Below are 144,179 nucleotides of genomic sequence, written 5' to 3' on the forward strand. Positions count from 1 at the left end.
AGAGTCATTGATCGGCTGCAGCCTGCAACCCGGGCACGTGCCCTGACTGGGAATCGAACCCCGATCGCCTGGATCCTAGGTCGATGCTCAACCGCTGAGCCACGCCCGGCTGGGCATCCACCTCTTCTAAATACAATCACACTGAGAGGTAGGATTTTGACATATGACTGTTGGGGAGACACAAAATATTCTCTCTACAGCATATAGTAAAGGAATGGATTGTAAGATCCTTGAGAGCAAGCACACACCAAGTTCCTGTTTTTCTGACTCATTTAGCTTAGCTTGGTGCCTTTACCTAAAGGAGCCTCAATTGTAGAGTAAAACCTGTGCTTTAAGGGGAAGCTATGCACTGCTCAGAGCACACGTTTCCAAGCTATCTGAGCCTGATTTGATGGGGGCTCTGTATCTTTCTTTGCCTTTGAGCGACTTTATAACTGTGAGTTGTAGATACAGTGTGAACTAGTTCTTGCTGTAGTCATGAAACTAAGTTCAGTCTATTGGAGGCTCCATGACTTCTCTCACCCTTTGTGAAAGAAACCAGTTTTGTATCCCTTTGCAGATTCAGTCTGCCGTTCCTGATTTTAAAATGTCTCTGCTTTTTTACCTTTGCCTTGAACCAGTTGTAACATCTGCCTGGGTTCCTTATTAATAGTAAGTTAAAGAAAATCTTTGACATGCGTTCATTTCACACCTGCATGAGAGTCAAGATTTTGCTTCTGTGGAAAATTCTCTTTCAACACGCTATTTAACTGTGAAATTGAATTCAGGAGTGTTTTCCTAGGAAACATTTGAACAGCATCCAAGGGGATGACTTAAAATGTTTGTCTTGCCCTTTCAAGTCACCTTTCCTCACCACTCACGTTCTACCCATGACTCTGTCACTAAATAGCTGTAAGATTTGGAATGATACATTTTCTCATCTGCAAAATATGGGGTTGAACTAAAAAACTGTCTATAAGGCAGCAGTTCTCAAACTTTATGGTCTAAGGACCTTTTTCCACTCTTAAAATGATTGAAAATCACCTCAGGTTATTAAGATTTGGGGACCTATATATTGCTATCTACCATATTAGAAATTAAAACTAAGATTTTAAAAAATATGCATTTTTAAATTCACTGAAAATAACTACAACAAACCCATTACATGTTAACATAACTAACATATACTTACGAAATATAACTATATTTTCCCAAACATAAAAATGCAGTGAGAAGAGTGGCACTGTTTTAGACTTTTGCAAATCTTTTTAATGACTGGCTTACTAGAAGATTGCTGGGTTCTCACGTATGCATTTGCATTCAGTCTGTTCTGACATCAATATCATTTAGCCTCTAAAAGCTCCACTGTATACGCCTAAGAGAGTAAGAGTAGAAAAGGCAAATATCATAGTATATCATAAACATAGTGACCTAGCAGACCCTCCCCCCACACACACACATCCACACAAAGGTTCTCAGGGACACCCAAGAGTTTGTGAAACACTCTGGGACCTGCTAAGTACACCCAGATAACCTGCAGGTGGGAGGAGTGGTTTCTGATGCGGGGACGGGCCAGCACCTTGCACTGTCCCTTTTTTCCCAGTGCCCAAGTGCCCGTCTGCCTTCTCGAGCACTCTGGGACAGTAAGCGTGTCCCCCTGCCCGTGGTGTGCGATTGCAGGGGTATCTGGATCTGAGCTGGGACTCTGTGACTGGCCGCCTGGGATGCTGCACAGCCCTGGAGCTGGGCAGGAAACGGGGTGGGGGTGGGGGAAGGAAACGAGCACCAATCTTAGCTGTTCCCAGAGAAGCTCTGGGTGAGACCTTGAAGCTGCACTGGCAGGGGCCTTTGTCCCGAGAGTCTTCCCACCCTTCTCTCAGATGAAGCCCCTGGAACCCCCCATTGCCACTCAGACCGCGCTTCTGGCCCTTGGAAGGGCCCTGGGTTCTGAGATTACAGGGAAGCAGTTGTTAGCACAGTAGTTGGAAAGGGAAGAAACTTTCCCCTCCTGAAGTCCTGAAGGAAAAGAAACACTCTAGCCCACCGTTAAAATCACCCTTCTTGGTTTCCTGGCCCCGGCTCCCCGATTCCAGGCTCTGTGCTCCGCGCAAGGCGAGCGCTTCCCAGGCACCAGGCGGGCACAGTGAACAAAAGGTGACGCTCGGCTCTGTTCAGGCAGAGGAGCCATTCAGAGGTTCGAGGCTTTTACAAACAATCTGCTTATTCTGTAAATAAGTACAGCTTCGGAGCTTTTCTTATACCTCCCTCTTCCATACTTGCATCCCCGTTTCCTATAAGATAGTAGTTAAGAGTTAAATCTTTGAAATCGAGACACAGCCAGGTACATATCCTTGATCTCCCACTTAGTAGCAATGGAAGCTTGGAGAAAGGCCTATTTAAATCTCAGAGTCTTCGGTGTAAAATGGGGTTGAATTCGCTTGAGTGTCCCCAGTGCAGAGCCTAAGTCAAGGACCTGGGGCTGGTGGTGAGGGTGATCCCAGAGAGTGGACATGTAGGAATAAAAATAATGAGACAAGTGAAGAGGAAAGGCCACTGTGGCGAGTTACTAGGCTGGTTACTGTTCTGGATAATTGAGGCTCATCCTGCCAGAGACCCTCTGAAACGCCATATAAAATAGACTACAGAATTATCCTCTGAAGGGTAGGTGCCTGAGACATTTGTCCCTCCTTGGCTGAGGATTGCCCCAGGGGCACTCATCCCCGGGTGGGGTGGGGAGTGAGCGAGCACAGAAATCTCCACCGCAGCTGTGGCTGAGATCAGAAGTGGGTCACCGGATGTGACACGAGGCGTAGAAAGTACCTGCTACACGAGATAAGCAACACCCATATGCTAGAGTTATTGTGAGCATTCACTGAAATATCTGTAAGAGGTTTAGCACTGTGCCTGGCACATAAATACTTAATAAGTGTTCACTTTACTGTTGTTGCTGCTGCTGTTATTATTGTCTCATGATTGTTATCATTGCACTTTCTTGAATGGGAGACAGGGGTAAAATTTTGGAATGATACCTAACCCACAGCCTGTCTCTTCTGTATCACAGCCTGTATGATTGACCATGACCTCTGGCCATTTGTTGTGATTATTATAGATTATTACAATACTTTTAATTTTTCCATGTATGTGTGTGCGTGCGTGTGTGTGTGTATTGAAATTTGGTCGCAAGGATAAGTCATGTCCGGTCAGTTGTATGGGGTGGAAAAAAGGTTGCTAACAATTGCTCTAGAACAGCACTGCCCAACAGAACTCCCTGCAGTGATGAAAGCAGTCTCTGTCATTGTCCAATGCAGTAGTCACTAGCTGTATGTCGCAATTGGGTACTTGAAATATGACTAGTGTGGCTGAGGAACTCAGTTTTTAATTTTATTCAACTAGTTAATTTGTGTCTAATTTAAATAGCCACCTGCAGACCCAGTGGAAGATCAGCAGAGATCGTGTTCTTAGTGAATAGCCAGTGGGAAGGACCCTTTCCCTGGGGCTAAGATTAACGCAATGTGGCTAGTGGTGTATTTCATCTAGACCTAAGCCCACCAAATCTGACTTCTGGGTCGGAGAGTTGTGGTATCACCGAGACCAAGGGCTGCTGGCTGAAAAGCATAAAGTTGTGGAGACACAAAGCTGGTACTGGCTGGGAGAGGAGAGGCCGCAAGCTCCCTGAGGCTTGGCCCATTGTTCTGTGCCTGGAGTGACTGCTGACTGTTGTGCAGGGGAGGGCTTTATTCTTAGCTGCCTTTGCAAGCTCGCAAGGCCAGCTTTACTAGATATGCCTCTGTCTTGTCCCATTTCTCTGCAGGCATTTGTCCTGTGCTCACGATCCATGAATAATCATTGCTGGGTACTTACTATGATCCTAAGTGCTGTGCTAGGCACTGAGGAAGATAAAAGAGTGGCCTGTTCTCTACTCCTGAGAAGATTACGGTGAGAGACAAGATTCTCATATAATGGGCCACTGCCTTCAATAGCACCTTCTCTGGTTGGCAATACCCCTCTGCCTTCCTCCCCTCAGCTTTCTGTCCTGGAGCTTCTCACTCTGAACAGTCATTGACAATTTACTTGTCTACTTCCTCCACTAGAGCACAAGCTCCTCAAAGTTGGAGGCCTCAAACACTAAATACTAAATACTAAACTGTTTGAAGCTGATAACCAGGGCAACAGGAGTTAAGAAAGGAAAGAGATAGTATTCCCTAAAGTCATTCATAGATAACATGAAATTCAGGCTGGGCCTTGAGAAATGATTTATTTACTCGAGGAATTGAGTAATGGCATTCCGGAGAGAGAACGTCATAAGCAAAGGTGTGGAGGTAGGAGGCAAGATGAACCAGAAGAGAGTTTAGAAAACGAGGTAGGTTTAGCAGGGTGGGCCTTGACAGCCAGGCGGTCCAGTGGGGATCTATCGTATGGGTTGATAAGAGCACCGTGAGCCAGAGCACTCTGTGCCTGAGTGTGGGGAAACCTGAGGTTACAGGAGTGAGTCTTGCAAGACGTGGTTGACACCACTTTTTTTTTTTTTGCCTTTAACCTTCGATCTCTCCTCCTTTAGTAGGAGCATTTCAAATTCCCAAGAACCATATTTCTGCCCTGTGGCACAGTGACCTTACTCCCATGCCAAGGTTCAGGAATCGGTGGACACGTGAACCAGATCCAGCCTCTGAGAGTCTTAGGAAGAGTTTCACAGACACAGCCAGGGACTTTTGCTGGAGCTATTATCTTTCTTCTCCGAATGCTAAATTAGTGAGACGTAAGCCTGGAGCTGCTGACTCTATCCTGATGCTGCAGGGAAAGAGTCTGTCTGAGAGTTAAACAGGCACAGAGGAAAGCAGAGGCAAGGAATGAGAGAGACACCTGAGGACATCATCTGAACACTTGGATCCAGCTGACCCTGAAGTAGCACCCATTTCTGAGCTCATCAGTTATTAGCCGGTTTCGATTATTTCCTGCCACTTGCAACTAAAGGAGTCCTGATTAGTGAAGACTCAGTGGTAAGTGGGATGGCTTAGAACAGAGGAGATGAGAATCAGAGTGGTCACACCAGCAGGTCGTGGCTGGAACTCAGGCATGAGGCATTGAGGGTCTCAGCCAAGGGCTATGGAGGTGTAAAAAATTAAAAAAAGTAGGCGAGTCAAGAGGAGAGAAGGAACTATCTAGTCTTTTCCTCTTTGGAAGTTATACAAGCAGTGTCTAATGATTATTCATCATATCTTCCTTCATGATACCCTTTACCTGCTCTCTTTCATTTGGTTTTGACAACTTAGTGATGCAAGTGAATCGGGTATTCCTGTCCCCATTTTATAGCATGAAGAGGTTAAAGGACTTGCCTAAGGTCACACAGGAACTCTGGGGTGTAATCCTGATTCTCTAGCTCATGCTAGATGGGCTCCTATTGCTTGAGTACAGTAGGGATTGAAGTCACCAGACACGGCATGATCTTTCTGTCACCTCAGAGTGGAGATGCACAGCCTCCCCCAGGCTTCTCTTATTATGGACATGGAGAAACAGTAGGAGTTCTCACTGAGGAAAGGCCTGGGAGCCCATGACCCCCTTCATTAAAAATAAACTGCCTGAGTCTCCTGGTTCTAAATAGAAGAAATGTAGATTTGGGGCAGAACCGAAGGGAAAGGGATTTCCCTTGGCAAATTATTTGCAATTTGTGGATTGGAGCTGACCCAGCTCTAATTCCCACGTCATTGTGAGCGCTAAAATGTGACCAGCTTATTAAAGAACCAGAGCTGGAGGCAATCCTCCCACGGGGCTCCACTGAACAGGAGCAGAGTTAAAACCCAGCAGCTTCCTCCTCAGCGTCTCATGTCCAGGAGCTGCCTAGATTCTCACCCACGGTTACATGTTCACTCCCAGACACCACTTTGTGCGCTGTAGGAACTGGAGCAAGAGCAAGCATATTTATAATTGGTTTGTGTCTTTCCTTAGGCATTATGAAAAGCTACCTGTTGTATAGTTGGCACTTGAACAACACGGGTTTGAACTGTGCAGGTCTACTTGTAAGTGGGTACTTTTCCCAATAAATATATACAGTAATGTAAATGTATTTTCTCTCCCTTATTCTTTTCTTTTAAAAAAAAATATATATATCTTTATCGATTTCAGAGAGAGGAAGGGAGAGGGAGAGAGAGAGATAGAAACATCAATGATGAGAGAGTCATTGATCGGCTGCCTCCTGCATGCCCCTGACTGGGGATCGAGCCTGCAACCCGGGCATGTGCCCTGACCAGGAATCGAACCCGGATCACCTGGATCCTAGGTCGACGCTCAACCGCTGAGCCATGGCCGGCCGGGCATCCCTTATTATTTTCTTAATAACATGTTTTCTCCAGCTTTCTTTATTGTGAGAATACAGTATATAATGCATATAACATACAAAATGTTAATTGACTGTTTCTGTTATTGGTAAGACTTCTGGTCAACAGTAGGCTAAAAATAGTTAAGTTTTGGGGAAATGTAAAGTTATATGCAGATTTTTGTCTGCACGGGGGAGGGGATGGTGGTGGTCAGCACCTTTAAACCCTGCACTGTTCAAGGGCCAATTGTACTTAAATTTTTATTCCCCAGACTATAGCATGCAGCGGGTACATGTTCTTAAGTGCTACTGCCAGAAATTCTGAGTTAATGTGGGGCCTGGTGTCTGCTTTTTTTATAGACACCCCAGGTGATTCTGAAGTAGGTGGTCCAGGGAACATAGTCTAAGAAACAATGATGTAAATGGACAAATGCATCAACTCCAGTGGCCTCTTAATCAGAGGTTTACAGGTGCTGCTGTGATCTGCCCAAGTCCCAGGAGATCCAACATTTTCTTCTTTACTAACAGGATATCTTACTGGCATAATTTGAAGGACATATAGAAAGCTTTCTTGACTAAGATTACTCTGAGGAACTGCTGACTCTAGATTTCTAAGCATTTCTCTTCTCCAGTATGCTTTTAAAATCATGACCAGCTAATGGAGAAGACCACTTTCTGTGTTCTTCTTTTTTATATGTTTTTACTGACTTTAGAGAGAGGGAGGTGGAGGGAAAGAGAGAGAGCAAAACATTGATTGATGGGCTGCTTCCTGCACACCCCTACTGGGGCCTGCAACCCGGGCATGTGCTCTGACTGGGAATCGAACTGGAGACCTCTTGGTTCCTGAGATGACTCTCAACCAACTGAGCCATGCTCGCCAGGGTTTTAGGGTTTTTTTGGAAAACAAAAATCCCCGTGTGGCATACCTACAGCATGTTAGAGTATGAATGCAGCTCATCTGTCTTCATGATCCAGCCTACTGGGGCCCTGGATGTGTCCCCACCATCTTCCTCTGTGCCCAAGCCCTTTACCTGAGATGTAAACACCAGGGAGAAAGGCTTGTAAAGAGCTCATGTGAGTTTTTCCTTCCTAGGGCATCTCTATTAACAAAACCCTAAAGAAAAATCAATGAATTCCTATTTCTACATTCACCTTACGTGTCGTCATCCTTCTCGAATTAACCAATGGGCGAGGTGGTCCACAGGCCTTCCCAATAAAAATGACTGCATATGAAATGAATCTGAAAATTCCATTTATTAAAACAAATAAATGGTCCATGTGGGATGAAAATGTACACATCACATTCAGGTTTTCCTGCTTTAACATTTCTGTATTTCCCTCTCTTTGAAAGACACACTCCATGGATCTTATATAGGAAAAATGTGAACAATTTTTAAGCTGGGAAAACATTAACGTATATGTAACAATTCACTGTTGCCAGGAGCAGCTAGAAGCAAATATGTTAAAAAAAAAAAAAAAAAAGAGAGAGTACAAAAATTCCTTAAGCTAGCATGCTTGGTTTCTCAAAATTCCACTTGTGAATGAATGTATGAAGAAATGGTTTCTAATTTTCCTTGGTAAGCAGCCTCTTTCAAATATTATTAGCAAATCAGCCTCAGATCAAAGTACTTATTTACAACCTCTGATTTAAATAAAATAGTATTTGGTTTAAAAAAAATGAAACTGGAGTTAATATTGAGAATGATGCAAGATTTTTTTTTTCTACATATGAGGGCTATTGTTACTGTTTAACTAATTCTATGGCAGATTTCATTACTATCCAATACATTATACACAGAAATTGTGGCCTTTAATAATTTAATTAAATTGCCCCTTGAGATAAAATTATGCTGGTGAAAATGATTGCTGAATTTCTAAAAGAATTAAAACTCTTTAGAGGCATAAGTAATCAAAAAAGCTTTTTGCTTCCCCCGCTTAATAAGTAAAAATATTAATAAGCCAAAACTCATATAAAGACTCTGGTATTATAATAATTCCATACTGTAGGACATAAAATTATGAAAAAGCCAAAACATGTTACTCAAAATTAATTTCAGATGGGCTGTATATTTACTAACTTCCCTCTCCTTTTACAAACAAGACCACATGAAATTTGGAACTTTCTTAATTTTTAATTACCAGAGCTGTATTATGCTGCTTCCTAAAGTTTGAATTCCGTTTTCATTGCTCCAAAGATCTAGATTTACATGAAAATATAGAGTCCTTCTGAGGAAAATAAATGGCGTGGATTATGAAATTCATCAGGGTCTTATAATGACGCCTTAATCACCAACAAAGAATGCTTATTCACACTTGTTTTTATGTGACCACATATTCAGTTCATATTGGCTTATTTTACGAATGGGTATGGTTTTCGCTGATTCCACAGTATTACTAAGCTAATGGCACAACACTGTAGTTTAATACATACTCCGCCAGGGATTTTCCCCTCTAAATCTCCATCTGTGTCCTACTGACTAGAACAAAATCCCACAGTTTGAACAGGAGGAAGTTCTAGAAGTGCATTCATTTCTGTCACAACTATTTCAGTACTCCCTTCACTCCAGGTGTGAGCTTTAATTGGATGCGTTTATCCTTGTAACAGCATGCCCATAAAAAGGAACAAAGGAAAATATTTACCAAGTCTGTTTCAAAATCCATCCTTGGCATATTGTCTTCTTTATCTTCGCTTTTCCTCCCTTTCCATCCATTTTTTTTTTTTTTTTTTTTTTTTATAGGAGTAAGGAAAGAGAGGAGAATACAATTACTTTGGAAATGGTCTTTTGGGATTTTGAGGCGAACAAGAGCATGCAAGAGAGGCTGTCTTTTGCCTGGGAATGGCACAGGAAAAAGGTGCTACAGGCTTCCAGGGCCTCCTGCCACCGCCGGGGCCGGAGCTGCCATGGAAAGTCACGTTCAACGTCACCTCTTGCCAAGAGGCTCTAGCTGCAAGGAAGCTGTAAATAAAGACTGAGAGACTCTCAGGAACAAGATGGGGAGCAAAAACAAAGGGAAGATTCTAGTGGAAAAAATAGGTGAGTGACACACAAAGACCGTCTCAGTGGAAAGAGGCGCCAGGCCCCCTCTGGCGGAGGCTGTGGCGGCCACACCTGCCCCCTCCTCCCTGGCGGGCCAACAGCCGGGATTCTGAAAATGGGTTTTCTCTGGTGTCATGGGTCCGTTTCTCCTGATACTGGGGGGTGGGGGGGGGTGGGGGGGTGGCACAAAAAAAGGGCCACATTTTTCTTAAGAGCACACAGAGTTCTTTCAATCTAGAATTTCTGTGATTCAGGGAAAGAAGCAATTTCTGCTCTTGCTCTGATAAAAGCGCCTCCAACCACGGTGGACCCCTGCCTCTCCTGCTTGGCCGTACCTGCGATGGCCTGGATCCCACATAAAACCCAAATGCTTTGGATTCTGGAAATCCTGCTGGGGAGGCGGTTACACCAGCGAAACAGGAGGTATTTCAGGCGTGGCTAAGGCCCTAAAGTAATTCCAGTTTTCAAGCTACTGAGTGTTCTCCTTCCCAGCTTCTTTTCTCACTTACTCTTTTTCCAAACGTTAGAGTCAAACAACAAAACTTCTGAATGGATGTAACACGGGGACATTTTCATGCAATATTACTCAAAAATTGTCACAGATATATGAAAGCACCAGTCACAACACATGATTTACTTTTACTTGCAGAATCAAAGCGATCATGTACAAATGTTAGGAACAGTGATAGGAGAACACAGACAACCGGCACGGTTTTTGTTATCACCATGAGGATAAACCACGGGGAACAGCTCCCTAGACACTGTGGGTGCCCATCCTTGGAGTTCAGTCTCACAGACAAGTCCAGCCTCATCTCTGTTCTACTCTACTGGGGAGCGGAGAGAGGGAGGGCCAGGGAGAAAGATTAAAGGAAACAAAGGCACAAAGACTAGACATCAACGCCATTAAACCAAACCGCAGTTACACTGGACAACTCAGCTGCTCAAAGGGTATTCTAAAGGCAATACTCATTCCAAGAAGGTCATATGTCTCTCAGCTCAGTACAGCTGTCTGTTTGAATTTTTATTTTTTAAATATGAAGCAGAAACATAAGGTTCGGGGAGGGATAGCAGAAAAGAAATGACACGGATTTATCTTTACACAGTCCCTTCCTCCAGGCAATTCTGCAGATATCAAAGCTCTTAACTGGGGGTGTGGATTGGCTTTCATTGTCATAAAGGGGACCAGTTCTTTAAACATGCATAGCCTGGAGTTTCCAGGATGGTTCTCCTCCCTCTATTTAAATGCTGTGGACTAGAAAGGTGCCCACTTTGCTAAAAACTCTACATCAGTGTCCCAGGAGCCCCGAGGCTCTTCAGGCTCCTCGTGAAGACTTAAAGGATGGCACAGAAGAACTTCTTCTCCCTAAATGGGTTCTCTGAAGCCGGAACGGGGGTCAGGAGCGGGTCTTCCTTGGCATGAGCTTCACAGTAGGCCATCAAGTCCGCAGCTGCCTTGGATACCTGGAAAGGAAGACAACAACCGAAACTTTAGAGGAGGCATCGATGCGGGGGCAGTCAGTCAAGGCCCGGGCTTTGGTGTCCAACTCCCCTCAAGAATTCAGGTTCAGATCCTAACCCCACCACTTACTGGCTCACGTGAAAGCGAAGCAAGCTACTCAACCTCCATAACCTCTGTTTACTCATCTGCAAAGAAGGGAGCTGATGATCTTGACCTCAGGACTGTCGCAAGCAGGTCCAGGGCAAAGGCGAGGGGAATAAGGCACTCAGGGTACAGAACTGAAGGAGACGCTCATGGTCAGGGTCGCGCAAGTCTCAGCTCTGCATCTGCACAGCGCTGAGAGTGGCATTTAATTTTCATAGTATTTATGGGCATTTAATTGTTCATAGTATTCTTTTATGGTCCTTTTTATGTGGTATCAGTTGTCTCTTCTTTCCTCTTTTTTATTAGTCTAGCTAAAGGTTTGTCAATTTTGTTTATCTTTTTAAAAAACCAGCTCTTAGTTTCACTGACTTTTTTTTCTATTGTTTTTCTGGGTTTTATTTATTTTTGTCCTGATCCTTGTTGTTTCCTTCCTTTTGCTAATTTTGTGCTTAATCTGCTTTTTTAATACTCACACGAAGGAGGATATATTTTTATTGATTTTGGGGGGGAGAGAGGGATAGTGAGAGAGAGATCGGTTGCCTCCAGTATACACCCCAACTGGGGATCGCACCCACAACCTAGGCACCCGGGAATCACACTTGCAACCTTTTGGTGCACGGGACGAAGCTCCAACCAACTGAGCCACCTGGCCAGCGCTTTGCTTAATCTGTTTTTTAAAAGCTTTTTGAGGTATAAAGTTAGGTTTAGATCTTTTTTTCCACTTAATGTAGGCATTTATCACTGTAAACCTTCCTCTTAGAACTACTTTTGTTGCATCCCACTAGTTTTGACATGTTGTGTTTCCATTTTTTTTGGATGCTTCAAGATATTTTTGATTTCCCTTTTTATTTCTTCTTGATCCATTGGTTGTTCGGGAGCGTGTTGTTGAATTTCCACATGCTTGTGAATTTTCCACTTTTCCTCCTGTTACTGATTTCTAGTTTCATACCACTGTGGTTGGAAAAGATTCTTGGTATGATTTCATTCTTCTTACATTTGCTAAGACTTGTTTTGTGACCTGTTCTTTAACCTATCCTGGAGAATGTTCCGTGTGCACCTGAGAAGAATGTATATCTGCTGCTGTTGGATTAAATGCTTTGTATGTGTTTGTTAGGTTCATTTGGTCTAATGTGTAGTTAAGGTCAAGTCCAACATTTCCTCGAATTTCTGTCTGGATGATCTAGCCATAGTTAAAAGTAGGGTATTGAAGTTCCACACTGTTATTGTATTGTTGTCTATTTCTCCCTTCTGGTCTGTTAATATCTGCTTAATATATTTAGTGCTCCAGTTTGGGGTACATATATATTTATGATTATTATATCCTCTTGATAAATTGACCCTTTTATCATTTTATAATGACCTTCTTTGTCTCTGGTTTTAGTTTTGGCTTAAAGTCTCACTCTTTAATAGGCATTACATTGCTTATAAAAATATTTTTATTGTGTTCCTATTTTGTTCCAGACATCGACTTAAGTTTTCTCTTTTGATCTACACAATAATCCTGAGGCAGAAACTCCTATCCCCCTTTTAAAAATGAAAAATTCAGCTCAGCACACTGCATGAGTTGTTCAATGTCATATAGCAAAGTACACAGCAGAAAGAGAACTTGAGCTGTTACGTTTTGCCATTAAGCCACAGTCATCCACATACAAACCACTCAAATGCAGGGCTAGCTCTAAGGTTGATTAAAATTCTTTGTGCATCTTCATGAAATGCTACTATGACAGAATGAAAGGAAACATCCTGTTCTTGTCTTAGCTCCTCTAAATGAAAGCAAAGAACAGACTTTCAGAATCTTGATTACTTTTTTTGTCTGTGTGCCTTTTACTGTCTGAGCCACAGTCATTATTACACCAGACAGGAGCTTAGCTGTTAGCAGCAAAGACTGGACAACAGGAATATCTAAAACTCACTTGTTAAAAAGAGACCAGCACCATCATTACTCGTTTGCAATGCTCACCCACAAATACGTGGAAGAAATTCTCAAAATCTTGTTATGAAACAGAAAGTGCTATCCTGAGCAAAATTAATAGCTTAGGATTGTTCATCTCTTCTATTTGAACACTTGATTCCGAATGGTTTCCTCCTCAAAATATATGACGTGCTTTACCTTGTTTCCTCAGCTAGATTGCAATCTCCTGGGGTGATATCTCAAAACAATGTCAGATCCTAGCAGTCATTAAAATAACTACTAATATTTATCTGCCCTTGCTATGCGTCGGAACTGTGCTAACCACTTTATATATGGTGTCTCATTTAATCCCTACAACAACATTACGGGTTACAAGCTATTACTATCTTCATCTTTTGAGAAGTCAAGGCTTCATTAGGTGTTTGTCCTACGTCTCACACTCATGCGTGGCCGAGCCAAGGGTCTCGAGGTCCCCGACTTAAACCTTCATGCCCGTCCTGCCCAGCCCACAGCTGCCAGCCTGGTTCCTCACCTTCCAGTGGTTCACAGCAGGAGTCTGCTAGCAAATCTTGCTTTCCAACTATTCCTTTTAACATTCTGTACACTGCTTATTTTTACATGTTGCATCCCTCGGCCTGGTTTTTCCATGAAGACTTCCCCCATAACTCTAGGTAATTTCCCCCTTTTCTGTCCTATTGATTCTTCTTCCAAAAATATCTCAGATCTGTCCCCTACTGTGATCTCTACCACTATCACCCTAGTTCAAGCCTCCATTCTTTTTTCTCCACAATTACTGAAATAACCTCTTAAGATAAAAGTCCCAAGGGATCTGCTATAGACTGAATGTGTCTCCCCAAAATCATATGTCAAAATTCTAATCACTAAAGTGATGATATTTGGAGGTGGGGTCTTTGGGAGGTGATTAGGCCATGAAGGCAGAGCTCCCGTAAATAGGATCAGTGCCTTTATAAAAGAGACCCCAAAGAGCTTCATTGCCTTTCCACCATGTAAGGTTAGAGTGAGAACATAGCCTCCTATAGGCAGGGAGCAGGTCTTCATCAGACACCAAATCTACCAACACCTTGGTCTAGGACGTTTTGCTTCCAGAACTGTAAGAAATAAATTTCTACCGTTTGTAAGCCACATAGTCTATGGTATTCTGTATAGCAGCTCAAACAGACTAACACAGGGTCCATGGGCAGAATACGGGGGGTACTCTATGGACTTCACTGATTTAAAAAAATTACATCTTTATTTTCACTAACCTCAATGGAAACTTAGCATTTCTTTCCACTATAGATATAGCATTTCCACTATAGCATTTCTTTCCACTATAGTGGACAACACACTACAGCAGCATTAGCAGCTTCTGTGACTTAGTTGCCAATAGAAATCAGATCTTTTCCCTCATATTACAATTTTTGCAAACATCTCAACATTTCATTTGTGCTCACCCACTTTATCATTATAGACCCACTAAAGGAGTATGCATATAACTACATCACAAATATTTTTCTAAAAAATATTCTGGCCCGGCCGGGTGTGGCTCAGTTGTTGAGCATCGACCTAGGATCCAGGCGATCAGGGTTCGATTCCCGGTCAGGGAACATGCCCGGATTGCGGGTTGCAGCTGATTAATGACTCTATCATCATTGGTGTTTCTATCTCTCTCCCTCTCCCTTCCTTTCTCTGAAATCAATAAAGATGTATTTAAAAATAAAAAAATAAAAAATAAAAATAAAGAATATTCTGGTAAACTATATTTCAATATAATTAGTTTCCTTTGTAATTTAAAAACAATCTGAGAAGGGGACCATATTCTTCAACAGGCAGCCAAACAGGTTTAGGGCACAAAAATTGTTTAAGAATTTCCTACTTTTATAACTGTGCCAGGAGTAGTATTCTCCATATATAGCTAGAAAGACATTTTTAAAATATAAATTGGCTCATATTACGCCCTATTTAAAACTTTCAATAGCATCCCATTGTACTTTGTAGAAAACTAAAACATCATAAAACAACCTGTGGATCCTGCCTGCTTTGGGCCTGCCCATTGTTACCATTTCATGCCGTGGCATTCTTTCCTCCCCCAACAGGTCTCCTCTACCTTTGCAAAAGCTCTAAATTCTTTTCTGCCTCATAGCTTCAAAGATACATTTCCCTGAAACCATTGAATAAAAGGAGAAACCATGGGTCCATATCAATATAATGAAATACAACTTTAAAAAATAGAATGTTTGATGAGGAGAGGGATAGTGATAGTCTCAATTTCCCTCCCCCAAGCTCCAAATATTTATTAACTATAAAGGGGAAAAGAATAACTTTACATGAAGAACCTGGAAGACACCATCTTAATCAAGTAATGAAAGTTAACATTACTAGTAAGTGCCAATTTGAAATTATGTACCACTGATAGAATGCAATGAGACAAATGCCCCATCAGTTCTTGTATATTAATGCCACGGTTCTGTTACCTAAATTTAATTGTAAAGAAACATCAGACAAACTCAAACTGAGTTACTATCTACAAAATAAATGGCTTATAGTCTTCAAAAAGGTCAAGGCCATGAAAGTCAAGAACGTCTAAGAACTAGATGCAACACATGATTCTGAGCTGGGTACTTTTGGTAAGAGGGACATTACTGGGGTGATTTGCAATAGTTAAATGGGGTGTGAGGTTTAGAAAGTAGTATAGTAATGTATCAATGTTAATTTCCTAATTCTGATGATTGTATTATGATTATAGAAGAATGTTTTTAGCCTGGCCTGCGTGGCTCAGTGGCTGAGAATCGACCTATGAACAAGGTCATGGTTCCATTCCTGGTAAGGGCATGTGCCCGGGTTTCGGGCTTGATGCCCAGCAGGGGGCGTGCAGGAGGCAGCCAATCAATGACTCTCATCATTGATGTTTCTCTCTCTCCTTCTCCTTTCCTCTCTCTGAAATCAATAAAAACATATTTTTTAAAAAAGAATGTTTTTATTTGTATAAAATACACACTAAAGTATTCAGAGGTGATAGGGCATCTGTTGACAACTTATTCTCAAATGGTTCCGGGGAAAACAAAACTCTTTCCACTGTATTTGCAACTCTTCTGTAACTTTGAGATTATTTCCAGAGTAAAAATAATTTTTCAAAAGAAAGGGAAAGGAGAAATTAAAGACAGTGAATATAAACAACTTTTTCAATAAGTTATGCTACACTGCAGAGCAAACAAATGAGGCAGTTGTTGGGAGAGAAAGTGGGAGATTCAAGAGGAAAAAATGTAAATTTTATTTAGGATGGAGGAAGAACATCACGTTTGTATGCTGATGGGAAGATGAAATAGCCTAAATGATTCAGGACAGGCAGGTGGTGGGGGGTGAACTGCTGGAGATGTCTTTGATTAGGGAGATGAAACTTATGGGCAAGTGAAGGAATTTACTTCTGTTAACAGCAAGGATCTCCCTAGATTGACAGTTGCTAAAACCCTGTTATCCAGCAGCCTCACCAAACCAGACTAAGAAGCAGGGAGTAAGGGGAGGAGGACCTTAGATAGTCCCAATAAAGGCCACCAGGCTGTGATGTTAGACTCTAAAAGAAGAAAAGGAACCTACTCTAGGCAGACACCCTGACAGCTCTGAGAAGCAGTTTTCTGTACGGATAAAACCAGACCCAAGAATTTAACCAGTATGCTAGGATATAGCTCTGTCTTCATTACATCCTGAAGTTGAGACGCGTCTTTTGTTTTAAAAAGATATCTCAAATTACGTAATTCCACCTCAGTCTATCTTTTGAGACACACCTTAAAACTGATGTTGCCAAATGCTTGCAAGCCATCAGGCCGAGAGTCAGCACTGAGAGGCTGTCTCTGCCTGTTCATGCGGGAAGTTGTGCATTAAGGTATCGTCATTCAAGTGCTTCTTCCATTGAGGTGCTGGCATTAATGGAGCCATCCAGGTTGACAACTTTAATCTGTTGCTTAAAAGAACCTCAAAAATTACACTGAGATGGAGGCTTGAAAATGGGACGTAATACTGAACACTGACCGTTGCCTGTCACAGGCCTGGCAATACAGCTGAAGGCAAAAGGAACCTCTGAACCTCTGGGAAGAGATCATAGAATTTTCAAACTAGGAGAGATCAGTCTGACATTTGTTTAGAAAGATCTTTTACTCAGGTCAAAAGCTGCCGGCTACTGTCAAGCTTTCGTTTTCTTTGAATCATTAACAAATAATTCAAGGAAGGGAAAATTTACGCATCTAGCTTACGCACTAGCCAATGCAGAAGCAACCTCAGTATCCTTTGGTATGCTCTGGGATCATACTGAGAACGGCGGTGCCTTGGAGAGCAAGCTCCCTAATGCTGGGAAAGGAGAGCAGCAAGTCGTGCGACGCGGCATCGCCAGGTACCCCCTCACTGCCCGTGGCAGCGGCCAGGCTAACGGGCCTTCCCGGCGCCGTGGGTGAGGCGCGCTCAGGATCCAAGTTTGACTGTGGTTCTAGAGAAATTAGAATCGTATAGATAAATATCTACTATTTTTTGTTTATAAAATAATGTGAATATTCTAAGTGAGCTTTCCCTTCCCACTCCTCCAAGGTGATAATTGATGGTACATATCCATAGAATATTTTTAAAAAGGAAATAGAATAATTTTTAAAACAACAGTCATCAAGAAAAAGTGCCTTATATTTAATTTACTCTACTTAATAAAAGAAAAAAAGACATTCAAAATTTTCATCCAAAATAGTTTTATTTTTTAAAGAAGGGAGACATCATCTGGCCTGGAAACTAAGCTACTCGGAAAAATCCAGTTCCCAGAGATTTCAGATGATCAGAGCTTTATAGTTCTACTTCTCTAGCTCCAGACACAACGTATAAGGCTAAGCACATACATGGTGCTTAGCAAATATCTATTAATTTTTTTTGTAATTTTGTTTTAATGTATCTTTATTGATTTCAGAGAGAGGGAGAGAGAGAGAGAGAGAGAGAGAGAAACATCAATGATGAGGGAGTCTTCATCGATCGGCTGCCTCCTGCACATCCCCTACTGGGGATCGAGCTGGCAGCCCGGTGAATGTGCCCTGACCAGGAATCGAACCAGGATCTCCTGGATCCTAGGTCGATGCTCAACTGCTGAGCCACACCCAGCCAGGCTCTATTAAATTTTTAAAATTTATATCAACTCTTATAAAAATGAAGTTTTGTGTTCAATTATTAATGTATATTTGAAGTAAAGTTATAAATTTTTGCTTCATTTTCAGCAAATCAAATGAATTAGAACTGGCCACCTCTGAACACAGCCCTTTCCTCCATTAAATCTCGGATATACGATGCCAATTTCATGATCCCAAAAATACCCTCAATTGGCCTAGGAGCTAGGAGGCTTACATCTCATTCTGTCTAATAAATTGAATGCAAGCATGTTTAGGGAAGAAATGTTAAAACTTTCAATTCAGTGCTGGAAAAATACTTGAAAAGCCCCCAAACCTAGGATGTATGTCCCCTCTCTAGTACAAGTATGACGACTAACTGGTCCATTTCTCAGTACAGCTTTCTGTGAAGTTCAGTTCCAATTACCATGAGCCAGTCACTAGAAAGATGATTCAATCATTAGACATGTTCATATTTGGAAAGTAAGTTACACATATTTGCCAGTTATGAAAATCAGTCTGTTCTTTTTATGTTGAACTATTTTAAAAAGAAGGTATACTATAAATACTGGCTACTTATAATCATACATATGACATGATATACTTTATCCATAAAGTGATCAATTCTGCCCTTCTTTTTTATATTCCATTAAATGTTCTCCCATTACCACAGTTTTATTTGGCTGATTACCTTACTTCTTGGAATTTCCTAAACCATAAATATAATTGGAAATGTGATGTAGAATAGTTCCTAGTGTCTTGTCATATGACACTCTTAGTACATGAACTTAAAGCTATCCACTAAATAAGTGTTACCTTATGGCCTGGATATCTCAAGACCATTAAGGATGCAAAGAAGTAGATAACACGGTCATTGGCTTGGAGGATTTTATGGTTTAGTTGGAAAAATGTATCTGATGAGGGTAAAATTAATTAGTAAATTGATTAGTACATATGGTCAGAATGTAAATAAAGATTCATGGACAAGTGAGGATTTGAGCTGACCCCTAATAGAGGAGTAAGATTTGGATAGTGTCTTAGTCTATTGAGGCTGCTATAACAAAATACCATAGATGGGTGACTTATAAACAACAAAACTTATTTCTCACAGTTCTGGAGGTGGGGAAGCCCAAGACCAAGGTGCTGGAAGATTTGGTGTCTGGTGAGCGTCTGCTTCGTGGCTCATAGATGATTGTCTTATTACTGTGTCCTCACATGGTGGAAGGGGTAAGGCATCTCCCTGAGGTGGCTTCTGTAATTGCCTTCATGACCTAATAACCTCCCAAAGGCCCCACCTCCAAATACCATCATGCTGGAGGTTAGCATTTCAACATACACGTTTTTGAGAGGGACACAAACCAAATAATCTATAATAGAGAAAGAATAAAAGGAAGGGTGTTCTTAGTGAGGGACTTGGAATTTCCAGAGAGGTGGAAATTTGCACAGCATATTCTTGCGATGAGAAACAGTCTATTGGGATCCTTCGGGAGAAATGAGAAATAAGTTTGACAATTTTATATGGGGTCAATTTATGGAGCATCCAGTTAATAAAGAAGCAATCATTTCACCCACTCTCCCAGCCTCGGCTTTCTTTTGCTCTTACATTATCTTTCACGATATAACAATGGCTTCTGTCACAGAACATTTTCTCAGCTTACAGTGATTCTCTCCCCTCCTTAAATATCTATCCCCTTCCCATCCATAGGAATGGGTTCATTCCTAGGAGCCATGTCTATTCAATGTGGTTCAATTCTAATGTCAGTTGATTGTAGCGGCAGATGGCTCATTCTTGCTAGAACAGAGATGCCACTCCAGGAATACGGAATTGAGACTAAAAGGGATTGAATCAATCTATTTCTTTATTCATGGAGCTGGAACTGTGACATGTGATCCTGGGAGCCATGGGAAGTCATCCTGTGTCTGCCACATGGAACAGGTAGCTGAGTAATCTGTTCTTCCCGGGAAAAGAAAGAGGCAGACACACAGAGAGAAGCAGAGAGCGCACAGTTCCTGATGGCCTTCCAGTTCTCACGTCCACTGCTAACCCAGCGACATTTCTGCTCTTGGGTTCTGAGACACTCTCTATCTTTTACAATCAACCCCCTCTTTTTGCTTAAGCTGGCTTGGGTTAGGTTCCTATTATTAGAAACCCAAAGACTCCCAACATAGTGATGAATAAATAGCTTTACTGAAGTCCTGCTGTCCTTTACTTTTATGCATGCTCTCTCAGCACAGGGTTTCTTTCATTCGCCTCAGTGTGAGTGTACTGCTGCTTCACATATCTGTGTGTCACGTCTCCACAACACCCTCCCTGCCCCTGCCCCCAGACCCCTGCTCAGCTCCCTTTGATTTTACCTTCTGTCCCTGAATGAAATACTAACAAAAAAACACAGAAAGGCTGAGAGTATAATATATATGCCTGAGGCTTATGAATAGATAATGGGTTCCTTAGCCCAAATCTCCCAGGATCTGTGATGCAAAGGGATAGGAAACAAGAAATTTTAAAAATGAATACACTATTCAGATCCTTTTACAGTAGGGCTACTCTATGCAGCCTGAGTTATTCTGGAGGCCACATGAGATATAGGCCACCTCCTGCTTAAGGGACCCTCGGCAGCTCCAGGGCCAGCTGTGCCCCTTTACCCCCGTTCCTTGTGGCCTCAGCCACGGTAGGCTCTGCTGGATGTGCGCGAAGCCATTGCAGCCAGAAATGATGACTCGAGCAGGTCACTACTCCGACTAGAAAATCACAACCTGGGCTCTTCAGAGAGAAGCCCCTTCCTGCTGACAGTATCATGCATGGAAAGCAGGTACAGAAGCCTGAATGCTCAGAAGCCCTGAAGGGACCCCAAAGGCAGATAACCAAACCCTAAACCAGTTAGCTGACAACTGTGTCAACACAGCCGCAATTTTATCCAACAGCTAAACTAAAAATAATCTGACACTTCACAGCATGCCAGCCTGGCTCAGATGTGCAGAGCAAATGCTGAAATACAGGCTGCTGCTGTGCTTCCAACAATTTAAGATCTAATGACATCAAGAGGGATTTGGAGGTTTGAATGAGAAGATCACCTAGGAAGACAACTCCTTGGAGCTCAGTTGATTAGGCTGATGTTTTGTCTCTCTTTTAATAGTGATTTGTTTGGTTTCTTTAGAAGTAGTATACAAAGATAATCAGGGTGTTCTGTTGGCTTCTTTCTTACAATATTTGGTAATTATGCTCCTTGGATATCTTACTGGCATCATTGATAGGTCTTGTTCATAGTTTGTGTAACCCTTCACTAGACAAAAAGATCCTTGAGGACAAGAATCATGTCTTCATCTTTACCCATCTCTATATCACTAGTACCTAATGAAGCCTGGAAATTTAGAAAGCTCTCAGTAAAATATTTATCAGAAAAATGAATAAATGAACAACTGAAGAAATAGCAAAAATTCAACTTTAGGAGGAGGGTTTGGGGGAGCTTTTTAAAGGATATAATGATTGACTTGAGTCTTCAAGGATATGTAAATTCATTGATGTTAATAAAACAGAAAGGTAGAGAGGAGGAGACTGAACGTTCTAGGCATTTGAAATTCCCATCAAGGGAATTAAGTGGTTCAGTATAACAAGTGGACAAAAGGAAGGGAATGAAGCTGAAAGATGGGCAGGGTCTAGAAGGACCTTGCATACTCTTCTAAAGAATTTGAATTTTATAATGTGATACATCACATAAACAAAATGAAGGATAAGAATGATATGATCATACCAATAGATGCATAAAAAACATTTGACGTAACCCAACATCTATTTATGATAAAACTCTCAGCAAAGTGGGGATGGCAGAACATACCTCAACATAACAAAGGCCATATATGACAAACCCACAACTAACATCAGACTCAACAGTGAAAAACTGAAAGCTTTTTCTTTAAGATTAGGAATAAGACAAGGATGCTTACTTTCACCACTTTTATTAAACATAAGAATAGAAGTCCTGGCCACAGCAATCAGACAAGAAAAAGAAATAAAAAGCATCCAAATTGGAAAGGAAGAAGTAAAACTGTCATTATTTACAGATGACATGATACTATATAGAGAGAATCCTATATATTCCACCCCAAAACTATTAGAACTAATAAATAAATTCAGTAAAGCAGCAAGATATAAAATTAATATTCAGAAATAGATTGTATTTTACACACTAATAACAAATAATCAGAAAGAAAAATTGAGAAAACAATCCCATTTACAATTGTATTAAAAAGAATAAAATACCTGTGAATAAACTTAACCAAGAAGGTAAAAGACTTGTACTTGGAAAACTATAAGATATTGAAAAAGGTGAAAGGGATTAAGAAGCACAAATTGAAAGTTACATCCCAAAAATAGTTATTGGGATGTAAAGTGCAGCATAGGGAATATAGTTAATAATATTGTAATAGTTATGCATGGTGCCAGATGGGTACTAGAATTACAGGGGTGATCACTTTGTAAGGTATGTCAATGTTTAATCACTATGTTGAACACCTGAAACTAATATAATATTGTATGGCAAGTGTAATGAAAAAATAATTTTTAAATAGAGAGTTTGAATTTTATTTTACAGGTGATGGCAATCACAAAAAGATTTTCAATAGGAGAGGAATATAATGAAATTTTTTAAGGAAATTTTTCTTTGGCAGCGACAGGGAGGGTAATTGAGATGGGCTTTCAGGGATCAGCTAAAAGCCCCTTGCAGTTAATAGTCAGGCGAGGAATGATAAAGGTCTGAGCTATGGCTGAGAAGGCCTCTATCTTTCTTCTTCCTCTCACTGTCAGCTTTTCATCCCCATCAATACTATCACAACCTCCCTCGGAAGGCAGGCCCAGGGATGCTGAATAATAACAGGAAATGCCAACCACAATAGTTCTTCACAAACACTTTTCTCTTAGTTGGGCCACCCCAAAAGGGAAAGTGGACTTTTCCAGAAGGTTTATGAGCAGAAACTGCCCCCCATCCCCACAAAAGGAAGAACTGCAGAAAACTCTTGGATGCCGCCATCCTCAGACCACCTCACTTCTCTCAGCAATTATTGTGCCCACCTGACACACTGTACTTTTTCAGCAAGGGCGTATACAAGGAGAGGCGAAGGGAAAAGAGGTGACGAGGAAGGTGGCACAGGAGCAAGGCAGACGGTGAAGGACCTTTATTTACCTCATTTGTGAATAAAGAAGAGCGAAGCTGTTGCAAGAAGAGTAGAAGCTGTTTACCATCCTGTGGCCCATTAGCAGGACTCAGATTTTACAAAGGAGATTTAGGATAGATGGAAAAGCTTACTTATGAGGGAACACCAGCTCTCCCTCCACTCTCTGGCACATATCTGATGGGAGTTAAAAGGAACTAACCCCTTCCCCTAGGACCAAGGTCCTCAACCTCAGCTATACATTGACATTAACCAATAACTAAAAAAATATACTCATGCCTGAATCATACCCCAAGAGATTCTAATTTAATTGGTCTAGGATATGGTCTTAGAATTGGTCCATTGACAGAATTCCCTGGGTGACCTGAATGTACAGATGGGCCAAGAACCATTGCTCTAGACCAGGGGGCAGCAAAGTTTTCTGTAAAAGGTAAGAGAGTAAATATATTATGCTTTGTGGGCCCCATAGTCTCTGCTGCAACTACTCTACTCTGCTGTTGGAGTGTGAAAGTAGCCATAGACAATATGTAAATGAATGGGTGCAGCTGTGTTCCTATAAAACTTTATTTATAAAAACAGGCAGTAGGCTGACTCTGGCTCATGAGCCATAATTTATTGATCTCCACTCTAGAAGCACACTCCAAAGGAGGCTGGATTGTCCAGGTTGCCAAGTCAGGTATAGAGAAAATGGGGAAAATATTCTAGTTTATAAAAAAAGCATTTGGAAAATGTTCTAGTTTTATTTTAGCAAAATAAGATATGTTTCTGAGTCCCATTTCATAAAATGTTTGGTTCTTCTGGGAAAGTTTTGGTGGTTGACAAAAATTCACTTTCCCAACCCTGCAGGAGCTATCCGTTAATAAGGACACTGTGTAGATAAACTGTACATTTGAAATCTGACAACAAGGAGTTTGGATTTAAAGTCTTGGTTCCAAATTAGTTAGGCCCAGCGTAAGGCAAAGCAGTCAGGTTAGATCTGGGGAGTGAGCGAAAGAAGGTAAAAAGTAGGCTAAGTTCCATTCAATCTCTATGCTGTTTGACTTCTCAGGGAGACCATGCGTGATTTTTGTTTTGGATTAAAAAATACAATAAGGTATAAAGAAAAAAACAACAACCTACAATGGTGAATTAGAATGATTAGACATGAAAAACGGGCAACTTAAACTTAGAACTTAAATCAGGACAGAAAAAAATTAAAACCCAAATAAGAAGCTCATAGAAGGTAAGGGAGGTTGACTGGCTGACTGCTATGTTTTATGTGTTCTCCGATTTCCTTCGCTAGAATTCAGTCAGGAGCCCATGTTTTCTTTTTGTTTCTTTGTTTTTAATATATCTTTATTGATTTCAGAGAGAGGAAGGGAGAGGGAGAGAGAGAGTTGAAACATCAATGATGAGAGAGTCATTGATCAGCTGCCTCCTGCACGCCCCTGACTGGGGATCGAGCCCGCAACCCGGGCCTGTGCCCTGACTGGGAATCGAACTGTGATCTCCTGGGTCATAGGTCGACACTCAACCACTGAGCCACACCTGGCCAGGCAGGAGCCTATGTTTTATTTCTGTTTTATTTCGTTGTTGTTTTGTTTTTAATCCTAGATGGATAATCAATTTTAATTTACACTATTATATTATGCTGGAGAAATCTAGAGAAAGCCAAGACATTAGAAAAATGAACTTCTGCCTGATGATTAAGTTTCTCTTCCATCCTCACTCACTCTGGAAGTAGTAAATGATAGGTTGCGGCCAGGCATGCCCCTTGTGTGGGTTATTCTGTCCTTACCTTTATCCTGTCAATGTTGGCTTCCATCTTCAGCTGTTCCACCAGCTTCCTGGCTTGTGCTATGCTGGCAGTGTTGTTGCTGGCCATTGGAGTGCCGGGGGGGGGTTTCAGACACCCTGAGAAAGAAAACGAGGAAGAATGCATGAGAGAATTCAGGAGCTGTCAGATGTGCAGGTTCATCGTAATTGAGGATCTCGAAAGAGTGGCTGCAGTCGAGCCTGGCTAGTCCAGCCTCTACCTCTTCAGTCCAGCACTGCCTTGGGCTGCCAGGCAGACCAGAATATGGGGTTTGCTTTTCCAACTCCCCGCACCTTCTCGCCTTCCATCCTTAGGGGGGGAAATGAAGAATGTTACCGAGTCAGTTATAGTAAGATGTGCTGCCACATTAATAAAGCAAGTTATTAAAATTATCATAGTTTATGAAATAAATTCAAAAATAATAAGGGTGACCATATACTTACTACTGTTGTTATTTATTGGGTACTACTATTGTCAGATACTGTGCTAAGTGCCCTAGGCAGATGAGTGAAAGGCAAGCAGGGAGAAGAATGGTAAATTATATAACCCTTCAGGACTAAAGACCCCGAGTTTACCAAGTGTTCTTGGTGGGCTCATACACCAGCTTTCTGGTTAACTCTAATCACCAAGGCCTATTAAACTGCAGAGACACTGCAGTAGGAGGTGTGGCTTTGCAGTGTTACTGATCCAGCAAGAGAAATAATCATTTCATTTACTCTGCCTGAAACACGGCTTTATTTACAACTACTCACTTTACGCACAATTCTTCAGGATCATATCTATAAAGTCCAGGGGGAGGGACTGCCATGTCTAAGTTGTTAATTATATCAATGAGTTCACGAGTGGCATCCTAAATTAAGTACCACAGACTTGCTACTTTTTAAAATGTGAAGATGGAAGATAAATGTTTGGAGAGTGGAGCTCTGTACCTATGTAGATGGTGAGATGGCTTCCTAGCCACTGGCTCTGCCTGACCTCTTCCCACCCTCACTCCCACCCCCTTCCACTTCCAATCCCAATTTCAGTCCTTTCCTAATTCTTTCCTGACCTTCCATCGCACTTCATTCTTGTTGTTCATCTCGGAGTGCATCCTATTTTATTTTCAGTGCCCATTTCCCCCACCCTCTGATCAGGTCTTGTTTCATGCCAAGGTGCCATGTACTCTTTCAGGACCGTCTGTGTAGATGAGCCCCTTGAGGTCACTGACCCCCAAGAATGAAGCAGTGTCTGAGAGCTGCAGTTTAACTAGAGTGCATGACTCAAGAAAAGCAGAGCATTACAACACTGCTGCAGTCAACGCTGGTTGAAGCTTGTTCTGAAGACATTATATTAAAAACCTTGACTTCTGCTAGCTTTGGGGAATATTTTTATCTATGGATAAAGTAGGATCAGGTTACCATCTAAAAAAGGAAAGAGGGCAAAGAGAAAACCTGGGGAAGGAAGACTAACCCATAATAAGTTCAATACAGAGATTTTTTTTTTTACTAAAATCAAGAAACAATTTTAAATTACCAAAAACCCCCACAAAATACTATAAATTATCTCCTTTGGTTCTTATTTCTGATATCTAGCTCTTCAAGACCAAAAAAAAAAAAAAAAGTATAACTCTCTATAAAGAAGTCCCTTTATAGAGACTGCTGTTTTATAAAGAATACTGCAAAATAAACCACCGTGACAATATTTGCAGTATAAACTGGTAGATAAATCAATTATTGCCTCAACTTATTTTCAAAGGGTTTGGAGACAATAAAGTGGGGTGAAAGATGCAAGGGCTTTTAAAGCCACAAAGATCTCTGACTCTGCTTTCATATGCTTGAAGATAAGGAACATGTAAAAACAAACAAATATAAATAAATAAAATTAGGCTTTAACAGCTATGCTTTCATCAGCATGGTTAGCGACCCAATCATCTCAGTCCTACAAGAAAATTATAGGCCCCCAAATCAAACAAACATCTAACCACTTTGCAAAGCCTCACAGGGCCAAGATGGAATACTGACTTATCCATTAGAGTAGCCTAACTCTTCCATCCATCCAGAGCTGGATGCAGCCACGATCTACAAGCCCCTGGACACGGTTCTGTGAAGTTAATGTTTCTTACAAACTAAAATTTATCACACTAGAATACAGACTATCACAGAATTACCAAATCCTCATTGGGCCTGAGGGAGCTTTGGGATTCTGGCCAGCTGTTCTCCTGCCCTTGAGTATAAATCAGATCACAGAGACCACAGTTTGCCTCCAAATACCCCTTCTTCTCTTCTTCACTAGTAATAACAATTTTTGTTTTTGTTTTTAACAGAGACCCAGAGAATGTTCAATTTTAGCTGGGCATAGTTAGCTGAAAGATACATTCCTCAGCCTCCCTTGCAGCTCAGTCCAAAGTTTTGGCCAATGAAATATAAGCAGAAGTATCCTTGAAGGAAGGGGTTGTGCCCTTTGTCTCCCCTTCTTCCTGCTACTGGCCTGGAGGGTAGTCATATTGACCACAGAGCTCCATCTTGAACCCCTAGGCTACACTCCAGGGTGAGCAGGAAGGATCTGGGTCCTTATTGACAAGGTAGAGCCACTAGGCCAGCTGTGAACTGGTTACGATCTATGTAAAGAGAAATAAGGCTTATCTTGTGTCCACTATCATTACTAAGGGTTTCTCTGCTATTGGCTGACAGATTTGCCATTAACTGGGTAAACCACCCATTCTTTTCATTTGAGTATCTAAGAAAGTCTATGTCCTAATGCCTGTTCATTTTCTAGGGAAAGCTGTGGATGTCTTGAGGAGACTAAGCTAGAAAGTATATGAACTGGCTATTGCCACTGTGATACATTACGATAAATTTAGTAGCTTAAACAATAGAAATTTATTATCCTACAATTTTGGAGGTCAGGAGTCTGAAATAAGTCTCACTGAGCTAAATTCTAGGTGTTGGCAGGGCTGCATTTCTTCTGGAGGCTGTAAGGAAAAATCTGTTTCCTTTTCTAGCTTCAAGGGGCTGCCAGCATTTCTTGGCTCTTGGCCTTTTCCCTCATCTTCAAAACTAGCAAACGTGAGTTGAGTCCTTCTCATGTCATATCACTCTAACCTCTTCTCTAGTCACATTTCCCTATGACTTTCCTCTGCCCCCTTTGTTCACTCATAAGGACCTTTGTAACTACATTGGGCCCACCCAGATGATCCAGGATAATCTCCCCACCTTTAGGTCAGCTGATTAGCAAACTTAATTCCACTTTTCCATGAAACAACACATTCACAGGTTCTAGGAATGGGGACATGGACATCTTTGGGGGCCTTTATCCCTCTTACCATAGAAGGAGACCTCTGTGCAGGCAGAGGAGGGAAGTGGGGAGGTGGGGGTTGAGATAGGGGAAGAAGAGGAATGGGGCAGGATGCCAGTCTAGAAATGCTGGGAGAGAACACGTTTGAAACCGAAGTAGACTTAAGAGAAAAAGGAAACATAGGCTTTGGCTATGTTCCTAGTTTTAGGAGGATAACATCCTGAATGTTCTTGCTTTACCATATCATCCACCAGAGCCTAGTGCCACTTTGAAAATCACTATGTGCATTTTCCTCTTTTTTATATCCAGCTGCTTTTCCATAAAAGCACTGACAAAATCCCCCTCTTGAAGACTGACAACTGTGGAATTCTCAGCCAGTGTTCCAAGGAAGTATGTGTTTTCCTGAAAAGTGGCTGTGGTAAAAAAGAAAAGACCTATTTCCTAAGCTTGAGGAATTTGAACAAAGCATTTTACACACACACACACACACACACACACACTCTCTCTCTCTCTCTCTCTCTCTCTCTCTCTCTCTCCTCATACATAAAACTGAAACTCTGTATCTAATAAACAATAACTTCCATTCTTTTCTCCCCCCAGCCCTGAAGACAACCATTCTACTTTCTGTTTCTGTGATTTTGGCTATTCTAGGTTGCTCATAGAGGTAAAATCTTACAGTCTTTGTCTTTCCATGACTGGCTTATTTCCATTACTGGCTTATTTCATGTCCTCAAGGTTCATTCATGTTGTAGCATGTGCCAGCATTTCCTTCTGTTTTAAGGCTGAATAATCTTTCATTGTATGTATATACCACATTTTGCATATCTGTTCATCTGTTAATGGACACTTGGGTTACTTGCATGTTTTAGCTACTGTGAATAACTCCTCTGTGAACATGGATAAGTAAATATCTCGTCAAGACCCTACTTTCAGTCCTTTTGGGTATATTCCTGGACTTGGAATTGTTGGATCATATGTAAATCTAGTTTTAATTTTTTTGAGGAACAGTCTACTGTTTTCCACAGTGGCTGTATCATTTTACACGGTCATCAAAAGTGCACAAGGGTTCCTATATTTCTTTATTCTCACCAACACTTGTTATTTTCTGGGCTTTTTGTTTTTTAATGTGTATGTGTGTGTGTGTTTGATAGTAGTCATCCTGATAAATGAGAGGTGGTTTTTCATTGTGGTTTTGATTTTCATTTGCTAATGATTAGTGAAATTGAACATCTTTTCCTGTACGTAGCGACCATTTGTATATTTTCTTTGGAGAAATGTCTATTCAAATCCTTTGCCCATTTTTTGAATCAGTGTTTTTGTTGTTGGGTTTGAGGAGTTCTCTATATATTCTGGATATTAATCTCTTACCAGATATATGGTTTGTAAATATTTTCTTCCATCCCATGAATTGCTCTTTCACTTTGTTAATAGTGTGCTTTGATGCACACAAGTTTTTAATTTTCATGAAGTCCGATTTATCTATTTTTTCTTTTGTTGCTTGTGCTTTTGTTGTCATACCCAAGAAATCATGGCCAAATCCAGGGCTGTGAAGTTTTTGCCCTATGTTTTTCTTCAGAGTGTTTTATAGTTTTAGCTCTTACATTTAGGTCTTTGATACATTGTTAATTTTTTAATATGGCATTAGATAAGGGTCCAACGCCATTCTTATGCATGTGGATATCTAGTTTTTCCAGCACCATTTGTTGAAAAGACTCTTTTTTCCCTATTAAATGGTCTTACTACCCTTGTTAAAAATCATTTGACCGTATATGTGAGGGTTTATTCCTGGGCTCTCTGTCTTATTCTTAAATTAATTCTATTCTAAGTTAATTGCTACGTATTTTATGCTTTGGCACAATTGGAAATGGAATGTCTAAATTAATATCCTTTTCAGATTGTTCACTGTTAGTGTAAAGAAATGCTACGTTACTGCTTTTTAATGGGGAAGAGGAAGCCTTTTGTCTTCCAACCCGATCTGAGTTGAGAGGAATTGTGTGCTGTGAGAAGTGTGGTTGAGGAAAGGGTCTTGCACCTTGTGAACATAATGAGGCCAAGAAAAAGTGGTGACAAAGTCCTTTTAGATGCTTTGGCAGTTGCAAAAGGGAAGCACAGGCACACATCAGATATTCTTGGCTAATGTTCCTGTTTCATTTTACATGTAACCCAAATTGGGCAGAAATAATTTTTTGTAAGAGGGAAGGAAATTGTTTGAATATACTAACTAAAATAGATAAAGGAAAAAGTAAAATTCCAATGAAAAGATCACACAAATAAAGCTTTAAAACTCATATACCTCTTAAAACAACTAAAAACTTTTAGTTAAAAATAGAGGGTGATTCATCTCTATGCATTGCTTCTCTCTCACCCCATCAGCACAGTCTTTGGACTGCATTGTATGCACTGGCGTTTTTACCTTTGCAGGGGCCCAGCTTGGCCCTGGAGCCATCAGAGGGCCACTCCAGAGATTCACCCAGCTGTGGACTCTACCTCTTCTCAAAATCAGTGGGACAGAAGGCAACTGAGTCCGAGTCTGGATCTCTTAGGGAAACTCTGGATTCCTGAGGTCATTTCTGGACTCTCAGTCAGGTGGGGTGACAATCAAAGGTTGGGTAGCGCTAGAGTGACACTCTTTGGTCCAGCAAGCTGTTCTTAGCCCAGCAACTGGTAGTACCTGTCAAATGCTGGATCATCTGGCAATCAAGCTATGACACAAAATACAGGTAGTTGCACATCTCCAGGTTTGACTTAGAGGGCTATAATATCGCACACTGATTCTTTCAGAATTTTATAGCCAAAAGCTCTTTTTAAAATGCTAATAATGTAACTCTGGAAATTCCAAATGGGATTCAATCTCTTCTCCAAGCCCCACACTAGGTTCATGGCAGTGGTTCTCAATCAGGGGAGATACCACACATTTGGAAATGTGTGGGGTGGTCTGGGTTATGACAATAACTAGAGGTGCTCCTGGCACTTAGTGAGCAGAGGCAGATGCTCTCACGCCCTGCAGACTGCCAGGCAACAATGACCTGTGCTGCTCGATGCCCATAGTACTCTCAATGGGAAAGGACACTGACAAAGTAGCCGCAGGGCCATGCGTGAGAAATCTGCTCAAAGAAGTTTACCCCTCAAGGAAACTTGCAACTAACTGGGCTTTTATACTTGCGTTTTATGATCCCAATTACCTTTCCACGGATGAATATGTGTTAAGTGCTCTTCATTCTCATTAGCGGGCGCTTTATGGATATTTGATTTCTGCTTATTTAAAAGAGAACAAAGTCTCTTTCTTTCTTGCAACACGCTGGTGGAATGAGATTCTGCTGAGTTTATCTGCCAGCCAGCAAAAAGAATGCAAGCAACGACACCCCCTAGAACAATGATAAAGCTTGTGTATGACCGACGGGCAGGACTCTGCAAGAATGTCCTAATGATCCCACCTGAATTCCAAACCCAAGAATAATACAGAAGGCATTTTATTGTTTTCGACTGATGGGAAAGTGTCCCCCCACCTCTACCCCAGCAACAGGAGAGACAGGCCTGTCCTGGAATAAAAACCATTAAATGAGTTTTCTTTTTCTTTTCTTTTTTTTAAATATATCTTTACTGATTTCAGAGAGAGGAAAGGAGAGGGAGAGAGAGAGATAGAAACATCAATGATGAGAGAGTCATTGATCAGCTGCCTCCTGCAATACCCCCAACTGGGGATCAAGCCCACAACCTGGGCATGTGCCCTGACCGGCAATCGAACCCTGATCGCCTGGATCCTAGGTCGATGCTCAACCACTGAGCCACACCCAGTTGGGCGAGTTTTCTTTTTCTAATGATACATCCAGCATTTAAGTTTCTTTCAGGGGGAACTTTTCTGTTAAGAAACCACACATTTTCTTGCCATTTAGGCTTAGGAATAAACACACAACCCCTTATTTCTTTGGCACAAAGATAAATAAATATTTTGATAATGAGACCTTTGCCTTAGAGTGTGTAGGTTAATTGCAGAGGATTCCATTCTTTTCATACCCTAATGGGTGTTCTTTAAGCCTGGCATCCAGCAGGCTTCCTGGTGGCCTTTCATTTTAATTACAACTGTGTGTTTCTCAGAACTGTGTTTTGATATTTGCAGTAGGTGCAAAGGGGGGGTTGATTTATTTGCTTTGCGTATTTACAGGTTCAGATTACATTGGCAATAAAACAAACGATTTTAGGTCTAGAAAACAAATTAGAGGTTTATAGTCTCCCAGTTACCTGATGATACCTCTATTATTCTCATTTGCCAATTAGCCATATCATTTAATTGGTGAGTGGTTGTTACTTGCTTTTGAATTAGAAGACTAACTTCAAACTATTCCAATTTAAAATACTTCAGAGCTTCTACAATTAGTTGCCTAGATAAATATCTTTGTTAACTGTTCACACCACAACCCAAGTTCAGCATGGTCGTTTTGCCACTCATTTTAATTTTCATTCCCACTCTAATTTATTCTGCAGCAAGTAAGGACATCATCACGACATTGATCAGATTATACATACAAAGAGTACAGTTAATATCTATTCCTGTGAAGGGCTTTAGCAGTCCGAACACTGGTGAATTTATGCATAGCAGCTGCAGTGTGAATAATAATTGTGAAATAGCCTGCCAGGCCTCAGCGTAGCTTTCTGTCAGGCATCTCTTTCTATTACCCATTGGCCACTTTGACTTGATACCAAAATAGCACATTTCAATCTGTACTAATCAGTACACACTCATTTCTCTTTGGTTCTCCAGCCACTAGGGAGATTTTAAATCAATAAGGGATTTATCTGGGAAGCCTGTTGCTTATCCCTCAGCACTTTCAAGCCCCAGAGTAGCAGGGTTGGAATCCATCTTGGATGCCCACTCTTTCCCAATCAGGTGTTTTAAAACTTAGAAACATCGCCAAGATAGCTTTCGGGTGTCACAATGTCCTGGTCGCCTCACTTGCCTTTGCTCACTTTTGAGCAGTAGTGTGGAGGCTGGAGATGGAGAACATGCACAGGGATGCACATAGGGCAGGTGGGGGGCAGTGAGGGGTAGGTTAGGGCACATCCAGGCAGACGGGCATGGCGGGGCTTGGGGATAAAAGGCACGAAATGATGCTGAACTCCACTGGGCACTGGTTGGTATTTGAAGAGGAGAGGGGAACCGGGAAGGAGAGGGGAGGGACCCAGGGAGGGGAGGGATCCAAGGAGGTGGAGGCCGGGAAGCTAAGGTGAAAGATGGGTTTGTAAACAAAACAAAACTGGGGCCTTCTAAGTGCCTCCTCCCTCTCCCCCATCTTTTAGTGCTTCTCATTTCCGGAATTTGATTTTACAGGACAAAAGCTCTGTTCTTTCATCAGAGGATCAGGAACTCATATTAAAAATGAATATTAGCTTATAAACCAAGGGCTTGCCATGTGCCAGGAAGTGGGCCAAGCGCCTTAAAGCGTTACCCTATTTAACCCCCGCAATTCCAGGGAAGGAAGTAACCGCCGCATCCTTAGTTGAGGGAAACAGGTTTCGATTAAGTCAGAACATTAGCGAGAAGGCTGTTTCTGAATCATGCTCCCCAGGGAAAGGTTTTCCTCCAGTGCTCTCAATTCACATTTTTAGAGGCAGCAGACTGATCCTAATCTGGGGAGTACAGAATATGTTTGGCCATTTCACAAACATAATAGCAATTTTCCAGGTCTTTGTAGCTCGGGGAGAGCAAATGTGAATGAGGGCCAGTGTGGAGGCTGTTCCTAGCAAAAGTGCTAGGGGGCCAAGAGGGAACAAAAGGAGCCAGGGGAGCGACATCAACTTGAAATCCACCCTGTACTATTTCCCTGCGGCTTTGCTGGGATACGGCCACTCGCCCAATGGAAGAAAGACAAGATCCCATCTGATTTCCCTTAAACCAGCATGGGAGCCATTTATGCTGTGTAGGTGGAGAGTAAGACACAATACAGCCTCCTTGTCTCACTGGGCTACCAGAAGCCATTTGAAATGACAGCTCTCTGCTTTCCAGTAAACTGTTGCTTTTGAAACAACATCTCTGCGAGAGGCAGCCTCCCTCTTGGAAAGAGCATCATTGGTTAGCTGCTTTTAACGACCTTGACAAAAACACAGCCTTTGAAAAATATTCACTCCAAGTCAGGGATTTCACCAATTTTGTAAAACAAAACAGGAATGAATAAGCCACATTGCAACTTAAAAATGACACGTAAGCTTTTTGTTTTTATCTGAGTCTTGGATAAGAAAAAGGCTTGTTATCCACACATGGGGCTGACATTCTTAGATGTTAAATGGGCTTTGTTCACTCCAAGGATAAAAGATTAGTATTTTGTATGGCATATGCTAGATTTTTCTTTCTTTTCCTTTTTTCTTTTTTAAATATGGAAGCCCAGACCATGAACCAGTAGGATTCCAACAAAAGAGAAATAATGAGCTCGTTTCCATAGAAATGGCTCTGTTAACCTCCTGATGTCTAATGCCCCACAACAGCAGGCAAGGGAGATCTGACAAGCAGCAGTCTTCTGCCCCCTTGTAGGAAATTATCTATTGGTTAATTAATTTCTTTAAAAAACACACACACACAAAACCGCCCCCCCTCTCCCCCCCGCTCTGATTCTAAATCCTCAGTGGATCAAGCCTTAGGCAACCCCTGGAGTTCAGGGAGGCTTGCCTGTCTGAGCTTTGGCTTACAAAATGGTAACGCCAGAAGTCCTTTGGCTGAGCTTTTCAGCATAGCCCCCTGCCCCCAGTAAGAATTGGCCCTCCTCCACTCAGGTTTGTTTTTTATAGCTGTGTTGTCTGGGGATAATCCCCGTGATGCAGCTGACAGGTAGTACAAGAGCGAAAAAACAGGCAGAAGGAGATAGGAGACCTGAATCCTAGTGTGTTCTGACATTCCCAAGCTGTTTTACAGTGGGAAAATCGTTTAATCTTTCTGGGGCTCAGTGGCTCAGCTCTAAAGTGGAAATCACAACTCCAGGATTGCACAAGTGTGTTTAATGTTTGTAACAGCAAGCTATAAGTTATGGAATGCTATATAAGAAGTAGGCATGAATAGAGAATGACCACCACCATACACTGAGCAACTACTAAGCACTGTGACCTAAGAACATTACATACTTAATCTCCAATCCTCATAACAAGGAACATGGAGAAGGGGTCAGGGACTCAAAAAGTCAAAGGGGAAAATCTATGACGGTGACCAACTGTGACTCTATTAAGCGAGGACTTAATAATATGCAAGAAGAACTCCACAAAAAAAGCCAAAGGGAAGGAAATCTTTTCTGGGAAGAGAATGGGTAAATCTTTACCTTTAATTTTGAACTTTCTAATTTTCATTGAGAACCTATGGAAGAGCTGGAGATGATTTGAAAATCAACTGTGATTTGGAATTAGTAAACAAGGATGTATTGAGTGCTTCACGTGTGCGAGCCAGAAGCCTGTGCCCAGGTTACCCACAGTGTTTCTAAGGAAACCAGCTCCCGAGTGCTACCCTGACAATTCCAGGAAGGCACTTTCTTTCACTGGTATCTTCTGCAGGGAAAGGCTCCCATCCACGGACAGTGTTTGTGAAGGTTTTCTGTGGCCACAGGATAAACCTGTAAGCCTAGCATCTGAGGCTAACTGGCTTCTGCTCCCTCCTCAGGCCTGTCTCCTGTATGGAAAGGCCAGCAGAGCATCTGTGCGCACGCAGCGAGCGTTTCCATCAGCATCACGGCCTGCGGCCGCCCCGCATCACCAGCCCTGGTCTTCAGCCAAACCAGCCTTGCTCTCTGTTCTCCCGACACAGCTCGTGCCCGTGGCAGCCATGATTTTGCCCTATCTCTTACCCCGCATGCACACCCGTATCTGACAGCCCAGCTCCAGCCTCTGTTCCTCTGAGAAACCTTCCTCAGTCCCTCAAGCCGTCCCCAGCCCAGGCGCCAGTGCTAGTATAAACCAGGCCATTTCTCTGCCTGTTTTTAAAATTGCATGCTGACTGGTATGATCAATTATTAGTATTTTGTCCAGCCTTCCTCCCATAAATATTTATTAAACCTGCCCCTCTACCCCCCCGATTGCTCTAAGTTTGTCTGTCTTCCCTGGTTCGACAGGTGAAGCCCGGTTCCCCCCGGGCTCTCGCACTTGCTGTCCCCAGGTCCGCAGTGCCCTGCAGCGCTGCATCTTCCCGGGGCGGGGCCGCGGGCTGCGGCTCTCTCCTTCAGACCAGCGTTCAGCCGCCAAGTATCCTGATCACAGGATCTGAAGTGCCGCGTCCCATGGTCATTCTCCAGTACATCCCCCTGTTGATTTTCTTCAATGCATTACAATAATCTGCAGTTACTGAATTAATTTATATATCATTAGTCACTTTTCTCCTCTAAATATAAACTAAGAGCAAAGACCTTGTCCGTTGTATTTACAGAAAGTGCTCAATAAATATTTGTTAAGTGAGCGAACGTCCTCCAGAGCACCCCCAGCACCCAGCCTCGTACACACATATTAGTGCATCAGTAACTGTTTGCTACTTCTGCGGGTGAGTACTTGGCGCACAGCATCACCCACCCCCGAGCTGTAGCCCCACCAAACAGAGGTTTCTGGATACAAATTGGTAACAACGGCTTTTGTTTGGTAGCAAATGGGTTTATGGCGCATATTCTCCAAAAGGGAACCTCCCAGATTTTATATCCTGTCTGATCTTCAAGTACCCCCACATTCTTAGGGCAAAAGATAAGCTTGTGACTCGTACCTCCTTCCCTCTCACCATTTCCTGGCTCCTGCCAAAAAAGGGGGCAGATCCTCAAGTGACCAGATACATTCTGGGCTGTTTTCGGCAACATATAACGCATCAATAACTTTTCCCAGTTGCTCTGTTTGAGAGGGTAAACCTCAGTCCAACGCTGAAAGCTGCTCTGTAACGTTGGGCTCGCGTTCCCCCGCCCCCCACACCAATCTATGACCACCCATCAGACAGAATCCCGTGTGAGGCCACAGCCCCCAAAACGCAGCACCGAAGGCCTCGCCTCCTTTCTGTTAGCTTAATGTCAGGGAAAGCAGGAGGCCCATTTTCCCCCAATTCACTTTTAAAAATATTTTCTCTTATAAAACAAACACATAGCCATTATTGGAAAACTGGAAAACACAGAGATTCAGAAAACAAAAACCTCCTGCAATCCTTCCACCGACAGACAACCAAGCTAACCTTCACAGTAACTTTCCAAAGTTCCCCAGCTTAGAGTGCTTATTTTTTCGGTGGGTGACATCATGCTGGGAAGATAATAGTAACTGATATACATAACCATTGCTGGGCCCTGCATAAACGGGGGCCTTCTGAGATGTTTTCTTATCCACCCTGCAAGAGTTGTTCCTCCTCTGCCCGGCATCCTTCAGAGAATGAAGCCCTTGTAATGTTTCCCCATCACTCAAGTGCCAGTCTTTTAAGGCTATGACATATCTCTGATATGTCACACACACCCATTTTTTTTATCCCTTCAAACAATATTGTTTTCAAAACTGCTGCTCTAGGTGCATAAAATAAATTGCCACGCCAACATCCCTGTCATCCTAAGGAGTGAGGAGAGAAAAAATGTAAGAAGTGATGAGACAAGTAACCTTTTTTATTTATTTGTCACTAGGTAAGGAAATAGACAACTACTGTCCACACTGAGTCAGAAGCACCCTGGCTGCAGGAGAGGAGAATCGAGAAAGGAGCCCTTCTCCACAGGACACCTGCTTATTTGCCATCTCCAAAGGGTGGGAGGAACTTGTCTGAAATGTTGACTTGGGAACCAGGAGTTCATCTTACAGATACTTTTAGTAAAGGCAGTTTCATCAAGGTATAATTTAATACACACATTAAATTTCACCGTCTTAGTGTGCTGATGAAAGGGTTTGATAATTGTGTGTATATAGTCCCAAAAGCACCTCAATTGCAGATACTATTTTCAGGAGCTATCTAACCACCTTGGCCGCTCACTTTCTTCTTTCTCTAGCCTGCCCTCATAGAACGAACACCTTTGAGACCAGTTCCCAGGTTCCTAGAGAAGTTCAGAGAAAGCAAAGTCTGTGAACTGGACTGACCTTAATTAATCTACTCTGGAATTCATGGAGTTATTAAATCTCAGGGTTTGGCAGGACCCAGAAGTTATCTTGCAGACCTATCTATCCATAACAAAAATCTTTTTTATAACCACTGATTTAATACCCTTTAATCACTTATGGCACAGGTTTAGAAAATAAAATGTATGGAGCCCAGAGTGGCACTGGGCTTTATTTAATATTTGGTCCAGTTTGGGCAGACCCTTAGGGGCTCATGAAAGGAGGCCTCTCCAGGTTAAGAATTCAGGGATTTTTTTAGGAATGAGTAAGTAAGAAAATGGCTCATCTGCAAATTTATGCCACCAATGTTTAAAGAGAGGCTAAATATAAGCCATTTGAAACCCACTGAACCAATACTCTTATTTCACAGATGAAAAAAGTTAAGGGCCAGGGTGAATAAATGAATTGCCTTAAAAAACAGCTATACCGGCCAGGCGTGGCTCAGCGGTTGAGCGTCGATCTAGGATCCAGGCGATCAGGGTTTGATTCCTGGTCAGGGCACGTGCCCAGGTTGCGGGCTCGACGCCCAGTCAGGGGTGTGCAGGAGGCAGCCGATCAATGACTCTCTTATCATTGATGTTTCTATCTCTCTCTCTCCCTCTCCTTTAAAACAAAACAAAACAAAACAACAACAACAGAAAACAGCTATAACCTAGCAGCAGAATCAAGTACTTAAACCCTGGTTCAAAAGTTAGATGCACTATTCACTGTTTCTTGAGTATTTCTAACATTTTTGTAGTTCTTAAATTGGAAGCATTATTATGGTTCATGTTCTTACTCAGTTTTGCCCCCCCCCCACCTCCCCGGGTGGTCACTAGTAGGGAAAATCTATTAGGAAAATGGGGGAAGGAGAGAAGGGAGTCAATGAAGTCAAAGTAATAGCCTACTCTCTCTGCTGACCCTCACCACCCTATGCTGATCACTACTCAACAGTGAGGCATTCTGATCTACTTAGACTAGTTACTTTTTTGTATGATTTTTGCAAAGAATGTAAATAGCCAGCAAATCTGACTACAACATTTCCCCGATTAGTGAGAGAATAGTATTTCCTAAGCAAATCCCTACACTTTAATAAAATAAGTTCAATGTTGTGTGGAAGGAGAAAGAGATAATTATGTAGGTCCCTAAGGAATTTTTAAGAGGACATCTCTTTTTAATAAATGTGGTTCTCTTGATGGAAGTGTGATGGGAAAAACAGAGGGTATGGAAATAGCAGAGCCATGAGGATGCTCAATGAGCTGACAGTCATGGAACCCCAAGGTACTGAACCAATGTTCATGAAGAAATGTCAGAATCAGTGTGGGGTAATACAGAGTGCTGAATTATGAGGCTGGAGGTCTGGATTTGAGTTTCAACTTTTCTGCATAATCATAAATGAGTTATTTCACCCTTCCTGGCCTCGATTTCCTCTTCTGTAAAATGAGAGAATTAAGTTGGATAATTTCTTGATTCCTTTCTAGTTCTTTTGCTAGCTATTGAAGATATTAACATAGTTCCATTCCTGTCACTGTATCATGAAATCCCACAGCTCTGGGACTCTCTCAACATATTTAAGTTTCAGCCACACAAAACTGAATGTCCAAGGAAAGTGGGTAAATAGGCAGAAAAGCCCTACGACCAAGAGGACTCCAGCTGGTTGAAAGGAGTATTTCAAGCTTTCCATTCTCTCATGTCCACTTCCTGTCTTTCCAGATCACTCCCACTATATCCCAATTCTAAGAATTCAGGACTCCAATCTATTGAGCCTGCTGTTTCTTCACTGTCCCTCAAAACCCTCAGGTCCTTTTGTGCTACCTTAGCAGGCTTAGGGATTCCATGGTCTATCATGTGGTCACTCCCTTTCAACTCACAGCAACTTTATCTCTTTCTCCCTCAATCACATCAGCTCATAAAATCCCCAACCCCGGTTGAATCCATCCCTCAACCTGTCCTTGGGCAACTAAAGAATGTTGAGTAAACACACAACCACAGATTCATAGATATTAACTTCAAGTGGGTCCTTAGTGCTGCCCAGCATTTCTTCCACATTTCCGTAGTCAACTTCCAATGGCTTTTTTCACACCTTCTTCTCTCTCTTCAAACTTTTAATACCTCTTTTCTCCCCATCCGCATCCTTAACTGGTAACTCTGCTTCTTACTTTAAGTAGCAGCACCCAGAAGAGAACGCCCATCTTCTCCCATGAGCAATCCCACCAGTTTCCCTGGCCCTGCACTTTCATAAACTCTGCCTTCTCTTTTCTTGTGATGATGAACTGCCCATGCCCCGATTTTGTTCTGTTTTGGTGAGGAGCCCCTTCACTTCAGCACTACTCCCATCTTCTCTTGTCTAGTAAAGGACTCTCTCCTCTTTATTGCAGCAATCTCATCAGTATACAATACAAACAAGCTAAAACATCTCCCATCTTAAGAAAAACAACAAAACCTGTCCCTTGACCCTGCACATTCTCCTGGGCAAGAATCCCATTTTCCCACTTTCCCTGACAGGTGACGTGGAACCGTTGTCTAGCCTGGCAGCATCCACTTCTCTTCCTCCTATTCTGTCTTGTACTCATTTCAAATCATTTCTCCCCAACGACTCTACAGAAACTACATTTGTCTAGGTCACCAGCAGCTCCAGCTTCCAGTCTGCCAAATCCAATGGTTCTTTCTCAGTCTTCATTTTACTTGGCCCCTGTCTTAGTTTTTTACGGCTGTGGTAACAAATTACCACACACTTGAGGGCTTAAAACAACAGAAATTTATTCCCTCACAGTTCTGGAAGTTAAATGTTCAAAATCAGTTCCACTGAGTGGAAATCAAGGTGTCATCAGGGCCATCCTCCCCCTAAACTCTCTAGGGAAGAATCCGTTCCTTGCTTCTTTCAGCTTTAAGTGGCTACCAGCATTCCTTGACTTGTGGCCACACAACTCCACTATCTGCCTCTGTGGTCACATTGCCTCTTCCTCTTCTGTGTGTCATCTCCTTATGCCCCTATCTTATGTGGATACTTATCATTGGATTTAGCATCCACCAGGATAATCTAAGATAATGATTCCATGTCAAGAACATTAAGTTAATCACATCTGCAAAAACTCTTTACCCTTATAAGGTAACATTTACAGATTCTAGGAATTAGGACTTGATGTCTTTGGGGATCATTATGAAACTACTGCAGCCTTCTAGTAGCATTTAACACAGTGAATTACTCCCTTCTCCTTAAACACCTTCTTCACTTGACTTCAGAGATGCTGCTATTTCTTACATGATTGATTCATTCATTCATTCATAATTGTGGCAAAAGACACCTAACAAAATCTGCCATCTTAACCATTTTTAAGTGTACAGTTCAATTGAGTTAGCTATGTTCACATTGTTGTGCAACAAATCTCTAGAACTTTTTCATTTTCCAAAACTGAAACTCTATGCCCATTAACAACAACTCCTGTCACCAGCCCCTGGCAACCACAATTCTATTCTTTGTTTCTATGAGTTTGACCACTTTAGATACCTTTTGCAATTGAAATCCTACAGTATTTGTCTTTTTGTGACTGGCTTATTTCATATAGCATAATGTCCTCAAAGTTTATTCACATTGTAGCGTTTGACAGAATTTCCTTAAATTTTAAGGCTAAGTAATACTTCATTGTATGTATATATCACACACTGTTCATCCATTCATTCATCGATGGACATTTGGGTTGCTTCCACCTCTTGGCTATTGTAAATAATGCTGCTATAAACATGGACATGCAAATATCTCTTCAAGATCCTGCTTTCAATTTTTTTGAATATATACCCAGAAGTTAAATTGCTGGATCATATGTACATTCTATTTTTAATTTCCCAAGAAACCTCCATACTGTTTTCCCCAGCAGCTGCATCACTTTGCATTCCCACCCACAGTGCAGTGCACAAGGCTTTAAATTTTTCCATAGACTTGCCAAAACTTGTTATTTTCTGTATTTCTTGATTCCTGTCTTATTTTACTGTCAGTTCCTTCTCAGCTTCCCGTTCGGGTTTATTCATCTCCTTGATCCCCAGGTCTCGCTGCGTTTCTACTTTTATCGTCTATGTTACACTCAGCCCTTACCCTCCCGTGCATGATCTCATTCAGATCCCTGACAGTATATACCATCTCTTAGCTTACATCTCTCAAACTTGTATCTCAGTTACCAGTCTTGCCCCTGAACTCTAGACCCATATATCCAACTATCTACTCAACCTCTCCATATGAATGGGCAGGTCAGACTTGACATGTCCCAAACTGAGTTCTTGATTTTCTCCCCAAACCTGCTCCTCCCGTAGTCATCTTCATAAAGATCAATGGCAGCTCCATTCCTCTGGTTGCTCAGATTAAAAACACTGAGGGTAGTCTTGCTGCTGCTTCTTTGTTTCACGTCTCACCTATAATCTACAGCAAACTCCTGAACTCTTCCTTCAAAATATCTCCAGAACCCAACCCCATCCCTCCCTTCCACTACTATACATGGTTTATAGGGGTTGGATAATAAGGTCCCCGGGCATCTCCCTGATTTCACCTTCCACCAGTCTTTTTTCTTCACTCTAATATAGCAATAGTGTGTCCTTGCTGTTTCTCGAACCTGGCAAGCATACTCCTGTCCCAGGGCATTTGCACATACTGATCCCACTGTTTAGAATGCTTTTCTTATAGTTCACCTCACTTTATTCAGGAATCTGCTCAAACATCAACTTATCAGAGGCTTTTCCGTCTAAAAATGCACCCCTCCTTCTTGCACTTCTCATCCCCCTTACCCTGCTTTATGTTTTAGGACTCAACACCACCTGACATGTTTTCTTTCTTTCTTTCTTTGACCTGTCTGCATTACCTACTAAAATATAAGCTCCATGAGCACAGAGAATTAGTCTGTTGTGATCATTGCTGAATCACTGGTGCCTAGAACAGTGGCTGGCTCATGGCAGGCTTTCAATAACTATTTGCACAATGAATAAACAAATGAATGAATGAATAAGGTACCTATAATGCCTTTGTCAAATGAGTCATTTTCCAAAATGGGGTTTGCTTCTTACTGATTATTTGTAGATGGGTCTTGAGAGCTTTGACACTTTGAAACTTTAAAAAAGACCTTACAGTCCTGGCCAGTGTGGCTCAGTTGGTTGGAGCATCATCCCATACACCAAAAGGTCTTGGGTTCGATTCCTGGTCAGGGCACATACCCAGGTGGTGGGTTCAGTCCCCAGTTGAGATGCATACGGGAGGCAACTGATTAATGTATCTCTCTCACATTGATGTTTCTCTCTCTTTCTCCCTCTCTCCCCTTTCCTCTCTCTCCAAAATCAGTACATATAATCTGATGAGGATGAATAAATAAATAAGACCTTACAGAAATAAATCTTTAAAACAGGTTTCCTGTTGGACCCTCTAAATATTCTTTTTTTTTTAATAATATATTTTTATTGATTTCAGAAAGAGAAAAGGAGGGGGAGAAAGAGGTAGAAATATCAGTGATGATAGTCACTGATTGGCTGCCTCTTGCATTTCCCCTGCTGGGGATCGAGACTGCAACCCGGGCATGTGCCCTGACCATGAATCGAACGGCGATCTCCTGACTGATGTTAAACCACTGAGCTACATCAGCTGGTCTAAATATTGTTCTTACCTATATAGGTTAGGGGATTTGATGCTAACTTCTAAGTGATACTCCGAAGGCTTATTTGTTCCATTTAATTTTAGGCCATCAATATAGAACAGTAAGTATAATTGTGGAACATTACCTTCAAGAACCCACACTGTATTTTCCACTGTTTTGGGGAAACATCTCTGAGGAAAACCAGAAACAGATTTTCAGATGAAGAAACAATAGAGAGCAGGTGGACTTGACCAAGGTCACAGATGGCAAACAGAAGCCAATTCTGTGTCTCTGAGACCTAGTACTTTCACCAGGACACCCCAGGAAATAGAATCTCTTTTCTTACTAGACCTTCTCTATGAAAATGACTAATTTCCTCCACTACATAGGGCTAAGAATGGAGCTCACATTCAGAAGCATTTTGCTTATGGTGGTGTTGGGTGGGTCAGGCCCCACCACCAAGAAACACGGCAGGCCAGAGCTGAGTAGCATTTTGTGGCCCCGGGAAAAAGCAAAGGTGACTCTGCCGAAGAGAAATAAGAGTGATCAAAACATATCTGCACCGTATGCTAACCAAACACACCACAGGGAGTGCACAAAAGAGCCAGAAGAGCGGCTCACGCCCGGTTAGCGCGCCGTTCGCAGGCTGAGGGTTGGGCACAGTGTCACGCAGGCTGAGGCCGCGGTGAGCGGGCACCGCACAGACAGGGGCGGTGATTAGCTGTCTGTAAAGAAATGTATCCTGGAAGCCCTGGAAATAGGTGCTTTCATTACTGGCGAGTTTAAAATTAGGGTGATACATTTTCTTCCGGCTGGTGGGAACAGATATTATCATCCTAGCAAACAGTTTTCCAGAGGCACTGAACCTTCTATAACATTTTTCATTTATCTGTGAAACTGGCATCAGAGCAACCTACGCCAATTACTGCTGCCAGCCTCTCCTCTCAATGCCAGCCTCACAGCCTCCTCGTGTTTTCCACCCGGCCGAGCACAGAGGGAGCAGGGAGTCCCTGCGGCGAGCGGATTCGGTCTTCTCTCATCCTAAAGAATAGCTCCGTGAAAGCTGAGCCAACACCGAGAAGGAAAGAGAGGTGGACATATGTTTAGTTTCAACACTTGGATATTCATTAACCTCAACCACACCCAATTATTTTTGGCTCTAGGCACATAAGGCTTACAGATACGACAGTGCCTGGTGTTCTTTCTTTCCTTTTGGCCTTGCTTGGAGAAGCAAATTCTGTGGAAGTTGCCAGAGAATTCTGTGGCTTGTGGACACTCATCTTCAGAAACCTTGTGTTTGAAAGGCTGCTTAGTGAGCGACTCTGGATTCTTAGCGCCCTCCCATCTTTTCCCTTCTTTACAAATGTTCAATGGGTTGTGCAGCTATGAACTGCATCCACCATTGGGAGGTAGATAGGAATGGGATGAATGAAAACAGTTAGTGGCCCCATCACAGCAGCTATGTAAAATAGCTGGAAAAGACACAATAAACAACCCTGTATCTGAGCCAGCTTACTTGCTAGGCCTGTCATTCAGGTGCCTCTGATTAAGCAAATGAGCCCGATTCATTTTACAGAGGTCTAATTAATACTCTGACATTACATAGTCTTTGAAATTCCTAGAATTTGGTCCAAAAGACCCTAATGTCAGTAACCTACATGCTGGTAAAATGTTTTTTATTCCTAAGCGTCCCACATATACACAATGGACAGAACAGAATCTTTAGTAAAAGTCTTTTAAAATTACCAAAGTTATGGTTTAGTACAAACAAAGAGAGTCCATGATTTCTATGAGACAATGTCTCTGGTCACATGAGGTACTGTGATGGTTCAAAGACTTGACAAAAGGGGGACTTCAGAGGAGACCTGGTATTTTCATGAAGTGTTTTGGTGTCACAACAAAGCCCTAGGATTTTAATTACACAGGAGATCAATCAACTTTTCTTCCCATTGTTTGCAAAAAACACCAAGACTTAGTTTTAAAAACTTCCAGTCTTCCTTATATAACAGATCATTCTTTCTAAACACCTGTGTGTCTTTATTTAATCAAACTGGACAATTAAACAAATCTCACCGCCCTCTGTGGCTACTTTCCTTTCAGGTCTCAGTGTAATCAAGAGATTTGGGGCCTGCCTACTTAATGAGCCAGGTGGTGCTGGGAGCCAAAGATAGAGTAGGGAGCTGGACACAGCCCAGTTTTCAAGGAGCTTATACTCTAACGGTAAAGGCAAAACCATAAATACGCAATTTCAACACAGTGTCCTGTGTGCTAAGATAGGAGAAAGCCCAGGTACAATGGAAGCACCTAGGAGGGGGACCTAACTCATTTTTTCCCATAGAGAAGAAGAAATAAAAAGAGTTTATAGTACTATCTGAATATAGTGATCTGTTAGGTTAAATAAGAATTTCTCTCCAAGTAGAATGGTGGTTACCAGGGGCTGCGGTGAGGGAAATGGGAGATGTTGGTGAAGGGTAAAAACATCTAGTTATAAGATTAATAAGTCCTGGGAATCTAATACACAGCATGGTGACTATAGTTAATCATACTGTACTATATACTTGAAAGTTGCTAAGAGGATAAATCTTAAATGTTCTCATTACACACACATACACACACACACAATGGTAATTATGTGAGGTGATGGATGTGTTAACTAATCTTATTGTGGTAATCATTTTGCAATATATTATGTTTTAAATAATCACACTGTATACCTTAGTGTTATATGCTAAATATATTTCAATAAAGCTAGAAAGAGAAAAAAAGAAGAATCTGGTGCATAAAGAGCCCTCCAGGAAAATAAACTACTCTGAACTTGGTTTGTAATACCTGTGTAAGGAACACTGTGGTTTAATCTTGAGTAATAAAACAGTGAAGTACAAAAAAATAATAATTTATCTCTAGCTAATAAATGCAAAGCTCTGAGTGCTCAGTGTACAGGATATGATTTATTTAAGTCACAGACTTAAAGGTAAACTAAGTATTTCAAGTGACAGTGAGAAAGGCAAGGAACTTAATTTAAATATGTGACAAAAGCTGAGCGTCAGCCTGTGGACTGAAGGGTCACAGGCTCAATTCTGGCCAAGGGCACGTACCTGGGTTGCAGGCTCGATCCCCAGCCCTAGCTGGGGCACCTGCGGGAGGCAACCACTCAATGTGTCTCTCTCACATTGATGTTTCTCTCTCTCTCCCTTTCACTCTCTCTGAAAAGCAATGGAAAAAATGTCTTCAGGTGAGGATTTAAAAAAATAATAAAATAATAATAAAAATAAATATGTGACAAAATCTGACAACAGAAGCTGAAAACAAGGATACCAACAGTTTTCTCCAGCTTTGAACATGAATTCTTATTTGATCCCCGGTCACATGATCAAGACAGACTTAAATGATGTGGAATCATAATTTGAGCCAATGACATAAAGGATCAGACATGACTGATTGGAGAGGTTTAATGTTATTTACTATTCACACAGTGGTAGGTGGATCTTAGTAAAACTAGCCCTGACTTACAAAAAAAAAAATCTGAATTTGAAGAACTTTAATGCTATTAAATTGGGAAAAGAGGTCAGAGAAAAGAAGTATCGTGATTGTAATTCAAAATGACATCAGCTCCAGATAAGCAATAGACATTTGATCCCGGACAAAATTATTTACCATGTTGCTGGATTGCCTATGCACTCAAATTGAATTATCCGACCAAATGAGACTGCTAATGGTCAGAGACAAAAAATGAGAAGGTCAGTGCAGCCCAGGAAGGAGGGAAGACTCTTCTCCTAATTAATAGCCCAAGGAAAGGAACCGGTTGAAGCGTGTTTGGCAACTTGCCTCAGGTCAGACAGTTGCATTTGCCTCCAGGAGCCTCCTCTCTCTGAACGCTGAAGAGCTTAAGAAAGGTGCCCACACACTGAGTTATTATTGATCAAGGCATAAGTGAAAGTCATTTTATATAAATGAGCCTGAAAATAGAGAAATACAGATATCTGGTACCTATAGTCAAGTATTTTTTCCAAAAAGATTGTCTTAAGGTGATGACGTTATTTTATTGACATTTTAAAGATAAGAATTGGTAAAGAATAATAAAAATAATCATTCAAAAAATTAGAAATCTCAGACAGGAAACGGTAGTGGAGCCACCATTGGCCTTTATCAGTGGTGATTTGGGGTAGGTCACCACAGGCGGGAACATCAGCCTTCAGCCTACATTCCTGCCCACTGCACCCCCTGCCCCTGAAAAATTAGTCCAAAGCTCATTCAAGAGTCAGATAAAGGCCTTCTGCTTTTTTTCTTACATATGAATCTACTTTTGCCTGTAATTTCTACATCTTATTTAGAAGGGAAGAGATAGGATATTATTAAAAGGTAAGATCTAAAATCCACTACTTTGCTTTGCTCTTCATGACTTTGCCCAAATGCACCGCAGTGAAGCCTGGTATTAGAAGCAAGCATAATGTCAAACTGATGATTTCAGGGAAGTCTGGAAAACAGTAGAACAACTCAGTGTATCTCATCATGGCCGACAACAGGTTTGAGAGCTCACTAAATACTGCAGATCACTTTTTTTAAATGGACAGTTTATGTTCTCAATGTCCCTACACATCTGTTCCTCTCAAATCCTACTCAGCTTCAAAAACAAAACAAAAACACAACTGATCCCTTCCTTGGAGTCTTTTCCTTTTTGGCCCTTTTCTGTCCTCACCTCTCCAAGTACACTTAAGGCTTCAAGGTCAAGTCTTGCATAAGAGAATTTGAGTGCTGGCCCCAAAGAAGGGAGCGTCCTCTGATTGTCAGAGGAGCCAACTCCAAGTGCTTCTTGTCTTCTGCACATTGTAACTTCCTTTACCTACAATGGCTATGCCGTGAATTGGGAGGAAGTACAAGGAGGCACAGTATCTATTCAGTTCTATAGTCATACTACCTGGTTTCAGTTGCATCTTTTGCCATATAGTAACTAGTCATGTTACTTAAATACTCAGCCTCAGTTTTGTCAACTGTAAAATGGGAGTATTGAAGTATCTAGTTCTTAGGGCTATTGTGAAGATAAAATAAGATGATTCAGGGACGGTGCTAGATAGTGCCTCATACTTAGTACTTGCCTAATGACTGTTGCTATCACTAGGATGATGAACACCAGAGGAGAGATGGCCCGCAGCATCACGAGCAGGAGATAAGAGCACTATGGATTTTGAAAGGTAAGTGGAACCAGTGTTTAGCTTCAGTTATTTACACTTTTAGTAGATCTTTGCTTTGAGAAATATTTTACTCAGAACTCCATAGCCTGTGTCCTGGGGGTTGTCTAACAATTTAAGATGAATCTCATCTATGGACTTTTTCCTTTATAGCAACTTGGGTGGGGCAGTCAGAGGTCTACCTCGAGGTCCCTCTGCTGAACTGCAAAGCAGAACTTTGTCTGGCATTTGTTCACCTCTTTCTTCTTCTTTTTCTCCTCTGATTTGTAATCCTTTCAAACACCCAAGTTCCTCACTGAGATAATGCTGTAGGTCTGGTACCTCTTTCTATGCCATTCTTTCTCATCTATTAACTAGTCTCAACTAAAATTATTAATAGTGGTAACTGATATTTAAACAGCACTTTGTAATTTAAGAGAGGCCTTCCATGCACATTGTATGCCATTTTGACTTCATAGCTGTTCTATGATGGGAAAGCAGGTGCTATCATTCATTCCCATTTTCAGATTAGGAAACAGCCTCAGATGAGTGACCTGGCTAGCTGTAGTCCACAAAACTTAAGGACCTTATGTTAGGAACTCGCAGCTTCTGATTTGGTCTGTAGAGCCCATATGAACAGAGAGCTAGTTATTTAAAGCAATTCATACTAAGATGTGGATGACCAACTGCTTAAACCTAAAAAAGAGAAGCCTCAAAAGGCTAATGCATTTATGGTTATAGAATAAAGGTGGGGATGGGGGATTTAGGCATATTTCAGCAGAGAATCTTCCTGACTTTTGCTGCCCATACCTGCCGACCTGCATGGCCAGCCCTAAGCTGAGGTGTCTCGGGGTGCCTGCTGAGGCTGAGAGGAGAGTAAATCTGTACCCCTAGGGAACCTGTGGGCCTTTCCTGTCACAAGCAAGGGTTACGTTCCATTTTTATCTTAAATGCATATACAGTCTGCATTCTATTCCATGTTTTTACTTTTATATAAATTTTCAAGAAATAAAATAGAATGAAACTTTTACCATGCTAATCCTGGTATATGGTAGCATTATACCAGTTTAATAAGGTTCTATGAATTCCATTAAGAGTGACACAAACAAATGTCTTCTCATTTAAATCTAAATCATATATATATATAAAATATGTCATATATAGAAAATCTAAATCATATACATATATATTTATGTATGTATGGGGGAAAATAAAACTAACCTTTTGATTTTATAGCTTCAAAAAAGAGTGAATCACCAAGTCACCCCTCTCTTTACCACCACAATTCAGATACAAATTTTCTGGAAGCCAGGTGACCCTTATGTGATTTTAACTTAGGACCCCCAGACCAAGCGGGAGCTCTCTCGGAATAGCTCCCTTCGCTCCGGGCACCCTCTTGATCACTTCAACAGGAAGTGCGACCCACTGGCTTACTGGGGCTGCCACAGAAAGAACCCTTAGACAGGTTCCAATCGTTTCCTCCTTAATGCCTGTTATTTTCTCTGCTCGGTTGTTATATTTAAATATGGGTATTTTGTGAAAAATAAAACCTCCTGTACGCGGAAAGCCACAAAGAGTTCTTTGGCAGAAAGAACTGCTCTGCTAACAAAATGTATGCTGGCCCGTTTGGGCAGAGCTCCCGAGGCGCTCGGCGCGGGCGGGCAGTGCCCAGGCCGGTGCCCGCCGCTGCCCACCCCGCCCCCGGCCTCGGCCTCGGCCTCGGCAATGAGCAGCTGCAGCCTTTCACTGGGCCCTATTGAGCCCTCCCACCCGCGGCTGCTCAGGAAGCACATACCAGCCAACGGAATGAAAGGGCCCTTTATACACAGGAGTCAGTTAGTTCTTAAACAGACTCCCACATAAAGACTTTTTTGTTTCTTACTCTTTAGGAAAAACTGAGCTCCTTCTGAACAGTCTTCGGAGAGGGAGGAGAAACCGTAGGTGGGGAGGAGGCTCGATGGGGGACACTGCACAGCTGGGGACAGACAAGGGGCAGTGGGAAGTGTCAGAGACCTTTCTGAGGTTCCAGTGTTTGGTGGCTGATAGGGAGCGGGGTCAAGGTGTTGTCGGGGTTAAGAGCAGCTGGCTGGACAGCCACTTGAGGTCTTTTCCCCCGGGAAGGGGTCCATCCATGTAAAGGACATTTAGGAGAAATCTTAGTGCTCTGGTCTCCAGAAAAATTTCAGGGAACTAGGTGTTATCTGAATAGATTTAATTTCTTGTCTCTTTCTTCTCCTTTTCTTTTTATCTAAAAAGCTACATTTTATCTTTTACAAGATTCACAAGCAATTTTTTCCTGTCGTAGTACCCTAGTTTGTTTCTCTTTTCCTAAAGAAGCAAAATCTCCTAAACTGTTTCAGACATCCCAGAATCTGATTACGTATACAGGAAAAGGCTAGAGTTTTACAATTTGACTAATAATCATGGCTGTAACATGATTAAATTCATGTGTGCACGCACACACACAGAAGTACAGATATATATAGCACAGCCTCAATTATCCTTCATTAGTTAAACATTTAATAAAAATGTATCACGATCTCACTGAATCCAGGTGCTACCACTTATGACAAAAACACCAAGGAAAATAGTACAAAGAAAATATGATGGGGTTTTAGAGATTTGGGTTCATTAATAGAGAGAAACTAATGCTGCTTATTGCATCATTTAGCTTTATCAAAACAGAATCTCTACAATGGGCAGGAATCAGCTGAAGTTAATTCTTATCATTTATAAAGAACTTTTCATGATTTGAAAAATCTTTCCCAAGTTTAACTTATGAGATCTCATTACGTTGTTTAAAAAGAACAAAAACTCATTGCCCTGAGAGAACCTGCATCTCAGCACCTCTGGTAATAGCATTGATCTCGGCTGCTTTGCTGCCCTAGCCGCAGGTGTAACAGCATCTTGAAGTAAGCACTAGTTTAATATCCTGCACATTTAATATCCTGTACACACCCCATACCCAGGGACTTAATTACCTGTCTGTGTCCCAAGGAAGAAGAGAGTCCCTGTGGGTATCAAATAAGGCGTTCCATGGTTATGGCCCCTGGAGCAGCAATAAAAAGTTGCCCCTCTACAACAGAGGGAGGTTTGATAGGAATTGTGGAACTGCAAATCTCAGTTCCCACACAGTAGTCTGTTTATATGTTTGCTCCAGTGTCTTGAGCATTCTGTATCTATTGGAGTTCCATCCTTCAAGGAGGTGACCTCCTTTCAGAGGATATTAATAATAGTCACACTTCTTAAGTACTTACCATAAGGCAGGCACTGTTCTAAGTACATTTACTTGAGTGAATTCATTGAATTCTCACAACATAATATTACCCCCCATTTTACATTTTTGGAAATGGATGCACAGGGAGGTTAAGAAGCTTACCCAACATCACATAGTCAATAGGTGACAAAGCTGGGGTTTGAACCCTCTGGTTACAATCTGGCTCCAGAGTCTGTATTTTTTGTCACTATTCCATACAGCCTTTTAAGACCTCGGATCTAAAAGGACCTCAGAAATTATATCATCTTAATTGTCTTGTTTTATAGGAAAAAGAATGAGAGTCAGTGGAAGTTAGGTGACTTTTCTTGGGTCATAGCGCTACTTCTTAGAAAGTCCAGAGCAGAACCAACATCACTCTAATCCTAATGAAATGTGTAAGTACGTCCCGCCCGCACAGCTCAGCAGTTGAGCATTGACTTAGGATCCAGGAGATCCTGGTTCGATTCCCGATCGGGGCACACGCCTAGGTTGTGGGCTTGATCCCCAGTGGGAGGCGAGCAGGAGGCAGCCGATCAATGACTCTCTCATCATTGATGTTTCTATCTGTCTCTCTCCTTCTCCTTTCCCCTCTCTGAAATCAATAAAGACATGTTTTTAAAGAAGAAAACTGTGTAAGTACTCTCCTCTTCTCTCACCTCCTTCCCCCGAGAAGAATTCAGGTTTTCCTAAGGAGCCCAGTACCCTTTTACTAGCCAACACTTCCTCCCATATTATCACAGCCCCAACAATTGCAATCTGTCAGGCCTATGTAAATTAATGATGCCTTGGTTAAAAAAGATCAATATTGGCAGTAACAAAGGCAAAATTCATGGTTGGGGCATTCTGATAGGATATAAAGAATGAAAGGGAAGGAGGAACTAAGAACCATTCAAGAGACACTATTCTAAGAACTCAAAATTCCTGATTCTCTCCTAAGTTCTATGCAAAGTAAGTCTTCCCTATTGCATCTCATGGCACCCTGTTCCTATCTGTCAGAGTAATTCTACGTCACAATTTGTAATTGTACATGTAGGGTGTGTGTGTGTGTGTGTGTGTGTGTGTGTGTGTGTGTGTGTGTGTGTGTGTGTGTGTGTGTGTGTGTGTTACAGCTAGACTATAAGCTCCATAAGGACAGGGGCTAAATCTGTTTAATTTGCCTGAAACCTGGTACATAGGAGGTGCCCAATTAATATTTTTAAATGAACTTACACGAAAGACTCAGCAAACACAGTGTTAAAAGATGATCTTGTGCTGCTCTACCTTTTGCCTAATAAACTTCTGTTCTTCAGTGCTCATCACCTGGACCACATCCCTTACTAGAGCAGAACATGTGCAAATAGACAAAGTCTCCAGCAGCAGCAGTCTAGTTGGCTTGCAAATCTACCTTTCATTCAGGGTCAGAAACCGCCAGGGTGGGGCTGGTTATAATGTTAAACCTCAATCAGCAAACTAAGTAGAAGACCAGTCAAAAACATGTAAATTATGAAATATGTTAGGAGGAAATGCATGACGTTTAAGTTCTGAGGGTAACTCAAAGTAGGTGAGCAGAGTTTGCCGTAAGACACTTCTTTGGGGACCTGCCTGATAGATTAGAAAAACTAATTTGTGTTCGCATGTTCCTGTTTGCCATGCACATTTATATGTAAAGAGCTATTTCAAAAGACCTCCAGGATGCTGAAAAACAAATTATTCTTTTAACATTTTAAGCATTACTCTTACAATCTTGTTACATATTAGTGTATTATAATCATTTGCATTATTATATACAGAGGGGGGAAAAGTTTGTTGAGTAAAACTAATGTCAATGAAGTCACTATCTGAAACAAAACAAACTGTGAATTAATGGAATATAAATCAACAACATTTTTACACTCGCTGAATTATAAACAGTTTTCTAAATTCGATTTCCTTGACAATTATGTATAAGAATTTCTCCAAAAACAATAACACTTTTCTTTTAACTCTTTCCCAATGAAGTAAACAGTTTCAAGCCCGTAGCCTTAACTTTGTGCCTAAGTGACCCATCTGCTTTGGTTTCTATTTTCTACCTAGATCCAAGTAAAATCTGTCTTATCTTTGTGCTATATATATGTTACTTATTTTGAGAAGCATAAGTGATTGAAAAGAGAGCCTGCAAAATACAAGGTAAGCGCTCTCTCAAGGGGACCACGCCAAAGGTGAAGAGCTACTTTTTTATTTATAGAAAACACCTTTGTGTAGGTTGGGACGGACAGATATTTTTTGAAATTTGGATTCAATATTTTGCCTCATCTTATCAAAATGAAACTGCAAACTGTGCTCTTTTTTAAATGAAGGAGATAAAAGTCAACTTTATATTTAAAAAATGCTCTCTGTTGGGACTTAGGTTTGTATAAGGACAGCTAAGCGGAATTGCCCGCAGCTGCTCTGTGCAGTGTGGACATAGCGCAGGCCTCACCAGCATGCGTGACCACATCTTGGCACCACGGCCAAATCTTTATTTTCCTCTTTTATTTATTTATTTATTTACTTATTTACTTACTTACTTACTTACTTATTGACAGCGTTACAGATGTGTCCCATTTTCTCCCTTTCTGCCCCCCTCCACCGAACCCCTCCCCCTCCCCAGTTCTTCCCCATGCTCTTGCCTGTGTCCAGGGGTTACGCATATATGCATGTACGCTTTTTGGTTAATCTCTTCCTGTCCCCTCCCCCCATCCCACATCCCCCACCCACTGAGTTCTGCTTTTCTGTTCTCTGCTTCCATACCTCTGGCCCTGTTTTGTCCGTCAGTGTATTTTGTTCCTTAGATTCTACTTATAAGTGAAATCACGTGGTATTTGTCTTCTCTGACCGGCTTACTTTGCTCAGCATAATGCCCTCCAGTTCCCTCCATGCTGTCTCAAAGGGCAAGAGGTCCTTCTTTCTTTACAGCTGCGTAGTATTCCATGGTGTGAATGTCCCACAGCATTTTTCATCCACTCATCTACTGATGGGCACTTGGGCTGTTTCCAGCTCTTAGCTATTGTAAATAACCCACAGACAAATCTTTTAAGGTCCCAACCTTGGCAGGTGCCCTTGACACTGTCCAAAGTGCTTTGGCGATTGCTTCTATCCAATGAATCCCACTGCTCCCCCATCACTCTGGCTTTTTACCCTATAACTTTAGTCTTCGTGCCTTTTTTGGAGAGGGAGGCGGGGCTTGCTTGAAAATAATATAGTGTGTCTGATGACTGATAAGGAAATGATCAGAAATTCAGATTTGCTTTTATGATTAAAATAATGGTGGCTAAATAGCTCAATGGTATGTCTTTTTTATTTAAAAAAAGAAAAAAAGAGCCTGATTTTTACTTTCAGGGAACAAAAAAGCTCCTTTGATTAATTCTAAATTCCTTTAATCAGAGGAAATTCCAATTTTAAAATATAACATTTGCTAGATGTTAAGTAATAAAAAAGACACCTGGTGAAGGTTCTGGCACTAATCCCCTAGAGGATGCTGCATCTCCCAGGAAGACTCCAGAGGGGATTTCAGGAGGAAGGAAACCAGCCCTGCCTTGGCCATCTGACAAACGGGATGCAGTCTTCTTACGCTTTCCTCCCGTAGCTCAGCCACTGCCTCTCTGAGAAAACTGCTTCTTCTTTACCCATCTTCCCAGCAGCGGCTGGATTTCGCTGGGAAGTGTGGTGACTGGGTATTTTGACTCCAGAGCATTTGGGAACTGTCTCCACTTCGATGGAAGACATTTCGGAAATGAGAAATCATTCCCAAAGGGCGAGGGCTCAGTTGGAGATGCCTTCCCGTGCCTGAGGGCTACCAGGGGTTTGGGGGAAATCATTAAGCCATGTCTTTCCTGGCCACCACCTCCTGCTCTCCAGCAACAGCCTCGCTTTTCAGCAGGCTTTGTCTAGCCGGTACCCGAGCCAGCCCTGACCAAGCCTGCAGTGCGTTTAAATCAGATCTCCAGCAATGGGCGAGTTATGAAATAGATTTTGCTCCTTAAGCCACATAGCCAGGGAGCTGGGAACACCTGGGCACCCAGGACACATTCCCTGCATTCTGCCCATTTGGCTGGGCCTTCTGCGAGGCCCCAACCCTCAATGGCCAGGCTTCCCTCCCTGAATCTTAAACGCTATTAGATAGGAGGTGGCTTCAAAGCTGGCAGATGGCCATGGGACCCTAACACTATTCACTAACTGACATCCTCTGTCCATCGCACTGCGCCCCCGGGATACCTACACTAACCTGGGTGTGGTCCAAGCGGCCTGCGCTGCCCCACAACACTGCGGGCAGCTGGGTCACCCTGTGCCCCCTCTTCTGCTCCAGGCTTGCTCCTTTCTCAGCGGCCCCAGATGAAGATGTGCCAGCTACCCATCCTGATCTCCCCAGGAGAGTGTGTTTAATTTGATTAAGTTCCATTTTCTTTTTCAGGATTATTTTGGTGGTGAAATTTTAGCACTTTAAAATTTTATAACATTGGCATCCTAGAGACTGAAATATGAAATAACAGCACAAAATAGGTCCTTGTGGGAAGCCAATGTGCAAATTTTCCCACCATCTTCTGCCAATGGTGCACAATTCTCAACTAACGACTCCATTTATCTCCAGGGGGCAAATAGTGGATGTGTTCCAGCACCCACTCAATTTGTGTTTTCTTCTCGCTAAAATAATAGATCTAAAATATGGCTTTCCATCTAAAATTAGCCCTTCGTTAGAAACTATCAGCTCCCAGTCAACACAAGGAAAATGCATACAAAAATAAAGTGATTATGCGATAGAATGATACATTATTTCATTAATTGAATCAACCATTCTTTATTCTTCAGTGACTACTCTAGGTAGTATGTTGTAAAGAATTAAACAGGAAGAGGTCCCATTCTCAAGAAATTTATCTCTGAGTTTGACTTTTATAACATTTTATAATCCCCCTGTATCCTTTGTAATCCTAATGCCCCTGTCTCTGAAAATGACAGTAATATAGGTTTATTTTACTATAAATATTGCTGTCACCTGTCACCTACTGCCACACCCCTAGGAGAATGAGAAAGCCTATAGGTGGCCTCCTATAGTATGCTTCTGCCTGAGAAAAGACTATAACATCCATTTACAAAGTTCTGAACACATACCCTTAATTCATATATGTAGGCCAGAATGGTTTCCTGCTAAGTGCATACTCCTTTCAAACCACTAATTTAGAGCAATGCCACTTTTTTTTTCTTCAAATAGAACTTTCTCACAAAACATTTTAGAAGAATATCAATTTACCGTTGTGGAGAAATTCTTTGAAGGGCTTAATATTTATAGAGGAAGGTTGTTTTTTAAATAAAAATACACTTTAACTCTGATTGGGGATGGGAGGTATCAGCAAGAATTGGGGTTTGTTTGAAAAGTGCTGTGAGAGCCAGACCCCATAATGACAAGGCTATAGAAGACAAGTGGTGGCTTCTAATGTATCCTATTTACCCATTCCCCCCCTAATTTTCCATTTATTCCAAGTTCAGTTTGTTTACCGGCACCTCTCTACATCCCTCCGGTATCCTACAGCAGCTTTGGTGTATTTGGTGAATTCATTTATACTCTTGGTTCTATCCATGTTATGTGAGGCTGTAACAGTTTACAAGAATAAAACACATCATATTATGAATCAGTCATAATTTTTACACTCAAGTGTATCCTTTTGCCTCATAACAGAGCAGGGGCTCAATACTGTAAACTATAAATTTCTCAACCAAAAATTGTTAATTTTATCCACTGCCTTTACAAGGCTCTTTTCCTTTAAAGATGACACCCTTATTCTAAGAAAAGAGCAAAACAGATGAAAGAGGGACTAGGAAACAGATCACTGAACTGATTAATAAATTTGAGCTCTAACCAGGGCCAGAAATTCTTAATGGCTTAGGCAAAATGGTGAATACTTTGGGTTACATCATTTTCTGATAAGGTAAAGGCAAAGTACACTCCTAAGTAGAAAAAATGTCCCTGAAGTTAAACCCAGGGGAGAATTCATGAAGCGACAGGCTCTCTGGCCCCTCCCGATGCAGCACGCATGGCAGTAAGGCATGACACCAGCCATACATATCTGCTGCCCATCTCAGCCCTGCTTCACCCAGACGGGTCCCACTCATACAATCTTCTGGTTTCTTCCAAAGTCATGAATATGTGAATGACTCTGATCAATATTAAAGACCAGTTTAAATCTATATGACACTTAAAAAAACACACTCTTCCAATAAGATCTGATCAAGCTAACAAGCCCCATGGGAATACATCCAACAAGTTTCATCAGCCAAGATCTCTCTCTGTTACTGGACCCACCAGATCAGGGCCGCAAAGGAGCTTCCTCAGACTGCTTTAATTAGGTATTTCACTTACAAATGAATGAATTAATTAGTGATAAGCACCTGAAGCACATTACTCATGTGGTCGATGTAAAGCCTTAAATAGATAAAAATTGCTGACATCTCATTACTATCAGAAAACGCTACACGGGGCTCAGCACCCAAGATGATTTACCAAATCTCTTGCCAAAGCAGGAGCCAGGGTTACTGTGGTCAGTGTTTCTTTATCAGCATTTCTTTAGGCCTAACAATGCTTCCCAACCTCAAGGCCCCCTTCCATTTGTCTTGATCTGATGTCTGTTTTATGTTGCCTGATGATCCCTATGCAACAGCACTGCCACGTCTGGCAGCCTCTAGCTGGGATAAAAGTGGTGAGAGACATACACAAGAGCCACAACGGAACCACCACATTCTCAAGAAACAGAAGATCATTGCAATTTAAGTACCTTTTGCAAAAGTATATTAAAAAGCAAGCAAGCAAACAAACAAAAAGAAAACTTGAATTTTATGCTTGATACAGTGACTCTCAGTATTAAGCACACACATGGAAATTCCTACCCAAATAGGCTGAGTAAATATGGCAAACTGAATAGAAATTTAAAATTAGATCAGAAAGAGTTTTGTGTGTCCTTTATAACATTCATCCGTGCAAATTTAAAAAAATCATCTGGTTACTTGTGGACATAATATGGGCCTAGGGATGAAAACACGTTTGTCAAGAAGCTAAATGAATTCTTGGCATTGGTCTTTACTCAGGAAGCCACTGGAGAAGTTCCCATCTGAAAATAATCTTGGGAAAGAGAAATGTCTGAGCAAATAAATCAAACCCATGGTAAATGCACAGCACATTCCTGAACAGACTAACTGCACGTAGATAAGTGACCAGACCAAGATGGTTCTATTCGAGTTTTAAAGAAAGTAAGACTGAAATTGTGGAACTATTGGCCAAAGTACTTTTCAAATTAGTACATGTGCAAAACTCCTCAAAACTGGGCAAACTATTAGGTGGTCAAAATTCATAAAATCAAAAATATAAATAAAGCCATCAACAGTTTATTCATTAACTCCTGTTAAGATATAGGACATATTCCCTGGAAATGTCTAACATTAATTTCTGGATAAAAGGAGTAAATTCCATGTGATGCAGTTGTTAATGTAAATACAGAAAACAAGTTATGTATGGATACTATGTACATAGCATTTATTTTATAAAATACTGCCTTTTCTTGATTATAAAATATGTCACTTGAAAATAATCTGGAAACTCAGAGAGGTAACATGAAAAATAAAAAATGATTTGTAACCTATCATTTAGAGGAAATTTTAGGAACATTCTTTCCATTATTATTATTTTTATTTTTTAATCCTCACTCGAGGATATTTTTTCCATTGCTTTTCAGAGAGAGTAGGAGAGAGAGAGAGAGAGAGACATCGATGTGAGAGAGACACATCAATTGGTTGCCTCCTGCATGGGCCCCGACCAGGGCCGGGGATCGAGCCTGCAAGGTACATACCCTTGGTGGAAATCGAACCCAGGACCCTTCAGTCTGCAGGTTGATGCTCTAACCACTGAGCAAAACCTGCTAGGGCTTCATTATTTTTTACATACATACAAAATGAAACATGGGAAAATATTTCATGTATATGCGCAGCATTTCTGTTGGTATTGTTGGATCAGTTTCAAGGGAATAGAGGAGTACCTCCATCCTAGCATTAGGCTTGTAAATGTCCTGCAAAGGCTGTACCCTTCACTCCCACAGTAACTTTGAGCTCTGCCGCAGCGATGCTTATTTCTTTACCTGGAGCACTCCTTCCCCATATTCCCGTATGTTGCCCTCCCTGCAACCTTTCCAGTCTCTGCTGCTCCTGCCCCTGCAGCTGACGGCAAGGAGAAAGCCCCACTACACCTGCACTACCCTCCCACTATCCACATCCCATCCGGAGCAACTGCATTTTTCAAATTCTTCCCCTTAACCTTATTTTTTAATGCTTTTATTTCCCCCAACTTTTATTTAAAAATTTATAATACAGAAAAGCGGAAAGAATAAAACAATAAACGCTGATATACCATCCAACTAGATTTAACAATTGTCACTTCTGCTTTCTCTGTCCCTCTGTCTCTCCCCGCCATTTGAAACTAGGCAGCAGACATCATTACACACTGTCCTAACCATTTCAGCAGTAGCATCCCTTTAAAAGCAGCTTAAAATGATTCCCAGAGCGTTAGTGAACTTTACCCAAATATTTATTTTAGTTTTCCCTAAGCAATCTCCCACCTCAAGGAAACAAAACAGAACGAAGCCAGGTATCAGAGACGTGGGCTGCAGCACAGCATCTGGTGTAAGGCTTTAGGAGAGGACTGCCCACATGATGTTGCTCCCCTGTGTGGTGGCTTTGGCCTCATATTAGAATCATTGACATATTAGAAGAAAGAATCTAGGCTGGTAGCCCTTCAGGGAATAACTCTCTTCTAGAATGTCAGATCTGGTCAATCATGTAATTCTGTTATGAGAATTTCACCCCTGAGGACTTCTTCTGGCGTGTCTGAAGAAGTCAGTGGTAATGAAAGTAGACAGGACTCAATCCACAAGAAGGCTTCTGCCCTGGAGACGGTGGCAGGTACCCCAGCAAAGACCCCTGGCAGGAAGTGGCAGTTTCTCCCTCATCTAACTGGAATCAGGAGGTTTCAGTGAGGGTGTAACATTCTCAGGACACACTCAGTATTTAGTCTCAGCCCCTGGAATTAAGGGTTTTCGGGTGATAGAGGTAGTAAGGGGGGGTAGGGGTGGAGAGTGGAGGGCAGAGAGGTCCTGCTCAAGATACAAGGAAACCTTAGTGCTTTCTTCTTCCTTCTTTGGCTATTCCTGCCATATTTCCCCCATTCTTTCTTCCCCTCTCCCAGTGATAACGAAAGCCAACATTTATGTATGGCTGAGAGGCGGGGTAGCCAAGTGGTTAAGAGCTTGGACTCTGAGCTTGACTGTCCAAGGTTGAGTCTGAGTTCTGGCATCTACAAGCTAGCTGATGTTGGGCAAGTTACTTAACTTCTGTGCCTCCCTGTCCTCATCTGGAAAGTGGAGGTGAGAAGAGTAATCACACATCTCCTGGGATCTTGTGAAGATTAAATACTTAATATGTTTAAGGCACTCAGAGCAGTGACTGGCCCTGTTAGCTCTACTTTAAATCTATTAAATAATTATGTCATACAAAGACCTTTTCCTGCCTCAACTCTTTTAATCCTGACAAAAAAGCCATGAGAGAAGGCTATCATTATTCCCATTTTACAGCAAAGAAAAGAAAGCTCAATTACGTTCATTAAATCTCTAAGATTTCCCAGATAGTAAGGGGTGGTACCAGGTTTTGAGCTCAGGCAGTGGGTCTCTAAGGCCACATACTTGGCCCTTCGTCTCTGAGGCTTCCCAAGTCAGGACACAGGAACACCAAGTTCAAGCTCACGCTCAGGAACTACCTCATTCTCACAAGGCTGGATGAACATTCCTGTCCCTGCCCCATAACAGATTTACTCATGTACCTCCCCATCCCAAACACACACACACACACACACACACACACACACACAATTTTTATAAAACCTGACCTTAAGAGCATGACAACATTAAGGCATGACACCAGGCTCTGTTGTACTTTAACATGATGGCAAAAGCTGCAGCTGACCTGTCAGGTCCCTGACCCAGTTCCCGAGGCCCCGCGCACATTCCCTGCTCACTTCCCCAGTGGCACTGCTAGACACATTCTGAAGCTAGCAGCACAACTCTCAACTGTATGCCTCTGTGTTAAATAATGCTTCAGAACTGACTTAAGCAACAGCGATGCATTTCAGAAGTTCAAAAACTAAAGGCAAAAGGGAGGGAAAGTAGGTTGTTCTCAAAGCTCTACCAGCTAATTCCATGTAGACAGGTGACCCATATTATGTCAATTAAGTGCTGCTGTAGAGGCATGCCGCAGTGGGCTTTTTAAAACATTCAACATTGTAAGGTAATGTGGAGATGGATTAAGGTTTGCTGAATGCACTAGGGCCTTTCCTTTGTAATTCAGTTAATAGAATTGGGCATGGACTTATATTGGAATCCTCCTAGGCAGCTGAAAGGCAAAGTGGGGCAGAGACTTTTAAGTCCTTGAGGGTAGAAAGGTGGGCCTTGGCAAGGCTGCTCAGCCCCTGGAGTGTGTGCCGTGCAACACAGGGTCCCCGCCCCGGGCCACTCTGCCCCAGGCCATTTTGCCCAGGTGGATAACCAGGGGAAGGACGTACGTGGCCAATGAAGCCGTTGGGGCCTCCTTACCCAGCTGCCATCTCATCCTTCCAGCCCAATGTCCATTTCTTTGCCCCCACCCCTTCATACCTGCCCTTTTAAACATTTCCACACCCTGAATTCTTTTTTTTTCAAACTGCTTCTTCCAGAAAAATATGTAGGCCCTGCATGACCTGGCTCCCAGCACCCTTCTCCAGCCTCAACTCTTGCTGTGACTGCTCCTGGCCACACTGGCTTTTTTCAGTGTTTCAAATGGCCCAACTCTTCCTCACCTCAAGCCTTGGCAAGTGTGCTATGTGCGACCTTATTTTCTGCCTGGCCAGAGTCTCCAGCATCTCTCCTAATGACCCCAAACTCATCCTTTAGATCTCCACCTTCCTGGTTCCCTAAAATACTGCTCATTTGTAGACATAATTACAGTTTGTAAATATATATTTGTGATTTTTTAGATTATTGTCCATCTCCCCCACTAGACTGGCAGCTCCATGTTGGTGCCTCTTTGGGCTCACGGTTATATACCCAGAGCCTAGGATAGCTCCCAGCCTACAGTGGGTACTCAGTAGTTATTACATGTTCAATGAACCCATGAATTAATGAATGGCCTCTTCAAATAATGTGAAATATTAACCTTGTTTACACAATAGTGGCTGATATCAACACACCACTTTTCTTGGACAATATGTGTGCTATATAAAGGATCTTGAGTCCAAGGTGTCAGGCAAAGCAATTGTGAGATTTTCAGGGAGGAATTCTGCAGGCTGTTGGAAAGAACTGGAGGAGCTGGCTTGCTACAATCCACTTATCTTCACATCCAGGCTATTACTGCCTTCACTGATGCATAGAAACCTGAAGACATCAGTTATTTCATTAAGAGGAAAGCTGGGTAAACAGCCCAGTGTTCATACACAAGGCACAGAAGCGCACTCGGGCTCTGGAGGGGCATGCAGAGCTCTGGGGGTGCGTGGGGTGCAACCGCCTCGAATCAGCCACTCACAGGGTCCGTTTCACTCTCCCGATGGCTACTCTGATCTCACCATGGGCCTTTTTTCTCCTTTTTGCCTTAGGTTTCTCTGCCAAGTACAATGCCATATGCCTTCCTCAAAATCGCAGCACGCGTATCATTAGAAGCCGGGTGTTTGGGGCACTTTTGTCACCACTGGATAGAGTGTAAGTACAACATTTTTAAAGGACAGTTCAGCAGTATCTGGTACATTTTTAAAGCACATGCTCTTCATTCAGGAATTCACTTTGAAAATTTACCCTGAAGAGTTCTCACACGGCAGATACATGTACAAGCATGATTCTTATTTTCTCTAAAAATGGGAGAAAAACTTAACTGTCCACTAGTAGGGACTGGTTAGAAAATTCTAGACAGTTATTCTATTTGCTACCATCATTCAATAGATTGTGCAGCTAGTAAAAAAATTAATTTATATACTGACAGTGAAAGATATCCACAATATACTGTTAAGTTAAAGAAAAAAGATTCAGAATAGTGTATAGTGTTCATTAAGTATATTTTATAGAGCTATACAGACATGTTACTAACTATGGTTATAAGTTTACATGAAAATTTAAATTTCTATATTGTACACTATTACCTATCATTTACAGGCTTTGTGTGTGTGTGTGTGTGTGTGTATTTGTTGTTGCTGTTAATCCTCAATTGAGGACATTTTTTTCCACTGATTTTTAGAGAACGTGGAGAGGAAGATGGGGAGAGAGCGACTGAGAAACATTGATGTGAGTGAGACACATCGACTGGTTGCCTCCCACACATGCCCCAACAGGGGGCAGGGATCAAACCTGCAATCCAGGTATGTGCCCCTGATGGGGAATTGAACCCTCAGCTCTTCAGTGTACAGGCTGATGCTCTAATCTCTGGGCCATGCCAGCCAGGGCTTTTACTTTTGTTGTTGTTGTTAACCGTATTTTATTTAAATATAATAATATTCACATTTACATTTTTAAGCAAAAACAAAATTTGTTTTCAAAATGTGATAGTCATTGTCATTCACTTGATCAACAGGCTGTCATCAGATGTAGCACCAGACTTACAAAGAAAATAGCTAACCCATTCCACGGTTTCTAGAAAAGCTGGTCAATTGGACCTATGGTAGCCAGCCTCCAAGATGACCCACAATAACTCCTGCCCCCTGGTATCCACATGCTTGTGTGATCAATAGAACGTGGTAGAAATGATGGTTTGTTACTTTTAAAATTTGTTTATACAAGTCTGTGGCTTTTATCTTGGGCTTTCTCCCTCCTCGATCCCTTGCTCAGGGGGAAGCCATGTCATGAGCAGCTGTACAGAGGCCCCGTGGTGAGGAGCTGAGGCCTCCTGCTAACGGCTTACATGGACGAGCTTGGCAGCCGATCCTGCAGAGCGGTCAGGCCTCAGATGACTTCAGCCTCGGCTGACGCCTCAGCTGCAGCTTCCTGAGAACCTGAGCCACAGCCACCCAGCGGAGCCACTCCTGGATTCCCGACCCACAGAAACTGTTAGGTCATAAATGCGTGTTGTGTGAAGACACTGTTTGGGTTAGTTTTTTATGTAGCCATAGATAACTAATATAGGACCGGATCTACTATATAATTTTTAGTGCCTCTTTCCCAATCTGCACATATAGCCTTTTGAAGTTACCATCTTTATGCTCTAAACTCAGTCTCACATTGTTCCCACTTTGCACCAACCTGAAGCTGGTAAAGACCAGCACCTAAAGTTACTATAGGGCACTGTGTTCTCTCCTCAGGGGGGCATCGCTAATGAGGAGGGGAAAGAGACTGAATTGGGTGGCAGTCATCAGAGACATAGGTGCCTGGAACTGATTTGGTCTCAAACTTCCAAATTAAAATCTTGTGCATTTTAAAATACTTCTGTCCTTTTTTAATCTGACCCAGTCAAATTGTTACTTCATTAAGCCAGTCAGTGGTTCATATTCAACGTCACCAGAGAACACTCATAACAAAGACAAAAGGACAGAACAGCTGAAAAAGCTGTTCATTATTTCCTTGCTAAGCGGAGTCTCTGATGAAAGAAGAAATGAGCTCCTTCATAAGTAGGTTTAATTCTGCTTAACAGCCAAGAGAGGAAAATGAGCTTCCATTGTTGTACCTGCCAGTCTTTCCTGGTATTATTGTTGGTATGTTTCCACTCGAGACTCTTATTTTCGATCGTTTTAAATCCAGCCATAAGCATCTGTTCAAATAATTCTAGGAATGGCTTTAATGTTCTTTTTTCAAACGGCTTGCACATGTACTGTACATTCTGTATAACTGAAGAAAAGGTGTATGAACCACCACCTGAAAAATCAGTGGGAGGGCAGGGAAGCATGGCCAGCATGTCCTGGGGGAACCAGCCTCTCCCAAGGCACCATCGATTCGCTGCCAGCTTGGTCCAAGGAGACTTGGCAGTGGCTGCCAGCCTGCATAAAATCTAGGAGATGTCAGGCCTGTGCCTCCAATGTGGCTTAGTAAAAAAAAAAACATTAAAGAAAAAACAATCATTAAGTCCCTGCAAGGGGTTCTCAGACAGGCTCCATGTAAAACATATTCAACACATAAGTGTTCTTCTATTTTCTAAATATACATAGATGACAGTGTGATACATCAAAGGCAAATTCATTCAAAAGTACTCTTCAATTAATAGCTTTCTTAGTCAATGGATATGAAAAGTATAGTTTCCATTATATAATACTGAGATTTGTAAAATTTTATTTAAAAAAAAAAAAAGACTCCCTTTCTTGTTCTCCACTGAAATGTAACTGCAATCTATTTCACCCGCTCCCCGAATGTGAACATTCAGCGCATTAAAGCAAATCGTGCTTTATGCATACATTTACATTGCAGAGTATACGTTTTAAACAAAAAGAGCAGTCTCATTATACATCAAGTAGGATACATGAAATGTGCTATAATGTTGTAATCTCTGGTATGTCAAAAAACCCCAATATGGAATAGTAAAATAAAGAAGGAAGGACAAGAAAAGAAGGAACAGAGCAGGGCCTTTGAGGGCCATGTGGTAGGAAAGGCAGGGACTAGAAACTCCTGCCTCATGTGGAACAGTCTAGAAACTTGAGTCGACCAGTGACAGAAGTCAAGCTTACTTAGAAGGATGAAGGAAAATGTGTGTCTTAAGTCTCCGTCATATCTGAAAGCACCCTGCTGAGGAATGCCTCCTCTATAGCTATGGGCCACTCATTTCTGTGACATATTTGGCTTCCCTTCTTTCTGAGCTTGTCTATAGTTGAAAGTGAAGAGGTAAAGGTAATGAAAATGAACTTAACATTCCTAGATCTTCTCTGGGCCAGCTCTGTGATATGATGTGGGTGTTACTTCTCACTAATCATCTTCCATGTATCAAGATTCTTCAGCTCTCCCAGAGATTCTGTGAATGCCATGTATCCTTCTGAAAAATTCCTTCTATGGAAAAATTCACCCACAGTGACTAAGGCTGCCCACAGTGGGTAGAGCTGGGGAACAGAAAACAGTTCCCTGAAGCTTGAGTCTTTATGTCCAGCACGGGCTATCTGATTAGGATTTGAGTCATAGCCACCATGTCACTATCTGAGTTCTTCCCAAATCATAGAATTGGTGGTAGTTAGTAACTTTTGATCTGAAAAGTAAAAATGTTGGCTATATCAGGTTCCTGCCATTTTCTTGGGATGTATTGTGCTGGTCTCCACTGTTTGAGCAATTATATTCTCATTGATCTTAGAAGAAAAAAGGGAATAAAGGATCTGAAAAACTCCACAGGAAGGGAAAGTTATGGAGGTCTGGAATTAAGTATGTTCACTGCTGTGGGGGAGTAAAAACAATAACCTATAAAAACAGATTTTTTTTCTGCCTTGTCCAAGATTTGGAAGATCACTGAGATATTCAACCAGGTGTGAGCACTTAAGTCTATGCCCCTAAAACCACATATGGTCAATTCTCATTACTCGTGGTAGGCAGGTCGGTTCTGTAAAATTGCTGCAAACACTGAGTTAGTAAACGCTGCAGCACTGCACCTAGGAGAAATATAGGGCTAGGTTCCTGGGAGCTTTTGGTCATAACATTTGTTTAATGGATCAATACATAACCTTGTTTTATGTGTGTTTCTGTTTAAAGACACCTTATTTTAACATATATTGTTGATTCATTAACACTGAACCAGGGGCCAAGAGCACTATAAGTCATGCCTGAATGAAGCTTATCTTCAGGAGTAATGTAAATTGCAGAGAGAAAAACAATCTTCGGTTTGGGGAAGATTAATATGGGGTTAAATTTTAATGTGCTAATAATTATCTGTAGTGACTTTCTAAATTAGCAATCTGTGAGGGAGGTCAGTTTTTCTTCAAGATTATGTTTATTCCTTAGCAAGGAAACCATAAAAATTACACCCCAACAGCTTTCCATCCACTAGATGGATGTGTTGTTTTTAAACATGGCTGTAGGTAGAATATGCACATTATTTAATTGAAAACATAATCCCAAAGGTTATGCCTTTATTACCCTATGGGGCATTAACTAGTTTTGTATGTAACTTGGCAATATTATTTCAGCATTCATTCTTTCATTGACTATATATACTTCTTGCATTCTTTAAATTAGGTTTTCCATTCGCTGTTTCCTTTAATGAGTTAATTAAATCTTTGACATACCCACTATGTATTTTTTATATGATTCATGTCCTTACATTTTTCAAAATTGACTTTGACAATCATAACTTAACGGTTTACAGTGGAGATTTGCCAAGACATCATCAAAGACAGAATTATTTCCAGAAGGGTGATGAAATTGATGACAGTGACTTGACTGCATTAATTCCATTACCTGTCAGTTAGGAAGGAGAAATTGGTGGATCAGCAATGGGAGCTTCATTAGTAAATGTCCATCCATGTAAGCACTCAGCTTAGGGGAGCGGGGGTCCACTTGGCAGGTACATTCCTGTCTTCAGCAGGTTAACGGCCTGCTGTCACCAACACATAAACCATCATCTGGCTCCCTTTTTCCCAGGTCCATGCTCACTGAGTAACCTCTAGATTATAGGTTGGTTTCCCAGGCAGAGAAATGATTCACTGGTCAGGCCAACATGCGTAGCCCATCCAGTTGGTACTTTCAGTTTTTCCCTGCAAACTGAGAAATTGTCACTGGCGTGTGGTTTTACAGTCTAGTTCCTTGTGGAGCCTGACAGCATGCGTCTGTGTCGTGACTCCTACTGGATCGAGTTTCCAGGCCTGCAGGCTGTGGCCTACCTCAGAGCACGTGATTCCACCAAAGAAGTGCTTCCTAAGCTATCTGTGGCTGCAGACATGTTTCCTGTCCATTTGTTTGTTTTTCATTTCCAGTCCCTGCTTTTATAAAGTCTAATAAGAATATATTACTAGAAAAATAAAGTTTTAAAAAAGTAATAAAAAGGCAAATCATTTTATCATAAGATTCTATCCAAACTACTCTGTAATACAGAAGTTTCTTTTAAAAGTATAATAGTCTCTCTTTTTTTTATACTTGCAAAATAAAGTTTAATTTTTAAATTAAGTTTATTGGGGTGACATTAGTTAATAAGATTGTGTAGGTTTCAAGTGTACATTTCCATGATACATGATCTGTATATAATAGTCTCTCAATGCTTACTCTCAGTGTATGTACGTATCTCAGGTCTAAGGACTACACTTCATCTGGGAACTTGTTAAAAAAGGCAGATTCTTGGGCCTCGCCCCAGGCCTACTGAATCAGAAACTCTGAGGGTGGGGCCCTGCAGTCCGTGTTTAACAAGACTGCCAGGGGATCCTGGTGCACACTCAACTGTGAGAGTCACTCACCTACAATGAGTATACATCAGAAGTCACAGCTCAAATGGCAAAGGGGCCAGGCGGGTACAGAATAGCTTTGACTAGATGAGGGTCATAAGGAAGGGTAGATTCTACGGCAAATTGTGGCGTGGATGTCCTACACAGAAGCATTCAAATCCAGACACACACACACGCACACACACACACACACACACACACTTCAAGCATACCTCTGGCTAGCATGGGACCCCTTGGTCTGTGACTCTAAATGTGGATTAATAGTAACCTCAGCCTTGATGAAATGATGAGCTGCTTTCCCCTGCCAACTGTGTAAGCTCAGAGTATTATATATTAAAGCCTAAGTGTATGAAGTCTATTCCTGAGCTCTTGATTCTGTCACTATAATCTATGTTTCCCTTTTAATTCTCTATCACGTTATTTTGAACTGTGAGACATTACATTTTTTTAACTCATTGGAATATGTTTTAATCTTTGAAGTACTATACAGATGAATTAGTGTCCTCATAAACATTTTAATCATCCTTGATTATTTCTTTTTCTTTGATATTTTTAAAGTTAATCCTCACCAATTACTTTTAGAATAATTTTGTCATATTCCATAAAGTGTCCTGTCAATATTTCAATAGAAATTATTAACTATTAATTAATTATTAGTTAACTATTAGCTTACTTGGTGATGGGTTAGAAAAAAGCAGGCTTTGGGTTCCCATCCCAGCTCTGCTGCTCAGAGAGTCTGTGGCTTTGGGCAAGATACTGAGTCTTAGCCTGCGACCTGCAAGCAATAATGCCTCCCTCGCAGGCCCGCCAAGAAATTAATAAAATAGCATATGCAGATCACCTGTCAGTTGGCGGGTGCTCCAAAACATCAGTCTGTTTCCTTCGTCCCGTTCTCAAGCACTGCAGACTCCTTCTCCTCTCTGTCCAATTAACAATTTTCTTTATTCCAGGGAAGGAAGAAATGAAGACTAAAGTAACCCTGAACGTGGTACACTCCTTCCTTTGTAATGCTTGTCTATAACCAAGTTAGTTGATATGTAGTTACTTTTATTACAACTATTTTGGGGTGAGTTGTACTATGGTCACAAAATGTGACATGATGATATAATTTTTGATTTCTTAATTCCTTTTTAAAAACAGGTTTTCTCTGTGTGTGTTGTTGTTTTTTTACAGGGAGATGAAGGGGGAGAGGGAGAGGAACATTGATATGAGAGCAAAACATCAATCAGCTGCCTCCAGCACGCCTTCTATTGGGAATTGAGCACACAGCCTGGCACATGCTCTGACCTGGAATCAAACCCACAACCTTTTGCCTCATGGGACGACGCCCAACCAATTGAGCCACAAAGGCCAGGGCTAATTTAAAAGTTCATATCGAAAACTTCCATGTGTTCAAGTAGAGAATACATTTTTATAACTTCCTGTGTCTGAGAGAAAAATATTTTCCATAGCAACAAAGAAAAAACACATAAATTAGACTACATCAAAATTCAAAACTTTTGTGCATCAAAGGACACAATAAACAGAAAAGGCAACCCATGGAATGGGAGAAAATATTTGCAAATCATATAAGGGGTTAATATCCAGGATATATAAAGAACTCCTACAACTAAATAATAAAAAACAAATAACCTCGATTTTAAAAATGGGCAAAAGACTTGAATACACTTTTCTTCACAGAAGATATACAAATGGTCACTAGGCACATGGAAGGATGCCCAATGTCACTAACGTCAGGGAAATGCAAATCAAAACCACAGAGCTTCACCTCACACCTGTTAGAATGACTCTTACCAAAAAGGGAAGAGGGAAGTACTGTTCAGGATGTGGAGAAAAGGGAACCTTTGTGCACTGTTGATAGGAATGTAAATCCACCATACTATGGAAAACAGTATGGTGGTTCCTCAAAAAATAAAAATATTGAACTACCATACGATTCAGCAATTCCACTTCTGGGTATTATCAAAAAGAACGGAAAGCAGGATTTTGAAAAGAAATTTGTACGTACAAGTTTATAGCAGTTTATCCACAATAGCCAAGGGGTGGAAGCAAACCTAGTGCCCAGCAACAGACGGGTGGGTAAATAAAATGTGGATGCACATAGAATGGAATGTTACTCAGAGTGATTCAAAAGAAAGGAGATTCTGGCACATGCTACAACATGGATGGACCTGAGGACATTATGCTAAGTGAAATAAGCCAGACACAAAAAGACAATACCATATATAATAAATACACTGTATAGAAATATTTATCTGAGGCATCTACAGTAGCCAAATTAATAAAGACAGAAAGTAGAATGGTGGTTGCCAGGGGCTGGGGGCAGACAGAAATGGGGCATTATTGTTTAGTGGGCACAGAGCTTCAGTTTTGAAAGATGAAAAGAGCTCTGGAGATGGGTGGTGGTGATGGTGGCACAACAGTAAGAATGTGCTTAATGCCACTAATCTGTACACTTTAAAATGGTTAGGATAGCAAATTTTGTTATGTGTATTTTACTACAATTTCAAAAGAAGAAACCTCAAAAAAACCCCAAAACAACCCAAGTTGTTTTTCTTTTTCCTACCCTTAATTTTGATATAAATCATAATTCTGGCCTACCGTTGGCACCCTTCCGGCTTCAGTTCCAGCCAAGGCCTGGGCTGGGGATGTCCCCCCGGGGAAGGGGCGTGTTCAGAGCCTGCGGGCTGACAGCACGGCTGGGCCTTGGCAGATCCGAGGCCCAGAAAGAGCTGATGGGCAGAAATGCACTGGGACAGGAGAAAACCCTGGGTTTCCCCCAAACAGCCCAGAAGCAAACTCGGCTGTCAGCAAGGTTGTCAGGGCCAGAAGCATGCTGCAGAGAGAGGGGAAGGTCTCAAACAGGCTGGACACAAGTCCTTGAAGGTGGATTCCAGAGTAGAGTTGGGTTTCCAGAAAGCTGACAAGGCACTATCAGGGGGGAGATTTTTTTTATCTATACTTTTTTTTTTTATTGATTTCAGAGAGAGGAAGGGAGAGGGAGAGAGAGAGATAGAAACACCAATGATGAGAGTCACTGATGGGCTGCCTCCTGCACGCCCGCTGCTGGGAATCGAGCCCACAACCCAGGCATGTGCCCTGACTGGGATTCAAACTGTGATCTCCTGGATCCTAGGTCGATGCTCAACCGCTGAGCCACACCGGCCAGGCAGGGTGGAGATTTTATCCCATTGACCTTCCTCCCTTTTCTTTCCCATCTCTCCTCACTGCTGCTGAAGGGGAAATACATTGGAACTTCAGGGCTTTATTAATGAGTGGTCTGGCTCACCCAACCTATTTTATTTCCACCAAATCCTCGTGGTATTGTGGCAGGAACCTGAACGTCCAGGTGCTGTAGTGGACTGTCAATGAAGTCAGGTGACAGTGACTTGGCCCTGGCATAGTTGTCAGGGAAGCTCTTCCCTATGGTGGCAGAGGCAGCCCTATCTCAGAGGCTGCAAAGTACCAGAGCCAGGGGGCTCTGCAGTAAAACACACATCTGTATTCAAAGCACATCCTACCATTTTCAGTTATTTTTAATTCAGACAAAGAGCTTTCCCCAGTCCTTTGTGGCTATTTTGTTTGTTCCATTGGTCTTTTGCTGGAGCTATTATTTTAACAATTTTCTCTTTTCTTTTTTATTATTATGATTTTTAAAAATCTTCACCCAAGGATAATTTTTCCATTGCTTCTCAGAGAGAGTAGAAGAGAGAGAGAGAGAGAGAGAAACAGAGAGACAGAGAGGGAGAGAGAGAGACCCAACCAGGGCCAGGGATCGAGCCTGCAACTGAGGTACATGCCCTTGAGAGGGAATCGAACTCAAGGCCTTTCAGTCTACAAGCCAGTGCTCTAACCACTGGGCCAAACCGGCTAGGGCTCTTTCCTTTTTTTTTTTAATGAGTGATCTTTTTAGCTTTCTTACATGTTACTTTTTTTTTTTTTTTTTGGTAGTGTTTACTTTTATTAAACAGGGATGAGAAAACAAAGAAAGAACTAGGAGGACAGTCTTTTCTCCTGGCCAGGTCTGTGGCTTTCCTTCTTGTACCCCCTCAACACATATCTATGTCAGACCCAGCAAAATCTAAATGCGAAGGCTATTTCCACCCTTCAAATTCATCATGCAAATCATTCAAAAGAACCACTAAGAAAGAAAGGCTGCGTCCTTCCCTGTGTAATTTAAATATTTCATAATCATTTGTAAGCAATGATATCAGCCTCAGACAGCTTAAGGAAATGGTTGGAATAAAAACACTCCAAATTTTTCAGAATATGAGATCTGTAAACGAGGATCTGTGGTCTCTAACATATGTAACCACACGACAGAAACAATTCACATGAGAAGCCCAGGCCATAGATGGAAAAGAAATGAAAACCACTACTCAGAGAGCAAGAATCTTCTAGAAAACAGCCAGAGTGTTAACTGCATAGTCAGAGGGTTTCTCTGTTTATAGAGCCCCTTTAATATTGGCCTGCCCCACAGCAACCTCATTTCGAGGCAGGACTTGAAAAGAATGTGAGTTTCATGCAGACATTCCCCATGGCCTTCCTTTAACATGTTGTTCCTTCACACATTGTGGGACATGTGGCTGTCATAACATTGTGGGACCACGGCCTCAACCATGGCAGGGCCAACAGCATCTTCTGTCTACCTGGTCACTTTGAGCTCCACCTGGCCTTTCACCAAAGGAGTTCCCTGCTCTCCCAGAACCAGGTGAGAAGGAACCACAGGCCACATTACAGATAGGCTTACGTCCCTGCAAAGCAGAATTGATCACTAATTCACCACCTAATAACTTTTCCATCAGTTTATTTCTCCTTCTTGAAGTTATCACTAGAGTTCTGACCCAACTAGATACGTGGTTCCACCTTTATAACCTGCTCATCTGTCATCTTAGTTCTAATATCCCCTGGAGTTGTGCGATGAAGCCACCCTGACTCCTGCATCTATTTCCATTCTCGTTGGCTCTAAGACCCATCACACTCACAGCTGCCTCACCCGAGGCAGCCTCTTTCCTCCTCGAGATGATCAAGCCAAGGAAACACACATTTCCTACTCCATGTGAATGAATGGTTTGACTTTACTTTATCTCAGTCCAGACAAAACCTGACTGTCCAACTCTCCTCGGTGTTAGTAAACCAGGAGTGTACAACATGTATTTCTAAATGTCAAAAAGCCAAAGCTCTTCCATGGCCCTAAGGGCTCTTGGAATATGCCACACAGTGAGTCAAACTTTATCCTAGAATGATGTCCCCCAAAGGAGAGACTCCACTGTAATATCACCACTTATGCATTTTAACATTATTTGCTTGCCCTTTTGATTCTAAGTCTCCCACCTTACCCATTTTGTTGTGCAATTATTTCTCGGATATTATTATTCTTGGTGTCCTTATGATGTTTAATTAATGTGTCATAGTCCTGCCTTGTATTTTAATATATGACCTTTTGTTTTAGGTGCATTGGTTGTGTGGCATAATTAAGTTTATATCTGCTATGATTATTACATTTGGACCACCATCTATCATTCTTTATTTCCTCTTACTTTTGCCATTTCTCATTTTTGCTTAATACATGCCACTGGCATTGACTAAATGTTGTATATGCACTTCTTTCTTCTTTCTTTTGAAATATGTTTGGAAGAAAGCATTGAGTAAGCCTATTTCTACTTAACTCAAATCTATACACCAATACACACATACACACAATTGCGACAATCATCAAGTACATTTTTCTGTTGGTTTCTAGTTATAGTCATAATAAAACCCCAAACTCATAGGCTTCTCTCCATGAGTGAAAGAGAACACTTGAGATATGGGCTTTGGCCCTTCCCCTTCATATCTCATTCTCAGTTTCTGGACTGTTATTCTGAAACTTCTACTTTCTCTTGCAAGTCAGAAAGACATTCTGACTCAACTACTTAACAGAGCAAGTTACTTAACCTCTCTGAGGTTGTTTTCCCATCTGAAACAAGGGGATCATATCACCAGGGTTTTTAAAGATTAAATGAAATAATGTATTGGAAAAAAAAAAAAGTAGATGCTCCCTAAATATTGGTCTCCTTTCTCTCTTCCTTTTAAGTTTTAAATCCCAATTTGATTTTGCAGTGGGACTGAGATCAGAAGCATTGAGCCTTCCTATCTAGTGTTTTTAATCTCCCATCCTGAGAGTTGATAAGTCAGCCACAATATAAAGAAACTCCCGTTTTGAACCCAAAGTGTAAGATCAGTGACTCTTTAGGGTTGATGGGACATGTGAAAATCTTTCTTTAGTTTTCCCAGATGAATGACATCTTGCCTGGATAATTTTTTCCACGAAAAGAACTGCAGATGTTTCATTTCCTCAGGGAGTTTATGGTCTCCATTGTGGCCACATCTGAAATCAGTATTTTGAGTATTATCTGGCCTTTCAATCCAGATGTTTTAAGATTTCTTCTTACTGAAATCTGAAAATGTTATAAGTAATGTCTCGATATCCTTCTCTAGATGTTAGTTTCCACTTATAGGATAACACTTTATATCTTAAATTGTTGATTCTTTAAAATTTATTTTTTTCTATCAGCTCATGTACTCTTATTATACACTTTTACTTAAGCTATTTAATTTTAAATTTGATTCTGTAGTTAATAAGCATACATCCTTAACTAACTATTCAGCAGTTCTTGCTGTAAACTCTTTACTACTTTAAAGTAATAAACTTTAAAATTGTTTGATATGCCCTGGCCGGGTAGCTCACTTGGTTAGAGCATAGTCCTGATACAACAAGGTTGTGGGTTCAATCCCCAGTCAGGGCTCATACAAGAATTAAGCAAAGAATGCATAAATAAGTGGAAAAGCAAATTGATGCTTCTCTCTCTCTTAAAGTAAAAAATTGTCTGATACAGAACAACCAAAAAGTCTCAGTTAGAATTTAAAAATGACTGCCCAACCAGGCGTGGCTCAGCGGTTGAGCATCGACCTAGGATCTAGGCGATCAGGGTTCGGGCTCAATCCCGTCAGGGGCGTGCTGGAGGCAGCCGATCAATGACTCTCTCATCATTGATGTTTCTATCTCTCTCTCCCTCTCCATTCCTCTCTCTGAAATCAATAAAGATATATTTAAAAAAAAACAAAAAGAATTTAAAAATGACTTAAATATACTCTAAATGATAAGAAACAAGATATAAGGCCATGAAGCAAAGGCCATGTAGTGAAAATTCCAATATCACAATTAAGGACATTTCTATTACACTATTTTATTCTTTTATAAACATTTAAAAGTTTTGGGGGTTATTTTAAAAATTCTTCTTGGACTTGTTTTTTTGGATATTGAGGTTATGTTATTAAAGATTTTTGTTTGAGACATTTTCATTGGCATTTTAATATGAAGAAGGCTATCTATACTGCTACTTAGGCCATTAGTTTCCAAGTGTAAAAATGTCTCTACTTGTCTATTCTAGTCTTTAAAAGTAAATACAGGAGCACTGTATTTTTTAAAACTGATAATAAAATTTTTCCAATAAATTATATTCCTCTTCTGCCTTATATCTTGAGGTTAAGCCTCTGTTCAACAGAGCTTCCTACAAATCAAGGAGCCAAGTAATATTATTAGAAAAATGAGCAAAGGATAAGAAATGACAACTCACAGAAGAGCGATAAAAAATATATATGAAAATATACTCTATCTCACTAAAATTCAAGGGAATGTAATTTAAAATAGAATATCATTCCTCACCCAGCAGAGGAGTGATACCAGGATGACGAGACTGCGGCAAACAAGCAGGCTTATACTTGCTAATGAAACCCTGAACTGGTACAACTTTTTTGGAAAGAAATCTGTCAACATATTTTAAAATTTAAGATACATGTGCCTTTGATTCAACAACACCTGCCCCCCCTTTTGGCATTCAACCAGAGTGAAGCCCTGGAATATAGGGGCAGGTAATTAGATGAAACACAACCACAACCAAGGGAAACCATGTTAATTTCTCTCCACAGGGGACAGTGGAGTGAACGCTATGCAATCGTGAAGGTGACTGAGTTAGATCCACACCTATGAGCTGGATAAATGTCTGTGACATTTGCATGTAAAGCATAGTTGCATGGTAATGCTGATATTTGAAAAAATCCCCAAAGACATGATAAATATGCAGTGCCATTGAACTATATGAAACTGCTGATATGTATGTGATTGAACTATACAAAATTGCTACTATTCAACTGCTTTAGAGCTAATAAAATGGCAGTCTCATAAGTCTCAACCTAATATAAGTTTATTACATATTTATGAGCATTAAAAAAATGTAGAAAGATATAACCCAGGGCATTAATACTGGTTACCTGGAGGAAGGGAAAAGTGGGGAAATAAACTTCTTCATACATCTTTGTACTGTTTTTTACTTATTAAAAAATGTGCGAGTTAAAAATGTTTAACAAATTAAAAATTTTAAGAATAGAAAAGGAATGAGAATTTTGGTGTGGATATTACTTGAAAACATATATCTAGAGACAGAATCTATAGCAGCGGTCCATTTAACTTAATCAAATGTAGTAAACAAAAATGAATTTCTTTCCTGATCTCTTTCACCAAAATAGTTCAAAATAAAAATCTAACCAATTTTTGTTATTTACATAGGGAATTTCATAACATAGCTGCAACACAACTGAAATTCAAAGAACATTATTGACAAGTGGAGTAATAGGAACACTTTCCACTGCTAATGAAGAGTAAATCGGTGTCACCACTTTAAAATTGCTGAATAAAGTTGAACAATGCATATCCAATGACCTTGCAACTAAACTCCCAAGTATATGTCCTAGAAAAACCCCTGGGTGAAGACTAGGAGACATATACACTGCTATCAGAGCAGCATTTTCATGAGATCAAAAAGCTGGATGCAAGCTGAATGCCACAAGCAGATAGAATGGGTAACGTGTGCTGAATTCCACACAGTGGAAGAACAATCCTGATGTACCGATTAGTACTAGGTAAGGGTGAAAATGAGGGACCTATAACTACACACATCCACCTGGATGAATCTCAAAACATAATGTCGGGTACAAATTCAAACCGGAGATAAAGGCATGATTCCGTTTCAAAAGCAGGCCACATTAAGCAACATGACAAAAAGCAGGAGAATGACAAAAAGTCCCCTTTCTAGGAAGGGACGAAAGGAGGGAGGGGTCAGGGGAAGGCAAACAGGAGTCTTTAAAAGTGATGCTGATCGTTGTTCCTATGAATCTGTTTTTATTTTGCTTGCTTGTTTTGTTTTTAGATTCCACATATAAGTGAAACCATATGGTATTTGTCTTTCTCTCTCTGACTTCTTTCACTTAGCATGACACCATCTAGATCTGTCCAGGTTGTCACAAATGGCAAGATTTCATTCTTTTTTATTGCTGTGTAATATTCTAGTGTGTGTGTGTGTGTGTGTGTGTGTGTGTGTGTGTGTGTGTGTGTAAATACACACATACCACATCTTTATTTATTCATAAATTGATGGGTGAAAAGGGGAAGTCAATAATACATAGTCAATAAATACCGTGATAAGTTTACACAGTGACAGATGATTACTAGAATCAGTGAGGTGAACACATTGTAAGGTATAAAAATGTCGAATCACTATATTATACACCTGAAACTAATATAACCAATATAGGGTTGTATACCAACTATACTTAAACAAACAAAACAATTAATTAAAAACAATTTTTAAGTGATACTGATCAATAAAGTTGAGGGAAAGAACGAGGAACATATGTGTTTGTTTAATTAATAGTGTTTAAGTGTGTGTATATGTTTGTGCATGTATGCATGCTTTTAATGGATAGTACATTTCACACATGCACACACATGCACGCACACAGAGAAAGAATCTAGGTCAATGTTGGCTCGTGCCTACAAAGCCCATCCTATTACTGGAGAGGCCATTTAACTGTCTTCTGGGAATGCTTTGCACTGTAGATGCTTAACAGATAAATGAACAGATATATTTCTAGACTAATACTCAAAGGAGCATCCCTGGGAGCCATGTTCTTCCAGGGTCAGGATAAAACAGAAAGTTCTCTAATGCCTTTTTTTGTTTGTTTGTTTGTAGTGTACCAGGAGCTGGAGAGAAAACCCAAGATAAACACACATACCAACATGAAATTTTTCAAATCACCTTGGGAAAGCTTCATTTGCTAAGCTACAGCAAAAATCAAAGGTAACATCTCTGAGTAGCATTACATGGGCTCTGCTCTCACCCTAGGTTAATTAATACCTTTCATTCACTTTTTGATGCAAACTAAATGACACCAACATTCCAACTTTGGCTGGTAAGATTTTCAAGAGCAGGAACAACAACAACGACAAAAAAGCCTTTTCTCAATGGGCAAGTGTGAGTTCCCGGGGAACACTGATGTCTTGGGAAGCAGACCGGGGAGCCCAGCGGGTGCGGGGCCTGCAGAGGGGAGGGGGCCCCTCAGTCCCTCCCCGCGGGCTTGGAGCCGCTGCCCCTTTTCCTTCCCAAGGATTATTCTGAGTACTTGGATTCAACTTGCCTTACCCCGTTCTAGCCACTGCTGCTCGGAGTTTGGTAAATAACCTGATGTAGCTCAGCTGCTTTACTGCCAGGATATCCTGTATCCAGTTTCACTAAGGCAGGGGAAGGGGTGATGAGACAACCTGAGTGCATGTTATTTTTAAAAGGAAAGGAAAAGACAAAAAAGTCAAGGTAGCTACGGGCCCTTTATCAATCTCAAGTAAACCGAAACAACACGAGACCGAACTGCCTCCTAAAATAGGACTTGCAGCCGGTGGGACATTTGTGCTTCCTCACGCTGGCTGGTTCCACTTTGTGCTCAAGGCCTGGGAATGCCGGGGCAGCAGGTCAATGAGGTAAGCAGCTGTACGTTTCCCTTTCAGCAAATGAAAAAAGAGAAAGGAAAGGCACTGCTGCTCTTGAATTTTTTATCCAAGCAAAGTTTCACAGATTGCTGGTTAAAAGTAACAGCCTTATTGAAATATACTACACACACTATAGAAGTCACTCTTTTAAAGTATACACTTCAGTGATTTTTAGAATATTTACAGGGTTGTGTATCTATCACCACTGTCAAATTCCAGAATATTTTCATTACTCTAAAGAAAAAACCCTTTAGCAGTCACTCTCCATTCCAACGCCCCCACCCCAGCCCCTGCAACCACTATTCCACTTTCTGTCTCTATGGATTTGCCTATTCTGGACATTTCGAGAAATCAAATCATGTAACATGTGACCTGTTGTGTCTGGTTTCTTTCTTTCAGTATAATCTTTGCAAGGTTCATCCACATTGCAAGCATGAATCAGTATTTCATTCCTTTTTATGGCAAATAATATTTTATTGTAGCGATATACCGTAATTTCACCCATTCACCAGCTGATGGGCATTTGAGCTGTGTCCCCCAGCTTGCTTGTTTGTGGTAAGGAACAAAAGAAAGCGTGGGAAGCAGAAGGAACTGAGCTTCAGTTCAGAGCTCAACCTAAGCCAGTTTAACAGACACAATTATTGTTATATCTGCATTTATACCCAATTCTTGTAATTGTGCCACTCCTGGAGGATGTTAATGGAAATGTCAGCTCTGGTAACATGAAATATGTGAAAATTTTTCTCATACTATTAATGAGAAAAGAAGGGAAACAGAATTAAAAATAATTGACTAATTTCTTCCAATAATTGTGCAGATAGACAAACTGTGATACACTCATCCAACAAACCACTACTCAGTAATAAAAGAAGTAAACTACTGATGCATAAAACATGGATGTACCTCCATGTAATTATGCTGAGCAAAAAAAAAAAGGCATTTTCTCCTAGTATTTTATAGCACAGTATATGATTGCATTTATATAAAATTCCAGAAAATGCAAACTCTTCTCGAGTGACAAAGCAGATGAGTGGTTGCCTGAAGATGAGGTTGGGAAGATGTTATTGGGCATGAGGAAACTCTGGATTGGTATGTTCATTATCTCGACTGCAGCAATAGACTTACGGGTTTATGCAGTCAAAAATACATCAACTTTAAATATGTATCATTTATTGTACATCTATTATATCTCATGTTAATTATACCCTAATAGAGCTGTTAAGAAACAATATTATTTAAAAAGTGAGCATATCCCAAAAACAGTGTTTGAATGACTTCTGTGTGAAAAACACTGCTTTCACTTTGCATATAAGATTTCAATTAATTTTATAACAAGTCAAATTATTGTCATTTTGCACATGAGGAAACCCAAGATCGAGAGAGTTCAGTATTTTGCCAAGGTGGCTGCAGTTAGCATTAAGCTGACATCTTTTATTCTTAAAAAGCAAGTCCATGCTCTTTTCACTGTACCACACTGCCACTCACTGTTCCTATTACAGACCCAACTCTTTCTTTTGAAATCCCTGGGTCCCATAATTTCCGAAGTCAGGGAATTTTCTGGGTCATAGGAGAGGTTTACGCTTTAGGGTGTGGTATTCCAATTTTGTTTTCTTTTGCCAGTCATCATATTCTGCCACAAATGCCTCTCCAGTTATGGGGGTTTATTAGATTCAGTTGAGGTATTCATTTCCATGGATCAGAGCAGTTAATCTGGTAAGACCAAGGTAAGTAACCCTGGTCCTTGGGTCAAAGGACCGAAAATAGTTCGTCTGAGATGAAAAGCAAGCTGGACAAAACAAAGAACTGGCCATTCAACCCACTAGCTGGGCACTGTACCCCTTTGGGACAATACTCACTCCTTTGATTACGGGAGGCCCAAGATAGCGGACTATTCAGAGCTGCTACCTACTTTTGTTGCCCCTTTCACCAAACTTGAACTTTAAGTTGAGGCTGTCGGCCCATCTCTGAATAGGACGGGCATGGGCGCGGTGTCCCTGCTCCAGGTCATCTTCCACCACACAAACAACTGAACTCCGCCCAGGGGCTACCATTGTATTGAGGCCCATTTGCATGTGAGCTATGACTTGGATTAAGTAAAATTAATGAAAAAGTGAAGCTTGGTTAAAGCAATTTCTTTTTGTAAGACACCTAAATTTTAGGGAGGAACGAGTACCATTTCTTTCACAAAAGACTTTCATAATGAAGGTTGTGTGTTCCACTTGCCCTTCCAGATTCACCCTCTGTGCTGCTCCACACAGCTCTGCGCCCAAGGAGACTAAAGCGTATGGACTCAGCAGCAGGGTATCTTGTTCTTTGTCTTCCTTTGGGGTTTGGTCAATGGGGAACACAAGCAGATCAGAGGGAGAGAGAAGGAACATTTCAGGGTATTTGTTTCCTGGGATCCCTGCCCGAAGTATGCTTATAATCCAGGTCCCCCCCTTCCCTTGAGGCCACAGCTCCACTCAGGAGGTGCTCTCCTCCCAGTCCTCACCCCTTCAGACCAACAGGTGGTAAAGGAGCCCTAAAGAAATATTTAATGTTAAATATTCTCTTTATTAAACTCTGCTAAAATTAATTAATTTGAGGTTGTCAGTTGTTTCCAATACCACTGACATTTCCTGAGGGCTATTCAGAAAATGAATTTATTCCATCCAAATCCTCAGTTGATATGAAAACACTGACATTCATGGGGTTGATGTCATGCCCAGCCAAAGAAAAACAATGGTCAGGTAACGTGTGGTCAAACAGCACTGACTCAATCTTACTGCAGTGGCCACTGTGTAAGGCGAAGGCACATTCACATAGATTTACAAGAACAGTAAAGGGCCCGGCCAGGCGTGGCTCAGCAATTGAGCGTCGACCTAGGATCCAGGTGATCGGGGTTCGATTCCCGGTCAGGGCACATGCCCGGGTTGTGGGCTCGATCAATGACTCTCTCATCATTGATGTTTCTATCTCTCTCTCCCTCTCCTTTCCTCTCTCCGAAATCAATAAAGATATATTTTTAAAAAACAAAACAAAAACACTTTCAGGTTGCTATATCATGCTTCTTCACACTTACAAATCATATCCCCATGGTGCCTCCAAACTTTTTGCATATGTTATTCTACCTAGATTGAGACTTTAAACTACTTTGGGGGTTCTAATTATCAAATATGAAGAAAGAGATGTTTGCTGCAACAAAAACTGCCTAGCCCTGGCTGTTGTGACTCAGTTGCTTGGGCATCGTCCTATGCACTGAAAGGCTGCCAGATGAATTCCGGGTCAGGACAGGCTTGATCCCTGTAGGCGGCATGCAGGAAATAGCTAATCGGCGATGTTTCTCTCCTGCTCTCCTTCCTTTCTCTCTAAAAATCAATTTAAAATCTTTTTTAACAAACAAACAAAAAAACCCCTGCCTAAATGACAAATCTAAGAGAGGGAACAGATTTCAGAGGTACCATCTTTTTTTCCCTCATTGAGAGGTATTTCATATGTAGTGAAAAATGCTATGAAAGTGACTGGTGCTTCCTGTTCATGCATAAACTATAATCTCAAGTAGATTTTAATTACTAAGAGCTTATATCAAAGATATAGGTCCTTTAAGGAAAACAATGAATCTTGATCCTATTTAAGCCCAAAACAACTAATCTCCCATCCCCCGAATCATATCACTCCCAAATGAAGTATAACTAGAAAAACTACATTAAGGTTGATTTTCTTTGATGATTTTTCTCTGATGAAGCCAAAATGTCATTTAGCATGAATCTCTAAAGCTCTTTTAAATGACAAAGCTAAAATATTGAAGTATTAATATAGTGCTTTGTTTATTTTTGTTTGGAGTGTGTGTTTACCATAGATTAGGGCCAGAGCTAGAAAAGATAAATTCATTGAATTAACCTGAATCAGCAAAGTAGAACTATCCTTGTATTCATTATGGAGTATCTGTAAGAATTTAAGAGTATTTCAAAGAAAATTTGGGAAATTCTGGCAGCTTCCATTAAATTCTGCATAACACCAGATGGCTCTTACAAAGCTCTCCCTATTTTCCAAATGAGTGTTAATTTCATTCTTTTGACTTCCTGGCTCAATGCAACATATCAATGAATAATACCATCTTGTATTTATACAGCATTTTACAATTTACAAGGTGTTTTCCTATTCATTATCTCAACTGATCTTTACAGCATAATAGTACCCCCTTATCCATGGTTTTGCTTTCCACAGTTTCAGTTACCCCCAGTCAACTGCAGTCTGAAAATATTAAATGGAAAATTCCAGAAATAAACAATTCCTAAATTTTAAATTGCATACTGTTCTGAGTAACATGATGAAATCTCATACCATCCAGCTCCATCCCACCTGAGACATGAATCATCCCTTTGTCCAGAGTATCCTCACTGCACCTATGCACCCCTTAGTCACTTAGTAGCTGTCTCAGTTATCAGATCAGACGGTCATGGTATCACAGTGCTTGTGTTCAAGTAACCCTTATAGTAGCCTAGCCCTATGTCACAATGCCTATGTCATTCACCTCACTTCATCACATCACATAGGCACAGTATCAGCTCATGTCATCGCAAGAAGAAGGGTGAGTGCAGTGCATAAATATATTTCGAGAGAGAGAGAGACCACATTCACATAACTTTGATTATAATATACTGTTATAATTGTTCTATTTTATTATTAGTTATTGTTAATATCTTACTGTGCCTAATTCATAAAGTAAATTTTATAGTATGTATAGGAAAAACCAGTATACACAGGGTTTGGTACTATCTGAGATTCCAGGCATCCACTGGGGTCTTGGAACATATCCCTTGCAGATAAGTGGGGACTACAGTAGTTCAGATATAGTCAGGACAAATATTATAACCCTGATTTTATAGAAGAGAAAACAAAGGCCTGGAGATATCAGTCAGGACTCTTTCAGTAGAACTTAAATTAGCTTAGGCAAAAAAAATGAAAATGTATTGGCTCACAACTGGGTTCTTGGGCTCCAGGTATTACTATGCTCTCTCCTTTCTTTGCCTTTAACTATCTGTCTTTGTCTGTGTCTCTCTCTTTTGCTTCCCTTCTGTGCATTGGGCTTCATTATCTCAACAAACTGAAACATGGTCTTACATGATTCTTTCTGTCTAAGGACCACTCTTCCTTCAAGATGAGTTGGAAAATTCCAGCGGAAGAACCTATTGGTCCCTGCTGGGTTGCATGTCCACCCTTTGAACCAACTCCTGTGATCTGGGTTTGAAATACTATGGCTTGGGTCAAGTCCTCACCCCTGTGGCCAGTATTACCCAAAGAAACAAACAAAACAGGAATAGACATAGCCAGTGAGGAAGCTGTGGGGAGAGAGCTAGCCACTGTAATTTGTATGTACTTCATTAAATAACTTGCCCAAGGGACTGAATCAGGACAACTTCATAACAGATCCTCGGCCTGCAAGCCCAGCTCATTCCCCTTTACTTCACAGCTTATCACTGCCGAAGGCACAGTGGTGTCTCTGTGCCTCAGTCTCCCCACAGTTACCAGTGGGGTCTAACTGAGGAGTAAAACCTGGAAAAGGCTCATGTCCTAGTCGTGATCCTGTCACTCTTCAGCTGTGTTTGTGGGCAAGTTACTTAACCTCTGGGAACCACAGCTTCCTCCTTTGTAATATAAAGTAAACAATTCCTGCATCACAGGGTCATCAAAAGGATAAAGGGCGAGAAAGTACTCCAGATGACTGAAAATCATAAAGATCTACTGTAAAGTTTATTCTTTAAGTTCTGCATATAAATTCTACGGAGGCTAACATTACACATGGACATTCTTGGATTACAGTTCCCTCTACCAGCCCTCTAATAGTGTTATCTTGGTTCTGACACTTTCACTTTTTCAGTTTTAAAAGGCACATTTCAAAAAGAAGTACCCAGTAGTGTCTCAAAATTAAGACACAGTTCAGAAAAGAAGCTCATGAACAGATGGTTTAATGGCACATGTCTTGGTCACTTTTCCAATAAGGATTAACCATGAAATAACATTTTCTGGAACACACAAGAAACTATTAACAGTGGTTAACTCTAGGGAGTGGGGCTAGAAGTTGTTGTTTGGAAAGAAACTTCTAGTTTTCATGTATTCCCATGTCTACTACCTGAATTTTTAAAATCTTCCACATAAGTTTCTTTTATAATAAAAGACAATTTAAAAAATTAAAAGCATGGTTATCACAGAAAAGAAATACAGTACATACCCAGTATAGTGTCTGACACATCAAAAGCTTTCAATACGTTCTTGTTTGCCGATCATACTGGGTATTTCTAGTTACCACCCTCCAGCAAAGTAAAATCACCTTCACTCGAATAAAAGCCAGCCTTCATCTCTGTGACTATGTGTTTTCTGTTAATCATTTTGTGAGGAATGCTCATTGCCACCTGCTGAGGAGATGGCTTTAAACTCTTACACCTTCACCCACCAGCAATGAAACCTACTTTCCTAATTCCCAATTATAAAGCACAGCGCATTGGGCTGCCTCTCGACTCCTGCCACTGTTCTTGTAAGCACACTTCCTTGCACATATCAGAGGATGCTGGGCTTCTAGGAACCATTCTATTTTATAGCTGGGGCGGGGGGGGGGGGGGTGTTGCATGATATTTTCCAAGAAATTAAAGTTTACATAGAAGCATATGCCAAAGCTAAAAGACAGATTTAAATAGTATTTTTAAAAATGATGCAATAGCTACGAAGATTGGATGCTATGCACTGGCTAAGTGCTATACTGGTTGCCTAGTTACATCTCTGTAGAAAGGTCAAAATGATTGTCTCTGAATCTAGAAGGAATCAAAAACCCTAACGTTTCATCATTAAACTAAAGATTGTGTGCAGAAACCCTCTGGCATCATCTCTTAAAAGAGTCGCCATTAGACTTTGATCAAGTGACAGCCCTAGAGGCTACCTAAGGAGATATTTTGATAAAAGACATTTCTTTATGTGAAATTTGTTCCCATGCTCATATTTCATTATAGTTACCACATCTTTCCATTTCATCATATCCAACTGCTGTCCACTACTATAGGATATTAAAAACTGTCCCAGCCTCATTGATACAACTTTTATCACATGAGGTAGAAGAAAGCCCAGTGTTTTAAACTGTTACACTTAAAAAACAAATTTTTATTGTGATCAATTTTGCAAAGTATAGGCCAGTCTATATTCCAGTAACAAAAAACTATACATCTTAATAATAAACAGCTAGTGTCTTAACTCTCAGAGATGTTCCTCTTTCACCTCCTTGAGATTTCCCTCATTAGTTCTGCCTTTTGCAGACACGTTTCAATTCAAATATCTTCTCCCAGTAATGGGACAGGATAGAATAACAGTTTTGGTCTAGAAATTTAACGTGTGAGTATTAAAATGGATGCGGGCTACGTCTAGAATTTTAAGATAAGGAGAGGTAGTTTCTTAAAAAAAAATCTCTTGAAGTTCAACTGACATTTTATTTTAATTAAGGGAAAATTCACATAGCATAAAATTAATCATTTCCCATCTTAAAGTGTAAAATCCAAAGGCATTTAGTACATTCACGATGTTGTGCAGTCATCACCTCCATCTAGTTCCCAGGCCTTTCTATTTCCTCAGAGAAACCCTGTAGCTGGAGTAGTCATCTGGATCTCTCATTTATATTTACTCTCTAATGTCCCTTCAGAAAAGAATAAAAGAATCGGTTTAAATGACAGCATCATGATTTGACCTGCTGTCATTTCTGCTGCAACTTGTTTGATTCACAACAAAACAGCAGAGGTTCAGAGCTCAAATGAGACTGGTCTGAAAATAAAACCAAGACTGGGAGTCCTACAAGAAAGGAACCCAAAAAAGGGATTGAGGAGAATATCAAAATAATTCACAATTCTATCCAAGGCCTACCCTCACAGAAACCCAGATCCACACCTCCATGACTGATAGTGCTCAATCTTTTTGTGGACCAAAAAAAAAAAGAAGAATTGAAAGAAAATTCTTTGTTCCTATCAATTAGGACAGTTGGACAGTTTGGAAGATAAGGAACAATTAAATACATTTAAATATATACACCAGCTCTAAAAGTCAAACATCTGTTCTGGGGAAAGCTAATGTATTGCTCTCTCCAGTACACTTACAGTCCTCTGTTTAGTCCCAGTGGCTTAGAGAGCAAAAGTCTCCAAATGAAGGCCACAGAAATGTATGAGACTAGGGCCTAGGACCTTCAGTATTCCTATTTTCTCAGTCTGGCTTTGTTATGGATACAGCCACTTACATCATTAAGTAGTTTATGCTCTACAACCCCGGAGGTCAGGAAGCACCAACTTCTTAGAGCTGGATAAGACTCCAAGATGTTTTCCACTCCAATCCCTTCCCCTGGGGGCACTCAAGTTAGACTTCTTAACATTTATCTATTCCTGAAGGAATAGTCTATGCTGTCTTTTAGGGATGGGGGGGAGTTCGATTTTGTTCTACAAAAGACAGGATTCAAGCTAAGAGAGTTTCATGGTGCTTTGGCAAACTTGGGTTTTATAATTTCCACACATGCTGATGTGCTGAGAAAGATTTGATGAGGCCCTGTAGTCACATCAATAACAAAGTCATCAAAGCTGTGATCATCAGAAGCATCATGCAAGAGCTTGCTGGTGATACTGGAGAGCTGCAAGGGCAGGTTATGAAATATAATATTTCATAAAGGTTGCTGGTTCTTAGTTCTGAATCTTAGTGGGTTTTTTAAAAAGTTGATTTTGGGAAGCATGTATATGTGGATACAGATTTTCCAAGAGTTAGATTCACCCTCATTGTCAGCCGAAACCCTGAGGGTTGTTGTCATTATTTAATTCAATCAACATTTCTATTTTAATTCATCAACATGACAGCCACTTTCCACCAGAGCCATTTGTTAGACATCTGGGTTGACCAACTGTTCCGATTTGCCCCAAGACTCCCTTAGTTTCAGCACTGAAGGTCCATGTGCAGGGAACACCTCAGTTTTGAATAAATAAAGATAGCTTGTTACTCTACTGCTAGTCTTAGGTTTGGCCTTCAGATCTGCATTGCTGAAATGTCTAGAAGTGGATAGAAAGGGGGCTTGCTACAAAAAATAGGCGAAAAGTTTTAAATCTTCATAGAAAATTGGCTACATTCTATTCCAGAGATGGTTTTCAAAAATTAATCCAGTGATCCATTTCATTCACTAGGTTAGAAATGCTTTCTTACTTTGTGGGCCTGCCTAATGTATGGAGGAAATTAAGCCATACCTAGGAATTAGCTATAGTAAATACCACTACAGTGAGGTTCTGAAATATTGTGTTATTTTTTCCTTCAATTTTCACATTTAAAGCCTAATAAATAAAGTATAATATGACAGGCAGACATAACAGCATAAAATAAAAACCTGACATTTCTTTGCTGTTATTCAAAGACCTTGGAACCTGCACACTGTAGGCAAACTTTTCAGAGTTGGAGAAATGCCAAAAGCAGCACACTCTCCAGAGGCCACACCCACAGTACCAGAAAGTCTGGCCAAGAATGGAGCCCTTGGACTTCAACCTGTCCACTTGACCCCATGCCAAATACTCCAAGAAAACCAAAAGTCTTCAGTGCCTGTATCTAGAGAACAGGATTGCAGAATGGAGACAAGAACTTGCTTCATCAATTTAGGAAAAAACCTTCTCAACCCAAACAATAAAATGTTAGATAATCTTATCTCTGCTACCTGAGGGCATTTCTACCTTTTAAAGAGGTTGAAACAATTGCCCAGCCAGCGTGGCTCAGCGGTTGAACAACCAACAACCTATGATCCAGGAGATCAAGGTCTGATTCCTGGTCAGGACACATGCCCGGGCTGCAGGCTCCATCCTCAGTTGGGGGTGTGAGGAGGCAGCCGATCAATGACTCTCTCATCATTGATGTTTCTTTCTCTCTTTCCCTCTCCCTTCCTCTCTCTGAAATCAATAAAGACACATTTTTAAAAACAGAGAGAGAATGAGATAATGAATTATTTTTGAGTAAACAGAATAATAGTCTCCAAATAGGTCCATGCCTTAACCCCTAGAACCTGTCAATAAGTAACCTTACATGGATAAAGGGACTTTGGTGATGTGATTAAATTAAGAACCTGAGAAGGGGAGATTATCCTAGATGATCCAGGTGTTCCAAATCTTATAACACGAGTCCTTAAAAGAAAATTTTTAAAAAACCCTTTCCTGGATGAGTTCAGAATTCGATGTGATTATGGTAGAAAGACACAGAGGGGCAATGCTGTTGCCTTTAAAGATGGAGGAAAACAGACTCTAGAAGCTATAAAAATCAAAGCAATGAATTCTCCCCTAGAGCCTCCAGAAAGGAGCGCAGCTCTGTTGACACTTTGCTTTTAGCCCAGTGAGATCCCTGCAGAACCTCACCTGCAGAACTGTGAGATAATAAATCTGTCTCGTTTTATGCCACGGTTGGTGACAGTTTGTTACAGCAGCAATGGGAAATAAGTACATTCTTCATCACTGCCGCTATTCAATATGCATGATGCCTTAGTAGTATTTTGCTTTAAACCCAGTATTTGACTTTCGCTTGCCTAGTGTTTAATTTGCTTCTCTGCATAGACTTAATTGATTTTAGTACTAGAGCAAATAAGCTCAAAACCCCTACGACAGTACAGAACAACACTTTCTTTTCCTTGTCTACTTTAGTTTCCTTCTTTAGTTTGTTAGCACAGAGACCACTTACATAAGGAACCACTGAGCATAACAGAAACCAACAATTTTGCAAGAAGCAAAAATTCTTTTAAGTGAGAGTAGAGAAAATGCCAAATCACCTCTTTGTACACTAGGACACAGTAGTTCTCAGTGTCTCTAAATACTACAATGACTGGAACATGCCCCTGGCCTTCTGTGAGCCAAGGACAGGACAACAGAGAACACAGTGAAGAACTGTCCCACTCACCGTGCCTGCAGCCCCCACTGAGAAATTCTGCTTGGATTGATTTAAACTATTTAAAAGTATTAATTAGCATGGAAGAAATCAACCCAAATATTAGCCAAAGAATTTCAAATACTTATAAAACGGTCTTTGTTATTAGTAACATTTGGTAGAATGTAGGGATGACTCAATTCTCACCTGTAAGATATTAAGTACTGAACTCCAAAGGAACCTCAGTATGGAGTAGCAAAAGCTATGCGTGGTCTTGAAAGCACACACACAGGCCTTTTGTTTAATAAGCTCTACACCAGAGATTCTCCATCCTGGCTGCACGTTAAAATACCTGTGAAGCCTTTAAAAACTGCAGATGCCCAGACCCCTCCCCCAGGGATTCTGATTCAGCTGCTCTAGGTAGGGTCTGCATATGAGTGCTTTTAAACCCTTCCTTGGAGATTCTGATGCGCAGTCAGGACTGGGAACCACTGCTCAGTACCCATCCATGAGCAGCCTACTGGACATACCTGCCTAGACATGGCCAGTTCACGCAGCTGAATCCTCTCTTCCTGTATTTGTAGCCCAGTTATCAATGACCTATATCATCTCCCAAGAGAAATCTGGCAGTTATTCCAGATGTCTTCCGGTCCTTCACTTCGCCTTTTTAATCAGCAAAATCCATCACTTCTCCATATCAGGCCCATCATTTTCCAAACCCAAGATCAACTGGTCTCCCTTCCATCAGTCTCTCTCCACGTCTTCATACTTTACTCTGAAGCTTAAGGAATTATCCTTAAAAAGAATTATGTGCCCTTCTCTGTCTTCACACCCAAACTAGAATCCACTCTTGGGCCTGGCACCTAGAGTCATAGCCAAGCTTCATCAGCCTGCTTCTCAGGCCACATGTCTTCATGCGGCTACTTCCCAGCCATGCGGTAGTCACTGCAAATTTCTAAAGGTTCCACCATGCTCTTTGGGGCCTTTGTGCACTTTCATACGATTCCTTACCCCCAGAATAACTTTCTCGAACTTTTCTGACTGTGGCACTCCACGTCGAGCTCAAATAAATGCCCCTTTGCCCATCAAGCCTCTCACCAAACGCCCCATCAAGTTAGTCCCCTGCTCCCTCACCCAGAGCACGCTCCGCTCCGCTCCGCTCCGCTCCGAGGCCTCCTTTTGGCAAGGGTCTCTCTCCCATGACACCGAGCAACTCTGGGGCAAGGCCTGTGTGTTTTTCATCTTCATAGTCCCAGCACCTGGCAGTCACTCATTTGGTCGTATTAGATATATGACAGGTGCTGAACACCTTGCTAGAGACTATGGGCAAAATGCGTTCTCGGAGCTTATATTCTTGAAAGGGAGGCAGATAACTGGACAAACGTTTATGATAAAATAAGAAGGTACATGAAAGGGTTGGGAAAAGTGTTCTGTTTTTAAGTTTCCAGTATACTGAGAAGTGAACAAATGTCAAAATGGGTTTTAAAAGTTGTGGCACATTTTAAATGTTTACACTTAACAATTAAAGTTATATGATGAGTGTCATCTTTCCATTTTGTCAGTGTGCCTCCGACAGATAACCTCATTTGGGGAGGTCAGAAGTCCCAATTTGAGGACTTCAGAAATGTGAGGTGGGGAAAATTGGCTCTCTTATCCTAAGAAGGCTCTGACACTAGCAAATAATAGATATTTACTGAAAGGCTAAATAGATGAATGACTAGCTCCAGTAAACTAAGTCAGGTAATAAGTAGGTTTTATTTCTTATCAACATTTTGCTGTAGCCACTAAATAAATATATAAATAGTTAAAGATTCAACAACTGAATTCAAGCCCTTGTCATATAGTCCAATAGCAAGAAAGGACACCTGGATGGGGGTATAAGTAAAACTATACTGGCCAGGAGTTGATAATTGTTAAAATTAAAAGAAAGGGCATATGGATGTTCATTATAGTATTCTCTTGATTTTGGTATACGCTTTCAATTTTTCATAATAAAGTTAAATTTAAAAGGAGAGGGTGACAATCCAAGTCACTGACTAGAGAAAACTGTATATCTTGGCTGGGAAGGACACATACGTTACCACCTGTCTCTCAGCAATATGGTGACCTTTCAAATCTATGACCAGATTAACATGACTTTAGCTGGTTTCAAAAGCCAAGTCAGCTTCTTCAAAAAGCATTAAATTGACCTTTCATTGTAGTTATTGTCGTTGCTGCTGGAAATGCCCTTATGCTGTCTACAACCAATCTGCTAAGCACAGGGTTTACCCCCCTCTGACCTCATCTCGTCCCTCTTTCACAGGGTATGTTCTCAACGGCTGTGACCAACGAGTCAGGTTTAGTGCCACAGGAAGACTTAATGTTAAGGCAGCAACCTCAAAGGCTCTGCAGCTTGGGTTTTAGAAGAAGATGGGGAAATCTGGGTGAGAAATCTGACTTTACTGATCAAGGAGAGCTGTTTGATTTTTCCTTTAAATCCCCAAACCATGTCAATATTGCTACAGACACTGTGGATGTTTGATAAATATCACACAGTAAATGCTTTCATCTATAGCCTCGCTGAAGATATTTATTTTCCTCTTGAAGTTCTGGTTGGATTCGAGACAATCCTAGAGGAAAATATTTCAGAGTCCTTACCTTTTCAGTTCCTGAAGCCTGAGGCTCCCTGGCAGATATGGCTGTCAAGAAAGCAGAGGAAAATGTGTTGTTTAGAAAAAGGAGAAATAACATGATACCTAAGAGCTGAACAAGCAGAGGAACGTTCCTATAAGTGGGATTTGGTAGTGATGGCCAAATGCCTCGAAGAGCGGGAAGGCCTGACAGGTTTATACTTCTGAGCCAAGAAGCAGACACTTTCTTAACTCTTTTATGAAATATATTTGTAAGAACAGGAGTTCCTTTCTTTGTGAACATCTCTAGCCTGCAAGAAAACATGAAAACACAAAGTTGTTTGGGGACCCTAGGGGACGCAGAGTTCTTGGTGACAGAGGCTGTGTGTCAGTGAGATGAATGCAAACAAGCTTTCCTCCTGACCTAACCTGGTGGCTCCCAGCAGGACCAACGTGGCAGAGATGGAGTGCGCTCTTTCTCTAGGTGTTAAGGGCAGAGTTGGAGTTTCATTTGTGTGGATCTAGCACTTTGAAAGGGTGGGTGGACAAGTCAGTGGTTATAAAAGCATCTTTAGCATCCAAAGCTTCTGCAGGCTGTTTATAAGTAGAGACACCTATACCCCAAGGCACTAATGATCTCTGAGGGTGTTGAACAGACTTGGCCTAACTTTGCCTACTGTCCCCAAATGGTGCACATCTAAGAAAGTTGCTATGTTCAGGAGCTTCTTTACTCCTGAAAAGCTACCCAGCACTCAGCTCAAAGGGAATTGCCTCTGCCCCAGGAAGTGCTTTATAAATTCTTATCTTGTGTCTCAGAACAAAGAGGTACCTCGCATCTAAAGTGCTGACTAAGGGTGAAAATCCAATTCACATTGGGCCCTAGCACTAACTGAACACCAGTGTCTCTAGTGACCTCACGTTGCTTAAGACTGGCACGTGTGCTACAACCTCAACCCAACCAATTATAGTCCCAGAGGACTTTAAGGGATTATATGTTTTTCAATGAGCCAAAGTTATTAGAAAACTATTATCATGATTAATGACAGCAAAGGGGGAGGGGGGAACATACACACAAAAACAAGCCAAGGGCAAAAACAACCTATTTTCAGAGAATGAACCCTAGAGAGAACAACGATTAGTGGGACGGGCAAAATCAGGCTGCTCCAGGGTGTGCCACACTCTCAGATGTTACTGGCAATAGCATAAATCAGCACAACCTCTCTGGAAAGCAGTTTGGCACCATTTATCAAGATCCTCCAATATATTCTCAATCATTGTCTCAGTGATGCCGCTCCTTGACTTCATTAAATAAAATCTAAAATGTAGACAAGCCTGGCCGGGCGTGGCTCAGCGGTTGAGCGTCGACCTGGGATCCAGGCGATCAGGGTTCGATTCCCGGTCAGGGCACATGCCCCGGTTGCGGGCTCGATCAATGACTCTCTCATCATTGATGTTTCTTTCTCTCTCTCCCTCTCCTTTCCTCTCTCTGAAATCAATAAAGATATATTGAAAAAAACAAAAAAAATAAAATGTAGACAAAGAATTATTAAATTCCTAAATAGCCTAAATATCAAGAACAACCTATTAACTAAAACAGAGAAACTCCACATGATGGAACTTTAAAACAATGAATACAAAAAATTTAAACAAGGAAAAACATGCATGATATAAAGTGAAAGGAGGCTATAAAATTTTATATACAGTATAACCGCAACTAGCTTTCTAATATACATATTTACAAATACATGTTTTCCAACGCATTTTCTATATTTTTCATATGTAATGTTCTTTTACTATATCATATATTATATTTTCTAGTAAATATTATACATACTCTTTCTGATATATATTTTTCTAGAAAAAAGATTAGAGGAGGTACATCAAAATATAAACGGTGTATTATCTCTTTTGTGTAGAAAAATGGAAGTAGCAGAAGTTGTTATCTATGCCCCAATATTTGCTCTCCTCTTTTCCATGATTATAATTGAATTCTAAGCTAGCATATACCACATACATGTCAAAAACAACTACATTTCTCAGCCTCCCTCGTTGCTAGGTGTGTGGCCATGTTCAAAGGGATGGCTGCAAAAGTGATAAGGGCAACTTCTGGGTCATTCCTTCCCCTTTCAAGTTTCTCCCTTCTTGCTGGTTATAGGGGGGTCTTTACAGCAAGCCATGTTAGACCATAAGGCGAGGGAAACATGGTAGGAATGATGGAAAATGTGACAGAAGAAGCCTGGGTTCCTCAATTTTGTGGAGCAGAGCTATCTTACCAGCCCTGGCCCACCCACCTCTGGATTGTTATGTGAAAGGGAAATAATTCCTAGCATTTGTCAGCCACTATCAAATCAGGTCTCTTACGTGCAATTCAACCAACAGCCTAATTTATGGAAAGGGTCAGTCTTATTTTTTCTTTACATTTCCAAATTTTTAATAATCACCATGAATTACTTTGATCATCAGAAGAATATTTTAACTTAAGCTTTGCTTATTAATGTTAAGAAAATTAAGGCAGCACAGAGTAAGTTTGGGCAACCTGTGCCTTCTTCACACACATAAGAAAAAATGCAATCTATACTTATGAGAAGTAGCTATTAGATCATATGCCAGTGCACGGATTACACACAAATACCCTGAGCTTGTATGACCCTTGGTCACACCCCATGGCACTTTATTTGAAATCTTTTGAAAAATAGTTTTAATAAGGGAAAGTTATTTAACTAAAATCTGCTTGAGGAATAATCTAAAAAAGTAAAATTCAAATCAATATATTACAGTAGTTACTCCTTATCTGTGGTTTCACTTTCCATGGTAAGCCATGGTTCAACAATATTAAATGGAAAATTCCAGAAATGAACATCTCATGAGTTTTAAATTCCATGCCATTCTATGTAGCGTGATAACATCTTGCGCCGTCCTGTTGCATCCCGCCCAGGGTGGGAACGACCCCTTTCTCCAGCCCATTAGTCACTTAGTAGCCTTCTCGGTTATCACATTGGCTGTCATGGTTTCCCAGTGCTTTCAAGTAACCTTTATTTTTCTTAATAATGGCCCCAAAGTGCAATAGTGATGCTGGCAATTCAGATATGCCAAAAAGAAGTGCTTCGTTTAAGTGAAAAGGTATGTCAATATAGGAAAAAAATTTAATATATATAGGGTTCAGTCCTATTTGTGGTTCAGGCATCCACTGGGGGTCTTAAAATGTATCCTGCACAGATATGGGGGACTACTGGATATATCCACTTAAGAGGCTACACAGACTTATCGAAGTGAACTAAGAGACATTCTTAAAGCAATCTGTATGTGCACTAACTCTTGGCTTTACTTTAAGGGTGCTGTTTGTTCCCCACATAGAATCATAATGAATCACTCTCAGCAATTCTATGGCCCAATAACTCTGTTGACTGTCCATCAACAGAGTTTTTCATTTTTCTTTCCCCTGGAGGGGTGATAGACTTGGCAGAGCTCACATAACCTTCCTGGTCTCCTCTGTGATCTAGGGGCCTGCACTATAAGATGACTGTCCAAGATAAAGGGGACACATCTACTCCACTAAATACAGGAAAGATACCTGGTCTACTTGGGGATCAGATCTGAACCAACCGCCTCACTAAAACCACTCTCTAACCTTATTAGAATAATGCACTGAGGATCCTCTCAACCTGCAATAATGTTATGCCAGGGGCACTTCGTGCCTTTTAGAGGATCATTAAAGCCCTGTGCACCTGCATACAAGACAGTTCAGCAGGCAGACCTTAGAGATTCACATGTAATTATATATCAGATTAAAAACCCTGGCTTTCCCCCCCTCTTCCAAGAGAATGTCAAATGGTCCTTTTCTCACCCATGAATCACAGCACCCAACACTAATATGGCCAACTTATGTCAACAACAAAGGCAGGATGCCAGGGTTGCTTTACTTCCCTCCGACGATGACTGTGCCAATATGCTCTCAAGAACACCCTATATTCATTCTCGCCTGCCATAACTGAAGCCGAGAATCGGAGCTCTGAATTCTGTTTCTCTCCCCCTGTTCCCTTTACAGGAACACAAGCCAGCCAGTGCCACAGGCCTAATTACCATGGCAACAACATGCACTGGGATGATGAGTGTTTGTTTTTTAAAATGACTCACAGATTGTTCCCCCAGAAGCCCCAGACACACAGGTTTCTGGCTGGTTTATAAAATCTATCCAAAGTTTTCTTGCAAATGTCTTACCCCTATTAGCATCATGGGGGTGATCGAAGAGTTTCATCGAATCAAATATGCCCTTCTCCTTAAGGGTGAAAAAAATTCACTTGGTTCCTTAAACACTCCAGGATTAATCAATTTAAAACTCAAGTTAATAATGAGATTAATTTGAGTTTGTACACTGGAGATAATTAATCTGTTCCCAATTTAAATAATTAAGGTCTTTTACAACGTAGTTTTAGAGACCCAAGTGGAATAATCAGAGGAAATAAAATCAGGAGTAAAGAATATCAAATAAAATAGTCTTAAATTGGGGGGTACATGGTCAGTCACATGTAAAGTGCTAAAAAAGAATAAATGTCTTAATACCAAGATGTTTTTAAACTAATGTCCAAAATGAAGACATTTATTTTTAAAATGCAGACATGAATGAGTACAGACATTTGGAAGAATTGTGGACTACTTCCATTTATTTACTCAATACATATTAATTAAGACCTTCTATGCACTAAGCACCATTGTGGATAACTGGAAGATTGCAACAGGGGTTAGGGAAGACTATTTTATTACCAAAGACGAGAGCCATGGCATGGCTCAGTGCAGTATCTCCTCTCAGAAAGGTCCTTTGCTTCACAAGACACCACTCTGAATAAGCTCTAAGTGAGAGAGATCATTGCCTAACGATCCTATCAGGCCTAGAATTCAGAGTCCTGGCTTTGGCATCTTGGTTGACTCCCTCCAAAAAAAAAAAATGCTGGTAATTTTGGTATGTTGATTTCCTCTGTATGAAGTGGAAATAAATCTTATTTTATGAGAAACCTAACTAGACCTTTTCATATAAATCTGTTTAACTTAAAAGTCTAAGTATCCTGATGCTTACATGTGATACAACATATACTAGGCATGCACACACACGAAATAGTCACTAACAATTACTATCTCCAAACATCTACACAATTTATGTAACGTTACAATATATTTCTTCTCTAGCATTTAAAGGGATAACCTGAGTGTATCTGTCAGGATAGGCTAGGTTACAGTGTGGTAACAAACACCACCCAAATCTCAGTGTCTCAAGACAGCAAAGCTTATTTCTCACTCTCACTCCATGTCCATTATGTGTCCATGGAGAGACCACCTCTGTGTTGTCTTTACTCTAAGACTCAGGCTTAGGAGAGCAGCTGCCCTTTCTGTGCTTCTACCACTGACAGTTCCCAAGGAATGTGCTCATGCTCTGCTGCTTACCAGCTTCTTCCTGGAAGTGATGTCATTTCTGCTCACGATTCACTGGCCAATGCAAGATACATGGCTACACCTAACTAAAGGGGACAGAGAAGCATAAACTTACCACGAGTTGCGATGAAAAACTAAAACTATTTATGACTAAGCACATGGGTCACTGAACAAATTGCACATGCCTGAGACTGCCACTTAACTAAGTCAGAACATTGACATGTGACTATCCCACGAAAAAGGCTTCCTCAGGTGATTCCTTACCCCAAGTTCTGAGCACCTATGATTGATGATGGGGCATAATCATTTCTGCTAGAATTTGATAAGAATCCCATGAATAGAATAAAAGATACTCTACTCCAGCTTGTGGTAATGATAGCAATTGTACTAGTAACAGCTACACTTCTGAATAATTATGTGAGTCAGGCACTATGCTAAATAAATATTCTACATACATGATGTAATTTTCTCCCGACAATTTTGTGAAGTAGGCACTGTCATTATAATTTCCCATTTTATAGATGAGAAAACAGGCATACAAAGTTTAAGCAACTTGCCCAAGATATTCTGATTCCAATGTTCTTTAATTCCCATGTTCTCCTGCGTAGGAAGCCTTAGGATATTATTTTTCTACACTATTGTATTTTATAATTACTTTAAGATATAATAAAGGACAAGTTGTGCCATTTTTTTCTTTTGCCTGGGACTTTTCACCTTTACAAAGTTAAATTTTTTATTATTTTAATTTTTAAAATATATTGGGGCTGTTCTATATCAAGTTTTTTCCCAAAGGGGGCAGGGGGGCTGTTAGTTAAATATCTTTTAATGCCTACGCATAGCACAGTTCCCTAAGCACAACCATCACTCATGATGTTTAAAAAATTAGCAAAGGATGAATTGAGTTTTCCAAGTAAAGCCTCTAAAATGAGAGATTTTTTTCTTGTTCAAATTTTTCACAATTTTTTTTCATATGGTTTTGCACAGATAGACAAATGCCCTTCTTAAACAGAACTCTGTTGGCAAAGTCTAAAAATTAACTTTACTTCCCCGTTTAAAAATGCAAATACAAGAGTAGGAAGCACTCAATCATTTCTTACAGAGAAGGTACTCCTGCATGAATACTTTGTCTGTGATGATGAGAATGCACAGAAATACGCCCAGAGCTGAGCAGTCAAAACAGTGCAGTGATCGCAATTCCACAGAAATTTCCCTTTCTCACTACTGCTGCCTCATGGATGCAGCCTCGGAAATATAACATCAGAGGGGAAGGCGGGAGAAAATGCAGCAATAAGGAAACTGCGTGTTGCCTCTGGAGTTGGGAAGTGAAAACCTATTTGCGAAATAACTCACAATCAATAAGTCTAAGGATTATTTATTCTTCTCTTACAGGTGCTGCAATCAACAAAATACATCCCGGTCTAGAAAAAACAAGATTCTCATTTAAGTCCGACAGACACCATGCACAGAACCTTGGCCTCTCTAGCTCATTTCTTGGCCTAGGGTGGATTTTATTTCGATCAAATTGATTTAAATGATCCAGTCAAAAAGTCTCAATTTAATTATATATTTTTACAATGCAGACATGCAGGGCTGGTTGTCTAAATTAAATGCTATTTTTATTGCTTTATAGAACCTGATGTATTTTCTTCTGGAATAATTTGTTTAGAAGGTTCTTCTTTACTTAGTCTTGTATCAGTCATTTTGTATTTTCTTCCAGGATTCTTTCTGCAATCTACATAGACCATCTCCATCAACCAAAACAAGTTTTGGGCGTGTGTGTCTGTGTGTTTCAAAGGGAAATGCACGGACACACTGTTCAACTCAGAGTTGTGTGATTTTGATAAGTGATTTAACCTTTTTGAGCCTTGATATCGTCACTTATAAAATGGGAATAATATTAGTGGCAGACTCTGCTGACTACCTGCCCGATGACCACTAACCCTTGCTAACAGAATCAGTGCTTTTTTCTGGGATTTGGTGACTGTTCTTCAGAAAGGGGGGCTGCTCCAAGGCCTCAGGAGGAAACTCTTATATTAGCCAACCACAGTGGGCCACCTGCCTACCCCCTAAGAGACGGGCATGTGAGTTGTGAAGGGAATTCTGCTGGATGTCACTTTACCTGTAACCTTAAGGAAAAAAAAAAAAAGGCACATGAGAAGAAACTAGCTACTTCACTGTGCCACACATTGAAACCTGCCTGTAATTCCGAAACTGTAGTAGCCATCTCAGCACAGTGACAGGGTGGGCCTGAGCAGCTAAATAGACCTGCTAAGGATGTCAGAATGGGCGGAAGGAAGAATTCGGGTTGATGAGAATATTGTTTACCTATGAATAACTAACTCTGGATTACCCTCCTCTCAGGAGATTTTTGAGATAAGCTTCCTATTGTTTAAGGCATTTTGGTAGGGTGTTCTTTTACTAGCAGCCAAAAGTGTCCTGGTAGAAAAATACTGCTCTCATCTCATCTCATCGGCTTATTTTTAAAACTAGTGGAAAACAGTAATGTATATAAAATATCCAACACACAGCAGTACAAACAGAATGTGCAACAAATGCTAGTTCTCAACTTGATTTCGTGAAACATGTGATCACTCATTCAAACATGAGAACTAGACTCTGTGTGGTTTGAACGACTCCTTGAGAATTTTCCCTCTGAGAATTAAGGGTAGAAGTCACTGCTTTCTCTATTTGTTCACCTAAGAGATAACACAAAGTACCTAAGTTTATTTTAAACAATGAGATTGGTGTTTAATTCAGACAGCAAACTCTGTAGTGCTAATTGCAGTGTAGAAAAATATAGTTAAACAGTCATCTTCCTGACTGTGTAAATCAAAGGATCTAAAGAAAATTCAGCTCAGACCAAGTGCCCAACAGAACAGCCAAGTGTTCCCCATTTGGAGTCGGCCTAGTTTAATTGAAAATCTTTCATGGATGAAACACATATTTTATAAATTATCCTACATATATGCGAAAAGGCCACATTTCCTCTGGAATTTCACCTCATGCTTATTTCAGAATCCAGCACCTTCTGCTTGGGAGCCCTCTTCCCCCAGCTCTTCAAATGGCTGACTCCTCACCATAACACAGGTCTCAATGAAAATATCACCTCCTAAACTCCCCAGTACAAATACAATCACCATCTTATACACAACTTCTGTCATTCAACCTGTTTCTATTTTAACCCATCTCAGCACTTATCACTACCTGGTATTTTCTTGTATTGTAATTTGTTTCTGCCAGGGGGGGTCTAATCCTGGCTGATTCTGATCTAATGAGTCTGGGTTGAAGCTGGGACATAGGTATGTTTTTTAAAGTACCTCTCAGTGATTTCCAATGTGCAGCCAGATCTAAGAACCACTGGTTTATGTGTTTACTGGGTCTCTCCCAGGAACTTTAGAATGTAAGTTCCAAGAAAACAAAGGACTGGCCTGTTTTGTTTATCCAACTTCCGCTAGCCCCTCAAAGGACACGTGCGTACTGCAGACATTCAGTTAATACGTGTGGACAGACTGACTGACTGTATTGTAACGATGTCAGCAGTTCTGTTTCCCCAGTAGCTTATAAGTGGGCTCCTAGACTATCTAGACCACTCTGTATTAAAAGTAAACGACTCTAGAAAGTTCACTAAATAAATGAATGATAAAATGCTTTTGTGGACTTAAATGTTCTCATCAAATAAAAATAAATAATAGGTAAGGTGATGGGTGACAGATGTGGTAATTAACTTGGTAGGAGTAATCCTTAACAGGGTATACATATATCAAATTACCATGGTGTACTTTAAATATCTTATAATTTTATTAGTTATACCTCAGTAAAGCTGAAATTAAAAACAAACAAACAAAAGAAAAACCAAACTGGCTTTGTGTGCTCTAAGGGAGGTAAAGATGAACCTGGGTGTGGCCATTCTCTTCAAAGATCTTGCAAAAGAAAAAAAATTTCAGATCACCATTATATACACTAGAATGTGCTCATTGCTGTGATGAAAGAACAAAAGGTTTCCGGGGAGGTAAACATCACTTCTTATTGGGGAGGGGAGGGAAGAAACCAAGGAAGGCTTCAGGAAGAGGCAGCATTTGAACTGAACCTTATAGGGCAGATGGAATTTGGCTATTTAGAGAAGAAAGACTACGGGAGTGACATAGGGAAAGGGGGGCAGGAAAGTTATTCTAGGGAGAGGCAAGAACACAAACAACAAACCAGCCCAGCTAGAGATTAGGAGGGCCTGAACTAAAACATGGCTATCAGCATGGAAAAGAGTAGCTAGTGTCAACATATATTTTCAATGCCAATGCAAAGGGCTATGCAACTGACTACAGCGTGGGTTGTTGGTGAGAAAAAAGAGTGAAATTGCATTTTTATAATTGAGGGGCTGAGAGAGTGGGTTCACTAATAGTCATGGAATCAGGTGAGGAGCTAATTTTGAGGAATGGAGGAAGGTGATGGCCAGCGCAGTTTTGGACACGTGAGTTTCACTGTCAGTGGGTTGGATGTTCTGGGAAATTTGCCAGGAGCTTGATGTGTAAGTTTAGAGAGTAGGTGAGAGATCAGGATGGAGAACCAATTTGGGGACTGAGCCACACAGCAACAATGACTGAAATCATAGGGAGGATTTGATTAAGGGAGAGAAATTAAATGGCAGAAGAATTAAATCTTGAGAACACTCCTATTTAGAGGGAACTTAGAGTTAGTGGAGAAGTTGGGAGCCTTCAGAGAGGAATGAAGAGTGGCAGAACACGCCACCTCAGAATTTGCCTCTTTGGCATAAGGATTATTTTGAGCACATTATTTTGGGAAACAGCATACACAGGAGAAATTCTGAAAACACATCAGAAGTTGCCTCTTTTATAAGGAAAGTTTACATTTGTGAAGGAAATCTCCATCTGTAAAGTTGCCTTCCTCTCTGTAACAGCAGGCAGAGGATAACTAAGTAACTAGAGACTCTTGCCTATGGAGAGGCACTAATTTTTTTCCTTTAATATATCTTTATTGATTTCAGAGAGAGGAAAGGAGAGGGAGAGAGAGAGAAACATCAATGATGAGAGAGTCATTGATTGGCTGCCTCCTGCACACCCCCAACTGGGGATCGAGCCCATAACCCAGGCATGTGTCCTGACTGGGAATCAAACCACAATCTCCTGGATCCTGGGTCAATGCTCAACTGCTGAGCCACGCCCGGCAGGGCAGAGAGGCACCAATTTAAATCTGCATAACAATCTCACTCTCATTTACCCCTGCTTTCCCTGATCACCTCCCATAACTGGCCTCCTTCACTTCTTCTTGCTTTTATCATTTAGCTGAAGATGTTATTTAAGCCTGAACTCTAAACCACCTCTGAGAGTTACTCATTTTCCCCTGGGTATCTTACATGTTAATAAACATGTTCTTCTCTTATTGATCTGTCTTTTGTTATAGAATGCTCAGCTGAGAACTTAGAAGGGTAGAAGGAAAACTATTTTTCCTTCCCTACATGTAGGAGGAGAACAGGTTAGCAGAGGTTAAAAGGGTCCATTAATTTCCTTCCCCCATTGATCTCCTTCAGAAAGGAAGCTTTGTTGGCAGCAGGGCTGTTTAATTTTTAATTAATTTATGTGTGTAGACTAAGTATGTTTGCAGGCAAAGAGTATAGAGCCAATCAAGAAAAGAAACCAAATATGTAGGAAGGAGATAGAATTATTGTCAGAACCTAGTTCCTAGAAAGTAAAAGGAAATGGAATGGAGAATCCAAGTAGAGAGTTTACTCCCAACTTGAAAGAAAAGACTGTCACTTTGATCTATAAAGGAAGAAGAGAATGAATGAAGACAGAGAAATCTTGAGATGGTAAGGGATAAGTTTGAGGTGGGTCACCTATTATGAATAAAGGGAGTAGGGACTTGGGTTTAATGGTTTTCATTGAAAATGCACAGGGGATAGTAAAAAGTGAAATTAAAAAAAGAAAGAAGAAAAGGATTTTCAAAGAACAGCAATGGCCCCGCTGATGTTGCAGTGAATCTGGAGTAGAACCCAGTTGCCAGGTCCTCTCCATTAGCTCTGATTGCCAGGCACCTGGGAGCATGGAGCATGGGACTGTCTGGCCCTGACAGCCAGGCTGGCAGGGCGGTAAGGAAAGGCCAAAGGAGCTGGGGTCAAGTGGTTGGTTTTCCATTAAGAGCTTGACTATTTACACATATTTGCCAAGAGATAAGAGGGGTGATTCTGTCTTATCTTGAACCTTGGTATACAGTGGTACCACTTCTAAGAAATATGTTATTACTAAAGTTTTAGAACTGACCTCCCTCTTTTTTTAATGTTTATTGAAGTCCTGCAGAGATTGTCTGAACATTGACTCATTAAATATAGCTCGATTTCTTTAACATAAAAGTTTTGGAGAACCATATATATCTTTAATACTCTTACCTGAAAATCTGAATCTCATTTCCACAGTGGCATCTTTACATCTGAACAAATTTTAACAAAGGAACTCCATATTTACATAGGGTATTAAATGTAAATATTACCTTCTTCTTTTTAAACAAAATAATTTGGTCTTATAAACAATTTTAAAAGTGACAAAATACAAAGACTTTTGCTATTCATTTGCCCTATTATGGAAGAAAGTGAAATGGAGATTAAATTGGGAAGTGAGGTATTAATCAACTGTGCAACTTTGGACAGAAAACTTAAATTCTGGGCCCATTTCATTATCAATCACGGAGGGGTTGATATAGGCTAGTTTAGTTTCCAAGTCATTTTCAGTTCTACTGTCCCCCATGTCTTAGGCTAGGGACTAAACCTTAATAGAGCTCTGTAATTCCCCTCTTCCTTGGGTATCCATAGAACCAGGCATGGATCCTCTGGGAACTTGTAAAATGAATAGATATAGAAAGTAAACAAAATCAGGGGTCGTTAACTGCCAGCCCCCATCTCCCTTCCCTACCCAACAACACACACACACACACACACACACACACACACACACACACACACACACACAGTGCATTACAAAAAATTAGCATGCAATCATTGAGGAACTCTTCAAACCACTCAAGGTCAATGACTGCAACCACAGTATAAAGCTCAGATATTGTCCCTGTTCAGCAGAGTCCTCCCTAATCTTCTTGCCCAGCTCTCCTCAGCCCCATTTATACCCTACCTCACCAGTTTGGGAGTCAGGAGTGAAATACATAGTGGAAAATTAAACCCAGAAAGATTATTTATTCCCAAATGTGAAATTTAGATTAGAATCACATTTTATTAGTAGAAACCTGTTGTCCCAAAAATCTGTTTTTGTTGTTTAACTACTATAGCCCTTCTTTCCAGGTTAATGCTCCGCATTTGAAGGGTTTGGGGGCAATTTGGTACTTCAGTGTCTCCTCCCTTTTTCTGACACTGCTACCTATTGGGCAGTTTTTTCTCAACCAGCTGATGAGAAACTGGAAAGACACTTAAGAGACAGTAGTAGCCTGGTCCACACTTGACCAGCAGGGTTCCTGGTGTGACTGTATACATAAGGGTTTGAATGTTACTTTTGGGTTCCTGATGTCAACAATTATCAGGAGGTATATAGGTTTTCTTGCTTTCTCCTTTTGATTTTAAAAGTTACTTTTGAGAGATGTGTTTTACTTGGGAAAGAATAATATTAATGTATGCAGAAGATGAAACACATAATACTGATCTTTATGACACACTATGTTAAGAGATCCCACCGTTTAAAAATGTCTCTTCCAAAACAATCCAAGTAAAAAATGGGCAAAGGACTTGAATAAACATTTTTCAAAGAATATATACAAATGGCCAATGAGCACATGGAACGATGCTCAACATCACCAACCCTTGAGGAAACACAAGTTGAAACCACAAAGAGATCTCAATTCACACCTATTAGGATGGCTACTATCAAAAACAAACAAACAAACAAAACCTCCAGAAAATATCAAGTATTGCTGGGGTTGTGGAGAAAAGGGAACTCTTGTGCACTGCTACTGGGAATGTAAAATCGTGCTGTCAGCTGCTACGGAATCAGTATGATAGTTCCTCAAAAAAAAAATAAAATAAATTAATTAAACATAGAGCTAACATATGATCCAACAATTCCACTTCTAGGTACCCAAAAAGAAGTGAAAGCAGGGGCTCGGGCAGACATTTGCACACCCATGTTCAGAGCAGAATTATTCACAGTAGCTAAAATGTGGAAGCAGCCCAGTGTCCGCTGAATGAATGAACAAAGTGCGGTATGTCCATACAATGGAAGATTATCCGGCCTAAAAAGGAAGGAAATTCTGACACAGGCTACAACATGGATGAACCTTGAAGACAAGCGCTAAGTGAATTAAGCCAGTCACAAAAAGGCAAGTACTGTATGATTCCCCTTACAGGCGGTATCTAGAGTAATCAAAATCACAGAGACCGAAAGCAGACCGGTGGTTGCCAGGGGCTGTGGGGGAGGCGGGGACAGAGAATGGGGAGTCATTGTTTAACTGGAACAGAATTTCAATCTGAGAAGATAAAACAGATCTAGAGATAGATGGCGGTGATGGCTGCACAACAGTATTAATATACTTAATGCCATAGGATGATACACTTAAAAATATTTAAAATGGGAAATGTTATAATATATATATTTTACTACAATTAAAAAAAAAGCCTCCTGGAACCTTTGTGGTAGTGGCAAAGATCGAGTATAGGCCACCTTTTCCTCATGCCACCAAGGAAATAAAAGAAAATGGCATCTGAGTACCCACTACGTACCACGCACTTGCGTATCTACAACAAAAGCAAAAACAAAATAAAAATCAATGAAACCAAACCAAACAAAAAAACCACCTCCTTGAACAGGTACGATCAACCCCTCTTTACAATGAAGAATCTAAGGTTTGTAAGTCAACACCAGGTCAAGTAGTAAGAACCAGCAGCAGGATTCAAAGGCAGGTCTGCCAACTCTGCAAGCCTGCGCTCCTTTCAGCCCATGATGTTCTTTCCTTCTGCCCGCAGTTGTCTTTCTGAACAGGCTTTCTGCTTTGACTATAGAGCTTTTATACTTAAAAGTTGGGCCTGCCTTCAGAAGTAGGCTAAAAAAGTCAGTCAACCAAATACATTCACTGCGTGCCTACCATATGAGGCCCAGGGCTGGCTATGAAATAATAGAGTCATGTTTCCTCTCAGCCATTGGCCATATGGCAGAAAAAAAACATTCAATTAAAATTTCAGTGTTGGTCGACTCCCTCAAAAGCCACTGAGCACCCTGGACAAAAGCATTATGTCTTTCACTATTCCATATGGCCAGAATAAGAGGAAATAGTCTCATTTTACAGCATAGGAGCATTTTCCTCTTTTTTCCCAAACCTTTTACCATTATAGTTACTGATCTGCTGTTACTCGCTAATGTTGTGCTTCAAGCTGGAATTTAACCATTAAGGAAATGTTCTGTGCTGTTCAGAAAATAGGCACCTCTTAGTTTTCTGAAAGAGAGCAGGGGGCTCTCCTGACTCTCCAGTGCCTATGGGCCAAGATTTTATTTTCTTACTCTGATGTGAAACACAGAGAGAAGACAAGTGCAGACTGTCTACACACCCCCAAACAAAGCAGAGTGTTGGCATTATCCAGTGAATACAGCCCGTAGATGAGTAACAGATGGTGAGCCCCATATTCATTCATACAGCCCAGATCCCCAACTTTCTACTTCACTTAATGACAGGCAGCTTAATGATCAGAGAACTCCAGTTAGGAGGATAGCTTTACCGGTTTTCTGCAGGAGGCAAATGGGAAGCAGAACGGTGGAATACGTGGCGTGACTTGTTTTGCCCACAGATTTGGTTAAATGCAATGAATCTGCCAGGGGAGCTCTGTGGTTTCAACACCAGCAATATTTTGCCTCTTAGACATAGCGCAGGTTTAATTTAATAAGGAACCTTGGAAAAGTAGACATTTTTTTTCCCTTTTGTAGAGAAATATTCTTCTCTCTCAAAATGGGCTGCTACACCACAAAATTTGAGAAGCCAAATCAATTTCATAAAATGGCATTTAACAAACCCTATAGCTCTTCACAGTTGAGATGGTGATACATGGGGAGGCATATACACTCTCAATGGCTTATTTAGGGTTTAAAAACCTGTATTTAAAGAATTTCTTAGTGTCTAAATATGATCTTTTTATTATTTTTACTCTACTAGAAGCACTTCTTTCTGCCCTTTGAAAATTTATCTCCTTTTATTCTAATAACTCAAGAAAAACCTTTTATCAATGACCATTTATTGCTTAACCACACTTTCTTTTGGAGACAAAGCTTAATTTTTAAAACCAGCTGCACTAGGGTATTAAACTCTTTCTCCAACATATGATGCCAAAGGAATCCACAATCTCATTTCCTATCCGTTAGACCTAGTTAATGCACTTTTACATATCATTCATAAATATGAACAAGCCAGGGGCACAGACTCTCATTAAGAGCATCCATTGCTGGAGAAAATCAAAGAATAAAAATCACGTTCCGGTTTTGCTCTTTCACAGGTAAGGAAACAACCCAGCCACACGTTTACATTTTATCCCTCGCTGAAATTAATATGCATCTTGACCTAGAGATGAATCAAATTCATATAAACATAAAACCCATGTATACGCTGGTATCTCATTCGGGGCAAGTTAAACCCGCCACCCTCCTCTGAGAAAGGGCGCAACTTTAGGACAAGACCTACTGGCAAACGGTAGCTGGTTATCCTGAAAGCAGCTCCACAGAGCAGAGGGAAGAAGGTAACGTTGTGTTTTTTTTTGTTTTTTAAAGGCAAACACTGCCCCTCTCACATGCGATTCCACAGCCTTTGTTGGCAAATTCTGAGTACAAAAGGATTTAACCACCTCCCCCCAAAAAAGCCGAATCACAGTCATTATGCTGCAAAACAGACGACAGCCCAGCACGCTGTGTAGGGAAGACAGTGCGATTACCGCTTTACACCCCTGCCACCCCTCGGGCAGGGCTGCGACGCCAGGCTGGGCGCAGCCACACGCCCCATCATCCCCGCTCAGCCCGCTCGGCTTCCGAGAGAGCTGTGCAAACAGCTTCTTACCTTTACTGTGTTCCCTGGGCCAGTCACCAAAGCTAAGCGCTAATGATTAAAAAAAAAAAAAAAAAAGCAAATGTGGCCGTTCAAAAAAGCCCCTCTCAAAGAACCCTTCCCGACCCTTTCCCCAATCCTGAAACAATGTCTGGCTCTTCCCTTAGAAATCGGCCCCGAAACACCCCCGGCGACGGTCACCTTACTCGGAAAGGGGCGACGTGGGAAGGCTGCTCGGCGCGGCGGCGAGGCTGGCGGGGCGCGCGGCTCCTCTGCTCGCTGCCTCCGGCCGCTGCGTGCACAGCTCGCGCCCGCCCAGCGCAGCAGTAGTAGGAGCTGCCCACGGAGCGGCCGCCGTGTGTGTAGCAGCGGCGCCTGCAGCCCAGGGACTAGTCCCCACCCAGCTTTGTCTTCAGTCATCGCTCTTTCTACAGGAAGCGGCACATCTCCCACTTCCTCCTCGGCTTGGTGGCCCGGCTGCTTTCTCCTTTCCCTCCCATTCCGCCTCAGGGCTCGCTAGGGCTTTCGCCTTGCCTTGGGCCACTGACACCGCTGGGCCGGGAGAATCCCCTGGACCCCTTTGTTCCCAGCCCCTTGGGCGCTGTCTGCCCCTTCCCCTTCCCCTTCCTCCCTCACCCTCACCTCCCTCACCCTCACCCTCACCTCCACAGCCGCCTCAGCCGCGGCCCCTGGCCTGCGCACAGTCTGCCTTCTTAGCTTGAACTTGGCTTGTGTTCATTGCTGCTGCTGCTGCAGCTGTTCTTTTGGGGGGAGGGGGCCGGCAGCCCCTAGCCAGGCTCTGGCCCTGAGCTCGGGCCCCAGCCTCAGTGACTCCTGATTCACTGCAGGCCCTTAGCTAGCTGGGTGCTCCTGGCGTCTTGCTGCAGCGTTTTGCTCTGTGGCCAGCATTCCAGATGCCTAATCTCTCCAAGGTCCCACTACCACTGAAGTCTCGCTTAACCCACATACTCAGAAAAGAATGGCCCTGATAAGTATTCTTGTGGGGCACGGAGCTAAGCCAAGTCCTGCAGTGCGACCTGTAGCCTGACAGTGAGCACAGATTCCCAAGATTGTTGATGGTGGGAAGGAAGGAGGTGGTCCTAAGTGCTATATAGCCCCAGCCCAGAAATAGAGGCCTCTTCCGCACCCCCACCCCCACACTGGTAGAACTGAAAGGACCAGCAGAGTCTTTGCCCTCACTTTAGGAGTGGTGCAGCCTTATGGACAAGGGTAGAGACTGCAGGAAGTCTTTTCATCCACCAGGATTTGAATCCAAGCTGTCATTACTGACTATATGAATTTAGGCAAATTTATTTCATTTCTACTGGCCTCGATTTCCTCATCTGCAGAATGGAAATGATTATAGGCACACCCCACAGCAGAAATCTGAGGATTAAATGAGATGGTGTGCAAAAACATTGTAATAATTCTTGAAACATAGGAAGTGTTCAATACTTATTAGCTCCTAGTACTTTCAGAGGAAGGTGCAGCTCAGAGAAGGCAAGTGACTGCAGCAGTCAGCAGCCAAACCAATTCCTTTCAGGATCCCCCACAGGTAGTACATCCATGACCATACCCTGATGTTCTTGGTGGCAATTTATTCAGCTTGCCAGTCATTCTCCCCCAGTACCAACATAAGGTGTTTTGCAGAAGCTACAGATTCAACACAGGCTGGGGGCGGGGAAGTCCATCTAGTGTCCAGGTTGCACTAAGAAACCTCTCCTCAGGAATCATTGGCTGGAAAGTTAATCTTTCTGAGCAACAGGGTTCTTTCCCAACTCCACTTTTAAAATCCAGCCTTGCCTTAACCGTTCCAGCAAGTCAACGAACAGGAAATGTTGGAAACCTAGGGCTGATGCAGGATAACTGGATCCTCAGGTAAGCCACCAGTAAGTCTTCCTAAACAGCGTTGGGGACTGCAGCACATTAGCCCAGAAGGCACAGAATTCCACTTCTATGACCTGTTCTAAGACAGCCCAGGACACTCTTTGTTTTCCTTTGATGTCCCATGAACAGTTTCTTTATATCTTCCTGGAAATCTTTGATCCAAAAGGACCCTGATGCCAACTCACTAACATTAGAAAATGACAAATGGATTGGTTAAGATATACAATGAGGAACTACTTTTGAACCACCAGCAAATGGAGTTGTAGTGGGGCAGGATTGGGCATAGACTCCCACAGCCTCCTACAACCCAATGAAAGTCAGACATGGATTACCTCCAAATCAGGAATCTTGGTGCCAGGGGTTAGCAGGAGTTTTTATATAAAAGTTTAAATATATATGCTACCAAGTCTAAGAAAAATGAGAAGCACAATTATTAATGGTTGGGAAGATTAGAGAAACTAATCTTTGGTTAATTTTAGACTAATGGATTCTAGCTTTAACTCTGGATTCAAATACGTCTTCTTCATATTTTAATCCTCTCTCTCTTCCCATCTCACTCTCCTCTCAACCATCAGAGAGTGGTCGGTACTTAACTTTTTGTCTACATAGGAAAACCTCTCTCAGACAATAACATCTATAGGAAGTTGGCTGGTTCTGCTTGGTCCTTCGTCTCTGGCCCTTACAAAACTCTCAGTAGGTTAACCTGTCCATTTCTGGGAAGTGAAAACTAGATTTTAAGATCTTTCTCTTCCTGTCATTAACCTCATTGCTTTCAAGTGGTCCCAATAGCCTCTTTTTCTGGAGAGAAAAGAAAAATGTGGGGGTGTAGATTGGCTAAGAGGGAAGATTATTGCAGTTCCTAGCTCTTTGTCTGCAGAGTGTTCATTTCTTAGGAGATATAATTACATCTCACCATTAACAGTTCATGCCATCGGTAACTAAATATGAGCCCATCCTAAGATGCATAAAACAAAAGCCTGTAAAATCTAATGGCCCTATTTGTAAGCATTGATGCCTTGTATTTCTTACATCTACCTGGTAGAAGAGCTGGGTGGTAATAAAGAGAACATCATTTTGGCCTGATCTCTCTCCTGTATTATTGAGCATTCTAGCTGGATGTCCCATGGAGGTACTTAATATGAAAATTCCCTAAATTTTATATATATATATATTGCTTCATCCAAAGCTTGTTCCCCTTTCTATATCACCATTTCATTGAATGAGGAATACAAACCAGCTGTCACAACAGAAATATAAGAATATTACCAGAACCATTTATCTTTGTTACCCCATGTCTGATTTAAAGTTCCTGGTCCTTTCATTCCCATCACCAGACTATCTCTTTGACTACCCCACCCCACTCCCATACTCTGCAACTGTCTTATTACAGAAACCCCTTGGTTTTCCCTGTATGACTGCAATACTCCCTCCTACCTGCAGTCTCTCTCCCTAGCCAGGACCATCAGAAGTACATATCTGAAATGAAGAGTTGAGCAGGTCACTCTGCCCTGCTAAAATTTCTCAGTACCTCCCCTCCCCATCACTTTCCAGATACACATTTTAATTCCTTTGCATGGAATGCATAGGAGACATTCTGAAATGCCACCCAAGGACACTCTAACCTTATTATTTAACCTGTTGCGACCCCACCTCCACCCATCCTACATCTACCTTTATGGCGGGTTTCTCACGGAGCCATGCTCTTTCCTCCTCTGCATCTTGCCATATGCTCTTCCTTTTGCAAAAAGTGTTCTTTTTCCTTCATCTCTTTTGCCTGGGCAACCCCCCCTTATCCTGGCCGACTCAGCTCCTCTCAGAAGCCCTCCCCAGCCGCAGGTGCAGAGCACAGTGTGTCTTGCTCTGTGTGCACCTGGTCCCCTGCCTCTGTCTCCACTTCTGCACTAACTGCATTCGTTCAATGAGTTGCTATAGGTCCACTTCACTCAAGGCTAAGGCCATAATCTATTCATCTTTGCTTGTCACACACTAGATAGTTAACAGACGTTTGGATAACGAAAAAACGTCACTGGCAGAAATTCCAAAACTGCTTTTGTATTCCTTTGGGTGACTAAGGAGGAAGCAAAAAGGAAGTTTCTGATATGAGAAGTTGGTCATAGGATACGAAACAATAGCCCCTCTATTTATTTATTATTTATTTATTTTTGCAAACTGTCTACAGAAAGCCATGGCACATGCATCCCGAATGCTAAATATTTGTTATATAGGTAACCCTAAAGAAGCTGGGACAACTCCTGGTTCCATTTCTGCGGTGAATTGCTTTCAAGCACAGTCTGGCAATAAAAAGTAATTAAAAAAAATTTTTTTTTAAAGAAACAGAAAAAGAGGAAAGAAAATGATTCTTCACTTGCATTTCTGGATGAACTTCGAAGAGAAGAATCTATACACCAGAAACGTTTTTTACATTCCCTCCTGCGCTCCCGTTCGCCACTCCCAGCTGTCCCGGAGCGGCTCCCGTGTCAAATCCTGGCTCCCGTCCTAATCTCGCTGCGATGGTGCTGTTGCGCCTCTCACCCTCCCCCGGCCCCGCCTGCTGGATCTTTGCTATTCTGATGGACTTGCCTTCTCTGGCTGAGACCTCCCTCCTTTTCTGTCCATGTCTCAGTTGCCGTCTCTCTCTATCTTTCCTCATCCTACTTATCAGAAGGGAGCCGCAAGCTGCACGAGCAACGCCAGTCCCTAAGCACATGCGTGGGCTGCGAGGAACAGGGAAAGGTGAAATGGGAACTAGGCAAAGTCATACACTAATCAATCTTGTCCACGGATATACACTGATGAAACATTTAATGGCTTGCTTCATTGTGCCAAATAGTCATTAAAAATAAATAGATGAATCATCGAGCTATTACTTTATGACAGAAAAAAAACAAGGACAGAATTCAAGGCATTTCTTGGATTTACTCAAGGGACTAAAAGGCTCTCTGAAGACTTCTTCAGAAAGAGGCATAATCATAATCTGATATGTGTGTCATAAAATCATCCCCTCCCCCAGACATCTGAGCCAACCCCCAGCTGTTAGGAGCCAAGAAGACTGAATCTTATCTGGTTTAAAGAGAGTCAGGGGGGGAGGGGGAGCAGAATTAATCTTTCTTAAGAGAGAGGCGCTGACCCTCACAAATGAAAGCAGTTAGTCTCTGTCTCAGAGCCCTGCGTGACAGCTAGTAGGTCAAGGGGTTTGCAGAGTGATGGCCAGCTCTTCCTCCAGAGAGGGTAAAGTGTTAGAGGTGAGAGTTCTTCTTTCCCTTTGCCCTGGGCAGGGATAACTAGGGGATTAAGTGGAATGGTGTGAAGCCCCCCAGATTCTTCTCTGATATTGCCTGAAATGTCATCAAAATTGGGTTTTAACCCAAATGTATATAAGTACGTGTTGCATACATAAATCCTTGGGAGGTTGTCAGTGATGAATGAGTTCAAGAAATTTGCTTTCCTAACACCTCATGAGAAAAAGACAAGTGTTGATGGGAAGGAGAAGGGGATGGGCTTGGAGCCCAAGGGCAGGCAGAAGCTGGGAGGGCTGGAGGGCTCATTGTGAAGCATGAAGTCTTGCCGATGACACATGACACTGAGTATGTAAGGACACAAGAAGAAAGAAGGCAGGCGATGGGGAGGAGGCAGAAGCAGAGCTGGAAGTAGGTAAGAAAGTGCCATAGAGGTAGGATCCAAACAGCTGTGCCCAGGGGGAGGTTGGGCAGCTTAAGTAGGAACAAAGGCCAGGCACTCCCCCAGTAGAGACCGCCTGCTACCTGGCTGAAGTTCTGGCCTTCCCATAAGAAGAAAGTGTTCCAAGCCCTCCACCAGCAGAAGGTGGAGCTGGACTGCCCACTAGGTTAATAGAAGAATTTAAACCTAATGCATTATTACCATAAACACAGAAAGTAATTCTGCAAAATACATGTCCCCACAATGTCTCCGAAGAGCCATACAGAATATCAGGGACAACAGGAAACGAGCAATGAGATCAAGAACAGGGAGTCAGCAGCAAAGTATGACAGAGGTTAGGGAGCATTGTGCACAAGCAAGGCCTTGGAAAAACAAGCCTTTGAAAGGACTGTCGAAATTAAAGGATACAAATCAGTGAGACTTGTATCACAGGAGTAACTCACTTCGAAGTGTCTTGGGAGAAAAGCTAAGAATAATATCTCCAATCATTTGTATGCAAGGCAGGAAGGCAAGGCTGATTTTTTTCTGCGCCAAATAATGTCGACAGACAGGGTGATCTATTTTGATAGTAAATAGGTTGGCGAAAATCTGGAAAATAAAGGTGTTTGGAGGCTTTCTGTCTTGTTAGTTTTCATACAATGAAGAATACTCACAAGTTCACTTGTGGTCTCCCCAGCTCTGATTTTCTCCTAAGTTTTAAGGTCCTCACTTTGACTTTTCCTATAATAGAATTCCAGTAACAACCATAGCAGTTGAGGAGGGAATTGTGCTCTTAAGTCTGGGATGGTGAATCTGTCTCTTCTACTAGAGTCCACTTGAGTGTGGTAACCAGACTGAGGGCTCCCCAAGGACCAGGGTTTTGTCTGTCATCTCTGTGAGCATAGCACCTCGTGTTGTGTGTGCTCAGCATGTGCTTGTTAACTTTCAGTGAACCTAAAATAGGCCCTGTGGAAGAAAGCGATGAGTACACTGGCCGCTCTGAAAAGACAAGAACCTACATTTTACAAAATTCTAAGCGAGTGAGCGCACAACCCACCAAGGCTCCTTAAGCTGTTACCAAAGACGCCCTTGGGAATCAGAAAATGAGAAGAGGGATGTGGCAAGGAGGAAAACGTAATGTTGATGTTGAAACAGGAAAGACGCTGAAGAAATAATATTAAACCAGGAGGGGAACATCTGTCATTTACTAGATTATAATGAAGTCCCACTATGTGGAGAGAGCTCTTAAAAAGTTTTGCGCATCGGTTGTTACTCTTGATGATCTGTAAACTCGGGAGGGACATTTTCGGTAATGCAAAACATCTGATCCAACTTCCTATGGAATGTTACAAAAATGACTTCAGTTGCTTTAGTAAGAAGTTATTCAACACTCTTTAAGCATCACTTGTACTGTTACATAGGGAAATTTCAACAGAGAAAAATTGTGTAGTGTATAGTAAATTTGGAAATCTCTAATTATTGATGTGGCAAAAACAATCAGATGCCTTGGCAAATGGCTATTTTTACTGCATAGGGGCTATAAATGGTGTTGGCAAAAATAAAAAATAAATTAAATAAATAAAAATTTAAAAAGAAAAGAAAGTGGCTGGGTTAGGTGTATCCCCCTCCGCCACACATCAACTCTTATCCTGGTTGCAGCTCTTATCACACTGTATTGTTACTGTGCGTTTCCCTTTCTATAGCCTTCGCCATACGTGGAATTCTAGAATACACGGTAATGTCTTACTCGGTGCTGTATCTCTAGTACCTCCACCATGCTCAGTGAATAGCACATAGTAAGTGTGCAATGAATATTTGTTGTATATATGAATAGAAGCAAAAGCATGCCAGGTGAGGCACAGAGATTAATTTTAGGAGGAAAATTATAATCCAAACACCTGTAGGTTTATTTATAATTTAAAAATACGTTAAGTCCTATAGTTTGTTAGTAAGCAAGTTAGTCATTACTTATACATTGTCCTGTATGGTTGTATTTTCAGATGAAAAGAGTGGGTTACTTGCTCAAGATCAGTTATTGGTATTGAGTCTTTCCCAGCTCAAAATACTGGAATTCACCCAGTCCGTAGCAAGTCATTTGTTTGCTATTAAAATATTGATGTACATTCTTCCAAATTCTCCATCCCCAAATGTCTGCATCTAGAAAGTGGAGTTATACTAACTGGAAACTGACAGCATAAATATGACTTAAAAACCCACCCATACACGATAAAATGCTTGGCACTCTGCCATCAAAGTGGAAAACAACATTCCCTGCGCCCTTACTTAAGGATTACACACGCCAATGGTTTTATACCCGAAGAAGGTGACAGCAGTAACCTCAAATAATATATCAAGAGGGAAAGAAGTTGTACATGTCATCACTAGAGAAAAAAAGATTTCAAGGAAGAAGTTAAAGTGTTCAGAATGAATGAGTTTGCTTAATCGTTAGCAAGACATTTTATTCTGTAATAGTCTAAGGAAATTCTTCAAGGACCCACTATATACGATGACCATCGGATGGGAAAATAAAAATGCCTTTCTACACCTAAATTTCTAGGAAGGTGTCTGTGTGTTTAGCTTGATTAGCCAGGGTCTTGATAGTGCCCGGTATACAGTAAGCACTCACTAAACCTTTGTTAAATGAATGGATGGACTTTATTTACAAGAATAGCAGAAACTCACCATTCACATGTACAGTATGTGTAAGTGATGTTTAGTATTAATAAGAGATGAAAGCTGCTGGTTCTGGTACAGATGGTGCAACAAGGAGCACCTCATCACCAAAGGGATCTACAATGAAGACCTCTGTAGATTTCACGAGGAACAATATGTATGTACGTGTGGCATCAAGTCATGTCTTTTTACCCACTTTGACGATCAGCGTGTCTCCTCCACTCCAATGGAAACTGCTTCATAACATAAGAGATTTGCGTCTGCAAAGATGTTCAATTATAATGCACCCTCCAGGGCTGATGGAGGAGAAAAACCACCCCTCCGCCCCCTCTAGATTGGGTGCCGATGTTCCCGAGGCGGCCTCCTTGGTCTGACCAGTCAGCCGGGATAAAACATCGTGAACGTGGGCTCCACAGAGTGCCTCCCCATCCAGGGGACCTGTCTCCGCTGTGATCTGGGCTCCACAGAGTGCCTCGCCGTCCAGGGGACCTGTCTCCCGCTGTGATCTGGGCTCCACAGAGTGCCTCCCCATCCAGGGGACCTGTCTCCCGCTGTGATCTGGGCTCCACAGAGTGCCTCCCCGTCCAGGGGACCTGTCTCCCGCTGTGATCTGGGCTCCACAGAGTGCCTCGCCGTCCAGGGGACCTGTCTCCCGCTGTGATCTGGGCTCCACAGAGTGCCTCGCCATCCAGGGGACCTGTCTCCGCTGTGATCTGCTCTCTCCCGCCCATCAGCAACAGAGGTCAGCACTCTCTGCAGCCTCATCGGTGCCACAGAGGACAAGACATTTCCACAGGTGCCCTTGGCAGATTTCAGGCGTAAACAGAAAAGGGGACATAAAGAGGAAGGTTGGGCGGAAGGGGTTTTTCTCATGAGAGCCATTTTTTAAATAAGACTCTAAAGGAGAACTCAGCTGAGAGCCTAATAAACAAAAGACAATTTAAGAGAAAGAAATATGAAAACTTGGTTTTAAAATTAAGGGAAAACAAAACCAACACCTCAAAGGAGTGACAAAAGGCCATCAAAGAAGATGAAGAGGGAGAAAGGCCAGGGAGGCAACTGCACTGCTGGCAAAGCCCCCAGAGGCAAACCCTAACGTGCTGAGGAGTGTTCCTCCTTTTTGGGGGTAGGTTAACCTTTCAGTTTAAAAATGGGAATGTTACTAGAATTGGCCATTTAAAAGCATTCACTTTTTACCTGAAATTGGGTATCATTTATACATTCAAATATTCAAGTATTTACTGGAAGCTTATTAGGTGCCAGCAGGAAACAAAAGGGACTAAGTCTCTTATCTCATGGAGTTTAATGATAGTGAGGGAGTCATTAATAAAATAGCTAACACATAAACATGAGTGTCAAGTACCATTAAGTCCTGTGAAGAAAAATCGAACAGGGGAAAGGGGGAAGAGTGGTTTAAATAGGATGGTCCAGGAAGGGTGCTGGTGATTCTCTGATTTCCACCCCTCCCTCACCCATTTCAGTTCATTCTGCACCTATCTTTGCTTGGCCCTGTGCCCCATGGTATCTTCAAAATAGCCCCCAATTATTCTTGGCTCCTGCTGTTCGCACCCTTGTGTGGTCTCCTCGTGGATGTTAACTCAGAACTGATCTGTGTGACTGATCTGAGTGAGGCGGAGGTGACCGTGTGTGATTTTCAAGGCTATGTCATAACAGGCACTGCCACTGCCATCTTGGCCTCTTGGCTCACTCACTCTGGGGGCAGCCAGGTGCCATGTTGCGAGGACACGCAAGCAACCCTGTGGAGAGGCCCGGATGGGGAGGATCTTTGGTCTCCTGCCAACAACCAGCAACAGCTCGCCAGCCGTGTAAGTGAGTCACCGTGGAAGTGGGTCCTCCCCCCTACACAAGCCTTCAAATAACTGACCTCCTGACTGCAGTCTCGTGCGACCCGGCGCTGGAAACATCAAGATGAGCTGCTTCCGAAATCCTGATCCACAGAAACCGTAGAGGTAATAAATGTTTATTGTTTGACTCTGTGGTGCTTTGGGATAATTTGGTATGCAATGGTAGATAGCTTGCATAGTACCCAATACTACACGACCCTGACTCCCCCAGACCCTGGTTTCCATCTGTGTTTGGCCAACGTGCTGAAAGTGAGGTCGCTGTGTTTACTCCTCAGTGTGTTCATGCTGCTCTGGCCCCGGTTTCCTCCCTCAGTCACCACAGCTCTTTCTGGTCCTCCAGGCCTGCGCTCTCTTTGTAGTCCCACAACACTATTTCTTCCCTCTATCCCTTCAAGCCCAGACGTGGCATCTGATCTTGCTGTTGGTTTTCTTAGCCCTGCACACACCTCTGTAACTAGTCCTTTCATTCTCCTAAAAATTATGTGGCCTCTATTTTGTACCAAGACCCAGGCTGATCACGAAAGGCCTTCTGTAGGAGAAGGTATCTGGAGACTTGAAGGAAGTGAGAAAAGGAGGACTGCTAATGTGTGGGGAAGAGTATTCCAGCACGTGCAAAGGCCCTGCGATGGACGGAGGCTTGGTGTGCTTAAAGGACAACCAGGTGGTCGGCACAGGGAGAGTGGAATGACAAATAGGAAGTGTTAGGGTGTGAGGATGGGGAGGTAGCCAGGGGTCATATCAGGTAGAGTTTTGCGGGCCATGGCTGTATTCTGGGTGTCATGTACAGCCACGAGGTGGGTGGGGAGTGGTCTGAACAAGGCATGACATGATCTAACTTGCATTGTGAGACCAGGATATGGGTAGACCTAATGGAAACTGGGAGACCAGTAACGAGGCTCTTTCAGAATTTAGAAAGATGGGGATGGCTTGAGTATGATAGGTAATAAAGGTAGAGGGGAAGAGATTGAATTCAGAATATATTTTGAAACCAGACCTGTAAGAATTGCTGCCAAATTGAATGTGAGGGAATTAAGAGTAAGGAAGACTCTCCAGTGAAGGGTGAAGGCTGAGCTGGTTACGGAAATGAACACAAGGGAATGGGGGGGTAGAGGGAAAGGGTTTTTTCATTTCATCTTCAAAAAAGAAAAAGAGTAACATTCTGCTGTTTTATAAAAGAAAGGAAGATGAGAGGAATTTTCTCACTTTACAAAGAAAAAGATATCCATCACAGAGGAACATTTCTCTCTCTGGCCCATTAGGAAACTGTCATTGTAAGACTTGAAATCAAGTAGAGTACTCTGAACTTTATTTATAAACGTGACCAGCTGTGGGTCAGTTCTGGCTCCCCAGAGGTCAGACTAAATAAATCCAGGAGCCAAGTCTCCGGCTCCTATTGTCTGCGCTACAGCATAATCTGCCTATCGAGTGCGGGTTCCGATGATCATGCCTATAAAAGATAATCTCACTGGTTAACCTCACATGACTTTTTTTTTTTTTTAATTTGAAATATGACAACCTTCAGCTCCAGAAGCAGATGTGGCAGGAAGCAAGACTTAACAGACACTTCCGCTCCTCTTGGGACAGCACCCTTGCCCTGCTTCCGCAGCTCAGGGCGCTCCTTACCGTAAAAGGCGAGCCGTGCACACCCAGGCGGGGCTCCTTGCACAACTCCCACACCTGCCTTTCCCTCGCAGACCTGAAGCTCGGGGCAGGTCAGTGAGGAGCCGCCGCCCGCAGCCTTCCCGCTGCAGGCCTGCTGGGGGACCAGCAGCACCCCTGCGCTCCGAGGGGAGGGGGGTTTGCCACCCGCACCTCGCTCACACCCTCACCTGCTGCACGCTTTGTGATGCCAGCACACAGCCGGCGGGATGCCAGCAGGCATCTCTGCTGGAGTTGGGTCCAGAATAACCTCTGTCTAAATATTCTCTAGGCTTCCAGGAAGGGGCACAGCCCACAGTGATGAAAGGGACTTCTCCCTTCCCCCTCTCGTTACCATGGCAACGCTGAATGACTGATTTCCTGGTTGCCATGTAAATGCAACGGGATCCCATCCACTGCACCACACAAAGACGTCAGGAAGAGTGGCCAGAACACACAAATCGTATTTTAAAAGACAAAGAATTTCATCCCAGGCCTTTTTCTCACACAATAGCGGAGGAAAGGAAACCATTGTAGTTAGAAACACTGCTCTTCCCAAGGTAGGAGGGAATGTGTCTCTCCCTCATTGGAGGGAAGCCAGGGGAAAAAACGGGGGAAATCCCTCATTTGTAGCTGGAAGAGTTGGCATGGTGACAGGAAGACAGATGCCATTCTCAGGTGGCCAGAACCCTTTAGTAGTCAGGCTGAGTCTCACAGAGGAAATCTGAAATATTTATCTGGAGTGGGAGAATTCAGTTAGAATGAAAACAAAACAAAAAATCAGGCCTCATGGACATTTTTTAGAACTCCTTTTATTTGTATAGTTTAATAATTTTATAATTAAGGCTCCAAATCCTCTAATTTAATATTTGCTTGATGGTGAATTTTTCCAACAACTTTGGGAAAAATAACAAAATACAGTTGTTTTTTTGTTTTTTAAGTTGATTTGTAACACCCTGATAAAGCCGCATGCCAAAGTTCGATTAATCCAGGTTTCTATGGTTTTCATAGCCTGGTATTAACACATGTTTAGTAGTGTCTGTAAGGAACACTAGCCTGTAAAAAAATATAGAATATATTTTGTATTACCCTCTATGTATACAAACACTAAAATTATTTTACTTTTCATCAAATCTTAGAATAAAGTGATTTAAAATCAATGGGTTGTTTCTCCTCCCCCCCCAAAAAAACACGTCTCTCTGCCTTTTGACAAATGTTAGATACAAAGCTTTTAAAAAACCTAATCAGGAAGAATTTCCATAGGTTTGCTGAAAAACTCACTGAAAGGTTAAGATCGGCAGTGCGAGGGCAGGCTAAATATCCATCTCAGATGGTGAATAAAGAAAAACTGAATTTATTTAAGGAAAGGGGATGGGGGATGGGGATATCCAAAGGGAAGGGCTACACAGCTCTGAGTCAAAGGGTATTGGGTCCATGATGGCAGCAAAAATATACTTAGCACAGTGCACAGAAGAAGCAACAAGGGACCTAGGCTGGGCTGCTTTGGCTCACTAAGGAGTCGGAGGGAGAAGGGGGCCTTGGAGAGAAGGGGGTAAGCCCAGGATGAGCTGCCGTTGCCTACTGCTCCCCTGGTTGCAGGTCTCATGGGGTACCCTCAGAAGGATGAAGAAGAAGATGGTGCTGGCGTGCTCCCCTAATGGGAAGCATGTGTGTGTGTACTGGACTGGGTCCTTTGTCCTGAGTGTATTTAGCTCTCTCTTGCAGGTAGAAATCTTAGGGGAGGCCTCAGGGGAGTTTCTTAATAGAATATTCATCAGCTTTCCAGGTGTGCTCTTTCAGGGTCATGGTCTCCACTGATTGGTCAGTGCCAGGGCAGGGGGTCTTTAGTCAATGTAGCTGGTACTGAGGCAGCCACAGTCACTTGTCTGGTTTTGCTGCACTTCTGGGCCTGGAGCTGAAATACAACTGAGGCCTAGATGTTATCTTTAGGGAGGAAACGCTCTGGGGGTCTAAACCACATGACCAGTGATATGCTGGGGGAGGATAGGTTACCCTGGGTTCTTGTTTTCCCAGGTTTTCCCCTTGCTAGGCATCTGGGGCCTCCTGCCCTGGTAAGTTTCTGTACCTGGCCCATTGTCCTTGCTCTGCTCATGTCTGTCTATTACTCACACTATTATTTTTTTACTATTAATTGTACTGTTGATTTTCAGAAACTAAATCACAAAGTCATTTTTGAACACCTACCTTGTGGGAGATTAGAGCTGCGATGAACTAGTTAGAGAATGACCTTAAGAGATAAAACTACAGTAGTCCAGGGTACAAAGCAGGAAGATCTGGGCAGTGTAACTGCTATTTCTTAATATTCTCTCTGGCATTTAACATTGCCTCATCACAAAAGCCAGCATGTTCCAAACTGGGTCAATAAATGTCACACAGGGTAAAAAGTTGGGGCAAGAATTTCAGATCTCAAATAATTTTGCAAAATCTTAGGTTCAAGAATGTTACACAAGATCCCTGCCAGCTAGCTCAGTTGGTTAGAGCATCATCCTGATACACCAAAGTTGCAGGTTTGATCCCTGTCAGGGAACATACAAGAATCAACCAATGAATGCATAAATAAGAGGAACAATAAATCGATGTCTCTCCCTCCCCCTCTTTCTCTATCTCTCTCAAATCAATCAATCAATTTTTTAAAAAAGAATGTTAGCCCAGCCAGTGTTGCTCAGTGGTTGAGCATTGACCCATTAACCAAGAGGTCACAGTTCGATTCCCAGTCAGGGCACAGGCCCAGGTTGCGGGCTCCATCCCCAGTAGGGGGCGTGCAGAAGGCAGCCAACTGATGTTTCTCTCTCTCTCTCCCTCTCCCCTTCCTCTCTCTGAAATCAATAAAAACATTTTAAAAGAAGAATGTTAGGCTTATTTACTGCAGAACTTCTCGGAGCTTTTGATATTTTTGGTGACAGAGGAGGAGGCTCCAGAGAATATTCCATTTCCCAGCGTTTCTGACTACCGAGCAATGTCTTGACAGAACATCTCTTTGTTCTTCTGAGCTTACTTTGAGATACGCTGGACCAGATTCAATGTAAAGATACATGGATTTTTATCTATGATTTAAAATGATAAGAATTTAAAAAGGAATTGGCTCCCTATGATTCTCCTGCTAGGAACCACCCAATGCTTAGGGGACCTTCTTGGCACTGAGTCTTCTTCATTGGAGATTCTGGGGCTTCCCTCTGACCACACTGACTCTTTATATGACCACCCCCAACCAGCGGTGAAAAACGACACCGTTCCCAGCAGCCTCACCACCGCTGAAGCCGACGAGAAAGGTGATCCCTGATACTTTAAGTGAGAAGGGGACCATGTAGAGGGCAGATGTGACCCTGCCCTGCCCAGTCTGGTCTGCCCAGAGGAGACAAAGAGAGGTCTGAACCAAATAGGAGATGGCTAACAGGGCCAGGTTGTTTTAACAAACAGAAGTGACGGCAGAGTGATGGAGTAGAATGAAATATCGTTCAGAGTGCTTGCTGCCTAGAGGGAAAGGGGAGCTGGTGACAAAGTTAGCAGCAGCCATTTGAAATACAAAACAGGCCCATGTTTTTTATCTCAGCAAGATGAATGTCTGCAATCAAACGGGTTCAGTAGCCATGTAAACAAGGTACGAGTACAGATGGGGAAACTGAGAAGAGGAGGCATAGTGAGGAGATGGATGTATTTTGCCTGAGTTACCAGGAGAGTCTTTAGAACAGAGGTAGTAATTGAGATGGCAGCCTAGGGCCACATAAGAGAAAGGGGACTTTGCAGGCTGAGGTAGCTGCCTGCTCAGAGGCTCGTGGGACAGAGCATGGCCTATTCTGCAAACCGTGACTGATTTGGTATAGTGGGAGCAAAGGGCCGGGGTGTGTGGGTGGGGTGCACTGTGGAGTGAAGAGGTGGGCTGAGTTTGGTTTGGAAAGTACTTTCCATGGCATTTCAACCAATGTGGGAAAATGAGGAACCATGGGAGATTTTAGTCAAGGACTGATGTGACCAGGGTTGCATTCTGGAGAAACCATCCCATGATGACGTGGGGTAGGATTTGAAGGGGAGCAGGGTGGGAGGCGAGGGCACAGTAGACACAAAATATTGGATTGGTTTCCATAGCACTAAATAGTCAAGTGTCTGGGAATGTCTGGGAGAAGGGCAAGAAAGAAGGGCTGAGGATTACTCTCGAGTAGAACAGCCAGAGTAGGCGGCGTGCCTTCACCTGTCCGTTCAACCATTATTCATTTGCATGAATATAAAAACACTACCTCTTTTCTCTCTTTGCCCCAAAGACCTTCCCTGTGATTTACAGTAAGAATCGCATTGATTAGAAGTACCTGAAATAGTTCAGGTCATTATAACTTAAGTGGGTTGTTGGTCTCTTCCTCGTAACAATAACATGGGTGGGTCTTTGGCTGCAACATCTCCGTTTGCTACTTGAGTGGCACCAAGATTAGCAGCAGAGCTCTCCAGAGGAAGAGGAATTTTTTTCCTGTCTTCAGTTCTGGCAAATAACTGTGCTCTATGAAAAATGGGTTACGCATGGGCCCTCCTTCTGGCAACATAGGCCAAGCTGCCATCTTGTTAAATTAATTTTGGACCCTGAATAGATCCATGACTACTCTGGTGGGACCTCAGGAAACACCATTCCTATGCTGGGACAGTGAGTGGCAAGCTTTTCAGTGCTTTTGTTTAGGTGCGAGGAGCCCTGTGACTGCTGGGAAAGGAATTCTGCCTGCCCATCACAGGCTCATTTATTGATGTGGACAGCTCTCAGACAGAAGGCACACCATTAACCACTCTGGTGAAGACCTGGGAAAGATGTTTGTTCTCCCTCTTCCAAAAAGAACACATATTAAATCAGATTTTTTTATAAAACTTACTTCAAGACATCAGTTCCAGGCTAAAAGATTCTAATTGTACTTCTTTCATGAGTCCCTCTGTCTAGACTAGATGTTATCAGGACAATTGTCTCATATCTGAATAAGCTTTTACAGAGTCCTGGCTCTGAATAGGAGAGTTTTCAAGGACCTCAATTTCATTACTGTTTAGGTCAGGAGAGGGCAGATCAGCATGACATCATGATGTCCATGCAGGTTAGACAAGAAAGGAAGCCATTTAGACAATAGGAAATAACATCCAGTGGAGTAAAAACTTCCTTGAGCAGAACATTCAGAGATCAGCATGTTTCCCTCCTATACATTCTGGGTGCTAAGATGAAGAGTTAACTCATGTTAAACATGTTCTCAAATATATTAGTATATATTTTATGTGCAGTCTACTGGCCATAATTTATTCCTTTTGTGTGACAGAGTTTGCATTGTCTGGGCCTGTGTTTAAAACTGTTGTACAGCCCTGAAGAAAAGCATTTCATTAAATCTGTACCTACCCCTGGAGGCTGGAAGTCACGTCTGTTTTGTACAATAATTTCCTGATTCCTATAGAATGATTTCTCATTTGCCTCTCATTTCCTCCCATTCTTTTTCTCCCACATGCCCTAATATTTTGCTTGCTCCTCTTATTTCCCTTTAATAATCTTGTTGAAATATTATCTTGGACACTGAAGCCAGATTACCTGGTTTCAAATCCAGGCTCCATCACCTACCAGCTGTGACCTCCCTGAACATCAGTGTTCTCATCTCTAAAATGGGGTCAATAATAGTACCTTCCCTATAGGGCCATAATGAGGATTATATAAATTAATATAGACTAGTGAGGGGCTCTTTTCCTGGTGGAGCCTCTAAACATGGGTTCCCAAACCCGATGAAAAGGCAGAATCACCTGGGGAGATATTTTAAAGGCCAGATTCCGGGGCCACCACCACAGACTCTGGTTTAGTCTGTGTGGAGAGCGGCCCGTTGCACCTGATTCACGCAGCAGCATTTAAGAACCGCTACTTAAAATTAAAGTTCTGGCTCCTGTTCTCATGAGCTTCCCCTGTCATATGTTGTCTCACAATGGCAAGCCTCCGATTTTGTGGATTTTGGTTGATTTGCCTACCAATGGTGGACCTCTATGGAGCTACCCAGCTTCTTACTTACTAAACTGGTTTTGTATTATACATTGGTGGTCACTCCTCAGGCTCTGTCTGTGACCTCTATCCGTGGGGAAAAGTGATCAGTACATGATGGCTGCGGTGAGTCTCTGTTTGCTATGGTGGGGAGTAACGTTGTAGGCATTGTATGTGTGCATCTGAACCGAGCTTCAGGGCTCACAGTGTAGGAGAATTCTCAGGGACTTGTTTATATAATGTAGTTTATATAAAAGAAAGTGGAGGGCTCTCTTCTAGCTGTAAGCAGAGGAATCAGGCTAAAAGTCAACCACTAACAGTGGTATGAAAAGTCAGACTCGTATCCTGGGTGCCTGACCTGGGGACCGAAGGGCAAAGGAAGCTTTCTTCTCTCCACATGTGCTTACTGGAGGCAAAGCCTTCTTCGGCTCTATTCCAGAAAAGTCCTGAGGCAATGGAATGAGTGACAATCCAGGCACAGGCTGAGGGGCAACACCAAAGATGCAGGAGCTTTTAGAACATTGGGAGATGGTGGAAGGGGGAGGACAGAGGAGGGACATTTGCAGAGGAAAGAAGTCCCTCAAGAGATTGGGAACTGGGTAGCAGCGGGGTCTGCATCCGAGTGGCGAACTGAGACCGTGCCCGGGTAGGAGCTGGCAGCCTCGCAGGCTCAAGAAGCCACTTCTGATTTTCTGTTGAAGGTAGATTTTTGGGAAGGACATTTCATAGAAGTCATAGGGGACACGATTGATGGAAAGATGCCAGCAGACACAGTACAGGAACATGAAGTTTCTTAATGATAAAATGATAAGGGATAAAGGAAGATCTGGAGCGAGGTAAAGCAGAAGACAAGGTGACAGGCTCCCAGACTGAGGGACAGGCTCTGACAAAGATGTGTAGCTACTGACGAAGCCACCCAGGTGGAGCAGGGATTTAACCAGACAGGAGCAGCTCATCTTGCCACTCTTACAACTATTTTTATACCTTCTTGAGTCCTTCATAGCTCCCTGGTTGCCCGAAGTAATTGATGCAAAACACCCCCAGCACATTTCTAACGTCTCCTGCAAGATAACTAAGCAAAGACCAGTCCTCCAAGAGCACCCTGCGCCTGGTCAAAGTTTCAGGACCGTCGGCAGCCTAGTTCCAGAACTGCAATCGTTGGCTTGTCTCTGAAGTTAGGCATGGTTCTGCACTTTCCAGGACTCCTTATGTGTAACTGAATGACACTGAGGGTAAAGGGGTTTTTTGTTTGTTTGTTTTGTTTTTGTCAAAGACTGTAGTATATCTTGCTTTTTTGTTTTTTAAAAAATTTAGGTATATAATTTACATATAGCAAAATTTACCGTATGTCTGCTATATCACAATTTAAAAAATTAAAACATTTTTCTTTTGTCAATATATGCATTGTAGCAAGAGAAGCAAGGGTTTCATAATTAAACAGACCTGGGTAATCATTTGTTATGTTGAATTTGGACAAATTTCCTTATCTCCTTGGTTTTCAGCTTCCTCATCTGTGTGAAGAGAATTAACAATAACCACTTTTCAGAACTGTGTAGATTTCATATAATGAATATTAAATTCTCCTATATAATATGCATAAAGTGCTGTTAAGAGCAATTATCTAAAATTTGGAAATTAGTAAATCTTTTCAGTTGACTTATTAAGCAGTTAACTTGAGCAGGAGTTGTGTGCGGGGAATTATCTTGGTGGTGGGTACTTTTGTTTGATTTGTTACTGATTAGAATATTCACTAATTAGAATTTGCTCTTTTTGATTAGGATAGTTTACAACTCTGTAAGTGTAAAAGTCAGCTTTCAGAAAATTGCTAGCAAATGAATCTTGTCCAGAAGAGATGAAAATGATTTCTGGGTTGAAAAGATAACCCCAAGATTACACTGTGACTGCCTTCTAGGGCATGAACCGGCTTTGTATCTAAATTACAAGTGAAAACTCAAGCATTCCTCTTTGTTTTTTAGCCTCTATAAATACTTCCATCTTTCGAATTCTTTTTGCTCCATCTTGCTGGTTCCCTCATTAATGAGTTAATAAAAAACCTTGGACATGTGCTCACTTTATATTGGATGAGTCATGCTTTTGACGGCACAGCTGACAACAGTTAGCAGAGTGCTTTGCTCATGGTAAATGTTCAATATACTTTAGCTCAGATTCTCATCCAGCTTTTTTTTTTTCTTCCTTCCAAGTCTAGGCATGGGAAACAATATAAAATGAGGTGTATTTAATAACAGGCTTCCCAATTAATTTTTGTTTTATTTCATCAATGTTAAGATAGGATTGCTTAACAGAATAATACTGGAAATATTTTACTACATTTTTAAAAACAAGCTTTCCATTATAGGCCAGCATTGAGACTTTTCTAAGAAAGTTGTATTTTAGAGGCAGGAGTGGATAATTCTATCAATTTGCCTTATAATGCTCTTCCAGGGGCATCCATTTAGGAGTGTGGTAGAGCCCTGGCCGGTTTGGCTCAGTGGTTAGAGCGTCAGCCCACGGACTGAAGGGCCCCAGGTTCAATTCCAGGCAAGGGCACGTACCTGGGTTGCTGGCTGGATACCGGCCCTGGTTGGGGAGCATGCGGGATGCAACCAACCGATGTGTCTTTCTTACATCAATATTTCTCTCTTTGTGCCTCTCCTCCTCCCTTCCACTCTCTCTAAAAAAATTAATGGAAAAAAATATCCTCAGGTGAGGATTAACAGCAACAAAAAAAAAGATGTTAAGAGGGTGGTAGAGGAGCATGCTCTTGGAGGAGAAATAGGTTAGACTTAACAGACTTTGGTAAAGCTATCCAAAGCGAGGCAGGGGACCCCTGGTGCTTACTAGAGCTATGGAAGAGGGGGAGGCAGGTGATACACGGAGGTAACTATACAACATATCTGTATGACTTCTTATAATTCTAAAAGCATTTTCACATTCATTCTCTCACTCAACTCTCAAAGTAACCCATGAAATGTATTCTTCGATTTCTTAGGAAAGGAATTAGAACGATGAAGACTTCAGGATCACTCGAGGAATTAATTAGTGACAGAGCTGAGAGCATCTCTTCCTGAAATGTCCAAGGTTGGACATTAGTGTTCCCTTTTAAGCACTTGTCAGCAAGAGACCTGGCAATTAGCAGCAAAACTACTACTTACAAAGCGGTAGGAAAAATAAAAATACAGCATGCTAGCTAGGATTTTTTACTTTATTAAATGTTTGCATTTACTCCCAATTCTGAAAGGAAGACAATTTGGAGGCCTCATAAATGTGGGCCTTTCCTTCGCTGGGAAGTTGTAGGTAAGCAGCCGGGGGGGGGGGGGGGGGTGTGTGATCCTATAAATTTGCCTTAAGATGTTTTTCTTAGGTGCATCTGTTTAGGGGTTTGTAGAGGAGCATGGGGCCTGGGAAAGAAGTGTGGGTCAGGCATTGGTGTGCCTGCGTTAGCTCATCGTGACCCAGGGTGGGGGGCATTCTGGGGCGCTGGGGAGAAAGGGGGAACAGCAAGTGCAGTCTGAAAACAGGTATCCTTCTACCTATATAGCTTTGGGTCTCTGAAATATTACAGGTGAAGAGAGCTGGAAGATCTGGAGGTCTGAATGTAAAGTAATTTTTCTTCGTCTTTAATAAAAGAATGGGGTAAGAAGGTAGGTTTGTTTAGATGTTGAAACAATGAAAATGCCCGGATGCCCAGTCTTCCCCTTCACTTCATCTTTTCTGACGCCTTATGCGGCTTATCCAGTATGATTAAGTCAGAGCCCCTTCCTGCTTCACATGGTAATTACTGACTCTGGCTTCCCTCGCCCCTCAGCTGAGCCCAGGGCCATTTATAAACAGCAGGTTAGCAGGAAGCTTTGTCTCCTCTGTTGCTAGTTCCTCAGAGAAAGAGAGCATGAAAATATCTGAGCCTTGGTAATAATTCTGGGGGCTGAAGCCTAATTCTCCAGCGATCACCCTCTCTTAATTTGCATCTTACTACTTGGCAAAGTCCCTGCTGACCATCAGAGTCCCCAGCTCTTTTTAGCACAACATTTATCCTTACTCATTTACACAGTAACTGGGTGGGCATTTCGAGTGTCGTTAAACCAGGCATATTATAAAGAGTTCCAACTCAGAGCATACAAGAAAACGGGTCTCTTTGGACATAGCACAAATAAATTGAATGCCCTAAGGGGAATGGAAAAGAAAACCTTTTCCCAGAACATTTGCATTCTATTAATGAGCACTTCAGGCCATGGACCCAATAACTTCACATTTATTACAGCCCTAGTTGTGTTCCCAGAATCCACTTAGGTGACACATCCCTTATGCTATCCTCTCCCCTCCCCATGAAAAAAGACTTTCCTAGAAAATTAAAGTGGCTTTGACAACCCCAGTGTTAAGTGGCATGTGTTTTTCCCTACCTAGGACCCAGTGCCAGTGGCAGCCCCAGGACACAGGAGCACAAAGCCCATTGCACAAGGCAGGGAAGGCTTCCTTTTGACTCTCTCCCCTCTGGAGCGAATAACTTTAGCACCTTGCCAGCCTTTCATCTGCCACCTTTCCCAGCACAGACTCTTGTCTCCCAGCTGGGGCATGAGCTCTGTTATCATTCACCAGGGAAGTCCTAGCTTCCATGTGGCTCTGGCCTCAGCAGGGAGCCGAGGGCCTGCCCAGAGATGGACACCATCCCAGCACTGGCACCACACACTGCTGCGCATCATAGACATGCTGAGTGCTGGGCGCACTCTGGAGGATTTTTTACATACAGAAAAATGGGTATACTTGCACTCTTCTAGCTAACAGAAACACAAGAGTTTTCTGAGGGAATTCCTGCTTTTCTTTCTCCTGCCAGCCCTGAAATGCCCTTCCTCTGCCTTCTCCACAAGCTTCAGTGTGTTCTTCATTTTATGCACTTTCCAAATGAAATCAGCATTCCGCAGAAGTTTTTGTCTATTTGGGGAGGGGGGGAGCAGGAGCATGCTCCTAACTCAATAGGTACTGCACGAGGAGGGTGTCTTACAGTATTCTCATGCTCTTTTGAAGTGGATCTCAAGCCAACGATGGTAAGCTATGAAAACATAGCGTATCCCACACTACCCATATGGCCACCAATACCACTGTAAAAAAAAGAAAAGAAAACTGGCAGGGAAAGTGGTGGCTGCTCTGAGGTGATGGTAATTTCATTCCTCATCCCAGCAGATGGCACACAGGAATGATGTGATGAACCAGGCACAGTGACAGGGGAGGAATATTCTATAGAATGTGTGTTCCGGGTAGCTTTTCTAAAAATCAACCTTGCCATTCTTTATGCTCCTCAAATATCACACCATCTTTCCATCCCCTCTGGCAGAAATTCCACAAAGAGGGGTTGTCATTCTTTTGATTTAGGGCTTCCTGACCATTGTTAAAAAATTCCCAGGGATTATACCTATTCAGCTTTATCAGTCATCCCCACTTTAGTGTAAAAAAGCATTTGGACTTTTCCTAAAGAGTAAATGTATATTTGTATTCACAAGCTTACCCTACCCCAGGTTCTAAGGATTTTGATTTTTTTGCTATAGAGATAATGGGTAGCAAGAGCGAAAAGATGCCTGGTAAGGTTAAAACGCTTCCTATGAGAATGACATTAGTGGAAATTCATGGGCCAAGGAGAGCTGGAGAAGAGTTTGGAATGGGGAAAAAAGGATCACGGGAAGATGAAGAATTTTTATGGACTGTTTAGAAGAGAAGAGAGATTTGCAGGGAGGTGTGGAAATTGCTATGAAGAGGACCCAAGGTGGATGAGATGAATTTCCCATGAAGTTCTCACTTGCACAGACCCCTTCTAAGTCCCTGGGGCCCAAGCACAGCATTTACATGCTCATTTTATATTCTTCATACGAGCACCCTCCCCCCAAACTGTATAAACCTTAGACCTAATAAATCTGAATCCTGAGTGGATCTAAAGAGAAATGAGTGATGTTAAGAAAAATTTTCCAAACCCTGAAAGGCAAAATGACTTCCCTGTCCTGCCAGGGCTCTATCTAATAAGCCTTCTTAAAGGTCATTTGCATTCAGAAGGATGTAAAGTTGTCTTCAAACTACCAATTATTTATTAGACCATTTTATAATTCCATAAGGTTATCCTTTAAACTTTTTAGAAAACTGATAAGATGCAAATGTGTTGCCTATTGCTATGGACTGGATTGTGTACCCACCCCAAATCCATATGGTGAAGCTGGAGGAATCACACTTCCTGATTTTCAACTATATTATAAACTATAGTCAGACAGTAAGGTACTAGCAAGAAAACAGATACATAAACCAATAAAACAGAATCAAGAATCCAGAAATAAGCCCATGCATATATGGTCCTAATATTTGACAAGGAGCCAAGACTATTCAATGGAGAAAGGCATGTCTTCAATAAATGGAGAAAGGCATGCTGTGAAAATTGGATATTCACATGTAAAAGAATGAAACTAGATCCCTATCTTATACCACTCACAAAAATTAACCTGAAATGAATTAAAGACTTAAATGTAAAACCTGAAACCATAAAACTCCTAGAAGAAAAAATAGAGAAAAAGCTCCTTGACATGGGTCTTGGTAATGAGTTTTTGTCTGTGATAGCTAAAACACACAAGCAACAAAACGAAAACTAAATAAATGTAACTATATCAAATAAACAAAATAAACAACAAAATGAGAAGCCAATTGATGGAATGGGAAAAATATTTTTAAATCATTATCTTGTTAGGGGCTAATATCCAAAATATATAAAGAATTCATGACACAATAGCAAAATACCAAACAATCTAACTAAAAATGGGTAAAGGACCTGAATAGACATTTCCTAAGAAAGATATTAAAATGGCCAATAGATACATGAAAAGGTGCTCAACATCACTAATAATAAGGAAATACAAGTCAAAACCACAATAAGATATCACTTCACACCCATTAGAACAGCTGCATCAAAAAGGCAAGAGATAAATGCTGGCAAGGATTACTGCCTTGAAGAGATATCTGCACTTCCATGTTCATTGCAGCATTATTTATAATCACTATGACATGGAAACGTGTCTAAGTGCCCATCAATAGGTAAAAGTGTAAAGAGAATGTGATATAACATATTATAGTAAATGTTAATAAATTTTTATATATGTATATATAAAACTATTCAACCATAAAAAAAGAAACAACATGGATAGATCTTGAGGGCACTATGCTAAGTGAAATAAGTCAGACAGAGAAAAACAAATATTGTTAGATCTCACTTATACATGGAATAAAAAAAAAACACCTCACCAAACTCATAAAAAAGAAGATAAGATTTGTGGCTGCCAAGGCAGGGCAGAGGGGGGGTGTAGGGAGAAATGGGGAAGGCAGTCAAAAACTACTAGTTGGAAAATAAATAAGTTCTGGGGACGTAATATACAGAATGGTGGTTATAGTTAACAATACTATATTGTATATTTGAAAGTTGCTAAGATAGTAAGTAGATCCTAAAAGTTCTCATCACGAGGAAGAAATTTTTTTGGAAACTATATGAAGTATAAATGTTAACTAAACTCATGGTAATCATTTTGTAATATGTATGTATGTTATTAATGCTGTATACCTTAAACTTATACAATGTTGTATGTCATTTATATCTCAATAAAACTGGAAGAAAAATTTACTTTTTGGATATTAGACTGTGATTTCTTTTAAATATAATACAATGTTGGCGTTAGCCATTAGGTAATTCAATTATATTAAGGCTTCTCCAGATTATGTCAAATCTGAATGTAGGTTAATGTTTGAGATCCACCATCTTTCAGGAAATATTTATTGGGCACTTAATATGTGCCAGATACTGTTCTAAGTACCAAGGCCAACGTAATGAACTAAACAAGAAGTAATTCTTGTTCTGTCCTCATGAAGATTATATTCTACCGGGGAACACATGCAATAAACAAACAAACAAATACCCTATGTTGGATAGTGATTAGGTGTTGGGGGAAAAAATTAAATCAAAGAGGGATAGAAAGTGTCAGGATGAGGCGGTAAGCTGAAATGTTAAGTACAGTGGTCTCTGGGAATATGACATTCAAGCTGTTGGTTAAACAATGTTTGGTGTTGGGAAGTACAAGCAGGCGTCAGGAGGAAGAGCAGTCCAGGCAGAGGAAATGGCAGGTACAAAGGCCTTGAGGACAGAACGGGGTTGGCATATCTGAGGACCAGCAGGGAGGCCGCTGTGTGCCATGAGCAAAGGAGAGGGTGACAGGACACGGGTCAGAGAAGACTGGGGGAAAGAAACAGAGTATGTTGTAGGGCCTTGTCAGCCATTTTAAGAATTTAGTTTTTGCTATGAGTGAAATGGGTACTTTTTGGAGGATTTTTAGCAGAGAAGCTTTGTCATTTCAAGTTTGAAAAGGGTCATTTGGCCACTATATTGAGACTTGACTAGAGGAGCGGCAATGAGGAAAGCAGAGAGACCAATTAAGAAGCTATTGTGCCCTGGCTGGTGTTGTTCAGCGGTTAGAGCATCAGCCCACGTACTGAAGAGTCGCAGGTTCAATTCCCTGTCAAGTGCACATACCTGGGTTGCAGGTTCAATCCCTGGCCCCAGTTGGGGGCGCATGAGGGAGGCAACCAATACATTGATGCTTCTTTCTTTTTCTCTCTCTATATATCTTTCTTTCTCTCCCCCCCTTCCTCCCTTCCACTCCACTCTCTCTAAAAATCAGTTGAAAAAATATCCTTTGGTGAAGATGAACAAAATAAATAAAAACAAACAAACAAACAAACAAAAGCTATTGCAATAATTCAGGTCAGGAACACTGGCAGCTTGGACCATGGTAGAAGTAACTTGAGTGATGAGAAGTGGTTTACGTCTGAATATATTTTGAAAATTGAGCCAACAAGTTTTGCTGATGTATCAGATATAGGATTTGAGAGTAAAACAAAGGCCTGTGGATGACTCTATGGTTTTCGGCTTGAGTAATTAGAAGGATAAAGTTGCATTTACTGAACCAGAAGAAGTCTAGGAGGAACCATTTGAAGTCAGGAAGTTCCATTTTGAACATGTTCAGGATGAGATTCCTACTATCTATCAAGTGCAGATGTTCAATAGGCAGTTGGCATGTGAGAGTGGAGTTCAGGTGAGGGGTCTTTGCTAGGAATATAAAACTGGGATTCATCAAGGCAAAGATGGTATTTTTTTTAAAAAAAATATCTTTATTGATTTCAGAGAGAGGAAGGGAGAGAGAAAGAAACATCAATGGTGAGAAAGTTATTGATCAGCTGCCTCCTGCACGCCCCCACTGGGGATCGAGCCCACAACCCAGGCATGTGCCCTGACTGGGAATCGAACCTCGATCTCCTGGATCATAGGTTAATGCTCAACAGCTCAGCCATGCTGGCCGGGCCAAAGATGATATTTACCATGGAAAAAAATTAGCTCTGTAAGGGAGTAAGTATAGATAGAGAAGGGAAAAGGTCCAAAGACTGAGCCCTGAAGTACCTCACTATGTAGAAGTCAATAGATAAGAAAGAACAATCACAGGACTCTGAGGAGGAATATCCAATGATAAAGGAAAGAAACCAGGGAAGTGTGGAATCCTGGAAGTGAAAAAATATAGTGCTTCAAGAAGAAGGGAGTGTTCAGCTGTGAAATGCCACCTATTGATCAAATAAAATGAATGCTGAGAGCTGACCACTGGATTTAGCAATGAATGTCTCTTGTGGTCCTGATGAGAGCAGAGTTGTTGGAGTGGTGGAGGTGAAATCCCAGATAGGAATGAGTTTAACAGAGAATGGGGAGGAGAGAGATTGGAGACAGTGGAGATAAACAACTCTTTCAAGGGATTTTATTATAAAATGGAGCAGAGGAATGGGTCAGAGGCTGGAGGGTGGTGTGGGATCAAGATAGGGTTTTTCTTTGTAAGATGATAAGACATAAAAGCTACGCAAACATGAGTCTGCAGTATGTGATCCACTAGGTTTAACTAGGATGTGGGTTGCCACATGAGTATGATAGAGAGAAAGTGAGATGGGCGTGTGAGGAGTGTAATGAGCTCTGGAATCTGAGCTAGATAAGACAAAAAACGAGGGTTTAGTGTTCAGAGCAGGGGTGGGGAGCCTCTGGCCCTGCCAAGGCCTCACCAAAGAGCAGCAGTTCCAGCCATCACATTAGGGGTGAGTTAATTAAATGTTTGACCAAATGTAGCAGGCTAATTTTTAAGTTGATAATTTGGTATGGCCTGTGAACGATGTTATAAATATCCAAATGGCCCTTGGAAGAAAAAAGGTCCCCAACCCCTGGTTTAGAGGAATAGAGAAAAGGTGGTGGGATCAACAGCCCGTAGGTGTGCCAAAGAGCTGATAGAATTAAAGAATTTTGAAGTAGGGGAATAAGTTGGAAGGTCAATAGATGGAGAAGGGGTCGTTGTCGATGGTAATGACAAGTGGACAGCTAAGGCAGGACTATTGGGAGACTGAGAGCTGGGTAGGCAGGATGTAGCTACTGAGCCAGTATGTACCTTGCTGCTTTACTGAGGTATTTATGGCTAGTGTCTGTTGAGTGATTAGTGCCTTTGCTCTATCAGTTGTTACATATTGTGAATATTATTCCTAAAGCCAGGGGATTAAAGGCTCACCATTATGGTGAACTCTGATATCCCCAAGAACTGGGACAGGAGTATTTGGCAAGTGCAGCAGTGGGCTAAGAGCCGTCCAGGAGTGAGGGTCTCTCCTGACTGCACATAAGAACCTTAGAAGAAGGAGGACAAGCCTTGGTGCTGTCCCAGCCCTGAGCCTCTGGGGATGTTCATGAAGAAGGGTAGCCTGGCCGGCATGGCTCAGCCGCTGAGCATCGACCTAGGATCCAGGAGATCGCGGTTCGATTCCCAGTCAGGGCACATGCCCAGGCTGCAGCCTCGATCCACAGTCGGGGGAGTGCAGGAGGCAGCCGATCAATGACTCATCACTGATGTTTCTACCTCTCTCTCTCCCTCTCCCTTCCTCTCTCCAAAATCAATAAATACATATATTGAGAGAAAAAGAAGAAAAAAAAAAGAAGGGTGAGTGCAGGACTTGGAGGAAACCAAAGGAAAAGTATTTTTGGAGGAAAAGGTCCCAAATAACGTATAATCAGAAACAAATTTCAAATTGTAGCCAGCTTCACAATTTAGCCTTGAAACAGCCCAAGCAATCATTTTGGTCTGTAAACGAAGTTACACCTTGTGGCAGTTAGAATGCCTAATTCATACCTGGGTAGAATTCATTCCAGAATCCTCAGTGCGACCGTGAGTCAGACAGAAATCATAATCCAAACTACAGAGCCCAGCAAAAAGGGCCCGTTTTCTCCTGCTTTTGTTGTCATCTTGATTAATGTCTTCCTTCCTCTCTCACCCTGCCTCGCTCATCGGTGGGAGCCGGGATAAGCAATATCTAAGAGTATTCACGGGTCGTCTGATTCCGCCTTCCTTTATGCTAACAGTTGGGCCCTGGCACCATTTCCAGGCAGGCACCCCGCCGGGCAGAGCCCCAGAGCCCCGGGAAGAACCTCCAGGTGAAGGCGCTAAGCACAGGCCAGGCCTGCCCACCGCCCATCCACCTAGAGGCTGCTTCCTGAGGCTGCGGTTTCCCTGCCTGTCACGAAGCAGCCTCGCCAGAGACTGCGGCTCTCACCACAGGTGACTCAGCTCCCTAGGGTATGGTGACAAGACTGTCTGCAACCCAATAGCTCATGTTGAGGAAGCTAGTCATTTCTACAACGGCCTCTCCTACCCGTAATCCATGGCTACTGCCCTAAAGACCAATGGTACCTGCCCTCCTGCCCATCCCTCCATACCCAAACATCTATCCTGTGTTATTCTTTCCTCTTCTGCGGCTTTATGCACCCTTCTTCTGCCCCTCCCACTCTCAACCCCTCTCTCCAAATCCTTTCCACCGTGCCCTCCGAAGCCACCTTTCCACAGGAAATAAATGCTTCAACATTTTCTCCTTCCCACCACCACAAATTAAAGCCTACCTTCTCCCAGAAGTACACGTCCTCTTGTTCCCTCTCCAATGAAGGCTGCCACTGTCCCCACACGGGAGCCAGGTGTCAGGGTCAGGAGTCTCCCAGCTCTCTGGTGCAGTTTTTCCACCATGTGCAAACTCCATCAAAGTTTAGGCCACTTGACGTTACCATTTTCTACCTTTCACACACCGAAGATCTAGACCTATGGTCTGGACTATAAGTTTTTTCAACATGCCTAAGTCCTGACAAAGCTCTGGGATATTTAAACATATATGACCATCTAACATGCTAGCATTCAGTTCTTTCACTAAAGGCTTTTTGAGGCTCAAGGCTGAGGGAGTCACTGTCAGGAAATGCTGCACATCAGAGGATACTTCCAGTTCTCTCACTGCACCTGCTCTTCAAGATTCCCAGGGCCAAGATTCCTTTTTTCTCCTAATTCAGTGGTTGTCAAACTTTAACAAGTATCAGAATCACCTGTAGGACTTGTTAAGATGCAGATTGCAGAATCCCACCCCCAAATTTCTGATTCAATAGGTTTGGGGTGGGTTTCAAAAATTTGCATTTTTAACAAGTTCCCAGGTGCTGCTAGTGCTGAGGGCTTGAGGCTCACACTTTGAGGACTATTGTCCTAATGTATGTGCCCAATGGTTCCCAAATTATCTTCATGTTAGAATTACCTGGGGATCTTCAAAGAGTATGATGTCTGTGCCTGTGTCCCATGCCCCTGGGTTGCAATTTAGTTCACCTGAACGTAGCTTGGGCTTTGCAGTTTTTAAGAGATCTTCAGGTGACTCTATGTACAGGTAAATTTGGAAACCACTGGTATCCACACCTTCTTCCCTCCCTTTCTCTCCTACTCATCCTGGAAGATATGGTTAATCATCCAAATAATACCTCCTACCTGGATATTCCCCAGTATCCTTGTCTCAGCCTCTTCCCCCAGGGAACCTCAGACCTGTGTCAGTCCATCTTCCCATAGCCATCAAGTGTCGCTGGAGAAAGCCACTATGTAGCCTTGCCATTCTATGACTCATCCTAGCTGTGCTCTTTCGTTGACCTTCTAACTTATCTTTGGTTCTCTCCAGTCTCCATCTCCCTCACTGATAATCCCCAAATTTCACTATTTCAATCCCCCTGCTTGACCTCCAGACGACCACATATCCTTCTTCATCAAGTAACACTGATATTATCAGGCATGATCTCTTTGTTTTATACTCCACCCAAAATAACAAATTTATCTGTCTCCACACCCTTTGTTCCTTTCTATCCTTTCATCTCAGAGGATGACACGTCCATCAAGTTCAAGGTCAATGCCTCCACCCTCCCACGAGAATCGCCACACTAGACTGACACTTAGCAGGATGAATTGGGTGCTCTATCCGTACACCTCCAGCCACCCTGTCTCTGCTGGCTCAGCTTCAACCCTTCATCCCTCTAGGCTCTCACTCTCCCCCTTCCTACTGCTCGCTCACCTCTCACATAGAACCGCAGCTCCTATTTGTCAACCCTTGCTGCCCCCCGACGGCGGACTCAGGAGGGGTAAATTCTTCCAGATGCCAGCCGGAAAGGCTTTTGAATTTGGTATTCAGAATTCCTCTTTTTTCCTCTCTCTTTTTTACCTCCCACCTTGCCACATGCAAGGGGACTCTGCTGGCACTGTCAATGCCACCACACTTCTCTTTATTTCCAGACCCGGACTTCTTTGCTCAGTATGCTCGCCACTAAGGAGAAAGCTGCCTCCGAAGCATAAAGCATCATATTAATGATACTTTCGCTGCCAACATGTCCTTACTGCTCAACAAAAGGCAGGCACACAGTTCCTGTCAGCACGACGGGGAAGGAACAAATCCAAATGCAGAAACACTTTGGGAAGCCAGTTGTTGGGGGATCTGAGGGTCTCCTATTCACATGGTGACAGCTCCAGCAGAGGCGGGGGAGAAAAATGAAGGAAAATAAGAAAAACTCACGCAGGAAGCACAGCGCAGGAAGGAAATCAACGGGCAGACAGAGGAGCGTCGGAATAGTTTGTTTGTTCGACGGAGACAATGAACCGCAGCCCGGTGGAGGAAGTGTGCGCGTGTGCACCGCCGCCCAGGTGTCAGGCTGGGTCTCCAGGGCTAGGTGAGATGTAGTCATTTCTTCCACTCACTGGCTTTGAAAAGCCTTGACACTAATTTCTAACAGAGTACTTCTGTTGCTTCTGTTCAAAATGCAAGTAGGTCAGGAGGAATAACGGAAAGGTTTGGTACTAATTTTCCTCATAACATACGTTTAATATAATAGCAAATATTATATTTGTATAAAATAATATATTATGTATTTAGAATGTTAAATATATTTATATATTTCTTATATTGACAATATAAAAACAGTTGATATTGAAAGCATGATACTTAAAATATTGCTAAATTGGACCTTATCAAAATAAACTTTGTGCCTCAAAAGACACCATTTAGAATATAAAAAGATAAGCGACTGGCTGGGAGGAAATGTTTACAGATTATGTCTTTGTAAAGGACCTGTATTTACAATTGTGAGATAATAGAAAGTAATATTGGTCACTGCCCTCAGTTCCTGAGCAGCGCTCCTGAAACCCGTAATTTCCTGGGTGATAAGAGCATCCTTTGTTCTAACAAGGTGACTCTAGGTGGGCTCCAGGATGGCTTCTGGTGGGGCTGGTCACCAAAGGACAAAGTCATGCTTAGAAGGGAGAAGGGCTGAAAATGGATTCAATGACCTATCATGCCTATGTGATAAAACCTCCATAAAATCCCAAAGGTACAGGTTTCAAAGAGCTTCCAGGTTGGCAAACACAGATATCTACACGGAGAGGTTGACATACCCCAAATTCATGAGGGTGGAAGCATCTGTGCTTGGGAGCCACCCAGACCTCACCCTACGTATCCCCTCATCTGGTGGTTCATCTGTATCCTTTATCATATCTTTTAGTAAACTGGTAATAATAAATGAGTGTTTCCCTGAGTTCTATGAGCCACTCTAGCAAATCAGTCTAACCTGATGAGGGGGTTGTGGGTACCTCTGATTTGTAGCCAGATCTGACAGAAGTTGCATGTAACCTGGGGACCCACCACCTGCAGTTGGCCTCTGAAGTCTTGTGGGACTGAGCCCTTAACCTGTAGAACCTGGTGCTTTCTCCAGGTGGGCAGTGTCAAAGTGGAGTTAAACTGTAGGGCCCCAGCTGGTACTGGAGGCTTGCTTATTGTTGGGGGGGGGGGAACCCATACACACTTGGTGACCAGAAGTATCAGAAGCTAAGTGTTTTGTGTGAATAGTAAAAGAAATACACAGGATATAGACTGAACTGAGATTTTCCCCTACAGAGAAAAGACTGGGTTTCTCCTTTTCCCCAGGAGAGAATGACTGGGTTTTTTATTTTAATAACATATAAAAACCTCTTACAATTCAGTAAGAAAAAGATAACCCAATATTTTTTAATGGGCAAACGATTTGAATAGACATTTCATCAAAGAAGATATATGAATGAAAACAAGAACATGGAAAGATGCTCAACATTCATCATTAGGGAAACGCAAATTAAAACCATAATGAGATACCATCCCACACCCACTAGAATGACTATAATCAACAAAGAAATCCCACGTTAGTAAGGAGTGCAGAAATTGGAACCTTCTTACATTGCTGGTGGGAATGTAAAGTGATAAAGCCACGTTGGAAAACAGTTTGGCAGTTTCTTAAAAAGTTAAACATAAACTTACCATATGATCCAGCAATTCTGGTCCTAGGAGTCTTTACAAGAGAAACAAAAACATATGTCCACATAAAGATGCAGATGTGAACATTCATAAGAGCATTATTCATAACAGCCCACGCTGGAAACTTTTCAAATACCCATCAACTAGTGAATAAGCAAAATATGCTAAACCTACACAACAGAATAATATTCAGTGGTGAAAAGGAAAGAACTGCCGAGTCGTGCTACAATGTAGACGAACCCCAAAAGCATTACCCTAAGTCACGGGGGCCAGGTGCAGAAAACCGTACATTGCACGTCT

General features: G+C 41.7%; 1 protein-coding gene across 2 annotated transcripts; it reads right to left on the bottom strand.

The window, feature by feature from the left end:
• Positions 1 to 7,524: 7,524 nt before the first annotated feature.
• GNG2 (G protein subunit gamma 2) lies at positions 7,525 to 110,893 on the bottom strand. 2 transcript variants are annotated; one of them, XM_016198112.2, is made up of 4 exons: positions 110,666 to 110,893; positions 94,036 to 94,076; positions 24,915 to 25,030; positions 7,525 to 10,788 (listed from the first exon to the last, which is right to left on the bottom strand). In XM_016198112.2, exons 3-4 carry the CDS (start codon positions 24,999 to 25,001, stop codon positions 10,660 to 10,662), a joined length of 216 nt encoding a protein of 71 aa, XP_016053598.1. In that variant the 5' UTR covers positions 25,002 to 25,030; positions 94,036 to 94,076; positions 110,666 to 110,893; the 3' UTR covers positions 7,525 to 10,659. The 2 variants fall into 2 exon arrangements, with proteins under 2 accessions (XP_016053598.1, XP_087676628.1); XM_087820502.1 differs by lacking the exon at positions 110,666 to 110,893 and adding an exon at positions 110,472 to 110,550.
• Positions 110,894 to 144,179: the final 33,286 nt, after the last annotated feature.

This window comes from Miniopterus natalensis, chromosome 1 (assembly GCF_054644295.1).
Source record: "Miniopterus natalensis isolate mMinNat1 chromosome 1, mMinNat1.hap1, whole genome shotgun sequence".
In the NCBI taxonomy this organism is placed as follows: Eukaryota; Metazoa; Chordata; class Mammalia; order Chiroptera; family Miniopteridae; genus Miniopterus; species Miniopterus natalensis.

What these genes read in the sequence shown, in the direction of transcription:
- GNG2 (XM_016198112.2), bottom strand. Translation starts at nt 25,001, where the DNA reads ATGGCCAGCAACAACACTGCCAGCATAGCACAAGCCAGGAAGCTGGTG. An exon ending in CCAACATTGACAGGATAAAG is followed by an intron (nt 10,789 to 24,914) that starts GTAAGGACAGAA and finishes CTTCCTTTCCAG; the next exon opens with GTATCCAAGGCAGCTGCGGA.